Source organism: Nyctereutes procyonoides, unplaced genomic scaffold (genome assembly GCF_905146905.1).
Source record: "Nyctereutes procyonoides isolate TBG_1078 unplaced genomic scaffold, NYPRO_anot_genome, whole genome shotgun sequence".
NCBI lineage: Eukaryota > Metazoa > Chordata > Mammalia > Carnivora > Canidae > Nyctereutes > Nyctereutes procyonoides.
In genome coordinates, this window is record NW_026575033.1 from 19,470,690 (window position 1) to 19,614,868 (window position 144,179).

At 42.0% G+C, this 144,179-nt stretch overlaps 2 protein-coding genes, 1 non-coding gene and 1 pseudogene across 3 annotated transcripts; 3 read left to right on the forward strand and 1 right to left on the reverse strand.

Annotated features, from left to right (window-relative positions):
* Window positions 1-12,567: 12,567 nt before the first annotated feature.
* FOXO1 (forkhead box O1) lies at window positions 12,568-115,069 on the reverse strand. Its single transcript, XM_055317177.1, has 3 exons — window positions 114,279-115,069; window positions 16,457-17,812; window positions 12,568-15,990 (listed from the first exon to the last, which is right to left on the reverse strand). The coding sequence occupies exons 1-2, from the start codon at window positions 114,930-114,932 to the stop codon at window positions 16,475-16,477; spliced, it is 1,992 nt and encodes a 663-aa protein (XP_055173152.1). The 5' UTR covers window positions 114,933-115,069; the 3' UTR covers window positions 12,568-15,990; window positions 16,457-16,474.
* On the forward strand, window positions 48,553-48,655 carry LOC129504666 (U6 spliceosomal RNA). Its single transcript, XR_008663399.1, has one exon. It is a non-coding gene; the product is annotated as a U6 spliceosomal RNA (small nuclear RNA).
* On the forward strand, window positions 84,194-84,657 carry LOC129504467 (dynein light chain roadblock-type 1). Its single transcript, XM_055317178.1, has one exon. The coding sequence runs from the start codon at window positions 84,256-84,258 to the stop codon at window positions 84,544-84,546; it is 291 nt and encodes a 96-aa protein (XP_055173153.1). The 5' UTR covers window positions 84,194-84,255; the 3' UTR covers window positions 84,547-84,657.
* A 5,530-nt stretch (window positions 115,070-120,599) lies between the features above and the next one.
* LOC129504658 (prefoldin subunit 1-like) lies at window positions 120,600-121,051 on the forward strand (annotated as a pseudogene).
* Window positions 121,052-144,179: the final 23,128 nt, after the last annotated feature.

A 144,179-nucleotide genomic window follows, 5' to 3' on the forward strand; every position in this document is an offset into this window, starting at 1 on the left:
AAACATCTCATCACTTAGGTCATTTCCTTTTAAAAGACATGAAGCCATTAAAACAGAAAAATGGGGACTCTTACCAGGGAGGGTGTGTTCTCTGGAATGTTGCTCTCCTGTGTTTATTTGGAAATAGTCACAAACCCCATCATCTACCTGAGTTGTCTCCATGTGATCTGTAGTGGGAAACACCTCTTTGGCAACATGTCATAATCCAGTATTATTTTTCCCATTCTACCAAGGAAGAAATGCAGCCTTTGTAAGGATCGCATGACTTAGTTAAATTTCTGGCTTGAGTCAGTACACATCCAGAGTTGGGATTACACATGCTGGATCCAGTCTTTCACCTTTAATGGGAAGAGTCAACATCCTGTTATAGGAGTATTTATCCTGAGTTCTTATTTTTTCACACAGGGAAAGGCATTTCATGGTATCAATCTTTTCAAACCTAAAAAGCTAAAGGAGGGGAGCCTTCCACATACCCACAGTGGAAATAATAGCCTACAGGAAACCCACAGGGAAGATCAGGGATGATTAGATAAATCAATTATCTTACAGAAGAAGCCATGAGGATCTATGAGTAATCATTCTGACCTTGGAGTATCTAATAAAACCTACATTGATTACTTAGGTTAGAACCAGCCCCAAGAAGTGCTCAGCAGAGAGTGATTATTATTGCTATTGCTGTGAATACTAATAAGCAACAACATCAGCCTAATGCTGTGGGGAGAACTTACAACTGGTGATACAAAGCAGGTTAGTGACCTGCTAAAGTCACTGACATTCCAGGAACTATTCAAGGTAAAGTCCATAGGGCTCCCAAAGAGTTGTTACAGGGAGGTCTCTTCATAGAAGTTCTCAGTTAATGAATTTAAAAAACATGATAGAATTTCACCATTTTATGGCCCTGATGAATGATCACGAAAACAATGATCATCAGTAGCTGCTAACACATATGAAAGAGACACAATCAAACATTTATTTCTCACCCTATGTATTCACATAATACTAAGATGCACTCTTTATGAAAAATGAACCTAAATATGATCACAACTCTAAGATCTAATTACTAATTTTCTGGACATCCAGGGGATAGGAAATATTAAATGATCCCATGAAGATGGAATCTAAAATCCAAACCATGGGACAGTCTACAAGACAAATGTAGTTTCAACAGAGTGCAAAAAAAGAAAAAAAGGCAATATATATATTCTTAGAGACATATCAAAATAGCAAAATATGAACCTTCTTTGGATTTTTTTTTAAGATTTTATTTATTTATTCATGAAAGACACAGAGAGAGAGAGGCAGAGACACAGGCAGAGGGAGAAGCAGGCTCCATGCAGGGAGCCCGATGTGGGACTCGATCCCCGGACTCCAGGATCACGCCCTGGGCTGAAGGCAGGTGCTCAACCGCTGAGCCACCCAGACATCCCCTTTCTTTGGATTCTAATTTGAATAAACAAAATCTAAAGAAAAGTCAGAAAATGATTAAGAAAATTTTATTTTATAAAGATTTATTTATTTACTTATTCATGATAGACACAGAGAGAGAGAGAGAGAGAGGCAGAGACACAGGCAGAGGGAGAAGCAGGCTCCATGCCGGGAGCCCGATGCGGGACTCGATCCCAGGACTCCAGGATCGTGCCCTGGGCCAAAGGCTGGCGCCAAACCACTGAGCCACCAGGGATCCTCTGATTAAGAAAATTTTAACTTTGTGCTTGATCCTTAATAATATTGTCTTATTCTTTATGTGTAATGATGGTATTGCAATTACATTTTTTTCATCGTTGTTTCAGTTCTTGATCCTGTAGGTAAAAAAATGATTAGATGAGAACATAAGAGAATACAGGGGTGGGTAGATTTCTTGGTGAAGATACAGAAAGCACAAACCATAAAGGAAAGAAGTTAATAAACTGGACTTTTTTTTAATAAACTGGACTTAAAAATACTATTTATCAAAAGACACTATCAGGTACACGTGGGCGGCTCAGCGGTCAAACATCTGTCTTCGGCTCAGGGCATGATCCTGGGGTCCTGGGATCGAGTCCCACATCGGGCTCCCTGCAGGGAGCCTGCTTCTCCCTCTGCCTCTGTTTCTGCCTCTCTGTATGTCTCTCATGAATAAATAAATAAAATCTTTAAAAAAAAAAGACACTATCAAAAAATGAGTAAAATACTTAATAACTTCACAAAAGAGGATGTACAAATGGCTAATAAGCCTATGAAATGGGGTTCACCATTATTAATCATCAGAGAAATGCAAATTAAAATCATAATGAAACATCACTAATAAGCAGTAGAATGGCTTAAATTAAAAAGATGAAAAGCACTAAATTTTGGAGAGGACGTGGAACAACCAGAAATCTCAGACATTCCTGGTGGGAGTGTAAAATGAGACAACCACTTTGGAAAACCATCTGGCACTTTCTTAAAAAGGTCAACGTATATATGACCCTGCAATCCCAATTCTAGGTATTTACTCAAGAGAAATAAAAATATATGTACACACACACACACACACACAAACCTTGAATAGGAATGTTTATAGCAGTTTTATTCATACTAGTCTAAACTGAAAATAGCACAGATGTCCATCAACAGAAGAATGGATCGACCAACAAACATATCTAACCGAAATACACTAACTGAAAGAAGCCAGGAGTACAGAATTACCTCATTTATATGAAGTTCTCATAAATTTCATACAAATTTCACTTATGAAATTTATATGAAATAGGCAAAAATAACCAGCAGCAATAAAAATCAGATCAATGGTTGCATCTCAATCCAGGGAGCTGACTAAGAAGAGGCACAAGGGGACGGAATGCTAAAAAACGTTGTTATACCTTGAGACAGAGTTGCCAGAGTTCTGAGGATCTGAATGTATGTAAGCTATATGACAATAAAAATATTTTAAGACTTAAAAGGATTCTTCTCTGAATAATTATACAGAAATACCTTTTAAACAGGTGAAATTGTGTGCTATCTGGAGTTTCTTCAAAATAATCTAGGGTGAAGGCTGGGTACATATAAAGCAAATTTGGTCAAGAGTTGGTAACTGTTCAACCCCGGTGATGAGTACATGGAGGACCACTGCACTTTTATTCTCTTTGCTTTTGTTTCAGTTGGAAATTTTCCATGACAAAGAGTTGGGGGAGTAAGGTCCCAGGGAGAGAGAGTCAAGGGAAGGAGGGTCAAGATCTGTGTCAACAGCCCTGAAGACCTCTCTGAACATCAACGTGGCTCAGTCACAGATATTGCTGTGATGACCCTGACTCATCAGAAAAGGTCAAGTTGAATGGAGTAAGATTCTTGTTGCAACTGAGTTTTATGTCCTACTTTTGGGGACACTTTTCAAACAAAATAGAAAAAGTCCAGGCAGCCATAGGGGTGGCGACTTCCAGTGATCTGGAACATTCCCTTGTGTAGAACAGAGCTCAGCCTGAGGACACCACCCAAATGATGGTCAGTGCATTATCATGATGGAGTGTTTGACCCTGCCCCAGAGCTGTGGGCAGCTCTACTGTGGCTGCTGCTCTTCACCAGAACTTTGGAAAGAGGAGCTCCCTACCCTGGAGCTGCAGTAGGCTTGGCCCGGGAGCTAGGAGGTGCTTGCCCAGCCTGGGCCACAGAGGTCTGAATGGTAAGCTCATCTTAGCCAGAACAACTGGGTCCAGTTTACGTTCCTTCAAAGATTTTGTGAGATGAGCTGCTTCTCTCCTATTGCTTTTTTTTTTTTTAGCCTCATTTCCAATGGAAAACAGATCCTTCATGGACTGGGTTATTTTCCTCAGACCTGGAAGCATTTAGCTTAGCCATGTGGTCACTTTGGATCAAATCAGCTGTGTTTCCAGGTCTGCCTCTTGGCTCAAGCTGCTTAAAAGTCACTCCACAGTGTTATTCAGATATTTGAGCCTCATGCTGGGGAGAAGCCAAATGAAGCCTCCATTCGTAAGCACCTAGAGGATGGGGAGGCAGTCCTAGTCAACCCATTTACTCGGCACTCACCAGCATGGTAGGCTGATAAAAAGCCTTTGATGGGTGATGGAAATTTTAGAGATCCGGGGTCTGTTATCAGCCCAGTTATTTATCTGACCCAAGTAGCCTATTTTTAAAGAGTACTTCATGACATCTTTCTGGTAAAATAAACTCACTCACAGCTAAAGAGAGTAGGAGACGTTGAGCCTAAGGAGGGTGGCTAACAGGTCTGTCCCTGTCCCATTTCACCACACTGGGTCCCCTTACCCCCCTGCAGGGGGCCTGGGACATAGCAGATGTTCAGTAGAGATTTAATTATTGGATAGATGAATGAGTAGCAGTAAATGCTACAGCACCTCGGGGTGGTTCTCAATCACTGTTCATAAAAATCATCTGGAATAGTTAAAATGCAGATTTCTCAGACATCATAACTCCTGTTGCAGATTCCGAACCCATAGGCCTGGGTGGAGCCCTGGAAGTGGCATTTCTAAATAATTCTTCTCAAATAATTATGTTTCCCACAGTTAGGAGCTCCCACTTTGGGAAACACTGTGTCTCACATCAGCAGGTTCCCTCAGGGTCTCCAGTTACAAAACCCTCCCACCCAGGGGACATTTTTCCCTAGTCTATGGTTCATCTGGATTGGGTTTGCTCTGACCCTTTTTTTTTTTTTAAAGTAATCCCTACACCCAACACGGGGTCTTAAACCCGAACCCTGAGATCAAGAGTTGCACATTCTACCAACTGAGCCAGCCAGGGGCCGCTTCACTCTTTTTGACTCAATGGAGAGAGGAGGAACATACATTGGCAGGTGTTTGGTATCCTCTGATGGAAGGTATTACAAATGGTAAGTGCTATGAAATTCACAAGACCTTCTGAACAGAAAGCCTTTCCTAATAACCCATCCACTTTTCTTAATTATAGTTTTTCCTCCACAAGTCTTAGAAGTGTCCTGGAAAAAAAAAAAAACAAAAACAAAAACAAAAAACATTGGCTCACTTCGCAAAGAAACACTCAATTCCAACACTTTCCTTGCTGAATTCCTAGTCAGATGATTAGCCCTGCTGTTTTCAAACATTTCACTTTTGGGACCTTTATTCCCAGGAATCTGAAAGATGACACAAGGCCTCCCCTGTCACTCGCATTGGCAGGCTCACCCTCCAGTGGTACACCTGTATTGTGTCTCAGGCAAAGACAACAGAGACAAAGGCACGCTTAATTTCAAGACAGTGAGGTCGACCAGCATCTTTTGGATTCTGAGCTAATTCAAACTTCTTTGTGCTGTCAAATACATTAAGAAATTCTAAACCCAGAGGGAGTATTATTGTCCATAAGACTGAATTTTCATTCACTCAATTCCTATCAGTTTCACCAACACTCAGATCCAGGAGGGAGAAGATGACTGGGTTTCGAGCCAACTCTTTGAGCAAATGAAGGTAAATTCAAACTCCCAAAATTATTACACAACAGAATGCCCAGTCCTGGAAACATTCCAAAGCCTTTTTTTAGTTACCCAGAAATGACAAAGGAAATTATTTACTCCAGGAAGGTTTGCAGATTGGTGTGGCTGCTAGATCCAAGAATGCATTTTTATGTCTTCCTCCCTATCCCTACTCCTGCCAGTAACCAAGTGACAGAATTATTGCTAGTTATTAATTTTTTTAATCATGTGATTTTCTTACAAAAGACAAGGACAAGTGTTGTTTCCAAAAAAAAAGAAAAAAAGGCACATGATGGTTACATGAGATTCCATACAGCTGTTAAATGCTTCCAGCCTGTCCTATCCAGGGTTTTGAAAATTATTTATGCTTTTAATGGAGGATCAATTATTCAAGACAGAAAAAAAGGAGTCAGAAAGGAACTGGAATCTTAGAGATAACTAAAGTATAGCCCATAGGGCTCAAAGAATTTTGAGATCTATTAGAAGATATGTTTACGGGAATAAATGACATTTTCTATTCAGGGTAGGTTTTACAACAACTTCAACAGTATTTCTAAACAAAACTGCCTGACTTCAGGAAATGTCTTTTTTTTTTTTTTTTAAACCAAACCCTGGTTTTGAATTGAAGTAGAAAAACTTTAGTCTTGTGGAGAAAATTACCTTCCTTTCAAAATATTTTATTTCTTTTTTTTTAAAGATTTTATTTATTTATTCATGAGAGACACAGAGAGAGAGAGAGAGAGAGAGAGAGAGAGAGAGAGAGAGAGAGGCAGAGACACAGGCAGAGGGAGAAGCAGGTTCCAATGCAGGGAGCCCGATGCGGGACTCGATCCCAGGACTCCAGGATCACGCTCTGCGCCAAAGGCAGGCGCTAAACCACTGAGTCACCCAGGGATCCCCTCAAAATATTTTATTTCAAAAAACATTTGAATGCTTCAGATTAATTTCAAAATAATATTCTTAAAAATCAGGATGCAAAATCCACACATTTTATCCAATTTCATTTGGTAGGGAAGTAGAGGCAACCCAATGCCACACAGCACTTAAGACAAAAATTACAAATGACAGCGTTTATGTCTTTTTCCGGAGAGGTTCTGTGAAAACACATCAGCAGCTAAGGGTTAACAGCGGCCCTCCCACCCTCAACCACCACCGTTTTTCGAAACTGAAAGAATTCGACTTTTAGGATTGGCACAAACTGTAGCTACAGACATAAAACCCTTCCTGGAGTGGTAGTAAGTGGATGAACTGGCATTACGTTTTTAATGGCAATTCTGGAGTTGGGTGGTAAACACAAGGAACTGGCTCCGTCCCCTGAGCCCAGAAAAAAAGCTATATGGAAAGGCAGGGTTTTGCAACCTGGAGGGACCATTAGGTGGAAGGAACGCCAATGATCCCTTATAGGTATTTCATCATTGGTCACAACTCCTCTCCCGCCTTTGAGCTCTCCTTGTTGAAGAAAGCGAATAGCAGTTCCAGACTTGTCAAAATACCTTGGGCTTCTTGGTCTGCTTTCAATTTGTTGGAATGTTGGCAGACACAGACTGGCTCACCAAAGAATGCCTTTGGCTGTGTCCAGTGGTCAAGTGTACCAGCCAGTTGCTTTAGGCTCAGTGGGAGCTTGGTGATGACCCAAGTGTCAGGCCTGGCTCTGAACTTCTCAGTAGGTTGGCCACAGGGTGGCCTTGGGAGGACTACTGAGGATTATTATTATTTAACTAGAGCTCAACACAGTCACATGTGTGTATTGGGAAAAGGAGCCCTGAAACTCAGCTAGCCCACCTGTTCATGTAACTCCTCCAATAGGAGATGCTGGGATGGGCTTAAAAGATAGGGAAGGCTTTGAGTTGTGCCTTGGTTAAGGAAAGGAGAGAGATATTCCCGATCAACTCTCCAGCTTATGAGAGAAAGGTAGAAGGAAAGAAGGCTGGGAAGGACCTCAAATGTCTGGGATTATACTACAACCCTCCAGCCCAAGGCAGTTTCTTCCAGGGAGCCCTGAGTGCTCTCACCCACAGGGGGCTCTTGGTACATCCACTGTGAAGTGAGGGATCCAGGAAGTAGATACCAAACAGCAGTTATTCAAGGATACAGTGAACATGTAATTAACCATGCAAACCTAAACCTCCAGACTGATAAGAGCAGCATTAATAATTATGCTGGGCAGAAGTTGCCCAAACCTGTCTTGGGCAAACTGGAATGTTTGGTCATCCCAATTTCTCGAGCCTTTCCTGTGTGCCAGGCATCATGATAGGGTCTTGATTCCGGTCATTTAATTCCCCACTCACTCCAGTGAGTAGATCCTTAAGGGACACACCTTGATGAGTCTCAAAAGCAGAACTGAGGGACGCCTCAGTGGCTCAGTGGTTGAGCATCTGCCTTCAGCTCAGGTCCTGATCCTGGGTCCAGGGATTGAGTCCTGCATTGGGTTCCCTGCAGGGAGCCTGCTTCTCCCTCTGCCTGTGTCTCTGCCTTTATTTCTCACGAATAAATAAATAAAATCTTAAAAAAAAAAAAGAATGGATTTCCTTTTGCATTCCACTTCCTACTCCAGAACCTTTTTCATCCACCATCAAGTTTAGAAAACCTCTGTTGATGCTCAGGGCATCCAGCTACTCTACTGCATACCCTTCCTAGTCACTGATATCCAGCTGCCACGTGCCTCTGCTTCCCGTCAAATTAAAGGCTTTGGCACTTGAATTTAAGACTTTCTCTGCACCCCAGGTCCTGCTGCTGTCCCTTTCACTGGCTCTGGCTTTTAAGTATGCAGTGCATGCCCCATGCGACCGCCAGGCCTCATCTTCCCCTAACTTCTTCCTCTGTAGGGCCTGAACCTCAGGGCGGCCCAGTCACCCACTGCTCCAACCACACCCTAGGCCTCACCACAACTTCCTGTTGTATCTCCCCCATTCCTCATCTACCTGTTCTAAGTCACCCCAACAGTCTTCTAGTGCCTTCATTATGCTGTCAGTGGTGTGTTGGTCGATTATTAACATGCTCTTTGGAGAAGTACCAGATGCCGGGATGTACATAAGCTTATGAATTTGCTGCCATGAAGGATGTGTAGTATACAATTTGCAAATAATAAAATATACCATACTCTGTATTGTAAATTCTGTCAGGCCAAGTGATTTTCACAAAATGCTTTCGTTAATTTTTGCCAAACTCTTCTAACTGGAGCTAACATATTACAGGGACTCAGCCTGGATTAGATGAATGGACTTGCATCCCCACAGACTTCTTTTCTCAATAAATGTATTTTTTTCAGTAAATTTAACTGATAGCACTTACTGTTAAACTATTTCTTACCCTCATTCAAATTACATTCATTCAACTGAAACTGTTCAGCTTCAGCAGCGCAGTAGCACACCATAAACAATATTCCCAACAGACAGACACAAGCCACAGACCTCAAAAGCAGACAATGTACAATGTAGTACATTAGGAGGAAACTCATTAGTGATGCGTGTTGAGCATTAACTACGCTTGTTTTTCTTAATATAACTTAATAGTTTATCTAATTTAATGGTAAAAAATGGTGGTATTTAAAAATCAGCTCTCAATGGGGCACCTGGGTGGCTCAGTCGATTAAGCATCCAAGTCTTGGTTTCGGCTCATGATCTTAGGGTTGTGAGATTGAAATCCCAGTCAGGTTCTGGACATGGAGCCTGCTCAAGATTCTCTCTCTCGTTCGCCCTCTGTCCCTCCTCCCACTCCTCTTGGGGAAAAACAAAAAAACAAAAAACAAAAATCAGCTCTCAAAATCCCTGCAAATCTAAGCACCACTTCTCATGAACTAGAAGGGGAGGCTCCAAAACCTCACTGTGGCCGCCACAACATCAAGCTTTTCCTCCCTTCCCCATCCCTATCACACAGAAGGATGGCCTACAGGGGACACATTGGAGTTGGTGTCCTCCACTGTCTACTGGGAGAACATGAGCAGGGTGAAGTCAAGGTCAAGCAGCCTAAAAGGTCTCTCAATTTTCTTAGTATGGGTCCATGAAGAACTCCTTGCAAACCAATATCACAACTAGTTTGAACCAGGCACATAGTAGGTTTACAACTTAGTAACTATTTCTCAAGTTAACAAGAAAAGAAAGGCCTACCCTTGGGAGTATAGGCCTGGCCAATTGTTTGCACTCCCCCACTTAAGAGATTAAGAGTACAAATAAGAATGCAGAAAAGATGGACATGAACCAGAAGCCTCTCCCACTCATCCGGCAGGACGTGCTGACTGTCCAAAAGCCCCATTAAGGAAACAAATCCCCAAAACCTACTATTACCTACACTGACACCAACTCACACATACAAGGTCTTTCTCCCGGACACAGGAAACCATCAGCAGACATTACCTCATCCTCTAATCCTCAAATCAAACCTGGGAGGCAGGTAGTAGTAGGTGTCCTCCACTTTCCTTATCCGTGGGGCAATCACTTCCCAAGCATCAAAGATCACACTGTGCAAATGTACCTAGTGTCCCTGACACCAGCACAAACCAGGCAATGGGCAACAGTGCTCTAGTTCTGCAACCAAGCACTGAAGTGCAGAATGGACCTCCCCTTTATCCCAAAGCAGCAGAAAGAAAACTCTGGTTTAAACTGGCCCACTGTGAGGCCTATAGTAAGCAGCTGTCTCAATGAAAGTCATCTCAGTGAGGCAATTTTCCTATAGTTACCCCAAAATGCTTACAGAAACTCTAGCAGTACCAGTACCCAACATGGCTCCCATCCACAACTTTGAAGGTCTTTGCAAATTCTTAAAAGTTGCTTGTTTCGGGGACTGGAGCTCATGGAAGGAATGAGATGTAAAGAATGAATAGCTAAGCCCTCACAAAGTTGCCCTCTTTCTTCCTGGAAGATGTAAATCCTTACTTTTCACCAGTGGTTTCCAATGCAAACAAGACTTGCACTTTTGGGAGACAGAAACGCGGTAAAAGTACAAATGCCAAGAAATTTCATTTAGCTTGAGCTTTCGAGCGACTGGGAGGCTGGAGTAGGGGAGATGACAGCATCAAGCTGCCACTAGTCAAGCTAAGAAAAGTTGGCCCCAACCTCCTTTACTAGAACAGATGAATGGCTTCTCAGTGTGGGGCTTCTTCCACTGCCCCTCACAGGCAAAACTGCTAAAGCCAGGTGCCCACAGACAGCCTCCCTTCATCAGCCACCTTCAGTAACTAAGAGATCTCTTGAACTTCTGGATGTCGGTGCCACTCAGTAGCTTCCTCCAAAGGATCTAGATACCTTCGGCTCACATGGTAGCTGTCACCATTTCACATCCCGTTTCCTGACCTATCACCTAGTCCCAATGGGACTCCCTGCGTTCTTCCTTCTCTCACACCAGGATACATACCTCCCCTTCCATTCCACAGAAATGTCGTTTTCCAGTTTAAGTAACTGGAAAACATCTGAGAGTCCATATATGTAAGTTATCATCAGTGTAAATTTTAAAAAAGATTCTATTTTAGAGAGCATGTGCATAGGAGCAGGGAGAGAATAGGGAGAGGAAAAGAATAGGGAGAAGGAAAAGAATCTCCAGCACTTGGTCCTGAGGAGCCTGACCCCACCACCCTGAGATCTTGACCTGAGCCAAAATCAAGCTTTAGACGACGCCTCACTGACGGAGCCACCCAGGAGCCCCACCAGTTTTTTATATTGAAATAATGAAATAGCAAATGGAGTAAGATATCTGGCATGACTGCACCCTCACATTGGGATGTCACAGCCCAAGCTGGGCACAGGCTCATGGGCCTGTGATGAGCAAGAACAGACAAGAAGTTCCATGTGCACGTTGATAGCATCTAATTCAGAGACTGCTACTTGGTGCGATACATCTTGTAGAGCCAGCCCTTCACCTACATAACCACACCAACCAGTGTACCTTTAACTAGCACATCATTGTGAGGAGCCAGCTCAGACCTGAAGAAACAATAGCTAAAGCAAAGTCCTTCAGTGTGGCAGGTTCACTGGTCAAGAAAGTCCTGGGCACACATCCTGATTTTACCGTCAGCAGTCTGGTCGCAGCAGGGGCCTATCTATGTTCAGCCCAAGAAGTTTCTCCTTTTACATGAAGCACCGAGTTCCAGCCCCGGGATCCACCCGGGGTATCTTTCCACTGCATTGCTTCCTCTGATCAAGTGATGTCAAAACTTGGGAGTTGGCCTCAGTCGGTAACATTAGATGCACAATTTTGTGTATATGCACAGAGGGTTGTGAAAAGAGCCTGCTGGCTTGAGTTCTGGCAGTACAATCAGAGCATTTCTCTGCATTTGTGCTAGAGAAGTTTTCAAAGTCATCTGTGCCTGAGCCCCAGGGTCTGGGAGTAAATGGTTTCATCTGTTCTATACTCTAGGCTTTCTATCATGTTTTAAAGAAACGGCTCTATTTGCTAGAAGGAAGGGAAACCAACCAACCAACCCTGAAAGCTGGACAGACCTGGTGTCTAAACAGATAAACATTAGATTAACCTATCTCCTTGTTGCTACTCTCATTCATTCACTTGCCTTGTAAATGAGTCGGGGGCAAGGAAACTGGGCTTTGTCCTGGCTTTAAAAAGCATTTTAACCATATTAATCTAATCCTAGCTCATTCCCCAGGCATTTTCTGAAAAAAAAAAAAAAAAAAAAAAAAAGCAAACATATAAACCTCCAACCAGTGCCCACTTAGAGGACACAATCCTCCCTCTTCAGCAGGGTTGTGAAGAAGGGACAGGAGCTACATGTGGCCCTGGAAAGCCACTGCTCCTTCTGCACCAGCCAACGCCCACTCTGTGCCCTCCAAGCCAGGACTCTCCTAACCTGCCTTTAGCACAGTCTGTTCTCACATGAGAGTCAGTAAGCCCAAGGATTAATTACTATGCAGGATATAGTTTCAAACATTCCAAAGATGAAGTACCCTGGGGTCATTTATTATCAGGGATTTTACTTGTTCTACAACTAGCAGGGGGACGGTCCCCCCCCCCCGTCTGCCCTCTTCTCCGCAAGTGAAATATCAGATCTTAAGACACCATGCCACTGTGGCTGACAAGATTTAACTCAAGCTAAACATTAAACACACACACACACACACACACACACACACACACACACACCCAAAAACCCACTCATTTTATGGAGCTTATCCTCACAATTAGGAAAGAAAGACACCAAACCATTTAAACATAATTTATGTACATTTATGGCTTTATACAATAATAGCAAAGATTGTTCTTGTGTCTGTAATTACATCAGCATCATCAGGCACTTCTCAGAGAGTATCGGAACAGGAACATGGAATCTGCGCTGTTACTGAACTCGAGTAGTGAAATGCAGGAGGCCGTGGCCATGTCCTGACAGGACTCCTAGGGCCAAACCTGACCATACTGCCAGGATCTGTGCACACCACCCGCAGGGAGGAGGCCAAGAGTAATGCAAGGCTGTTTCATTTGCATAAACCACATTGCATTTTTTAATGAATGATTACTCCCAAACCAAAACCACTAGAAAAATTTCTCGTTTAAAAGTCAGTTATAAATTAAGAACTCTTAAGAGCTGAATGTGAGAATTTCAAGTTAAGTCTGGGGAAGGGAGAGAGGTGTTGGTAACATATACCCAGGAGTTGAACTCAAGTCCAAATTATATACCTTTGGAAAACTTTTTTTCCATTTTAAGTGTCCTTCTCTTCTTGGTACATTCCATTGATTTACTGCCAACTGGGATACAACATTTGCTAATTAATTTAGACTCTGTCAGTTTGCTGAAGCGAACTTTGCAAGTACTGCATCTATTACCTAAATATATTCCATACGTCTATATTACGGAAACAATACTTCATATTTAAAATATCAGAATAGCTCTATAATACAATATGCTTTTAATAACAGTACAAACCAGAGGAAATAAATCAAACAAGGCTGCATAGGTGATATCATTTGCACATTTCACAAAGCAATCATGTACAATAACTGATATACTAATTATTCCAGAAAGTCAGTATTCGTACAGAAAAAGAATTACCAGAGGTCACATAATGTTTCTTTTCAAAATAGACAAGGTGCCTTTCACTGGACTTCACTGTACCCCAGAGAGATACCCAAGATTCATGTTAAAATCCCAACAAAACAAAGAATTTGAAGGGGGAAAAAAGATATTTACACAGACTAAGGAGGAAGAAACATCTCTTTAAAAATTACTCTAGGATGTAGTTAAGATTTTAAGAGTGATTTCAGCTGTAGTTGCCTCTTTATTGAACAATGGGGTGTCTAAGGCTCATCGTGTGAGGGCATGGAGGAGGAAAAAAGGTGGACATGGCAACAGGAATAGGAACCCAAGTATTCTGGCACCAAGTTCTATTACATATGCAGAAGGCACTGCTTAGAGGAACGAGGGTTTCCAAAATCAGACATATTTTGGAGTGGCCAACAGTGAAGATAGTTGGAGAGGCGGCTACTGAATGAATCTTCAAAATAGCAGAAGTCACAGTGGAAAGCTTACAATAGAGCTGGCCCTCCTATAGAAAATCTTTCAGAAATACTTGTGTTCTTGTTAAACACATAGGAAAAACCAAGCCAACAGATCAGCAACTCACATGCAAGACAAAGCAAGTGGGATCTGGGCTAAGTACACAGAAAGGAATCAGAGCCTTCTCAAGAAGTCAAGTGGAACTTTTTTGTGCACCTGCTTCTTTTATTGTGCTGACTTAGGGCATTCCACATGACCTGAAGATACCGATGGACGCAAAGCCAAATTAACATTGGTCTGTTGGTTGTAGGTCAGTGCAGAATATTAAAACATCATGATGCAGAATTATAGTTCAGGTTGCTAAGGGCTAAAGAAATTCTCCAATTTTTAACTTACATTGAGAACTTTTAAAATAAATTCAAGAATACAACATACAGCTGGTGTGTTAGGTTTTCAAATGAATTGATCCAATTTTTAAATAAGCTCTATTCCCTTTGGTAGCCATCTGCACACAGGGACACAAAGCATTCTGCCAATCATCAAAGTCCTATTTTAAGTTTTCCTCCATCCACCTGTGTTTCCACAGTGTGCTAAGTAATCTGTGGGACAGAAGGGAGAGAGGGATTAAGTGTGAGTCTTAACATAATCCTTTGAGGCAGAGCTACAAAACCAACCTCCACCTAGACCAAAATAAGAGCAAAGTAGTATGAGGGAAAACACTTGCTAAAGCTCAACTCAAAAAAAAATAAAAATAAAAATAAAAATAAAGCTCAACTCAAAAAGGTTAAGTTGATCAAAACTCCCAATTTGAGAGAAGAGCACGGTTTTAGACACAGGACTCCTTTTCTGATCCACAAACATCACAAGGCCCCTCAGGAGTAACTGAAATGACACAGCACACGGACATTTATCAGAAGACTCAATGCTCTGGCGGTGTACTCAGATCACGGGATAAGAGGAGCAGATGGAATTTCTTTCAAACACATACATAAAAACATATTACGTTCTCCTAAACATGAAACGCAAAATGTCCACAACTATACATCGCTCTCCTGCCAAAACAGAGCCAGAAACGTTGAGTATGCAAGTACTAATTACAATGATTTTTAAGATTAGCCAGAAACAACACCAAGTAGCATCCCAAAGTGTAAAACCAGTTAAACACGTATAAAATCAGTACTAATCCAGTTAGAAATACAAAGTGAAAATTATGGATGCTGCCTCCAATATCTGGGATTCCACAAATTTACAAGCAGACTATGTAACAAAGTAGACTCTAGTTTTAAGAAAACATTACAGTTCAATATCTATTCCAAAAATGATCTCAAGTCCCAACGATAACATCAAAAATCATTTATCAGGAAATTAGAACCATTTAAATGTTTGTACAAATTTGCAAATAACAAAATAAACAAAAAAATAGAAAAGACCTGTACAAGGCTGGCATTTAAACTATTTTTCCCCGAAAGGTGTTTGACGAGTCCATTATTCAGCAGATTGATAACAGGCTATTGGTTCTCATGTGAATTGTGTGGCTGTGTGAACAGGCCCAAAGCTGTTCCACAGAGGCGCAGGATGGAGGAGAGTTGGTTCTCTGTAGTTCATCTGTTCAGCAGAACACAGGTAGCACAAACAAAAGTTTAACTTATCAAAGACATGAGACCATCACAGTATTACAAGAAGAGTATAAACTTTCCTTGGACCAAATGGATATTTAAAAAATAAAAACAAAAACAAAAATACACACAAATACAATTCTGTAGCTACTGCTTATGTACAAAACTTGAAAGCACACCAGGATCCGAATGTCTTTTCTGCAATTATATGGTGTAGTGAGTTTGGCACTTCATTGTAATGAAATTTCCAATGGCACAGTCCTTATCTACAGCAGCACATAACCTGCAAACATCGGGCAAACTTCCTGTACAGGAAAAGTGTCTTCACTGCCAAGTCTGACGAAAGGAAAAAAGAAACACTTTTCTTTCTTTCTTTCTTTCTTTCTTTCTTTCTTTCTTCTTTCTTTCTTTCTTTCTTCTTTCTTTCTTTCTTTCTCAAGAAAATGAAAAGGAGGGGTGAAGGACATCTTTGGACTGCTTCTCTCAGTTCCTGCTGTCAGACAATCTGAAGTACTTTTAAGTGTAGCCTAGAAAAAACACACAATGAAAATACAGCCAAATTAAAATCAGTTCAATTTAAGATTTTAGAGTGACAGACACGGGGGGGCAGGGGCACGGTGCTAGGGCTTTTGCAAACAGCTCTGAAATCATTCAATGGGGAAAACTCTACTTAAGAAAACAAAAACAAAACAACAAAAAACTGCAGTATTTGATTTACATCAAACATATTCATTTATTGACCAGCTACCATCTAACTGTCAAAAGAAAATCTTTAAAGCAGTCAGAGAGGAAGTTTCCTTATGCTTAAACTCAAAAAGAAAAAAATTCTGCTGCAAAAGGGGCAGAGAATGCATGCTAAAAGATGTTTCTCTGTAAGGAACAGCCAGCTGACATCAAAAAAGTCCCAACTATGTAAGGTATGTGGCAAGGTACCGTGTTCCTATCTTTTAAGCTCTGGCTTCAGAAAGTCTTTTGATATTGGGGTGATCTTACCTGTCCACTAACTCACTCTTAGCCTGACACCCAGCTATGTGTCGTTGTCTTGACGCTGTGCGGGAAGCTTTGGTTGGGCAACACATTGTCAAAGTTAAAATCCAAAGTATCTCCATCCATGAGGTCGTTCCGAATGATGGACTCCATGTCACAGTCCAAGCGCTCAATAAACATGCCATCCAAGTCACTGGGGAGCTTCTCCTGGTGGAGCAGGCCCATCCTTCCATAGCCATTGCAGCTGCTCACAGAGGAGTAGGCTCCCAAGGTGTTCATCTGCATGGGGTGGGACAGAGGCACTTGTAAAGCTGTCTTCACTGGGGCCAAGCGGTTCATACCCGAGGTGTGGGGCATGGTGTTGACCGTGTGGGGCAAGGCACGCCCATTAACTGCAGATGTTGGCTGGCTATGTCCAGGGTGGGTGTGGGAGCTGGGGCTCATCATTTTGTTATGAGATGCCTGGCTGCCATAAGTTGGCATGACCGAATTAGGGCCCATCAACACATTCTGACCAAGGACCCGGCTGTTGGGCTGGGTGACCCCAGGATCAACTGCTGTCATAATGTCATTATGGGGAGGAGAATCAGAAGTAAGCAACTCCTTCAAGAGTCCTGGTGCACAGTTATACTGATTCATACCTCCAAAGCTCGATTTGTTGTCCTGAAGTGTTTGCATAGGCATCTGGGGCAAAGGACTCATGCTGGACTGACCATATGTATATTTTTGGTAGTTTGGGCTGGGTGAATTCAGACTGGTGTTTGGCGGTGCAAATGAGTAGCATGGTGTCTGTTGCATTATGGTGCCAGGTGAAGACTGGGTTGAAACAGTTAATGGTGTTGGTGATGAGAGAAGGTTGAGATTATCCAAAAGATTTTCCATATTTTCAGGATTGCTTATCTCAGACAGGCTAGGTAGAGTAGAAGCCATCTTTGCAGCAGACGGTGGGTACACCATAGAATGCACATCGCCATCTCCAAGATCATCCTGTTCAGTCATAATGGGAGAAAGTCTCCCACTAATAGTACTAGCATTTGAGCTAGTTCGAGGGCGAAACGTACTCCAGTTATCAAAGTCATCATTGCTGTGAGAGCCTGGACTCGCAGGCCACTTAGAAAACTGAGATCCTGGGCTGTCCCCAGCACCCTCCTGGCCAGACTGAAGGGATGCTTTTTTCTTAGCAGCTCGGCCCCGGCTCTTAGCAAATTTACTGTTGTTGTCCATGGAAGCAGCTCTTCTCCGGGGGGATTTTCCACTCTTGCCTCCCTCTGGATTGAGCATCCACCAAGAACTTTTTCCAGTTCCTTCATTCTGCACACGAATGAACTTGCTATGTAGGGACAGATTATGACGAATTGAATTCTGTAAAGCAAAACATCATGTTAGAAACACAGTACTTCTCCAGTTGGAATACTTACTATTCAGTGTGTGTGTGTGTGTGTGTGTGTGTGTGTGTGTGTGTGTGTCTGTGTATAAACACAAAAAAAAATTTGAAGTTTGTGGTACAGATTTCAACCCATACAGGTTCTGAACTCCACTATAAAAGAGCTCAAACCAGTACAAGAAAAATAGTATCTTATCTTAAAAACAGGATCTGTATCTTAATGAAATGAAGGGACAAAATTAAATAAACACTATTATAAACATATTCTTTTATATGGCTGTATTTTATAGAGCAATTATAGGAACTGGTTTTAAAACCACTTAAATCTTCGCTTAGTTAATAATGCTATGCAAATAGCACTCTACAACAAAGTGCTATCAAAAATTCTTTCCATTCTATCACCCCTAAAACTACTGCCAATTCTCTTCAGATTGCACATATGCAATTTATTTTTTTTAATTTTTTTTTATTATTTATTTATGATAGTCACAGAGAGAGAGAGAGAGAGGCAGAGACACAGGCAGAGGGAGAAGCAGGCTCCATGCACCGGGAGCCCGACGTGGGATTCGATCCCGGGTCTCCAGGATCGCGCCCTGGGCCAAAGGCAGGCGCCCAACCGCTGCGCCACCCAGGGATCCCCACATATGCAATTTAAAGAAAGAAGTGAAGCAGGATATATTCTTAGTTTAAGAATTAAAAGCCTGAAAACTAGTAAGATTCCTTTCTACCTTTCAAGCCCATTAGGCAAAAAAAAACAAAAACAAAAACAAAAACAAAAAACAAAACAAAAAAACAACAACAACAAAAAAACCACCATTAGGCAAACATAGGTAAATATAAGGCAAACGGGATCATATTTCTTATTTTAGAAAACCGAACTGCCAAAAAAGGGAAAATTTAAATTTCAGTGTTGTTCACTGCCCCCTCCTCCCCAAAATAACCAGTAGTATGCACCACCTAACTCAAGGTCACTGCATCAGAGGTCCTGCTCTGTCTAAAAAGACATGGGGGAGTGAGGGGACACATGGGACAGGATGGGATGGGATGGGATGGGATGGGACAGTTACAAAGAGCTCTAGACTTCAGTCACTAAGTACAGCTGTTCAATAACTAAATTGTGCCATAAGGATCCCTAACACAATTAGTAAAGAAAATCAACTTAACTTTGGGAAACTTGCTTGGCCCCTAGATCTTAAGTTTCCTTATCTGTAAAGGAAATAAATAATAGACCCACTTAAGGCTATGCTATGGATTAAATGAGATACAGATTATAAAATGTTCAGTGGTGTCTTGGGCACATGGTAAATAAGCAGTCACCAAAAAGTAGGTACTAGATTCCAACTTTGAGGGCACAAGAATATTGTCATTATGAGCCCTGCTCACCCTCTTCCTATTCACTGGAGTGTGGGTAGGAGCTTAGGGGTATTACAAACACAAACTCACAACTCCAAACATACACACAACAGGCCAGAGACAGTCTCAAGCTCCAGTAAAGCAGAAAAGTCAGGCTGCAAAGAAGGAAGCCCCAATTTGATTTCTCTAATGGACAAGTGGTGAGACTGTCAGCAGCTGGAGAGTCTCTAGGACATACGGAAAAGGAAAAATGGGCTCCAAAGAAGGGACTCCAATGAACTCCTGTCCCTTGCCTTGTAGCTTTTTGTTCCCCATACAGAACAGGGCACATAGGAGACCCTTAGAAACTGCACATTCAGTAGCCTCTGTCATCAGGCCTCTGAGCTGAAGTTCAGGAGCAGGATTTGGGGGTGTCCTAGACACCTGGGAGCAGAGCCTTGTGCAGGACTCCCAAGCCTTCCTTGGCGCCCTCTGGCAACTGGATACAAAGCTAAGCAGACTGGACCCCCTGGATATCTGTGGCCCCTCGCCCCAACCACGAAAAGGTTCTGGTAGGATCTGTGGTCACCCAGGGATGCAGCCACAATGCCCACATCCTTATGCCATCAATGTGGCATGTAGATGCTTTTGAGTGCTGATTGCTGCGCCAACAAAAAGCCTTTGCACAGCAGGATGAGGCCAGGGCTTCAACAAAAACTATGAATACAAGTTCTTTCTTATTAAAAAGAGATTGAAAACAGAAAAGAAAAATACATCTCCCTTTCTAAAAAGAGACGCAAAAATCAGAGCAGAGTGAAGCCGGACATCCAGGGCTGAGAAATCCATATTTCAAAATGCCCTCTGACCCTCTGTACTACATTCCACCCAAGGATTGCAACAGAGCAGCAACGTGACAGGCCCTTCTGCCGGGACATACAGTGAGTGTGGGTCAGATGCAGCCCTGAACAAACAGGGGCTTCCAGGCTGGGTGCAGGGTAGGTGTACAAGTGAATGGTATGCAGGTTTCTCTTGTTTCCTAGACTCTCTTCTTTCTTCTTGCCTCTTGACCTAACCTCAACTCAAGACAAGCTTTGAGGAAGACTTAACTACATATTAGAACTCTTAAAAGAGGCCCGGTACTACATTTCTACACTGGCCTAATTTCATTCCCAGAAGAGTCTCCAAACCCTACGGAAGGGTCTTAAACACACACACTTAATGAATGCTCCAAGAGCCACAGCCTTGTCTCCTGGGCCCACCAACACCAGCAAACCAAGTTCTAAATTTGTCTTTAAAGAGGCAGGCCTGTCCTTGGGATGGACCTGGAATGGAGCCAAGTGCTCTGACCCTGTGACATGTTATATAGGCTGAAAATCTGGATGTTTGCACAATATTCCATCATGACTATCTTGTTCTTGGAACACAACAGACACACAGATAAGCCACGACGAAATCTCTGGAGGAAAGGAAGCTTGACTCCTGTCCCTGTCACATTTCGTTAATGATAAAGGGGGAAGATCCTCCTAGATAATGGCTTCCTGGCTGTCTGCACTGACTGGTGGAGAGGGTGGTACAGCTCTACAACACACCTAATTAGATCAGGTTGTTTGTAACCGCAATTAAAACACGTTTTTAACAAGACTGCAGAATATGTAATGATGAAATGTTTAAAAAGTTCAGGAAGCATTCACAAACTCAGGTGGGATATACAGTAACTCACTCCTTAGACTTGCCCCCTCCTCCAAAAAGGGGGTCCGCAGCAATTACCTACTTATCAAAACATCACACTCCCTATTTTTCTAAGAGGACATTTCAGGTCGCTCTTTGAGTAAGAGTTGTCTTCTAACTTTGCCAACAATTAAAAAAATTTTTTTTCCAAACAGGAAAAGGTCTGCTGTGCAGGGCTTGTTACAAAAATTCCTGTTTTTCATACAGCCAGCAGGGCTCTGGTGAAGGGGGCGAGGGGTGGGGTGGGTGGGGGAGGTGAGTAGGCAAGTCTTGTAAAAATGTGTGTTGCTATTAATGGTATTATATCTGTAGATCCCTGCGGGACAAAGCCATGACTGGAGGAAACTGCAGTTCTCCCGTGAACCGTGCCGCAGAGCCACATGCGATTCATCAGTGCTTGGAGATATTCAGTTCTCCATCTATGAAACAAAGTAGTACCTGAGGAATGAGGCAGGCTGTAAAGACAGAAAACTCAGGCACTGCAAACCACTTACCTAAATCCTGAGTTTTTACATGATGCCATTAGCGCCACCCCTCGCCCCTCAAGACACATCAGCAAATTTCCTCTCCACCAGCTATATTTCTCTGCAGCCTAGGCTTTTTACTAATGCTAAGCTGGATTTCCTTTGCACATACCCTCTCTGCAACCTGCTCCCCAGACCTTCCCCCAAGCAAGCACATTCTTCTTGGGGAGCCTGACTTGAGGAACCCAGTAGGCCATATTGGGGGCAGTAGCTGCACAAGGTATGTGCTTGTTTGTCCACCTGTTTCTAACTCCCAGGTGTTTGACTTCATGAGATCTTAAAGGGTAAGGGCTAAAGTATGTTTTTATTTCCTAATCTTAAAGCGCCTAGCAGACGCACTGTGCATATGCACATACACACAACTCTGCATACAGGACAGAGTCAATGAATGTTTATTGACTGACATCCCAAACAAACCACAAGAAAGATGTAGTCTCTTACACATCTTTGATCCATCTATTCATGTACCAATTTGTGCCAAATAATATTTACTGGGACCTATTTCGTGCTAGCTAGATGCAGTGAAGGACAAGAGAAGGAATTAGGCAGAGGCTGCCCTCGAGGTGTTTTATGATCTACCTGGGCAAGAACAAGTCCGCCTAAACAGCCACTGGAACAGAAAGTGACGCACAAACAACTGTCTAGGAGCACTGACATTTTCCTGCCAAAGGCCACCCCCCCCACCTCCTCCTCCAACTTCTCTCTCATCCCAAATGTCCCTTCCTTCTGGAATCATCCCATCCTACAGCTCTCTAACACAGGACCTTGTTTACTCACCACAATTACGATTCTGCTATGTGTGGTCCCTTGGGGGTGTGTCTGGCTCCCCACTACACTGTAAGCTGCATGAGCTCAGGACCTGGTCTGTCTTCTTGTACACTGTATCCTCACCGCTCCATCACCAAGAGGCACTCAAGTATCTGTTGAATGGATTAATAGGTTCTACATTTACAGGGTTGTTGTGGAGATGAAATGAGATAACACATGTAAAGTGCTTACCTCAATCAATATTAGCTGTTGTTACTATTAGGATAATGGTATCTATAAAATAACACGTCTGTGTTTTAAAGACTTATCTGTATTATAGCCACTAGTCTTCTTTATGATCATACTTTGCACTGTTGCCACTTAACGTAAGGCTTTTACATGTTAGTACTAGAAAAACAAACCAATCTAGGGGTAAGAATAAGATGTTTTCTCTCTGCACTAGAGAGTGTCTTGGGTGCTGTGGATAGATGTTAATAATGAAGGAATTCAGATACCAAAGTTGGTCTATTACTACCCTTACCAGCGAGTGTCACAAGAATCCTGAAGTTTCCTAAAGGTGTTGTCACGGAGCCTTGCATGTGGGCATCACACAGAGTTGCGGGTTCTCCATGCTCTGGACCCAGCCAGTGTGTGATGGGGGGGAGCGGTAGCAGGGATTACACAGGCCACAGTCAACAGACCAGTCTGGTGGCTCCTCAGAGGGGTGGTTACGACTGAGCCCTGCTAGTCTCCCGCTTCCCTGGCAGAAAGAAGCCAGGCTCTGAGACTGGGCCCTGGAAACCCTGAAGACACAGGACAGAAACTGCCCTTCCCCAGGATGCTCCCAGCTGTACTATCTAAAGCAATAATCAGAGAGCCACTGAAGCACAAGCAAGAAGAAACCCTCATTCCTTTCATTTACATTTTTAAACTCATTTTTAAATCCCTATTTGCAAATGTGTTGTATAATATATGTAATGTATTATACAGTACAAATGAATAAATGTAACACTGGAAAAGTTACGTGATTTTTACAAAAACTTTTAGAGGCCACTAGTCTACTAGATGCCTGAACAAGGAAAATCAAGGGAGCAGAACTAGCCCTAGAGTCAAGTCTAGCAAACGCTTTGGCCCACAGACCTGGGCTGAAGGAATGGTCTTTCTAGGCCTCAGTTTGCACCTCTCCTCCCCTGCCCTGCCCTGGGCTCCTTCTGGATCACTTCTCGGTACTTTGGACCCTCACGACCCTGAATTCTGCCTTCTGACTCAAACTGCCAGTTTGGCTCCATCTAGCCTGTCCATTAGTGTGTGTGCAGACCACTACCTCTCAGCCATGGGTCTTGCCATCACTCCACTTTTTTTCTGCTTGGCAGTTTTAAGATCACTCTGGTCTTTGTGATTAACTAAAAATAAAAACATAACCATCAACTTATATTGGCCTTCATACTTTATGTCTGCATTTTACTTTATACACGAACTACTTCTAATACTTCATCTCATTCCACACTTGGAAGATCCCTATAAAGCAGATATTATTGGCAGCCTTGGATTAGAAATGGGGAAACTGAGGGTCAGAAAACAGATTGTCTAACTAGGACCCAGACCAAGGTTTCATGAGTGTGCGTGCAACACTGGTGCCAGGTAGAAAAACCACCTCCTTGGCTTCATTGTCGTTAAGAAAAATCAAAAGAACATAGTTAAGACTAAGGTTATAGGAATGCATCTTGAGGGAGTGGAAATAACTGTTTATAAATACTAATTTACAAAACTTATCTTCTGCCTCACTAGGTAAAAATTTACAAAATATCTACTTTTAATTCTAATGGGTTACTGCTTGTTAATGCAGGAAACCATAGTAGCTGAAGTGTGAATTTCAGGTATGAGCATCGCCCTGGGGAAAGTGTGTGCAAGGAGGCTGTGGGGATCCACAGGAAAATGGAAAGGCCCCTGAAGCCCCTGCAGCCTAGAACTGCCCATCACCCTGCCACAGGGTGGGTGTGAGCAACAGTTATCAAGGCAAACAAAAAGAACTTCAAACTAAGACACTGGAACACATGACTAAATGAACTTGTTGTTCTAGAAATTCTAGAAATTCTTTCAAAATGCTAGACAAACTAGATTTTTCCAAAAGCATTTTATCTAAATTTCTGTGAACTCTGTCAAAGCATGCAATTGTTTTGTAGGCTCCTAGCATGGGCTTGACTCCCTCCTCCTGCTTCCTCTCTTTTACACCAGCTCTTCCTGCACATCTACGAGTGAAAACCAAGGAGAAAGTAGAAATAATCTCTATTCAACAGAGTTGCCATTAGAGTTGCTAATAAAAACAACTTTGTAAAATAATCCATTTTGCTTGCAAACAGAAGGAAAACATGTGACCGTCTTGCCAATTGTTCTTTTTACAAGTGATGTCAATAGACATGCTATCAATAGCATATAGATTCAACTTTGGAAAGTTTTTTTTTTTGGGGGGGGGGGGAAAGTATTGTAATACAAGATCTGCGGTGAATAGCTCATCTACATGCTTACACATTAGGCTCCAGCAGCATTCAGCTCTTCTTCCAAAGGGTTTCTTTTTTTTTTTTAATATTTATTTATTTATTTATTTATTTATTTATTTATTTATTTATGAGAGAGAGAGAGAGAGAGAGAGAGAGAGAGAGAGAGAGAGAGAGAGAGAGAGGCAGAGACACAGGCAGAGGGAGAAGCAGGCTCCATGCACCGGGAGCCCGACGTGGGATTCGATCCCGGGTCTCCAGGATCGCGCCCTGGGCCAAAGGCAGGCGCCAAACCGCTGCGCCACCCAGGGATCCCTTCCAAAGAGTTTCTATCATTTCCCAGAACCTGTCCTACTTGCCTGGACACCAACTGATGCCATAGTCCACTATCATCCCAGGTCTGCACTAGGACACAGGCTTCCCCAGTGAGCCCAAGGCTGTTAAGAAAGGACTCCCCAGCCTCATAAAATTTGTGCCCTAGAAGACATGAGAAGGTCATCTGGCCTAACACCTTCATTTCATATCAGGGAAAATAGGGAAATTAGAATTAAGAAAGATTAAAATGCAGATGAAAAACTTCTAAGTGTTCATTTACAAAACGCAGAAGCACATGGAGCTTTATTCCTAGAAGAAATGTAAAACAAGACTGAAGAACGGGCAACATCCCTCCCCTAGCCAAACCAATTCTTAGCTATAGATTCTCAAATGGCTATAGATACACATTTAGCTCTAAACAGCTTTCTCTCTGACTCAAATCCTTCCAAAGAAGGAAAATATGACTACATTAAAAAACCTTCAACAAAAAAAAAAAAGCATGTGGGAGATTATGCTCTTATGTAAAACCATACCAAAAAGACAAATATAAGAAGTCATGAGCACCATAAGAAGTTTCATGTTTTCGGGGAAGCACACAGAGAGGCAGAGCCCAGAGTCAGGCTCATCGCAGGACTGCCTTGAGTGAGTGCTTTGATCTTGCTAAGCCTCAGTCTCCCCATTTGTGAAACAGTAATTACACAAGATTCTTACATAGGATGCTTAGGGACTAAACAGCATAATATACATGGAAAGCACTTAAATGTACCCCCTGGACACAAAGCTGAGGAAATAAAGGTTGGCTATTTTGTGATAGGAAGCAAAGGGATATATAAACAGGAATTTTTAAGCTCTCATGAATGGTTATAACTTGATTAAAAACCATTCATCATGGGGCAGCCCCGGTGGCCCAGCAGTTTAGCACCACCTTCAGCCCAGGGTTTTGATCCTGGAGACCCGGATCAAGTCCCACATCGGGCTCCCTGCACAGAGCCTGCTTCTCCCTCTGCCTGCCTGTCTCTATCATGAATAAATAAATAAAATCTTAAAAAAAAAAATCATCACAAATTTCCTGTTTAACAGGCTGCCAGCCTTCCTCAGACTTGTTTCCATGTCCTCACAACTGAGCTGCAATCCTTTATTTAAAAAAAAAGATTTTATTTATTTTGAGAGAGAGACAGAGAGAGAGAAATGGATTTCCCACTAAGCAGGGAGCCTAGCCTAGCTCAAGACTCCATCCCAGAACCACAGGATAATGACCTGGGCCAAAGGCAGGCACTTAACCGACTGAGCCATCCAGGTGCCATGCAATCCTTTTACAGAAAAATTGTTTTCTCCCCTTAAGAGGATTTTAAATGCAAAAATGTGATTGTTTAACTAATGTGTTCTGCTGGCGTTTTGGAGGACCTATGTCAGAACACACATATGCCCATGAGGTTGTTCAAGAAGGAGACAGACCAGTTGACTGATGACAGGTTACATTCAGGAGGGCAATTATTAGAACAGTGCTTTTTCTCATTTCTTTTCCCACACTAGTTTCTCACCACTGTTTACTTTGCAGAAAACAAAGTCTATGAGAGCCTTGAAGAGGTAGGGGATTTCAAGAATATATTGCAGGACAAAATTATTTGGTAAAAAGGTGAGTTACAAGTGAATGGGACCATTGGTGCTAGGAAACAAAGAGGGAAGCCAGAGGCACCCTCAGCCCTGAAGGAAGGACAAGGAGAAAACCTTGCAATGCAGAAAAAAGATGACAATCCCAGGATGCAAGGTGATGCTTGCCTGATCTTTGATAAGCTCTCATATTAGACAAAAGCCTAAAAATTTCAGGACAACATGCCAGTCAATAATGTCATTGGCTTAGGATTTAAGAAAAAAATTTTCAGAGAAAGAACAGAAAATTTACTTAATGATAACAAAACTACCCCAAGCTTTTATTTTTTCAGAAGGTCATTATCAAAAAGAAGCACAATGCTTCCCTTTGCTGTGTCCTACAACAAAACCCCTTAATTTTCAGAACGTGAAAAGGAAAAAAAGTCTTTCCTTTATCATTTAATGGCCCATGCTTTACATACTATGAGAAACTAGAACTACAAAAGACAAAATGCCAAAAAATGCAGTTAAGATCGAAACCTTAGATACAAGCATCTTTCCTCATGTCCCTGATCACAGGACATTTATCTTAATCACTCTTCTTCTACGACTTCCGTAGAAGTTGCCAATGTCTAGAAAGTAAAGTCTAGAAAACAGACACTACCTCATGCTGTCATATACTTAGGCCTGATCACATTGCCACAAAAATCCAACAAGGCCACTCTCAAATGAGTGTCATCAACTCTAGCTAATTAGGTCCCAGTGGTGGATACAGGGACTAAATTTCATTTACCTAGAATTCTCTTAAATGTGTGTGCCTGTTTTTAAGAGATCTATGGGCTAAGGATTTCAACGTGGAGCTCGTTTCTCCTGGGATTAATGGACTTTCTGTGCAGCATGTAGGCATCCCTGGCGACCCTTTAACCCATTCACCTCCTTCCCCAAGGAGGCACAGAGATGAGTCTTGCCAAGTCCACAGCAGAGAGCTTCAACCCTGCCCCCCTGAAACCCTGCCCATTTAGGTGATCTAAAGGAGCCTAACCTTTCTGAAACTTTTACCTATCCATCTATTTTCAAAATGATTTATCTGAGAGAGAAAGAGAGCACAACAGTGGTGGAGGGGGGCTGTTGTGAGGCGCCCCCCCCCCCGCCCCGCGGTGGCGGCACAGGCTCCCCGCTGAGCACAGGGGCTCAATCTCAAGACCCTGAGATCTTGACCTGAGCAATCAAGAGTCAGACGCTTAACCAACTGAGCCACCCAGATGGCCCGTAAAACTTCCATTTAATTAACTCCTCAGAATATGGACTTTTTTCTGCTCCTGCCTAATGATTATCTCAGACACACAGGGCCACACTGTAACATAATGCTACGAGAAAACTCATTTGTTACTGAAGTGATCCTGCTGTTTTCTAATGAAAATTTTTGTCTATTTTATAGGCCATACCATTTTTCTCATCTTCAGTGGCTCATAAATGCTCTACTTTACAATGCAATTAACTACATTTGGCTACTAAAAGGATAACTACTGATGTATTTATCAGATTAAGGTAAAACAAAATAAAAACAAAACACTTCAGAATTTATTTTCTTCTGATAAATAACTCAAATTAGGCATAAAATGAAACACAGCATATAATACTTTGATCATTTTTCAAGTTTTCTAAGGTTATTAAAGGACCAAAGTGAACATTAAAATAATCTGTTGGGGTTAGTGATGAGCCCATTAAACCTGTTCATGTTAGGTGAGTGTATATTCAGGGTATGTGCCCAAACTGTTTATGAGAGCCAACGAAAAATTTTATGAACTGAATGAATATAAATTCAAAGGCAAGAACACTGAAACTTAGGATGGATTACAATCTCTAGGATAACATCCCATCTACAGAATGTATGATCTAGAATTGTTTTGTACCCTAAACATGTTGTTCACTGTCTGGACAATCTAGGGAAAAATGAACCCACTGAATGCATAATCTATTTACCAAGAACTGCTACTCTTAGTAAACAGAATTTATTTTTTTTAAATTGTATTTATTTATTCATGAGAGACACAGAGAAAGGCAGAGACAGGAGAAGCAGACTCCAAGCAAGGAGTCCGATATGGGACTCAATCCTAGGACCCTGAGATCACACCCTGAGCTGAAGGCAAATGCTCAACCACTGGAGCCACCCAGGTGTCCCAGTAAACAGAATCTAAAAGTATAAAGTCAAAGTGGGTTTTTTCCCCTATTTTGGAACTGAAATATAACAAATACAGGTGATAAGATGGAAAGAAAGGGCAAAAATATAATACTCTGAATTACAGATTATTTGCAAAGCGAAGTTTTCTTAGTTATAAAGAATCTTGAAGCTAGCATGCTTGCCCAATACTCTGCGCTAAGGGGCCCAAAGCAACAATGATTTGTGGCTGCAAGACATACATTTTTTTTTTCATTTGGGGGCAACCTTACAAAAATTCTTGTCCCTAATCAAATAGCTATTTAAAAAAAAAAAAAAAAAAACAGAATCACTGGCTGACCTAATATTAGCAAAACCATTTGGACCCATCTGTGTTATGATTTGTGTTATGATAAAGAAAAATCCTCCCTGCCGTGGGAGACTGGGCCCAAGCCAGGGAGGTTTCCAAGCATCCTGCCGACATCCGGATCCAATTCAGCAAGCAGACCATAGAGACCGTATGTCTGCCGCATTAACAGCCCAACTCTACATACCTTCTTTCCAAGTAACTGAGGCTTCTTCAGCACCACCAGGAGCCCAAAAGAACCCCAAGCAATGTTTCAGAAATGCAGCTTTTGTTGTTACCTAAAGGCCTACAAATATCATAATCTTCAAGGCCTCCCACAATGTGTCCACCCTAAAACCACACCTGCCCACCAGCACAGATCCTCTGTCCTAACATGAGGCTACATTTCACTTCTCAAACAGCATTTGTACACAAGGCTCTCAAGGCAATATAGTACTGTGCTCACTTGTAAGCTTTCCTCCCCAGTGTAAACACCCAGGCTGTGAACAGCAGCAGCCCTCTCACTCCTGCATAATCATGGACACTCCACCAGAAGGAAGCACATTTAGGATAGTGGTGGTCACAGATCTGCAACCTGTCAGGCCTCAGGTCAAGGTGATGGGTCAGTCCTGGGAGAAAGGACTTGGCCAAGATCATTCTTGGGTTCAGTGGATGTTGGAAGGCCCTCAGCTCCAAGCTGAATCTGCCCTTGAAAAAAGATTTAGATGACCTGGGGACATTGCACTATGAATCCTTTGTGTTTCACAGTTTTTGAGCTCAGCTAGTTAGGCACATCCTTATTCCTGAGAAGAGAGAAAGCCAGGCAAGACAAAAGGCCCCAAATCACCTGAGGATCCCCACCTGAGCTGATTAACAAACCGTATGTACCACCTAGAAAGTTTTCCCTGCATTAAACTTTTTACGCTAATGCTGCGGTTTCAACTCATGTCCTCTTTGGAAACATGAACACTGCACCCAAGAATTAAAAGTACAAGACCCTGTTTATAAATCTCCAAAGACAGAAACCTCACATCTACTTCTTGTAGAAGTATCATATTTAGGAAGGAGTTATCTTTTAAAGATAAAACTTTAATCATTGAAAAATTCATCCAAAGTGAGTGATGTGCACTCATTACACATTATGCTCATTCACTGTTTGGGGTGGAAAAAGCAAAGGGAGAATTTTGTACAGCTGACTCTACCTTGAATACTTAGAGGGAAACCAACAAAGGAAAAATTAATAAATGAACCATTTCCCACGATGATTCAAAAACCCATGAAAAATTAGAACTTCTTGCCATAGTCCAAAATTGGAGATACACGATACACCTTAAACTCCTCTTTGGAACTCCGTGCTCACTCTTCTCAGTGTTACCACTTTGCATTTCCTCCAAAAGGGAACTGTGAATAGTAACCACTGTGCCTGGAATCTTGCACACAGTACAAATGTTCTACAACTCTCCCTCACAACTGCGTTCAAGGATCCTGAACCACAGCTAGGATTTCCACCAACAATATATATAGTATATTCAGGGATGCCCTCTTCTCTACTTGCTTTAAAAATTATTTGTTTGCCAGTAAGTTTCAGTTAATATTAAGCGTCTTCCCAGAAGCCAAGTCCTATATTTGGGTCCAAGTTAGATGGGTATGACATGACAAAGTAGATAGTGCCTCCGTGCCTCGCCATCATATAACCCAATGGAGCACTGTGAAGACTGAATGGGCGCATGTTTGGAAACCATACTGAATATTCAAAGTATAAAAAGATGCTAATAATTTCCAACTTATGAGAGAATTCTTCTGTAAATTCTTGATATTCTTTTTTTTTAAGATTTTAATTAATTTATTCATAAGCAACACAGGGAGAGGCAGAGACACAGGCAGAGGGAGAAGCAGACTCCCTGAGGGGATCCCAATGTGGGACAGGATCCCAGGACCCAGGGACCACACCCTGAGCCAAAGGCAGCCGCTCAACCACTAAGCCACCCAGGCGTCCCTAATTCTTGATATTCTAAAACAAAAGTAGTAAAGATTTCTAAAGTTATCACCCCTGTTATCACAGATATTTAACTATAAACATTGACATTAGTCTAACAGACTGCTTCATCCAGCACGTCACCTCCTCTCAAAGATCACTTTTCTCTAAACCAATGCCAATCTCTTTCGTATTTATTTTTATTACTGAGAAAAGTAATTTAGTAAATTCTGACAACCTAGTTAAGATTATAATGGATAGCTTAGAATCTTAGGTTGAACAGTTTGAAATAATTGTTCTTTAGTGCCACCCTAGCCCCAGAAGATAAATTTTACATTGTAACCATTTTTAGAGCCCACAATTCATTTCTATTTAACAGTTCATGGAAACAGACACCAATATATTGGATAAATATTTTAGTCCTCAAAGTAGCTAAACAGTAAACTAGAATATCATACAATTTTAGAGCAAAACATTAGTCTTCTAGGTGTCTGTTATGTACGTCTCTCTCCCATACACACACACCCGACTGTTCTAAAAATATCACAGGGTGAATCAGGGCTGGAATAGAACATGCTCAGTCAATCCCAGTCCAGCACCAGGGCAGTGTACCAAGAAGGAAAGGTCTCACAGGATCTGGAGTTGGTTGTCTTTATTGGGAATAAAGATAAAATTTTATTTTTATTTCATTTTGTTGTATCATCCAAAGTTAATCAAGAAACTGAGCAAAGCCTAGTTGAAATCAGTCTAACGTAAACTATTTAAATCTACCTACAACTCAGAAATTAACGTACTTACATTCATGTGTCAGTAACATAAATTAGGGTCTTGAAACATGGCCAAATCAAGAGCAATCAATGTAATTTTCATTCAGCAAGTACCTATTGAGCCCCCACTGCATACTAGGTACCCTGGAAACAACAAAGCAGCATGATGCTGCTCTTCCCTGCTTCCAAGGGTTTTTCATGACTAGGTATACATGGCTGACAACACAGCAAAGCCAAGATTTGGACTGCTGGATAAAAAGGGAAAGGGATTCTTTTTTTTTTTTTTTAAGATTTCATTTATTTACTCATGAGAGAGAGAAAGAAAGAGAGAGAGAGGAGAGAGAGGCAGAGCCACAGGCAGAGGGAGAAGCAGGCTCTATGCAGGGAGCCCAACGTGGGACTTGATACCAGGTCTCCAGGATCAGGCCCTGGGCCGCAGGCGGCGCTAAACCGCTGAGCCACTGGGGCTGGTCAGGGAAAGGGATTCTTAATGTGAGGGCAGAACATGAATCAAAGCTCACAGGTATACCATGTGTTAAACTAAAAACATGTGGGCAGCCACGGTGGCGCAGCGGTTTAGCGCCGCCTGCAGCCCGGGGCGTGATCCTGGAGACCGTGGATCAAGACCCACGTCGGGCTTCCTGCATGGAGCCTGCTTCTCCCTCTGCCTGTGTTGTGTCTCTTCCTCTCTCTCTTGCTCTCTCTGAATAAATAAATAAATAAATCTTAAAAAAAAAAAACTAAAAACATGTGTTCTAAAACCAGAGAGACTGGGATCCCTGGGTGGCGCAGCGGTTTGGTGCCTGCCTTTGGCCTGGGGCGTGGTCCTGGAGACCCGGGATCGAATCCCATGTTGGGCTCCTGGTGCATGGAGCCTGCTTCTCCCTCTGCCTGTGTCTCTGCCTCTCTCTCTCTCTCTCTCTCTCTCTCTCTCTCTCTCTCTCTCATAAATAAATAAATAATTTTAAAAAATTAAAAAAAAATAAAATAAAACCAGAGAGACCTGGATTTGGACTCAAATCCAGTCCATATACTGCGAGGACTCCTATCCAAGTGACATACAATCTAACAGTATTTATCTTGCTGAATCACTGTACTAAATGTTCAGTATGTACAAAGTGCCCAATAAATATCAACTAAGTAATATTTGTGAGAAAAAATGTTAAGCACTAACAAAACATGTTTAGAGAAGTCAGAAGAGGTAAATGTGGCAGTGTCTGAGTTCAGACATAGAAAGGGAGAAATAGGGATCCCTGGGTGGCGCAGCGGTTTGGCGCCTGCCTTTGGCTCAGGGCGCGATCCTGGAGACCCGGGATCGAATCCCACATCGGGCTCCCGGTGCATGGAGCCTGCTTCTCCCTCTGCCTATGTCTCTGCCTCTCTCTCTCTCTGTGACTATCGTAAATAAATAAATAAAAAAAAATTAAAAAAAAAAAGAAAGGGAGAAATATGGTGCAAGACACTTTCAAACACTAGGAGGTGGAAGCTTGTATTGCATCTGATATGCAACACACAGGAGGAGTAAACGAAGATCAGAATAATGAGGGAGGTGCCAACCTATCTCCCTACAAGATGGTGGGAAAGAAGAGTGTGTCCTGCTTCGAAAGCAAGAGGTTTTTTTGGTTGTCCAAAAATGTAAATATGTGTGGGTGTCTGTATTTTAATGTGCATATCAAACTTTTGTTAACAAGCAGAAACATCATTGGGGAAGTGCAGTTTTGATGCAGTTCTTCCCCACCCTGAAGGTGTCCTGGTTCTACCCCTCAGGGAAGTGGGGAGAGGTTGGTGTGCAGAACCAGCCCCACAAGTATCATCTTATCTTTAGGACCTGATCTATCTATCGGGAAATGATGGGGTTTTACACTTGAAGCAGCTGTTCGGCTTCTGTCTCATGACTTGAATGCTACTTGGTTGTTTTGGAATTCATGGCATAATCTCTGACTTTTTCATAGTTACAGGAGGGCAGGATCCTGAGGCAGGGACCATTGTTTTCAAAACAAATTTTAAAATTATCCCTTCGTGAAGTCTACCGTGTTTTCATACTTTCATCCATCGTTCACGACATTTGGCATACAAATTCAGTTCTCACTTTTTGAAAGGTTTATTTTTGTTTTTTGAGGTCATTGTCTGGTCTCAACCATAACATCTTTCAGGTTGGTCTTGAACTGCTGAAGGGAAATTAAAGGAAATAATGCCCTACAATGTAACCATGGACTATTTGACATAAACACAGATAAAGCTACAACAAATTATTCACTGTTAAGTCAGTGCCCTGGTGGGTGCATGTGAAGTCCAAAGCCAAAAATGGCCACTACAGCTGGACTACAGTGATTGAGGGTTACCCTGAGATTGGAATCTGGCTGCCTGACTGTCCCACACACAATTCTCCCTCCCATGCTCATGAAAGGCCACACACACACAAACAAAAGAGATCTAAATGTTGGGAACTTAATTTTTAATGGTTAATTATCCCATCAGAATATGATTGTAAAAGCACACGATAGGGGACATAAACCCTATCATGCTTGGCCAATCCCACAGGCTTCTCTTCTTCCATGGCACAGATGCCCTGCCCTCTACCTGCCTCCTGCCTCCTTTCCCTTCTGTCCCAAAGCAGTTTAGTGCCACCCAACTTACAACCAGGCTTAAAAGTCACAACATTACAAGCAAACAAAGAAACAACAGCAGATAGTGAAAACATTTTGTAAAACCTAAGTCACAGAGTTGTCATGCTTTCTCTGACCACTTTTCTGAAGGGACAGCTAAGGAACATTTGCTGAGAGGAAGATCAAGCCTTAGGTTGTTAACTTTCTCATCTATTTCACGGCACCTTCTCCCAGCCATTCGTCCTACTGAGATCATTTTATTCTTCCCACCAAAACAGAACCAAACAAAACACTTCCAGTTTTTTGGGAACATCTTCTGATTTTAAAATACAACTGTACTGTAAACTTTCGATCTGCACTCAATTCCAGGAAGAGCTTAAGGAAGAAAGCTGGTAGATCCTTTGCCTTTATTAAGGGAGGGGGAGAGGGAGGGAGGGAGAGAGAGAGGGAGGGGGAGAGGAAGGGAGGAGGAGAGGGAGGGAGGGAGGGAGGGAGGGAGGGAGGGAGGGAGGGAGGGAGGGAGGGAGGGAAGAAGGAAGGAAGGAAAGGAAAGAAGAAAGGAAAGAAGAAGAAAGGAAAGGAAAGGAAAGGAAAGGAAAGGAAAGGAAAGGAAAGGAAAGGAAAGGAAAGGAAAGGAAAGGAAAGGAAAGGAAAGGAAAGGAAAGGAAAGGAAAGGAAAGGAAAGGAAAAAAAAGGCATCAATCAAGTGTGATATCCAAGATCAGTTCTAAAGAGTTGGACTTGCTTCCCTGGGTGGAGATTTCAATGCAAAGTAAGCCATTATTTCTCCCTGGTTGGAACACTTTACTTCAAAATAAGAGTTTTGTGAGAAGTTCTGCTTCTGCTGAAAGGAAGGAAGAGAGCTGATTAATGAGATGGCTGCAGAATCTGCCACTTGCACATCACAAGTGGCATTTTAACATCATATCCCCCCCATCATGAGCCAATCTAGCATGAGTAACAAGGGCAAAGTTGAATATTTAAATATTTTTTTAAAGATTTTCTTTATTCATAAGAGACACCAAGAGAGAGGCAGAGACACAGGCAGAAGGAGAAACAATGCAAGGAGCCCGATGTGGGACCTGAACTCAGGAATCCAGGATCAGGCCCTGAGCCAAAGACAGGCACTCAACCGCTGAGCCACTCAGGCATCCCTTGAATATTAAATATTAAAGAAAAGCTGGGGGTAGGTGTGTTGATGCAGATGGCTTCATACGGGGAATGTACTTTGTCAAATGTGTGCCAAGATGCATCAGCATGCTGTTCTGGGTCCAATTTTCTTTTCTTTTCTTTTTTTTTTTTAAGATTTTTTAAAAATTTATTCATGATCTATCATGATCTATCAGAGAGAGAGAGAGACAGAGAGAGAGAGAGAGAGACAGAGAGAGAGAGGCAGAGACACAGGAGGAGGGAGAAGCAGGCTCCATGCCGGGAGCCCGACGTGGGACTCGATCCCGGGACTCCAGGATGGCGCCCAGGGCCAAAGGCAGACACTAAACCACCGAGCCACCCAGGAATCCCCTGGGTCCAAATTTCTTGAGTGCATCCTTGCCCATCAGGGCAACTGTCATTCAGGTTACGGTTCATGGACCTTTACCTGACAACACTGACAACTGGTCCTACAACTGGTCCTAGAATGCTGATCCTGTCAATTAAGAACTTTCCTGTGTTCTGGGTAAGAGCCTATTCCATAAAGCTTCTCCTGAACTGACAAGGACATGATGACAAGGATTCCCCATGGCCAGCCTCCTACTCCACTCCCAGGGGAAACTTTATTCCCAAAAGCATCATCCCCAACTACTGCCATGTAACAGCATCCCCTGGATTTTCCATCTAGGTCCCCAAAGATTAGATTTTCCTTTAAGCACTGAGGTCTCCTGGAACATCTCCAAAGTAAACCCAGGACAAAGCAACACATTAAGAGCATAGTGAAGCATTTTAAGCATGTGCTCCAAACAACCATGATTCCTCTCAAGGTGAAGGGAACTCACTGAGAACACAGAATTGGGACCTGTCACAAAAACATACAGGATCCTTCATGTTAATACACAAAGCAAAGCAAAAACAAAACACCCTTCCTTAGACTTTTTGTTTCATGTTTGTTTATGTTTTTAACATATGCCCCCTACACACATACATACATACTTCTCTGACACTTCTTGATAGATTATGCTGTGAAACCAACGTTTAGAGGCTCCCACTTTGGAAAATGCTGTCCTGGTAGCAAGATGGTGGTCAAAAGGAAGACCTCTGTCTATTTGTATATAGGACTTTGGACAAATTTTACATCCTGTACGTCTGGGGTAGACTGACCCAGCCGTCTACAAGGTAGAGAAAATAATGTCTGTCCTGACTGACTCACAAAAGAGTCATAATGGATACCACTGCTTCAAAAAGCATCAATCAAGTACTATGCATTTGTGAGATTTTAGGGTTGTGCCCCAGGCGAAAGGGGGCACTAACCTGAAGCTGCAGAGCTGCACCAAGCTTCCTACCAAAAACCCAGCTGTTCCAATCTACCTTGGAAAAAAGCCCCCGTATTCTGTGAACGGGGAGCAAGATTCTCTTGCTCTTTAAAGAATGAAGGAGACACAGACTGTCCAACCAGATCAGATTGCTCGGCAGGAAGGAGGTCTTGCATAGGCCCCTCCCCGTAACATCAAATAGCTTAACAGTCAACAACAGTATCTTCAAAATACACAAAGCAGAGCTACCAGGGGAGAAGAATGGGCCCACTCTTACTTCATCTCCACATCTCTTCCACCTCCCTAAATGCTTCTGTGAGGGGAAGAGACAGACAAGGTAGAGGAAGCAGAAGAGAGGGGGAAGAGGAAATAGGGGAGGAGAGCAGTAAGCTGATTTGCTCAGAAGACAGCTGAAACAAAGAATCCTGAGCCTTCTCAGTGGGTCAGGAAAACACTTCCTCTTTGGCTGTGACACAGCTCCTCACACTTTACTGTGATGAGAGCTGAGGGACAGTTTCTGGGGACACAGAAACAGAGCCTGCAACACAGTCTCTCCCATTAGCACAGCAAGTAGCAGAACTAGTGTAGAACTAGACTGGCAAAAATAGCGACTACAATTGAAAAATCTGCATACGACATTTGACAATGAATGTCAATTATAATGTCCCTGAAACCTCCAGTACATGTTTTTTTTTTTTTTCTTTTAGAATTTGGAACTAATATAAATATTATTTCTTTTACAAGATATTTTAGTGAATATAATGATGGTGTCTTTGGATGGTGACTGTAATGGGAATTTTCACTTTCTGGTTTACCTTTGCATGTTGTCTTTTTTGCTGCTGTTGCTAAAAGAAAGAACATATATAACTTCTATAATCAGAATAAAGCTACATCCTTTGGGGGTGGGGAGTGGGGATGCAAGACAAAAAACCATGTCTATTCTTCTTTTAGGCATTCATTCAAAAAATAAGAAAAATAAAAAAAATACCACTGATTTCCTACCAAGTGCCAGAACCTGTATACACACAAACACTTACATAATCAAATAAGATGGAGTTTATAAACCATATCCTAAGATTTTTGTTTTTCAGGAAACAATAGCTCTTTCCTTAAGAAGGAAGCGGAAAAATCAATAGTGTGACACAAAATTGGTAGGGTACAGTGGTTAAGGAACATGGGCTTGTTATCAGACAAACCTGGAGTCTAATCCAGTCCTGGGACTTAGCAAATACTAGACCTTGGCTGTGTCACTTAACCTCTCCGTGCTTCAATCACCTTATCTGCAAAATGGGAATAATAGTTGCCACTACAACAGGTTTTTATGAAGATTAAAATCAGATAACCACACAAAGCACTTACTTACAAAAGTACGAAATTTCAAGCAAATGTCTAGCCTCGGACTACAGGCAGAGTAGTAAGTTCATCTGACCTCATGTTACCTCCCTGCACAAATTCGAAAAGCACTCAGTGCTGATTTGTTCTTTAGGGAAAACACATCCAGGGTACTGGATCTTAATGTTTATCCAACCATTATTAGCAGTAGCAACAAAAGATGCAGTCATTTCAAGGTGAAAGTCGTCCAGGGCACAATCACACTTCAGGTTAAAACAGTCTCCATAGCACCTCTTAGCACTCCTGTACACACAGAGTGTTTCAGTTAGGTAGACATGGACCTTCCTGGGTTATGGGCCTGGGCAGCAACATTTTAAATCCATCAGGAGGGGGTGTTGGGAGAAGTAACAAGAAATGCAATATTATAACAAATGCTAGGGTGCTTTCTTGGAGAATACAAAAAAAGGATTTATTTAGGCTCTCCCATGGTTTGGTTTAACAGGTATCCAGAGTAGAGAGAGCACCACTAAAAATTGTAGCCAGGTTTTATGATCCCTTCCCTTACTTTCCTTACCTTGGACAGACACTGAAGAGAAACTACTTGAAGGCAAAAAGGTGAACAAAAATAGAGAACAGCAGCCTTCCCACTTGTTGCTGAAACACATTCCTTCACCTTTGAAAAGATGCGATAGCTTTCAGAGGGCTGCCCTCAAACAACAGTACAAATTGTGTTTAAATTGGGAAACCAGCTGCTCCTTGATCAGTCATCCTTCTATCAACAACAAAACTTTAATTAGCCCCCATCTGCTTCCTGTTTAATGCTACAAATCTTAACTTTCACCTGTTTAGACCAAACTGCAATAACTATACCCACAGTAAATAAAAGCAATTAACTTCACATACAACATGTAATTAATTCTCATTAAGCTCATAGTGGGCTATTCAAAATAGTGCCTAATTCAAATCAACTATTTTCCCATAAATAACCATGTTCTATACTAAAAATTTAACAGAAACTCTCTCCCACCCACATCATCTTGAATTTTTTCCATTAAGAAGGTTTTCAAACTGTCTGGCTTCAATTTCCTGATTTTACTAAGTATGCGGTCATGTCAGGTCATGTAACAACAATGGATAATCTCAAAAACATAATGTTGACTTAAAAAAAATCAAGTTGCAGAATGATACCTACATTAACTGACAACATTTAAGTAAATGTTAGGTGGGGGATGCAAGTTCCTATATAGGGTAAATGGACCGACATGTATCAGCCTGGCCAGGAGGCAGACTTCGCAAGAAGGCCTAAAATGAGTGACATTTGTTAAAACCGGGTGGGGTCATGCGGGTACTAATTCTGTTAGCCTCCATGCTTTCCAAGACGTTTAGAATATTTCATAAAGTTCTAAGAGAAAGACAAATAGAGGAGGCTAGCAGCCAGCAAGGGAAGGAGGAGAGCTGGCCCCTGTACTTTCTTGGCCCCATTACACAGGCACAAACCAGCTGATTGCTGGGGCTTGAAAAGGCTCCCCAAGTGATTCTCTTGCCACCCTCAAACTCATCCCTTGAGAAAGGCTGAGTAACAATCCACTCTTAAGGGCAGGGACCCTGCTCACTCATCTCGAAACTGCCCACACTCACCTACCTACCTAGTCAGTACCTGAGGTGTAAATATTATTTGAATAAATCATTAGATAAGCAGAAGAGGATTCTTTGTTCTGCTATTATCTAGTCCAACAACCAAGCACATTAAGACAATTTTCCTTTCCTGAAGGAGTCTGAACAGATGAGTTGTCACTCCAAACCAATGATCAGAATCTTCTAGAAAGCTTGAAAGCTTGTTGAAAACAAAAACACGATTTGGCTCAGGGGCTGGGATTCAACAGGTATGAATAGAGTGAGACCAGGGACCTGTATTAAAACACCCACCAGGTTTGGAAACAGCTGGATTAGCTAAATGACCAACATTCCTTTCAGTTTTGATAATCTAAGAAAATAACTCAACTGTTATTTCATATAGGTTCTGATTCAACAGCAAGAGGACGAAATCTCAGAATAGGTATCTCAGATGAGTTTGAGAAATGCTGTGTTAGTGGCACTTCGGTTTACTAACGGCAAATAATAAAAAGCTATTTATTAGTGTAATGTTATTTAATAAATGATTAAGATGTTTAAAAATATAATTACAGTTATGGAAGTTATGGATAAAAGCCAGTTCATGCTGAGATCAATTTTTAAATCATCATTGTTTTTCAGAAAGAAAAACAGAAGCGTCGTTAGTGAACGTGTCAACCTCACCTTTCAACTTCCTGCAATTTTCCTCCCCCGCTTTCCCCTTTACTATTTCCCTTGGACACACACACAGCTAACTTCACAATGGAGTCTTTACAAGATTATTGCTCCAGATACCAATAGGCCAGTCAGGGACTCAGTGGGAGGAACACGACTACAGCCTGACCACCCCTGCTTCAACAGCTCCTGCTTTTGCAGAGAAAGGGTAATGATTTCTTATCAAACGCTGACATCACCTAAAATTCCTTTACATTGACAACATCCCGTCTGGCTCCGGGTGAAGATGAACTTCACATGTACTCTAAGGAAATGAACAGTGGAATGGATTTTGAAGGGATCAAAGATTCTGCAGATAGCAGAGCATGGGGCAGATGAGCCTGAGTCAGGTTCATGCAGAAGAAAGGAGCAAGAAACCCCATCCAGCAGAGTGGATCCAACCAGCTGCCAGTTTTCAAGGGTTGGATGTAAAATCTAAATGACGAGGATATCCAGCCAAGTGTAAAACTATCCTGGCTGGTCTGTCACATCAGGGCTCAAATCACACCAAGCATCTTCTGGAGGTCTTTCATTTAGTACATAATTTTAACTAGTTCCATGTTTGAAACTAACCCAAAGAAGCACTAGTTTCTTAATTCAGCCCAAGCGAATCATGAACTCCTTCTTCCTCGCTTCATGCTTGTGGGCCAGTCTTCCATATATGGATGCATCCACCTTTTCTCCCCCAACTCCACCACTGTTGCGGTGACATGAAGGTCTTAAAAGAGTAAATGTGGGAAAGCCCTCAGGCCAAAAACTCTAGATCGCAATCCATAAAGGAGTGAAATCAATTTTGAGGACTGAGGCTAGTATTTTGTAAAATTAATAAAATAGAGCATATCTCACACAAAAGAGCAAGTCGAGTACTGTTTTGTAAAATTCCTGTATCGTGTGTGCACATGTACACTGAGTCACACTATAAAGTGGATTTCTTATTGTGCATCGAGTTGGGGAAAAGACAGAGAATAAAAATGTAGTACTTCCTAGAGAACATGCTTTCCTGGCTCTAAGAAAAGCTGACTGACAAAGCCCAATCGGAGGGTAGTACAGCTACCCCAAAGTTTCTGGAAATGTCCCAGAACCTTCAGGGAGCTCCTACTCTGCACAAACAACAAATGAGTCTTCCCTCTCAGTGGCCCACAGGACAGACGTGCTTCTTACCACCTGGAACGAGGAAGGATGCACAAAGAGAAAGGGCCATATAGTGTCATGCTGGGCAGTTTTCAATCAAGTAACTTCTGAGCAAGTTAGGTTCTTACCAACAGAAGGAACATGGCATATCAAACCTTCCCAGAGTGTGATTTAAAGCCCTATCACTTAAGACTTTCATCTATCCCTCCATCTTTCCTTTGGGTGGGAGCAGCACAAGGAAATCATGGCTCGGGCAAGTGAGAAAAAAATGAAATTTGGATTATGTTTACAGCCAAGGGAATGAGGAAAGGAGACACGCTGAACAATCCTCTACTGGAAACATTGCTGAAGTGTTTTTAAACTGAAGATTATACCACCACTTAAGATATTTTTTCTCTACTATTTTGCCCAGCATATTACAAAACTGCATCTAGGACTGAAATAGCAGATTGCCTCAAGAGCAAATGACAATATTTGTACCAGAAATGTTGGCAACCAGTGGCACAGATGGGTTTCTGCACAGCAATCCTCAAATGGGGGCTCCAAGAATAACTCCACCTACTGCAACAGTGCTAAACTGCTGAATCCCAAGTCAGAAGGGCTCATTATCCCATATTTTCCCACCATCTCCTTCCCAAAGGTACATGTACCTGCCTAACCTCCTTTGCCTGGGAAAAGCTCAAAGCACAGAAGAAAAGGAGAGAGCAGACCAGCAGGAGAAGTTCACCAGGCATTAACAGTACTGGATGGTCAAATCCAGAGGAGCCAGTTACTGACGGGAATAGTTTTTTATCTTCTCCTTCAAATCCAAAAAATAAATAAAAATAAAGATTTATCAAAAAAAAAAGATTTATCCAAGTTGCATCTTCTCTCCAGGGTTGGGTACCTTGGTCAAATAAAAAGTCATTTTTGTTAAAAGACGAACCCAAGAACTGAGGGAGAAACTGGTACCAACCATAATGATGACTAGGATGCTCCCAAAGGCTGTCACTCAACACCTACCGCACAGCTCACTGAAAACAGCCACCTTTAAACAAAGGAGCTGGCACTTTCACATCTGCTCTTGCCCACTGACATGTGCCGTTGTTACCCTGTTCCTTTGCAATTTCTACCAAATGGTCTAGAAAGGCCAATTAGAAGGAAGTCTTCACTTAAGGAGACATTAATTATGAAACCCATCCAATTTAAAGTGCTGTCTTGGGACGCCCCAGGTGGCTCAGCAGTTGAGAGTCTGCCTTTGGCTCAGGGCGTGATCTGGGGGTCCTGGGATCGAGTCCCACGTCGGGCTCCTTACAGGGAGCCTGTTTTTCCCTCAGCCTGTGTCTCTGCCCCTTCTCTCTGTGTCTCTCATGAATAATAAATAAAATCTTTTAGTAAATAAATAAATAAATCGTTGTCTTAGGTATGCACAGTATCCTTTCCCTGCCTTTGAAGATGGCTAGGGGTTTAGTAATAGAAATTGGTCTCTGCCTCTGTGTAGACCACGGGGTCTTCCATAAAAAAAGAACCAATGCACAAACTGTTTCAGGATATAACAGTGCTTTCCAAACTACCTTCAAATTACATAAAGCAGAATACAGACAGAATACTGCATTTATGGCTCCATATGCCCGTATCTCCTATGGTACACAGAAAGCCTGTAATCTCACAGATTAAATTCAATTAATAGAAAGTTAAGGTTTCAGGCAGAAAGAATTCCACATTTAAATAAAGATTAATTTAACCCTAAAGAAACTGAGAAAGGAAGATTAAGGTAGGCTAACCTCCCACATTTCCTCTCCGACTGATCAGTATATTCCTAGGATAGGCTCTGGCTATAATTTCTTGAACTATATTTCTCACAAGGTCAGGTGAATCTGGAAAATAGAGCTCTACTTTCATTACCACGCCCGATTCACCTGAATCTGAATAAGGCAAGTGATGTCACAAGTGAAACTAAATTCCCTGCCAACCTTTCAGTTTCCACTGAGTTAGCTAATGAAAATGAGGGTGAAGGAAAGGAAAAAGGAAAAAGGAAAGGGGAAAAAGGAAAAAGGAAAGGAAAGGAAGAAAATGAGGGTGTTAAACCCCCCACAATCACCAAATGTTCCCAGAATCCCAAAGTCCCTACCAAAAAAAAACAAAAACAAAAACAAAAAAACATTAGGCTTCAGAATATATCTTCATTCTTTTATTTGAATGAGTGTGTAAGACTGGGGGTAAGGGCAGGATTTACTCTAAGCCAAAAAGTCACTCTAAGAAGATCCCCACTAAAAAAGGCCTAGAAAACAGTAGGATTTCCCCTTTGTCCATCTAATCTCCTCAACCACTACTGGTAGAAGGTACCAGCCTCAGCAGGGCAGTCTTCAACCAAATTGTCTCTAGAGATTTCAGAATGAGCAGCTATGGAAGCTTCCTTGGTAGAAAACAGGGTAGGTCCCTCACACTCAACATAAACAGAGTCAACAAGAAGATGGTGACTTAGAAGTGCCACTGATGCACACTGTCTACAGAACAGTCCAGGTAGATCATCAAGCAATGACTCCAAGAGTGTTCAACATTAAAAGAAACCTTATACACTTCCAACTATTCTCATGAACAATTCAATCCACCAATTCTCAGAGATTGGTATGAAATTCACATTTTCTCCCCAATCAAGGCCTTTCCTCACTAATGACATGGAATTTTCAAAAGGAAAAAAAGAGAAAGAAAAAGAAAAACTCACATAAACACTGTCAGCATTATTTTTAGAAACAACTTTCATTTCCATTTCAATTTACTAAAATTCGAAACTTGCTAATAATAGAACTAGTATTTAATTGTCACTCAAACCGGAAGTTGCTGCAAAATACAATATAGTTATTTCACAGCAAATTCAAGGATCTGTGTTGTAAAATATTTGGTCTTTGTTACTCTTTCAGCATTCAATTTGTAAAAAGGAAACATGTTCTGGTTTGGTTAATTAACCACTAACATAAGTCAAATAATGAATGCTGCTGCCTCCTAAATAAAGCAGAATAGCTTAACAGAATCCTTTGAGTTTATTCGTTTCAGAACACATTTCAAAGCCACCCCAGTAACTGTCTGGAAGTTCAGAAGGGGAAATGTGCTTCTGAATGTCAACAGCAGGAGAGTCTTCGGGGCCCCATTGTTCCCATGTGCTGGGAGCTCAGCTGTTTGGAACTGGCAGGAGGCCATACAGGAAGAGTTGTCAGACTTCCGGGGCTGGTCACTAGAGCATGACTGCACAAGGCCCAAAACAGCAGGTGTTTGAGGGGTGCTTGGAAATGGCAACATGAAGACCTAAGTACTAGGAATCTGAAGAGCTACAAAAGTCTTACTCTCTTGCCATAATTTGCAATCAAGAAGTTTTAGCAGAAGTCCGCAATTTTGTCCTATGGCAACTTCTCTATCTCTCCCAGAGTGTTTGTGGCCCTTATCCAACTCCTCCCAGTAACAGCAGTATCATCTTACAACCCCTAAGGCATGCCTGAAAACACAACAGAGTGATTCAAAACCCATCATTTTGGTCCAAGAATGACTATTCCAGCACACTGACAAAAAGAAACCCACTTAGATAAACAAAAAACGTATTTTCCGCAATACAAGGAATTGGATTAGGCTAGTAACATCTAACAACATCTAAGCCAAATGATGCAAACAGAACACCATGAGAGGAATTTACACCATGACTTAAATGCCACCAACAGGGAAATCCTCTCCTTACTGAGACTCTTGGGTCCCTTCTTACATAATGACTCCTGGCAGTTACTGTTCCTAAAATAGCTTTCTTTCCAAAATGCCCATTATCCAAAGGCTCACTCCTTCTAGAGTTTGACTCAGGTTTTAGAGAAGTGTTCATCTGTTGAGGCTGCAGAATGAAAACTATACCTTGCTTTCAAGGCACACAGTTGGGAAGAAGCACCACAGGTAGGAGAGCCTACTGAGCTGGTAGCTAAGAAATCCTGCTCCACCTCGTGTCACTAACCAGCCTGGCAACCTTGAGCATAGCCTCAGTTTCCCTCGAGGAAATGGATGGCCTCCAAAGACACTTCAACTCTTGTAAAAGTCTGTGAAATCTAAAAAAGCAGGACCCCACTTTAGTAATCCCACCCAATCTGAGGAAACAGAAGAAGGGACCTAAGAATACCCTACAGGATAGATAGGAACTATTCCCAGTGGTAGCCCAGTAAGAGCTGAAATGTGTCCACTCAAATCCAGAACGAGTGACCTCTAAAGATGAACCAAACACAGCACAAACCCAGAAAATGCAACAGATAAAAGTTAGCTTTCCATCTCCACAGCACAGGTCATCCAGCAGTCTCAAAGTCCAGAATGTGCTACGATGGCTCAGACTTGCTGGGAGTAGAAATGCAACGAGGAAGTGGAGGTACACTGAGATGCCATCCCAGTTTAAGCAACATACCCAGGACCTGTACTGACACCTTCTGTGCAGCCTTTTTCAAGAAAATCAAATTGCTCCAGGAAGGGGGTGGACTTAATTTAACTAAACGTTTCACCAGGCACATGACAATTTTTCATTTAACATTTCACTTTATATAGTGGCCAACAAAATCCTCTTCTACCTAATGTCTATGATTCTCTTCCTTTCATTACTTTCTTATTTTTAAGGTGGTAGTAGTAGTCGGTATTGCAAACCACATGATGCATAGGTTCTTGCAACACCTCTGGAGGTATGTAACATGACTGATGGCTGTAGGATGAGTGGAGGCCAAGACGACTAGCAGTCTCAAGCAGAAAGGACAAGAAGTTCACCAGAAGTTCAACATTTCTGCTCTGTAAACAAAGTAAGAAATAAAGAGGCCCTTCTGCCAACCAGTAAGGAGGAAGGGCGAGCCCTGAGAAATCCAAGAAGGAGCACACAATTGGGAAGAGGGGAAGACAGTACCTTGCTACTGAAAGATGGCAGTGATATAAGATGTTTCCTAGTGGCTCCCACCTTCCAGACACATGTAGCACCATAACTAGGTCCAGGCATGGTCTAGATAGCAACTCCTGAAGAAGGCAAGCCCCACAAAAGGAAAAAACCATCACTGGCTAGGAGCTTCAGTCAAACTGGGCAATTCTGAGCAACTGAAGTTCCTGAGACTGCCAGGAGCAGAGGGAATAACTAGTAAATTAGTGTGCAAGGCATCCAAGGCCCAGAACAGGAAGCCCAGTGCCTTTCTTTTCCCAGCAGGCCAACCAGGTGCTGGAAAGGAAAGAAATTAGAGTGGAAGCTGACAGAGGAAACCCCCAATGGGCCTATGAAGAGAGAGAGTGTAAAACCATTAAAGGCCAGTCACTTTGTAAATTTACCACTATTCTTTTTGCCAACCCTTATTTCCTTGCGAAGTATGCAACATTTGATTGGAAAACTGGATGAAAAAGTCAGGAAATAGTTTCATTTCCCTCCTTAGGGAGCAGGAATAAATGTAGCTCTCAAGGCCAACCTGAAGAGATACAGAGTCACTACTAAGAGACACCACTGTCCACATTGGACAGCATCTATGAGGCCCAAAGGATCTCCTCCTGATAGTCAAGCGCTGTGTCATCTCCTCCCCTCCAGGCACTCACCTTAGCTAGACCCTGGATTCCTGACCCCACAAAAACTGAAATAATGACTCTGTGTTATTTTAAACTGCTAAGTTTCAGAATATGTTGTTTTTCAGCAACTGATAGCAAAAATACTCCATTTCACTGAAAACTTTCAATACAAAATTCTAAACAACTGAAATTAGTACAAAGCAGTGACTCTTCTCAACTTTGGGCTCAAAGACTTTATTAGGACACAGAATCCTAACAGAATGACATATGGTAATCGAGAGAGATACAGTATGTTCTTTTATTTGTGATGAGGCACCTGAGTAGTGCAGTCAGTTAAGCAACTGACTCTTGGTTTCGGTTTAGGTCAAGATCTCAGGGTCATGGGATCAAACCCCGCATCAGGCACTGCACTCAATGTGGAGTCGGCTTAAGATTCTCTCCCCCTCCCCGCCCTTCTGCACTGCTCTCTTGCTCTCTAATAAAATGAATTTTTTAATGTGTATTTATTTGTCATGATAAAATGTATGTATATGGTGCAAAATTTGAAAGATTCAAATGAAGACCTCTCCATTTCAGGTGTCTACATAAATGTACCTCAAAAAAGCTACCCCCAAATCCTGGGTTCCCCTCCCCCCAATTCCACTCTCATTGCTTAACTTTTTTTTAGTTGGCCATGCCCACCTGGGGCTTGAACTCACAATTCTGAAATCAAGATCTGAGATGAAATCAAGAGTCAGACACTTAACCAACTGAGCCACCCACATGCCTCACTTTATTAATTTTTTCCAAAGCACTCGTCATCATAACATACTTCACATTATACTTATCTAATCATTATCTAGCTCTCCTGCTAGTACTGTAAACTCCACATGGGTACAAATTTTACTGTTGTTTACTGGTGGGTCTCCAGCCCCCCAGGCCTATGTATTAGATATTTAGTACACAGTGACTCCATGGATAATAAGGAGATGAGGTAAGAAAAGTCTCTGCATATTCTTGACATGGTCACTGATGTGGGAATTCATATCTGATACTAAATTTAAAGCACTTTTCATCCTAGATGTGTTACTTTTTATCTCTTTGAGAGCTCCAAAAGAAACTGGACTTTTCTACAAAAACATTGAACCCTGCGCTGGTGTATCTCAGAGTAAAACATCTCATAATGAAGGCCTTTTCATTCAATGACTTTTTGAAATACTACTTTTGATAAGAGGTTCCAATGCATATTTTACTGTAAGTCAAAGTCATTACAGATATTCTGAAGTGTGGCTACATCATATTTCCAATCATTTTATTATTTAAGTCTTCTTTGGGGGAAAAATTTAAAATTTCAGATAACAGGAGAGGCTCCCATGCTTGCTTCAGCAGCACATGTACCAATATTGGAATGATACAGAGAAGATTAGCATAGCCCTTGTGCAAGGATGACACATAAATTCGTGAAGTGTTTCTTATTTGGGAGAAGGTACAATTTATAGTAAATTAAATGCACAGATCTTAAGAGACAGTTGAATCTGGCAATTGCATACCCTGTGGAACCACTAGCCTAATCAAGAAGAGTACACTTCTATCACCCCTGAGAATTTCCTTGTGTTCTTTCCCAGTTGATCCAGCATTCTGCCAATTCCCCTTCCTCCGAAAGTGGCAGCCTCTATTATGATTTTTATTCATCACAGCTTATTTTCATGGTTCTAAAACTGCACATAGAAGTTCATATAGTTTAAAAACAAAAAACAAGGCTGCACATAAATGGTCAAATTAAAAAAAAAAACCCACCACACACACACAAAGCTCACAACACGAAAACAAAACAAAAAACCCATGAGACTGCATACCACTGTGGTACGGCTGGTATTACTCGATCTCTCATTCTTCATACCATCCTCACGAGCTGCTGGCTGTATATCATCTCCTGGAGAACACACATAACTTAAAAACTATAGCAAGGATGACTCAATTCTTGGTTGCTATAGGTCAATAAAGAAGTTAAACTTTTGCAAGTAGATTAAATGAAATAAATCATTAGGCTTGCTAAATGCTCACAGGCTGACATCTCATCCAACAATAAATACTACATGTGTCTTACTCTTCCAACCTGGGGACACCATAATGTGCACTGCCCATCTCATTTAAACCTCATGCTACTCTCAACCTCCTCCTCCAACAGCTTTCAGATGATTCAACACTACACAAATTAATTTGAGAACCTGAGTACCTGGTCCTCCATGGGGAAAAAAAAACTTATCAAAACTTGGGAGACAGAGAAAGTTGCTTCCTGCCTGCAATATGCTTAGTGAATCAGGCCTACAGTAGCTTTCGGGGAGTTACCTCAAATTTTGAAAAGCAACAGATCAAGCCATATTTCAAAGATCCAGAACAAAGAACATTCGCTTTTTGAACAGCAATGCTAGCAAGGAAGAAGAAAGGCTGATGGACGGATGCCTGGATTTCTACATCAGGAACATTTTCTGCATAGCTCCAATTCAAGGACTAGAACATCAGGTGAGCTGTGCCTTGGATGTGAGCTCGTAAAGGACTACCACTCTGTCTTACCCTTACGTGTCCTTGTGCAGGGCTCAGTGGAATCAGGAAACCAGAGTTTTCATCACCAGAAAGAATCTACCAGTTACTCTCTCTCGTTTTCCAGTTCCAATAACCCCAATTCCCATTTTCCAGTCCCTTTTTTTCCCCAGTCCTTTTTATGACTTTACAGTGATGGTGCACCCCTACTGTCCTGCTATGAAATATTAAAGAAGTATATAAGGGGCATTTCTGGGTCTCACGTTATTAAACATAATTAAAAGGTACATAGCTTACAATATTACCAATCTAATAAGCAATAATTTCACAGCCTACACAATAATTATGTATATAAAACTGAACACTGCTAAAGTATCAACTATGCTTCAAAAATAGAAGCAAGTATTTTGATTAAGACTATTTAAAATCTAAGATTCAAGGAGGAGGAGTATAGAATCTCGAATCACACATATAATACAGTAATTAGAAACAGTTCACTTCCAGGGCCTTAAGTGGCAGTTTACAATCATTCCAAGATGTTACTGTTTTCTCCTCATGTAATGTTTAAAAAGCTTAGCAGGATAATTACACATGTTGTAAAGAAAAGCTTTACCACTGTATAGTGAGCTTTTAAAATATTTTAAGTTTGGGGCACCTGGGTGGCTCAATCGGTTAAGCGTCCAACTTTTGATTTTGGCTCAGGTCATGATCCCAGGGTCTTTGGATCTAGTCCCACATCAGGCTCTGTGCTGGGCATGGAGCTTGCTTAAGATTCTCTTTCTTCCTCTTTCTTGTGCCCCTTCATCTCTCTTAAATATTCCAAGTTCAAATTTGAACTCTGATAATAAGTAATACAAATTACTGAATATTCCAACCTATGAGCTCGTTCTATTTATACCACAAGTAAAGAAAAGAAGAAAAGGGAAATATTAGGGGTTTGTTTTATTTGTTATTTGCTATTTTTTCTCCATATTTGTTATACACAGAATCCTCTGGCTTCCAGTAAAATCTACCGCAATATAACAAAAATTCAGGCTTTTAGATCTTTCTGACATCCTTCTTTGCTCCTCAAGTGAAACTCAACTACTGGCTCTGAGATCATTTACATTTACTTAGACATTTTAAGCTGCCCTGTCACCATTATGGAGCACTACCTAATGAGGTCCCCTTAGAGACAAGAGCTGGCTTGACAACAATCCACAGTTAATACTAAAATGATCCAAGAATTCCTACTTTCTCTGAATTTGAAAAACATAGCCCTCCTCCCTAAAAATAGAAGGGGGAAAGGTCAATTATTTCACGCAGAAGCACTTCCAAGAGAACTATGCAATCATCAAGTGGTGACTTAATATAAATTCAAATAAAATCCCAAGTTCAACTCTTGAGTTCTTGAACATGCAATCTCCCTCCTCCTTGATAGTGCATAAAACCACACACTGATCACTTCTATACTATTCTGGAATTTAAGGATGTCTGTGAGGGAATGTGAAGCCTATAGCAGAAGGGAGGGCAGCAGGGGTAGAGAAGGAAGAAAAGAGAAGAAAGAAGTGATGTCAGAAGCATAGGCAGAAGTAGCAACAGGTCATGAAGAGCTTGGCTGGAGAAGGTAGAAATGGATTGGTGAGGCTCTCCAGGGTGTAGGGATCTAACACTCTCATTTTGGAGGTGAGAAAACTGAGGCCATGGTCACAAAGCCAGTAAATGACAGGAGTCAGGCCCAGGTCACCTGCTGAGGTCAGGATGCAGAGATAATAAATGAAGAGTTAGAGCACCTTTTTATGTACCTCACATTCCCCTCTAAGGAAGAGCACAAGATGGAGGAAGGAAAATAGGTGTGCAACTGCAGAAGGAGCCATCTGGATCATAACAACTGGTTAATGGGTTTCTATCTTCAGTGGGATCCACATGAAGTACTATGTTTGTAATGTGGTTGAGATTTGTATACTTGAGGCCAAAATTAACTCCTCTCCCCAAACACCCTACTAGCTTTGCATTACAGAGTACAAAGACAGTATAGAAAAACTGAGATGGATTAAAAGGCTTAATAAATAAGTCAGACTTTGCTAGAAATGGCAAGATGCCCCTTGATGCTAAACAACCAAATGACATTTCTATTCTTTAGGGCCTGGTTTACTTTTCTTTTCTTTTCTTTTTTTTTTTTTTTTTTTAAGGGCCTGGTTCTAAACTATGAGATTTTATCATTAAAATGAGCTTTATAGAGAATAAAAAAGCTTCTGTTCAATAACCTTAACCATTAACTTGGAGGGGATTAAGTACCATAAAAACCAGTGCTTCTCATACTTGAACATGCATAGGAATTACCTAAAATCTTGTCAAAATGCAGATTATGATTCAGTATGCCTGGGATCAAGCCTGAGATTCTAACAAGCTCCCCAGTGATGCTGATGCCATCAACCCAACCCATGGACCATACTTTCAGTAGCAAGGCCAAAAAAACATGAGATATGAAAGTCACATTTAAAGGTATGTTTATTTCACAACTTGGTCTGCTACCCACAAAATGGTGACATTTGAGTCTTTCTCCTGGTGACTGACAGGCACTGTAGAAACATCAACATAATTTGGGGTGGGGGAACAAGTTTAAGTCCAATTAAGTATAAAAGCATTGTGATTATTTAATACAACAGAATTTGTTCTGGGATCAGGGAGAATAACACAGTCTCTGTGTTTTGTCAAACAACAAAGGGACAGTAAAGATTGATAGTTATGGAATCTGATTTAAGTCCTCTTGAGTGGCCAAATGGACCCCACTGTTCATTTGCATGAAAGCTCATCTTTCCTTACATGAAAAGGAAATTAACGCCCATTTGCTCTCAAATGGGCACTGTGTTGTTTTCCAGGAATCCTGAAGCTTTTATTCTGACAGCCTACGGGAAAGCCTGGGACCAAGACAATGGAGCTAGATTGTTCTAATCCAGGCACAAAACTAGTAGTAGTATTACCATTTCTGTCCATGGTCTCACGTGCCTCAGTGAAAATGTAAGCCTTCTGAAGACTAAAAATCTTGGTGGGCACTCCATGTTTGAGGAATAAAATTTTTAAGCCCTAGCCTTAGGAAGCAATGTGGCTTTCTTTTCTTTTCTTTTTTTTTTTTCTTTAAAGATTTTATTTATTCAGGAGAGACACAGAAAGATAGGCAGAAACACAGGCGGAGGGAGAAGCAGGCTCCCCACATGGAGCCCAATGCAGGACTCCATCCCAGGATCCCAGGATCACGACCCAAGTCAAAGACAGTCATTACACTGAGCCATTCAGGCACCCCCGCAATGTGGCTTTCTTTAGAGATCTTTACTCAAATGGCTGCCAGTTACTAGTTATATGATCTTTTTTTTTTAGTTATACGATCTTAAGCAAATTACTTAACTTTTGTTTCCTCCACTGTAAAACGAGGACAACAGTCACCTAAGGTTCCAGTAAGATCACGTACTTTGAGTTCCTAGCAGCTTAGCTGCTGGCCCTGTGAGGTTCAAGGGCAGGATTATCACTGTTAGTATCAGGACCCCCTTCTCCAATGGAGCCAACCAATCCTAATTTGCCTGGTGCTAAATACACACATCACTGGTAGACTCTGTTCTCAGCCAGTTTACATTCCAAGCCAGCAACACATGTAAGTCATACCCACTTTTTAAACATCACATAATTCTTGATTTCTAGGTAATCATCTAAGCACTATGGTATTCAGAAAAAGTCTGCAGTATGTATAACCATTCTCTTCACTGTCCCCAATGTCATCTCATCACTAATCCTTCCCTGTCTTCCCTCATTGTCACCTTCATTCTGTCTAAAGACACCATAGCATCCCAAAGTACTCCATACTTCCCCCAGCACAGTGTAAGCAGGAATGGACTGCCTTATTTCTGCCAATTTAGTACTAATCACGTGGAAAGTACTATTTATGCAAAGCAAAACCCTGGAAGGCCATTATTTATGAATGTGTATGTGATTAATACTTACTTGAAGGTCCATAGTCTTCCATATATATTATCTCAATCAATCCCAACAATAATCCTGCGAAGTATTTAGGACCACTATACTTTTTAAATTACAGATAAAATCTCAGAGTTTGATGAGACAAGTTCATGACCACCCAGTCTTTCTGTATGTTCTCTTAGTCTCTAAGACAGAGATCTCCTCAGTAAGAAGGTAGTAGGGAGGTGAATCATCATTATTATTGGAACCATCGGCATAATTCAATTATGCATGATTCTGACAGAGACCACTGGAGCCCATTTCTATCAGTGTGAGCTGCACCCCTCTAAGTTATCAGGGTCTGTAAACCACAGCCTACCCTCTGGAGGCCTTTAACCATAGCTTAAACAAGGTCTCCTGTGTCAGAATGTAAATGGCAACACTGCATCAACGCTGAAGCCAAAAACTCTGCATTTTCCCCTAGGTAATGCGTCCTGCCCTAGAAAGAACCTTGAGTTTGCATTAGTCCCTTCTGCCAATTCTGGAAAGAAACAGCCAGCCTTGGAGCACTCACATGTATCCTGAGGATCATGGAGGACCCTGTTCAACAGTGTGAAAGCTCCTCTCTCTCCTCCTCCTCCTCCTCCTCCTCCCATCCCCTCTGCCCACACACCCTCCTTGTGCTGAAAGGGCCTTTTCAAAGGTATTAGAGGTGTGCTACAAAATCTTCATTAAATAATTTAATAATGTGTGCGGCTGGTGCTTCAGTCCCAAACAGAAAGGAATGTGCCCAGGAGCCAGCAGGCAGAGCTGTGGCTGTTCTTCCTGTTAGCCTTTAACAGCAAGCAGGCTAATAGTGGGCTGGCGGGCACTGCTCTGGGGACAAGTCTTCTGACAGCACTGCTTTCTCAACATCAAAGGGTTGGATCTCATTTCCAATTTGTAACTTGGATTTTCCTCAGTTTCAAATCATAGTCTGACAGATGTTAAAGTCTGACAGGGTATAAAATCGTCTTCTCTTGAGTCAAGAATATGACAAGCAAGAGGAACAACAGAGGTCCCATCCCAGTTCAGAGAAGGGGAATGGAAATCTACCCGCAGTAAGTAGGAGAACATGAAGTAGTCAATTTGGCTCTTTAAATGGCACACCGCACAGTGGTGGTTATTTTGTCAAGTATTGTTCACAGAATATGGTGACAAATGGGGAAGGACTGTGTCTTGCCAGTGGTATTTAGTTTAGTTTTTCTGGTTTTATATTTTACTTTATTTTTTAAGGAGGGGCAGTCACAAATGATTCCAAGTTATTTTTTAAGTTCTTTCCTTAAAAATTCTGACTGAATTCATGACCATTCTGACTGATACAATATTACTTTCAAGAGGGAACAAAAACAAATTAATGAAATAAACTAGTCTGACCCACTAGCATGAAAAAATAAATCACATAACACTAAACATTTAAAAGAAAAGACCAAGTGCTTTCTTGAATGGATTCTTTCAGGAACATTCATACAAATATGGCTCACAGTTGATACCCACCAAAATTGGTGGAGTGGTTTTTACGAGTGGAGTTGTTCTTGCTTTGCCCTCCATAATGTCATTAATTCTGTGCTACTCAAAGTGTGGTTCAGGGACACACAGTGGCACTTGAAAGCCCATTACAAATGCAGGAGCTCAGGCTTCACCCCAGACCTAGGGACTCAAAACTTACATTTGTAAAAGATCCCCAGGTTATTCATACACACATTAAAGTTTGCTAACCACAATCTTGCCAGGCATTTATTATTTAAAAATCATTTAAGTCCATTTTAACAGCCCGCTAAGGAAGCCTTCCCTAGACTGAAAGGTAATATGCCTTCCTCTAAATCTCATTTATGGATGCTTCCCTAGTAACGAGAATACTCAGGGAAATAAGTCCAAAGTTAATTAAGCGTGTGTAAAATACTTTTAAAATAAACTCAAAATTCTTCTTTTGATATGTACAATGCGGGGGGGGCATTAAAAATTATTACAAGCTTTCCACAACACACATTTGCCACTATTTTTACTATCAAGTGTACACTAAAAAATAAAAGCAGGTATCCACATTAAATCAATGATACCAACTAGCAATAAACATGGCAATAAAAGATTCAAGTGAAAAACACACACACAAAAAAAAGTCTCCAAGGTCAAAGTATTTGCAAAATTAGTCTTGTTGGGGAAAATCTGCTCCACAATTCAGGAGAAGACAATTGTCCAACTTGTAGCATGAGGATTTTTCCCCATGTGCTTGGCATTTTAAACACATTATCGAATTTAAGCCTATCTAGCCTTAGAAAGTGGGCACTGTTTTAGTCTATGTTTTACTGAAGTTTAATTTATATCAAGCCAAGGATGGTTGTCTGCTGTGTAAGGCTATATGAATTTTTGTATGTTTTCCCCCATACAACCACCACCCGTAGAATCATTTCCGGAACCCCAGTAGGTTTTTTTATTCCCACCCAGTCAGCAGCTCCTTCCCCACGGGTAACCACTATACCAACTTCTACCACATATGCTAGTTTTTAAGATTTTTTCTAAAGATTTTATTTATTTATTCATGAGAGACACACTGAGGCAGAGACACAGGTAGAGGGAGAAGCAGGATCCCTGCAGGCAGCCCAATGTGGGACTTGATCTCAGGACTCTGGGATCACAACCTGAGCTAAAGGCAGAAGCTCAACCACTGAGCCACCCAAAGTGTCCCCACGTACACTAGTTTTGCTTGTTTACTGAAATTCATACAAATGGGATTATGCAGAATGTACCTTTTCGAGCGTGACTTCTTCCACTGAATAGCTCCCGATGGATCAGTGTGGACAGGAAGAGGGCAGGCTCTGCTGGGGGAGGTGGAGAATGAGTAAAACAACTAGAGGAGGGAGGAGAGGGTCTCACAGCATGGAAGGTGGGCTAGCAGAGGAGTCTATAGGAAATGAAGCTGGAAAGATGGGCCTTTCAGATGGTGAAGGGCCTGGAATGTCAGTATAGTGTCTGCAAGTGTTTGGGATAAATGATGTAATTATAGTGTATGTCAAGGAACCTGTTGTGGAAGCCTGTCCAGGGTAGAGTGAGGAAGAATGAGACTGGAGGCAGCAAGCCCAGTGGAAAGGTTCAGGTAGGAGGTGGTGTGGACCACAGGGAAGGACAGAGGCAAAGCAAAACCCCAAGGGTGTCTGGTCCTGACACTTGACAGAAGAGGCTGGAGTTGATGGAAGGAGTTGTTTTCCACAGCTCCAGAATGAGACTCTTGAAAAAATAATGAAGAGTGCTATTCAAAATAGAATGCAACATTGTATTTTGGAAACCTGTTTTAGGGAAGAAGGTGAGTTGAGCACCATTTGATCACCGGCTGGTTGAAAATAGACTAAAGCTCAGGAGAAAGATGTGGAGAGGTAGATATGGGGGGTATGGGAGGTGAACAAGACAGCAAGAACTAAATGGGTCTCCAGAAATCACGTTTGTTCTCACCTGGCTGAACCCAGTGAGAAGAAAAACCAACACAAAACAGCCTGAGGTACAGGACTGAACTGTGGGAAACCCCTACTCAGAGTAAGAAAAAGGAGTCTTTAAAAAAGGGCTGGGGATAGGGTACAAGTGGGATAAAAACCAAAAGATCAGAGCACAAATTTTGCAAAAATCCCTGTAATAGGCATTCAATTTAAAGGCCCTTTTCTCAAGTACAACCACTATAAATGCTGAAACAGGTTCTCCAAGAAAACACAAGGTACTTCAGAAGCTTCATTAACTCTTTCTAGCATCTTCAAGGTATCACTTTGCAAATTACTGTCTGGGTATGCTAAACTTAGTAAATTACTGTTTGGGTAGACTAAATAGCAACCTAGTACTCCAAAAGAGTTAATAGAGCTTCCAAACGGTCTAATTTACTCCTAAGGTACTTTTCATATTCAAGACTCTAGCTCAATTTGCGTATCACCAAACGATGATTAAAAGGCAATCCACAAAACTGCACATTCAAATTTCTGACCAAATCAGATCTAACAGATCCAATATTTTAGATTTCCTAATCATAACAAATACCAGATGATTAACAACCAATCAACAGTGATTCTTCCTCAAGAACTCCACTACAGATAAAAGCTGAAAAGACAGAAAATCCAAGATCAATGCCTGCACAGAAATGATGTCTAAAAACATGAGCGAAGGAAGGAAGAAGGAAGGAAGGAAGGAGGAAGGAAGGAAGGAAGGAAGGAGGAAGGAAGGAAGGAAGGAGGCCTAAGCGAGCCATGCCCAGTCAGCGTATAAATTATCCCAGAGGCACGGATTTTAACTCAATCCCCCTCTGTTTGCCAGCTCTGCATTCATCTCTTCCCCACCGCCCCCCATCACCAGACTATGACTTTTACCAAATGGCGAATGATAAATTGGTTTGTTAAAGCCCAGCCTTGAGTGGGCAGCCTGGGTGGCTCAGCGATTTGGGACCGCCTTTGGCCCAGCACGTGATCCTGGAGACCCGGGATCGAGTCCCTGAGTGGAGCCTGCTTCTCACTCTGCCTCATTCTGTGTCTCCCATAAATAAAATCTTTTAAAAATAAATAAATAGATAGATAGATAGATATAGATAGCCCAGCCCTTCCGAGATATTAAGAATTCCTATGGATGAGGCATGCTTCTTTTCTCTAAGTGATGACGATAGATAATTTGAAAAGAGGAATTTATAGCTTTTGACTTGAAGCTAATTTTTATCTGCTGGAGCCACTTTCAGTTATGCTGCCAATGATATTTTACATTATTCCCTGAATAAGCTTACTCTATTAATCAAAAACAAGTTGGCAAGTTTTATACATAGCATTAAGTAGTGATTTTTAAAAAGTAATGCACAGAAAACGGAAGCATCGCTAAAACATTCAGATGTTTCATTAAAGAAACTACAGCAGGGATCCCTGGGTGGCGCAGCGGTTTAGCGCCTGCCTTTGGCCCGGGGCGCAATCCTGGAGACCTGGGATCGAATCCCACGTCGGGCTCCCGGTGCATGGAACCTGCTTCTCCCTCTGCCTATGTCTCTGCCTCTCTCTCTCTCTCTCTCTCTCTCTCTCTCTCTGTGGCTACCATAAATAAATAAAAAAATTAAAAAAAAAAAAAAGAAAAAGAAACTACAGCAGACTCTCCCACTTTTCAAATTTTCTTTAATAATCACATTTTTAAAATTATAAATAAAAATTTAAAGTCAAATTTGTTCTCATTAAGTCTCCAAGCAAATCTGAACAAATGAATCTTCTGAACTGCCCAACACATTAAACACGGATACTTCAGTGTAATCCCATTTCAGAATTCTTATTAAAAATCTAAATGGTTACAATGGGTTTTTTTGGATCAGATTGGCACTTTTTGGCACATGTTTTACAATATATTACAAAATGCTACTCTTGCTATGCTGTTCTTTTGAAAAGATAAGGATATCTTTGTACAAGCAGTTTTATCATTAAACATCTTGACTTGAGGGGTACCTGAGTGGCTCAGATGGTTAAGCGTCTGCCTTCAACCCAGGTCATGATCCAGGGATGGATCCCTGCTCCACTTCTACCTCTGCCCCTGCCCACACTCCTCTTATGCTCTCAAATAAATAATAAAATCTTTAAAAAATCTTGACTTCATAAATACTTTGAAATGGATATATCACCAAAGATCCTAAGTTCAGACCTGTTGTGTAATACAAACAAACAAAACAAAACAAAACAAAACAAAGCAAACCTTGGACAGCCCCGGTGGCGCAACGGCTTAGCGCCGCCTGCAGCCCAGGGTGTGATCCTGGGGACCCGGGATCGGGTCCCACATCGGGCTCCTTGCATGGAGCCTGTTTCTCCCTCTGCCTGTGTCTCTGCCTCTCTCTGTGTGTGTGTCTCTCATGAATAAATAAAATCTTTAAAAAAAAAAAAAAAAAGAAAACCCAAACCTTTAAGATTTGTAAGTTCAGTCAGTGGGTAGAGCATGTAAACATGTAACTCCTGATCTCAGAGTTATTAATTCAAGCCTTACATGGGGTGCAGAGATTACTTAAAAATGAAATCTTTAAAAACAAAACAAAAAGGTAATTTGAAATCTAGGGAGTATATATGTTGTTAATGAAATTATTTATATATAAAACTTTATTATATTACATATTAATTATTATATAGTTATATTGTGTTAATATTATAAATATAGGTTATAGTAAATACATTGTATTATATATAAATTATAATATACGTATGTTATATATATAAAACTTTCAGACTCAAGAAGCATTGGTTATATTAATATTGTAAATATAAAATATATTAAATATTGAATTATATATAATTAATTACTATATATAGTTTTAGACCCAAGAAGTATTGGCTGAAATCATAAACAGAAAAATTCATGTAGGGGATCCCTGGGTGGCGCAGCGGTTTAGCGCCTGCCTTTGGCCCAGGGCGTGATCCTGGAGACCCGGGATCTTATCCCACGTCGGGCTCCCGGTGCATGGATCCTGCTTCTCCCTCTGCCTATGTCTCTGCCTCTGCCTCTCTCTCTCTCTCTCTCTCTCTCTCTCTCTCTCTCTCTCTCTCTGTGACTATCATAAATAAATAAAAATTAAAAAAATACTTAAAAAAAAGAAAAATTCATGTAAACTTTCGCAAAAGACAAGCACTTTGGTTTTCTTTTTCATTTATTTTCAGTTCCATCATCATAGGAACAAATTAAATTTAACTTTTTATTTTTAACTAGCTACAGATTTAATAACCAACCAGATACAGGTTTAATAACAAACCTATACCTTCCTCTCCTTAACTCTCTGAAGGTGAATCTGAGTGAAGGACGTGGAAAGCAAACAACCAAAGGACAGAGGATCTATTCTCTAGCATTTAAACTAGTCATCTGCAAAAATTTAGGCCTGTTGTACAATTGAGAAATTTTTAAAAGAAATAGGTATATAAGATTTTTAAGAAGCTCTCAAAGAAAATATGAAAAAAAAAACTTCTTTGGGATGCCTGGTGGCTCAGCGGTTGAGCATCTCCCTTTGGCTCAGGGCAGTTCTTGGGAGTCCTGGGATCGAGGCTCCCTGCATGGAGCCTAGATTTCTCCCTCTGCCTATGTCTCTGCCTCTCTTTCTATGTGTCTTTCATGAATGAATAAATAAAATCTTTAATAATTTTTTAAAAAACTTCTTTTTCTCCCCAGTCTCATTTTTAAGGGCAAGAAAAAAATTTTAAGTTCAAAAGAAATAAATTTTTTAAGTTCAAAACTTAAAATTCAGTAATACAGATCCCTTGGGGTTCAATAAGAACATGGGAAGATACAAAATCAATGTACATGTTTAATGTAAAAGAGCATGAAATTCACAGAAGCAATATAAAAGACTATTTTATCTTCAATTGGCACTACAGGTTTTTTTAATGCCCATGTTTTTCTAGACAAAATCATTTAGAGGGGTATCTGGCTGCCTCAGTTAATAGAACTTAAGACTTGACCTTGGGGTTGTGAGTTCAAGCTCTACACTGGGCCTGGAGCTTACTTTAAAATAAATAAATAAATCATTTGAGAACTTTTTAAAAAGGATTTATTTTAATTTCATCCCGATGCAATGCATTCTATCTAGCAGGCATGATTTACAAAGCCCCTAACAGACCATATTTGGCCCCAAACTGTCAATTTTAAGGCTTTTCCAGGACTTGTGCCAGAGATTAACAACACATCCTTTTTAGCTGACACATGTAAAGATGGTCACAAACGCAGTACAGAAAACAAACAAAACCACACGACTAAGCTTATTGGCTTGATAAGCACAGTTTTTCTGCAAGTTACTCACACTACCATAAAATTGGCACTTAGTTCAAAGTCCCAATCTAGAGGTAATTTTGTATGGGATGAGTAAGGGATGAATGTGCACAAAACACACTCAACTCCTCCATTCACTGTTTTAGTCATTCAACAGTAACACCACCTTTAGGGTCATGTCTTTGGTCATTTTTATTGAAGCACTGGCAATACTCTTTTAAGTCTCTTTCAGCTTACTATGCCTATGCCTTCTATTTGCATTTTATTTCCCTCAGCACACACTTAAAAGATAAATCCACCATTTCAATACAAGGTGATAAGGGAGGGGGCACCTGCGTGGCTCAGTGGTTGAGTATCTGCCTTCAGCTCAGGGTGTGATCCTGGGATCTGAGATAGAGTCCCGCATTGGGCTTCTACCTCTGCCTATGTCTCTGCTGTTATGTGTCTCTCATGAATAAATAAATAAGATCTTAAAACACACACACACACACACACACACACGGTGATAAAGAGAAACAAGCCCTGATATCACAAATAAAGTAGGTTAGATGTGGCTTTTTGGCACTTTGATGTTCTTTTAAGATTTATTTATTTATTTGAGATAGAGAGAGATGAGAGGGCAGAGTAAGGGGAGAACCTAGAGTAGACTCCCCACTGAGTGGCCTCCAGGGGGCTCAATCTCATGACCCTAAAATCATGACCTGAGCCAAAAACCAAAATCAAGAGTCAGATGTTCAATCAACTGAGCCACCCAGGCATGCCAGTAGTTGATGTTCTTACATGTTTGCCAATCCAAACCAGATCAAAACCCTAGTTGGTCAATTAATTTAAAAACAAAACAAAAACAAAAACAAACAAACAAACAAAAAAAAAACAGAGAAAGAGGCTAGTACAAAAAAAAAACTTTTAAACGATACACAGGAAAAATATGCATGTAAATGTGCTTGACATAAAGTTAAAAAAAACCTTTCCTTTGAGGTTCCTTTGAGGTAAGGTCCTCTGGCTGGATTTCTAGTCTCTCTTACCGATCTACAATGCACTGTCGCCAATATTTACATTTTTATTTGTTTAAAGTGGAGAGGGAATCTGCCCACGGCATAGTAATCCAACTACAGAATTCTTGATGCTTTCCCCCTCATCTTTTATAGGGTCTGATCACACCTAATTTATCAGTAACTTAAGTCTTCCCAAAATCTTTGACTAAATATTTCTAAAAACATGATATCATTCATATTTAATGGATTAACAATTAACTTTAATTGGGAAAACAAGCACAACTGCACAAACACGTCTGAAAAAGCACAACGAAGTTCCAAGAGAAAGACAACTAACATAGTGCACTAGAGGGTAGTTCAAGCAGTCACTTACCACATTCAGCCAGTAAGTGGTTTTACAGAGGGAATGAGAGCACAGGTTAATGTGTGTGTTGGGAAAGTGAAGGCCTACTTAGGAGAGCTGTTGCTTGTGTTACCACCAACACATACCCCAAACACTTTTGTGCCATGCAGGGCTAAAGATTTTTTTTTTTTAAATGTTTGATTTAGGTTGAATGTGACAGAATTAACCTGAATTGTTTCCACTTTGATTAAAAAAAAAAAAAAAAAAAAGAATTGCCACCCAAGAAGCACTTATATTAACACTTTAAGTATCTAAGAGTTGCATGTTACTTGTTCCCACAAGCCCATCTTGTGGAAAATCTGAATAGTGGTATTATGTATATATGTGCATGTATGTACATGCTAGTTAATGTGCACATATGACCACATGTAATCCCCAATGATCTCATAATTACCTTGATGTCAGGTAATTTTCTTTAATTCTCATAAGTTTTGGAATACGTATTTTCTCTATGTGGTTCTCTTCATATGTTCATCTTCCTACGTGTTCTACATACTTACATTACAATGGATTCAGATGCTTTCAGCCCGGTGTCAGTCTGGTATTAGACAACACCACCAAGCCACCAGCATCAAGGAAAGGGGAGACACATAACTAATGCTGCAGATGGCTGAAAGGTGATGTTACTTAATAATCACAAGCCCTTTCCTGTAGGAAGCTTTCTTCCAAAATGTCGTAAGAGGCAATATGGCTCTAAACCAGACAGTTCTGGGGATCCCTGGGTGGCGCAGCAGTTTGGCACCTGCCTTTGGCCTAGGGCGCGATCCTAGAGACCTGGGATCGAATCCCACATCGGGTTCCCGGTGCGTGGAGCCTGCATCTCCCTCTGCCTGTGTCTTTGCCTCTCTCTCTCTATCATAAATAAATAAAAATTAAAAAAAAAATAAAAATAAAAATAAACCAGACAGTTCTGTATTTGTTCACATATTTGTAAATATTACTGTCATCCCTAAATACAGTTCTATGTGGAAGAATATGCCATAAACCCCTGAGTTAAAATGTTATTTTCTTCCCCAGACAGAAACCAAAAGTGTATTTAACATTACAGAGTTAACTAGCTATACGTTTAAGTCCTCCTAAAATCCAACTGGATCCTCTTTGACAGAAATTCTTTCCTCTTAAATTGCTTCAGGAATGCAAATTTTGCTATGAATAATCACATTTGTTAAATGCCATAGAAACCTGAATTGTTTGTTTCCAGAATTTAAAAACTGGTACATATTTCATGATTTACTAAAAACCAAACAAATAATACTGGATAGTGCTGTTCTTCATTGTTTATTCAAAAGAAATATGATTTAACTTTTTAAAACTTTGAAGTTTGTTACAGCAAAAGAATGGGCATTCCTAGGAATACTAATTACGCTCAGTTATGTTGAAATTCTTTTAAGCATGCTTTCATATTGACAAAATTGTTAACTTAAATTTTCCAAAATGATTTAATATACAAGCATGCGCGCACACACGCGCGCACTTTTGATTAACTGTAATCAGTCCTTTAGTCTGCAAAACCACATGCTGTAGAAAAAAGTCAATACTAAGAATCAATACAGGTCTACACAAGTAAATAACTAAACAGAAAAATAAAATTTAAAATCCATTGCTTAATCATATCATTTTATTCTTATAAAGTAATAAGTGGGTGATTTCCAGGATATCTTGAGGATAATTCCAATCTGTTTGCAGATGCTCCATTACAATTCTAAGAAGTCTAGAGTGTCACAGTTGGTGCTTAAAACTTTAACAGTATTATTGTCAGCAATACACCTATGAAAAACTCCCTGCCCAATAATGCTCTACTCTCAAAATACAAACGATGGGTAGATGGCCCTCACTTTTCCATCCTCATTTCTCGTAAGCCAATTCCAACTACAATGCACTTCTCAATTCCCGTACCACGCTCACCCTCTACCACCAGCTTCCCTCTGGTCAGAGCTGCCCCATCACCCTGATTTTCCTCCTTCCCAGACCAAATGCCTGTTGAAATTCACCTTCACTTCAGCACCCATTTAAGAGAGAGAGCAGTATTTTTCCCAGTGCTTCCATACAACGTTACCTTTCCAGTCCCTAAAGCCTAATGGCATTCCCTTTTACAGTTCTCTCCAGTCACATGGAGACTACTTGCAAATCAGTAGCTTCAGCCATATCCTCTCACAGAAGAGGCTCTGTCATCATCAACTGCACAAGGGAAGGAACACCACCAGTGGTGATCAGTGAAGATGCAGGGCTAGCAAATACAACCAACTAGCATGTGGAAGGATACCACAAATAAGATCACTAATACTACCAACACTAACCACTAAAAGATGCCTCTTCATATCAGCTGGCCAGTGTTTAGAGCTCATTAAGTATGAACCTAATAATCTAGATGTGCATGAGTGTAATAAAAATATCAATAATAAAAAATATCAACAAGTCTGGAACAACAGAAAAGATATTCGGACATAATACAGTGGAATGGGGAGCCTGGGTGGCTCAGTAGTTGAGTGTCTGCCATGGTGGGCTCCAGGTGTGATCCTGGGGTCCTGGGATCAAATCCCGAATCAGGCTCCCTGTATGGAGCCTGCTTCTCCCTCTTGCCTATGTCTCTGTCTTTTTCTCTGTATTTCTCATGAACAAATAAATAAAATCTTTTTAAAAATAATAATAATACAGTGGAATTTACTGAAAGGCACTGTCCACTTAACCAAAATACTACAAAAACAAGTTTTCCAAATGTCTGATAGCAATATAAAGCAATTGTAAAAACTGAAGATCAAAAATAACAACCATTACTCTAGTGACCAAGGTGGTTTCAAACACACAAAGTTGACAATTTACCAAAGTGAGGTTTTAACATCCTTCAACAATTAGCTAATACCACACCCATCCTGTTACCTGAAGCTGTCTAACCTAAAACAGACTATTTCAAGGGCTAGCAGTATTTCAGAAGTAATACACTAGTTTCTGTCACCTTATGAAAAAGGGCTGCACATCATGTATTCTAGGGCAGGACTATGGAAGTGGATGGTCATGCTGGACTGCATCCCAGGTATCCCCCTGTTGCTCCATTCTCCCAAGCCATACTGTCATCTGAGGATCCTGCAGCTCCACCACACAACTTCTTTGCTGCCATTCCTGTTCCCCACTTTCTAAAATCTGATCCTGCTTAAAACCCCTTGGTGGCTTTCTTTTTCCAGGCTGGAAAGATAAAGATCAAGGTACAGGTACCATCGGGTAAAGATCAACTTCATGCAAGGTTCTCAGATCTGACCCTACCTGCCTCTTCTCCAGCCTTGTCTCACTCTGCCTCTTAACAGTCTGACTTTGTACATAGGCTATCAAAACATACTGTGCCATTTCACATTTCCTACAGGCTCTCCATAAACCCCTCAAGGTTCTTCTGAGTGAGGTCTCCTGTCTCTCCTGACCAGAGATCACTGTTGCCATGAGAGTGATCTCATGGCATCCCTTTCGTAGCTTGAAATGGGCCATGGTGGCAGTATTTATACCCCATACTGATACACATTCTGCCTCTCTCCATGCCAATGGCACTGCCTCTCCGACTTGGTTCTCTCTCTCTGACCTGAGTGTGGACTCCATCCTCAGAATGACTCAGGCCCCCAGGAGAAGCAGAAACTCTTTACCCAAAAGCCTCTTTCTCTGGGCTCATGCGTTTCTAGGGACTGAAGCAAAAGAAATTGTTATTTTTTTCTCCTGCCAGAGATCACTGCTCGCTATATCTTTCCCTTGTGCCTCATCCGGGCCTCTGTTACAGAAAGAGACACATGGTACTGCAACTCTGCAACATCTGGAAAAATGGGGGACGGCGACAAGTTTCCCTCTCCTGCATCCTGAGTATTTAACAAAATGCTGCAGAGGCTGCAAGGAATCAAAGAACATGCGATGTCTCCATCAATGTTGGAATCCTTGGACTACTGTAACATTCCAAATCCCCAGAGGCAAACAACTATCCATCTAGTCACCAAATAGGAGCACCAGAAAACCCACAGTCTTCTGGGAAACACTTTTAAGATATACTTCCATGAGGTTTTCCACTTGGGGCTTCACACAACCTTCATTTGCTCCAAATGTGCTCTACTATATGTCAGGCACTGTACTAGGCACTATGAATGAATGATAAAGTATGGTCTCCACTCTCAAGAAGCTTAGCTTCTGCTGCCCCCAATACAGCATTCAGCGGGCACAATTCCATACAACTTAGTACAATACACACAAATTATCAGTCCCCATATATTCAATGCTTTTATTCCTGTCTGCTACTTAACCTCCTTTAGTTATAAAATCCTATCTGTTGCTCTTGAACGTTTCCTAAAACTTTACACCTTTCCAAGATACGGCAACATAAAGGTGGACTGGAGGTGCCAATAAATGCAACCTGCAAGTACAGTCAGGGAATGAAATCTAAATCCTCATGGCAGAAGCAACTACAGAGAAAGAATAGCCCAACATCTTCATTTTACAGAACAAGTGGCCCAACGCAGAGACAAATTAGGTGAACTGCCTAGGGTCCTCCAAAAGGTAAACAGCTGAAACAGATTTAGAATCCAAATCTCCTAAATCTCAGCTCACCCCTTACCTGATAGTAACATGGCCTCTGTAGTGTGTTAAGTTAGTCCATGAAAACCTGAACTGGTGTTTCTTGGAGCACAGGAAATGACAAAAGCCAAAGAAAAGGTAGCACTATATAATCTCATAACCAAATGCTGCCTTTAGCTACTAACATTTTTAGCATTTGTGGTAAATAGAATTGTTGGTCCCAATTGTTCCTATGTGGCTATTTCTATGGCCTCTTGCTGGACGAAATGCACTTCCCTACTCCTTCATTTCAGGCTTGGCCATGGGATTTATTTTGGTCAATGGGATGCTAGTGAACCTGAGCATCTGACATCATTATGCGAAGAAAGTATCCCAGAGTTACTGACCTTCCAGGTTGGGCCTCAAAGTGAGAAACAGAATGAGCTGCCCGGGGCAACTTCATACACATGAATGAGAAATAATACTTGGTAGGTGCAAGCCACTGAGATTTTTGGGTTGTCTGTTATGCAGCAAAAGATAACTGATATACTGTCTTACCCTTCAAGTAAAAAATGCATACTTGTCATTACCTGTCACTGCTATATCCCCTAAGAATATCAGCTTGCTGTTAAAGTAGCAATTACTTTCCTCCTTTTTTAAAAAAAGATTTTATTTACTTTATGAGGGGGGGGGGACAGGAGAGGCAGAGACACAGGCAGAAGGAGAAGCAGGCTCCATGTAGGGAGCCCAAAGTGGGACGTGATCCCGGACCTCCAGGATCACACCCTGAGCCAAAGGCAGACGCTCAACCGCTGAGCCACCCAGGCGTCCCACTTTCCTCTTTTTTATTCCATTTTACTAATTCCTCAGGGCCGTCTTTTATTTGAATTACCTTCAAAAAAGAACAAATCTCCAAATTACAGTGTCACCTCCAAGTGTTTCACTGATTCTTAAGGTAGGTATTGTTAGAGTTGGAGAAAAATGTATCCTGTCAGTATCACCTCACAAAATGCCTTCTTTCCCCTTCAAAGCAGTAAGATTTGTCACAATCACAGCTAATTTATTAAAAATAATTCTCAGCTCATATGACGGGGAGGGAGTACACACATCTTTCAACACAGGTACTAAAGATTTTTAAAAGGCTGCTTTAAAAGCTTCAACTACGATTAATGTTAAAATACACTGGTTTCTGATATTTTTAAAGGGCCTCCAAATCAAGATAACATAAAAAAAAAAGGCCCATGTAAACGTCCTTCAATTTAACCATCTCTTATTCCAGCATGTAGTTTGATGTTAAAACTACTACAGCTTAATTATCATTTGTAACTTTTGAGGCTGAGTAGACTTGAAATAAAATTACGTTCAGACCTACAGAACACCTAATGCAATAGTCATTCGCAGGATGGAATACCAAACTAGAAACCCACAGCTGATTTCCCCTTCTGGTTGTCATGACAAGGTTAGCATGTCTCCTTTCTTTATTCTTCTGTCTACAAAATGAGAAGGACATGTTTTCTTTTGAAACTATGTAATTTCCAAGTTCATATATCAGTACAAGAGTATTATATGCCTGGAGTGCGTATAGAATTACACGAGTCCCTGTAAACTTGAGTGTCCATATATCTAACAGCACCAAAAACACAAAACAAACAAAAATACGTATTTGAAGGCATTTTTCTTTTGTTTTAATGTCAAACGAGTTGGTGGATCTCTTTTGAAGGCTATTCATTTGTCCATTTTGGACTATAGATAGATACTTCCTTAGAATTTGGCCAAAAAAACAAAGTCAAACATTCCTCCTCAGTTTTGAATCAAAACCAGGAAAATGGCACTGTCTTCTAGGAAGACTGTATTTACTTGTATATTCAAACTGATACCTAAAGATATTCTTCAGGGAGGAAAAGAAATCCCTCAAAGTCAAATTTCCTTTTTTTTAAAATTAATTAATTAATTAATTAATTTGTTTATTTTTCAAAGCCAAATTTCTTAACATGGAGCAGAACTCAAGAGATTTCCAAAACTGGGAGGCAACAAGTGACATGCACTTTTTTTTTAAAACTAACCTCTCACTGAAATTTAGCATAACTTGCAATACAACATATTATTAGCAGGACTTGTGACTTTGGCACCAATGGAAATTTAGTTACCTTCACATTAGGAGTTGCTATCAAAAATTCAAAATATTTACTTGTGATGAGGAGTTACCTCGGAATTACGATGACTCACCAGAAGATCCTGTTATTTTAATATATTGATAAAGAAGTACACCTATTCCCATACCGTAACTGGCTTTCTTTGCCATCACTTGTATTGTGCCACATCTCTCATTCTCCACTCCTTATTAACTAAGGACATCCTGAATAGAGAGGGAGATGAGCACACTGGGGGAAGGAAGAGAAGGTAACAATGTGTGTATGTGTGTGCATGCAAAACAGTGAAATTTAAAAAGGTAATTATGATGAGGCATCTGTCTATTTGGCACCATCTAAAACCAGCAAGCAATAATTGTACAACAAGGGGGTGTTTAGTGTATGAGGTTTAGGACACTGTGCCAGAAAACCTAAAGCATCCAAGTTGTAAAACATCGTAATAAGCAGGTAATCCTAGGCACAGCGTCCAAGTTTCTGCCCTAACTTGTTCCTTATGATTATGATTTTAAAACATCCCAGTGTCAGCAGGTTCACTCTGAGTCAGACCTGAAATAATAAATGGCTTATTTTCCATCCTGATGGAGGAAATACATCATGGCTCATTGTGGCTCACTTAACTGAGGCTGTTTTTACAGGAAAATATAAAAATAACTAAGTCATTCTGCTTTACCATTTTTATTTTAATTTTTTTATTAACAAAGCTCTGTACTACAATCCACTTTAAAAAGAAAAAGCATGTTTTCCAACTAAGCTATAAAGACAATACCTTGCAAACATCTAGAAGGAAAAGTAATATAAACATCCAGAAAGAAAATTAAAATTTTTACCAACAAACCCCCTGCTGGGCCAAGATAACCAATTAAATGCATTCACTTCAAGATAAAGTCCTGCTTATTTAAGCTGTCATATAATACTGTTAAGACAGCCAAAATATTTCACCACCATTTGTTAAGGTTGCCAGGTTTGATAAAACTACATTTATGTATACACAAATACATACGTATATTCCAGAACCCAACTAAAAGTCGGGGAGAAAGGGACACTTTCACCAAAAAATGCTTACCCAATGACAACTACGCTGCATACAAACTAGAAGCCCATCATGTTTGCAGGTAAAATAACTACCAGGACTGAGCAGTACATTCTAGGAACAATGAGTTTGCGCTGTCCTGCTACTTAAATTCATTCTATGGGAAGCTTATGGGTTCTAGAGGCCACTGATGACACCACTTCAGAATGCAATCTTGTTTGTTACCCAAAACAGTAGCCAATATTAGGTACATATGTACTTCAGGATATGACAAATAAATTTACAATCACATAAGGCTCTCAGTGTACAATACATTTGGATACAAAGAATCCACAGCTCCACTGACTGTTTACATTCAGAGTTAAGCCATCATTCCATCTCCTTTTGAAAAGAAAAGGGTACTAAGAGGTAGAAAAACCAGCTGAATGTTCCCGACTTATCTGCCCATTCCTTTCTCACCAGACTCTCTGTAAGTCCCTAACTATGAATGGGGGAACGTGGAAAGGCAAACAGCAGAAAGCATATTTTGCTGTGTTTTCTCACTTTTTCAAAAGTTTTAAAAGGCACAAACTCTGTGCTCTTTCATGAGCCTTGTTATCTCATTCCTATCACAGCTATAGTATTATCAATCCTAAAAAGAAAAAAAAAAAAAACCAAACCCTAAGAACTAGGGGGATAATTTTTTTTGCCCTGCCTTCCTGTAGGAATTACCAAGGACTCTTGGTAAAGTCAGTAGACTCTTAGAGGCCTGGCAGAGAAGTGCCCCTGGGAGTTCTCACTTTCTATCTTGCATTTTTTAGCAGTCACACCATGGAGACCTCAAATCCCATCCACAAAATCTGGGCTTCTATAAAGCTCAAAGGGAATAGAGCAGGGCAGGTGCACAGCACATCAAAGACACTTAAATATTAGGAGAACGTGTCATTAATGAGGGTGAAAAATGTTATAGAATATCCATAAATTAAGTACTAGGATAACACCTCAGGTTTTCAACCTAAAGAAAAAAACAGAATGGATTCTTGATATAGATGTAACAAGTGTATGTTACATGTACATACACAAATACATACACAAGTGCAAGCATACCTAAGGATATTTCTTTTAAAAACAAAGTTGACCATACAATTTCTGTGGCCAAAAGATATTTTAAAGTCTTAGGCACAGGGGCACCTGGGTGGCTCAGTTGGTTAAGTATCTGCCTTCAGCTCAGGTCATAATCTCAGGGTCTTGGGATCAAGTCCCAAGTCCAGTTCTCTGCTCAATAGGAAGTCTGCTTCTCCCTCTCCCTCATGTTCTCGCTCTCAAATAAACAAATAAAATCTTGAGGGGGGGAAAGCCCTATGCACAAAAATCTGCTTTTTAAAGTCAGTTCCATTACTGGTATCAAGTGATCTAGAATTTTAATGGCAACGTTTTAAAAGAGGAAATGACCCACAAACTCTACTTTCCCATACTCCTTTTCTCAGCAACATGAAGTCAAAAAAAGTAAACTTTAAAAAAAAAAAAAAAAGTAAACTTTTACCAGCCACAATTTTAAGAAACCTGTCAGATGATCCCAAGTATCTGAACTTAGGGATCTTTGTTAGGAAAGTCAAAGTGTTCTCTTTTAGGAGGGTGGCATGTGTACTGGGGACAAGGTATGAGGAACAAATGGCTGGAAGTAGAGAGAAACAGTAAATGGTCAGTGGCCTGTCATCTCTCTTCTCCTTAGGCACATAAAAATGTGTCACAGTTACACGTGGGTTACAAGAGACCTACTCCCTTTACAAGTTGCTTCTCCAACCTATCCTCAATCTAAATCAATTTTATTTTCAGTTTGTTTGTTTAAAAGAAAAAAAAGTTACCACACACAGAGGGACTTCAAGTCTGAGACTTTAATCACATCAAAGTCTGGAACTTCAAAGTTGCAGTTCCCACAGCAACAGCAACTCTGCTCCCATCTGCAATTTGAGTGTTACTGTATATGGTAGTCTCTCTGATTTAAGACCTTGATATGTGTGTGGGGGCAATGCGGCCAAGTCACAGGCACTGTGAATTTGAATTTCCTGGCTCTCACTTGGTTGAATTTAGTGGGTGATTATGGGGCGTTAGCATTTGCATTTAAAGCAGGTCCCCAAAGAGGAAGCACATTCAGGTCACTTGAACAAACATCAGTGTGGGACACACTAGAACCATCTGACTGACTGCCTGGCAGCCCCGCCTTTTCAGTTCTCTAGTCTTCATCAGAGTCCAGCCACCAGGACCGACAGGATGGTGCTCAGAGGATTTCAAGTTGCACCCCTAATAGCTGGCACCATTAAATGGCTCATTTTTCTAAAAGTCTGTGAAGAGCTTAAACAGACGAGAAAGTAAATCAAAGCCCATCTTTAAGGGAGCGGGGGAACCCCTACCATCTAACTCAGTTTTTGGACAACTAACTGGTAGTTACCTTCCCTCTACCATTCAACACAGTGGTTTCCAAAGGTATTTTCCAGCCGTCTAGTTCCTGATTTCAGTGGCCACTCTGTTTCAGGAATAAGAACAAAATTCAATACGGAGACAAATGTTGGAAAAGTCCCTGGGAACTAACTTACAGCCAGTGGTTATGTGCATGTTCACCCCGCCATGCCAGGGTACTTCTAAGTATCAAACTGTCTGCTGCCCTACTGCAACAGTAAACTGTTTGCTGCCCTATGTTCCCATCTCCTCCAGCAGCCGAAAATTTTGAAGGTAGATACATTTAAACCATCAAAATATGTGCTGACCATGAGCTAAATCTACTTCAGAAAGACAAGAGTACTGCTGGAAATGGGACCCTCCATTTCAAAGCACAAGCCTGCAGTAGGATAGCATCACATTTAATTCATCTGAAAAAGCTATCCAGAGAGTAGCTTATGTGACGCAAGATTACTGGAATTGTAAAAGACTTAAAAGTGGGTGCTCCCAAAGACCTCCCCAATCGCCCCAGTAAAACAGAAGGCAACACAGTGAACTCACAAGTATAGAAAAAGGTATATTCACACAACAAATAGCTGCTGGGCACCTACTATGTCCTGGGTTCAAAGGAATGAGTGTAACAAAAAATGCTTGTCTTCATGGCGCCCATGCTATAGCAGGGAGACAGACAAGCAGAATGCATACAGTAGGTCAGGTGACAATATTACACGCCACCATGAAAAATAAAGCAGAGAGGAGCATGCTGGGGAATGTACTGGGCATGAAGGACGCTACAATTATCAACAAAGTGGTCAGGGAAAGTCACACAGAAAGGATGACATCTGAGTAACAGAGGTGCATGAAGTAAAGAAAATCGATAGGCCATTTAGGTACCTAGAGAAGAGTGTTACAAACAGAGGCCAAAGATAGTGCAAAGTCCTGGGGCAGGAGGATGACCCTACAAGGAAGTCAATGTGATCAGAAGGATACCGAGGAGATGGAAATGAGGTCAGAGAAATGACTGGGGGATCAGGCCATGGGAGCCTCCATGCCAACAGAGGAATCTCAGCTTTTACACCAAGGAAGTCAGGCTGATGGGAAGCAAAGGCAGAAGTGAGAAACCAGTTAGGAGACACAAGCAAGCAACTGGTGAGAAATCACACGGCTTGAACCAGGGCCAGGAGGAGAGGAGGTGAGAAGTGAGAAGAAAATCTGAACATACTTTGAAGGTAGAGGGCAGAATGTGCCAATAAGATTGCAGGTGGAGTGAAGAGGGAATGGAAAAAGGTCTTCTTTCCAAATTCAAAAGAGTTACTTGGAATATTTACTTGAATGGAACACAAATATCTTCAGTAGACCATGCTGAGCTCTCTCAGATCTCTACAAAGATGCTAATGTTTGCAGAAGCATGAACGAAATGGAAATATTAATTGATAAAAACAAGAATCAAAACCAAATACCTTGGGCAGCCCCGGTGGTGCAGCGGTTTAGCGCCGCCTGCAGCCCAGGGCATGATCCTGGAGACCCTGGATCGAGAAGCCTGTGGCTTCTTAGCTAGGAGTAGCCGAAAGGGCATTTTGTAATAGAGACACTTGATGGTACAAAAGGCTAGAATAAGGAATGTTACTTATTCTAAGAGGAAGTGTTAGAAACTATCAGGGAAACAGTACCTGTGGTACAGCCTGAAACACAGAGGGGCAAGATGAAGCTTTGCTTCTGTGAAGGACAAATCAGTGAGTTAGCGTGAATGCAAAGGTAAAGAAGCACAATAAAATTAAGACCTAAAAGAGACCCAAGGAATGAAAAGAATAAATTGGCATTACCTGGTAGTCTGGTTGGGAGCCTGGGGGCAGAGGGGATATGTGGAAAAAGCAGCAACTATCTCCAGTTCCAACTGCAATTAACTGGTAATGGTTAGTTGATTGATACACAAGACAAATTCTGAGTTTTTCAGGGGTTCTTTTTTCAAGGTATATACCCCTTCCACTCTAGAACCCTAACATACAAAGACATACACAGACATCCCCGCCTACTCTGCTGATTCCAAATCACTTTCAATTAAAAAAAAAAAAAACAGACCTTTTAACATATTATACAAAAGTATTCACCTTTGCTTGGATCCTTCAATTAGAATCTCTGCATGGAATCCGGAAGAGAACTTGTACTTTAGAGAACAAATCTATCCCTAATGAATAAGGAAATAGAAAAGGTGAAAGGTTATTAAAAGTTTACCACTAAAAAGAAAGAAAGGTGACATCACCACAGACCGCAGATTCTTCTGACAGAAAAGGAGAAGACCAAATAACATGTCTCTGGTATGCAAGAGCCAGATGGGAAATACAGTCCAAGCTCATAGAGACACAGAGCCACAGTACACGAACCTCAATAAGCCAGCATCTATGCAGTCCTAATTTATATTGGAGAAAGGAACAAGAAAAAAAAATAAATTGAATTATTAGAAAGAAAGGAAATTATGATCTAAAAACAGGAAAGTAATAATGCTAAATAACTAAGAAGAACACAAAACTATAAACAGTACCTTATTTTTAATTTCCTAAGTAAGGAAAGCATGGGTATTCTATATGATACGTGGCATGACAAAGAAGGTATATGTACTATATGTGATATTATCTGGAGAGACTGGAAGCTCTGGAGTGGAAGCCTAAGATTATCATAAACAAAAAATGAAGAGTTCCAGTCCTCTCACACACTTTGGGCCACTGAACAAGTAATAAGCACTTCAACTTCAACCTTATCCTTTTATTGACAAAATAGAAACCAACATGCAACACACCTGTCAAAATGGCCTTACCCACATTTCCCAATATTCCCTCCAAACTAGTTCAAGATTTAATTTAACTTTAAATGTACAAGTATAAATACCAATTCGTAATAAAATAAACACTCTTCATTTTTCTAAGCTCCCAAGAGCTGTGTTCCATGTTTCAGGATTACATTATGGTGGGTGATTTTGCTCAAATGGATGATGAAGGCAGAGAAAAGTACTTTCATTTTATTCAAGATCAGAGTTACAAAAATGAAGGTAGTACAAAACCTGAAACTAAGAGTTTTGGGCACAGACAGATGTGGATTTGATTCCAGCCTGTCCTTTTTATTAACTGTATTATTATCTAAAGTATCTAACCTTGATTTCCACTATAAAGAAGGGAAATAGCAACATTATCTACTTTATATGGCTGGGATAAGAATCAGAATTAGATATGCCCTTACCATTTAGTACAAAGTAAGTACTAAATAAAAAGCAGCTATCTTATTAGCTCATCTACGACTTAAGCTCAATTTTTATTTCTATCAGCATTCCAGCAGTAGAAAGCAGTACAAAACTAGGCATCTTCCAAATCCTTAAAACCCTAAAGTACTCTGAGACTGGTAGCTCCTCAAGAGATCCGAAGTGTTAATATTATTCTGCAGCATTATGTAATTATTTATATACAGTATGATAAAAGATCTGTATCTTAACTAATGACCTTGGGGATCCCTGGGTGGCTCGGCGGTTTGGTGCCTGCCTTCGGCCCACAGCGTGCTCCTGGAGTCCTGGCATCGGGTCCCACATCGGGCTCCCTGCATGGAGCCTGCTTCTCCCTCTGCCTATGTCTCTGCCTCTCTGTGTGTCTCTCATGAATAAATAAATAAAATCTTTAAAAAAGGAAAATAATGACCTTGACATCTCTCTTATGTACAGCCTATATTCTATTAAAGACTTCTCATTCATTCTAAAATTAAAATCTCAATTTCACAATTGTGGAAAATGCTACAATTAATAAGGGGCTGTTTATCTTAAAAACAAAAAACAGGGGATCCCTGGGTGGCTCAGGGGTTTAGCGCCTGCCTTCAGCCCAGGGCATGATCCTGGAGACCCAGGCTTGAGTCCCATGTTGGGCTCCCTGTATGGGGCCTGCTTCTCCCTCTGCCTGTCTCTCTCTCTCTCTCTCTCTCTCTCTCTCTCTCTCTCTCTCTCTCTATGGAGCCTGCTTCTCCCTCTGCCTCTCTCTCTCTCTCTCTGTCTATCATGAATAAATAAATAAAAATAAAAATCATTAAAAACAAAAAACAACACAAAAAAACCCTCTGCCTGAAATGTCTAAGTCTCAGCATGACACCCTGAGATGTCACTCCTGAATACCAGTTCACCCACGGAGTTTCCTTCTTTTCTGGCAAAAAATAATCTCTTTCCCAAATCAAAGATATCTCAACAAAAGTAACAAAACCTTCTGCCAGTTCCACATAATTCCACTATCCCCTAAACTCACTTCCTCAAAAATAAAAAGGGTTAATAGAAAGTACTTATTCCTGAGGATTAAAGAAAATAATACAAAGTACATAGTTCTATGCCTGACATACAACACGATAAAAATTAGCTCTTTAATTATTTACTGAATAATTCCAATCCTTTAAAAAATTATTTCCCAGTTTACTCCTGTCGTGCCCATTCCCCCAAGAATGACTATAGAGCTTAAGTAAGGTTGGAGGAGGCAGGATGCTCTACTTACTAATAACCTCCACACAGGAGAAGACACCCTAGGGCATTACCTGCCTCCAGGGTTAGATTCAGAGGTTTAAGCCTATGCCAATCATTTTATTTGGCTTTAAGTATGCTAATGGTACATTTACACAAATTCTCAACTGAAAGAATACCTTTTATCAAGAGTACTACTAAGTGAAAACAAACAACCTCATTTGCATTTAATCACCTTTCCTTTAATCCTCCAAAGGGAAAGTTTAAAAAAAAAAAATGAAATGTAGGTAAAGGGGAAGAGAACAATGAAAACGGGAAACAGACTTCTGAAAAATAATACAATCATACTGAAATATATTTCTCTGACTACTAAAAACATAACCATAAAACATTAATCCATCGGTAGGCCACTTTATGAACACATAAAGTGTTTTTTAAGCAACCCTAGGTATTACGTGGAGCATTAGTTTACCCTTGCTGACTCTTATTAATAAACCTTTTCTTACTCTGTGTGTATAATACCCTTGTGTATCACATGATAACCCAGAAGGCAGACCAAAAAACTTGACAAAAAGCAAAATGAGACAGGCAAGAAAATCAACAATACAATTACACTGACAAGTAACAGTGCTGGGTTAAAAATCCAGAGGAAATTGAAAGTTCAACAGAATTATAAAACAAAGATGGGGAAAGAGAAACGTTTGCTGATGCAAGCTTCAAATGATCCATCAGGGTGATACTCAACAAGCTGTTAAGGTCTCAGACTGCCATTAACCAAAGAAAGATCACACGAAACTCAAGTCTCACTGTGCTCAGAACTGACCACATCATAGTCAGCAGATGGATGAGCTCCTGATTAGCACACTCTAAGGAGGACACTGATAAGTGAGAGTGCATCCCGTAAAAGGAATGGAAGCCAATATGGCAAGCTCTGGTCAAAGACGTCCCACATCTCTGCAGATAAACAGGGACTAGATGACCCTCTGCAGGAGATGCTGAAAAGGTATAGAACCTACTCTCAATTCCAAGATGTCATACACCTGGGAAGTGTTAATAACCCCATCATAGGCTGATACTGCCATCAACAGAAAGCAGGTTAGCAGTGTGACCAGTATGAAGGTTCCTCAAAAAATTAAAAACAGAACTACCTTATGATCCAGTAATCATACTACTGTTATTTACCCCCAAAATACAAAAACACTATAATTCAAAGGTATACATACACCCCTACGTTTACTGGGGTTTACAACAGCCAAATTATGGAAGCAGCCCAAATATCCATAGATAGATGAATGGCTGAAGAAAATGTGGTGTGTATATATCATGGCATATTATTCAGCCATCAAAAAGCATGACATCTTCCCTTTAGCAAGGACATGGATGGAGCCAGAGTATAATAATGTTAAGTGAAATAAGTCGGAGAAAGACAAATGACCCCCCTCATGTGGAATTTAAGAAACCAATAAATGAGCAAGCTACTGGCAACAAATAGTGTTGCAAAAATATTATCACTCATGAAAAAACTAAAACCATACAAGAACAGTACTACAGGAGCTTCATAGAAACTTGCCAGAACCTGCACTACTGTTTTTGCTTTATCACATCTGAGAAATGTACCAAAAAAGAACAATACCTAAATATCATTTACCAGGCAAAGCCTACTGTATCCCATCCCTTAAGAACTTAAGAGCTCTGGGCAGCCTGGGTGGTTCAGCGGTTTAGCGCCGCCTTCAGCCCAGGGTGTGATGCTGGAGACCCGGTATCGAGTCCCAGGTCGGGCTCCCTGCATGGAGCCTGCTTCTCCCTCTGTCTGTGTCTGTGCATCTCTCTCTCTCTCAGTTTCTCTCATGAATAAATAAATAAAATCTTAAAAAAAAAAAAGAACTTACAGTTCTGATTCACGCTATATTATGAGAATGGCACTCTGCTGGGGGGGGCAGTTGACGGGGGTGGTGGGAGTCACAGGGTCAGAGTAGCTAACCATCTCATCATAAAGTAAATGGTGGTCAGACAGGCAAATGTCAAGAGCACGCTATATATGAATTTAGTTACTCTACTCTGAATTATTTTCTGGAAATTTTGAAACTGAACAGAATTACCCACGCTCCCAATCTAGTACTTTTTTGTAAACATGTAGAAGAATATGTGGTTACAACTTTCAATGAGATTGTTACAGTAATGGAAATAATGGTCTCATTGAGAGTTATGCATAGTTTTTTACGTATATAACAATATTTCTGGCAATCCCTTAGGTAGAAAATTTAACAATATAATTTTTTTAATTTTATTTATTTCTTCATAAGAGACACAGAGAGAGAGGCAGAGACAAAGGCAGAGGGAGAAGCAGGCCCCCCGCGGGGAGCCTGATGCAGGACTCGATCCCAGGACCCCAGCATCATGACCTGAGCTGAAAGCAGACACTCAACCACTGAGTCACCCAGGTACCCAAATAATACCAGTTTCAACATTAAACATTTGTGTGTATATTCTAAAGCTCTTTGCCAACCAATTATAAAACCTGGTTTCAAATGCTACATGGCAAGTAACAAAAAGTCTAGTAATATATAAAGTTTTGAGTGCATAAACTTGTCAGCAGAAATCATGAAAACACTATTGTGATTAAGTGGATTGTTAGTAAAGATAGAACTGCTTAAAGCTCTAATGCAACAGAATTACCACACTGAATTGAAAGAAACATAAAATAGAACGTTAATCTGGATTCAAACAAAAAAAGGAAATAAAAACATTACCACAAATAGCATACATATATTGATGAACTATTTATTATGACCTAGAGCTAATCTGACATGGCACAAATTATATTACTTGAAGGGTTAAGTATGCAACGTGTAATCCAAAAACTAACTCAAGGGATGATCTCCTTCCCACTCAAGTAAAATACAGTATCAACAATTTATATTATTTGTGGTCTCCACTGCTAACAGATTACTTTTCCAATAAACCCTGCAAATTATGACTATTGCTCAATAGGTGTCCAGTTTCCCACCATTAACACTAAAGAAGAGCAGACAACACATAGGTACCCCAAAAGAAAATTCTATAAAACATTTTAATACTTAAATCTCTATTAGCTTAGACCTAACTAAAAAGTCTAAATTCCAGAGTGCCTGGCTGGCTCAGGAGGTGGGAACACGCCAACTCTTGATCTCGAGGTCATGAGTTCAAGGCCACACTGGATGTGAAGCCTACTTAAAAAGGAAAGTCTAATTTTCCACAAAAGTGGAGACAGTGGTTATATTCTACATAAGGCGACTGCCTGTTTAAAATATTTTAGGTGCAAATTAAAGGAGAATGTGGTATGTACATCATATGGATAGCAACCTTCCCCTCTTGCCACTTGAAGACATACATGCCTTAGCATGTACACTTTTAAAAGCTCTCCAGGATAGCACGGATTATCAGCTCTATTTATATATGCTAAAACTGAAACAAGAGAGTGTAAATGAGGGCACCTCGGATCAGGGTGGAAATACTTTTTCATCTTTACTACACTCTATTTTAGAAAATACCTGTTCTATGATACACAGGTCTTCCCCAACTTATGATAGGGTTACATCCTGATTAAACCCATTAGGATAGGGCAGCCCAAGTGGCTCAGCAGTTTAGCACCGCCTTTGGCCCAGGGTGTGATCCTGGAGACCCAGGATCGAGTACCCACATCAAGTCCCACATCAGGCTCTCTGCATGGAGCCTGCTTCTCCCTCTGCCCGTGTCTCTGCCTCTCTTTCTCTCACTCTGTGTGTGTGTGTGTGTGTGTGTATCTCATGAATAAAGAAATAAAATCTTTTTTTAATAAATAAAATCTTGGGCAGCCCGGGTGGCTCAGCGGTTTGGTGCCACCTTTCAGCCCAGGGCCTGATCCTGGAGACCCCCGGATTGAGTCCCATGTCAGCTCCCCGCATGAAGCGTGCTTCTCCCTCTGCCTGTGTCTCTGCTTCTCTGTGTGTGTGTGTGTGTGTGTGTGTCTCTAATGAATAAATAAAATCTTTTAAAAAATAAAGTCTTTAAAAAAATAAACCCATTGTATGTAAAAAAATATCTAAGTCAAAAATACATTTATATACCCAACCTACTGAGCACCACAGCTTAGCTTAGCCTGCCTTAAATGTGCTCAGAACACAGACATTATTAGCCTACATTTAGGTGAAATCACCTAACACAAAGATATTTTAAAATGAAGTGTTGAATATCACATGTAGTTTATTGAACCCTGTACTGAAAGTGATAAACAGAGTGGTCATATGGGTACCGATGATTATAAGTGTATCTATTGTTTCCCCCATCATCACGTGGCTGACTGGAAGGCACTGCTGCCCAGCTGGGAAAGGATCCAAATTCAAAATTCAAAGTAAGGGTTTCTACTGAATGTGTTATTGCTTTTACACCGTATCACTTTTGCACCATTGTAAAGTTAGGAGACTGTTTAAGTTGAACCATCATATATCAAGGGCCATCTGTATTCCACCAAGATTGAATAAAAGAGAAATCCTCTCCAAAGGCATTCTAGTAATAATAGGATATATTTTAACTAATGTCACTACTTAAAATACTGTAAAAACTTTAAAATATTGGGATATTCCCAAACTCCCAACAAAGGAACCAAGTAATAAGTTCACTGATCTTAGGTGATCATGATGGCTTAATACAAAGCAATAAACATTTTATAAAATTAAAAATGTAATGCTGTTTCTAAAGTTGTCCTATCAGTGAGAGATCTTCTGCGCCAAACCTTGCAATGTTCTTGGTGTCTCAAGGTTCTAAAAATAAGTCCAGGTCTGTTTAATACATGTATTCTGTGTTTTTAAGTAATCTCTACACCCAACATGGGGCTTTAACTCATAACCCCAATATCAAGTCACATGCTCTACCAACTGAGTCAGGCAAGTGCCTTCCACGTCAGTTGAGATTCCCAAATTTTCTTAACTATATAGAAGACCCAGAGGTAACTCCTTCCACTTAGTAGACTCTTAAATACAGTAAGAAATGAAAAATGGGCTATATAACAAAGTTGTAAACTTCATCTACACTTCTCTCCCTTCCAAGTGTGTGCTCTCTGAGTTGTGGAAAGATGTCTAGTTTCACTGCAATGGGCCCAGGAACTTCCCTAAAACTAGGTAGCCAAACTCCGCCGCCCAAGATGACATTAGCCTGGATTCCTTACAGCGAGAGAACCAACTTCCTTCCATCTGAAACTGAAGGACTACCAGCTATCAATGCGTATCTAAGAGAGACTTCATTGGCAATTGCCCTTCATGCAACAAACTTCTCTTATCTGGCCAGAAGATCCAAAACACCTAACATTTCACCTTTCTTTTTTTTAAGGTTTTATTTATTTATTCATGAGAGACACACAGAGAGAGGCGAAATATAGGCAGAGGAGAAGCAGGCTCTCTGCAGGGAACCTGATGCGGGACTCATCCCAGGACCCTGGAATCTGGACCTGAGCCAAAGGCAGACTATGCTCAACCACTGAGCCACCCAGGCGTCCCTCACCTCTTTCTAAACAAAGCTGGCACCCACCAAGGTGTCATGATGTCAAGAATTAAGAAGTGTGTGTGTGTGTGTGTGTGTGTGTATGTGTGTGTGTGAGAGAGAGAGAGAGAGAGAGAGAGAGAGAGAGAGAGAGAGAGAGAGACACACAGACTTGGGGCCATAAACCTATCCTTGCCCAATTTTTCTTTACTCCTACCTCCTCTTTACTTCTTCAATTTGCTAAATCGTGAAAATTACTAGAACTCTAAAATCTCCTCTGCTCTTCCCCAGTTCCACCCCAGCCAAGCAATTTTATCAGCACTTCCTCCACCCTAAACTAGGCCCCTCAGAATCTCAGTAACAAGGCTGTTACCCCAGACCCTCTCTCTACCACCCCCACCTATCCAGACCCTTGTCATCTTCCCTGGACCCAGAGGGATCATTTCAACCACCTGCTCAAAAATCTCACTCTTTAAACTAACTGCTCTGTGTTCTTTCAGCTGTCAACTGCATAAGAGATGAAACTAAGGAACAGTTCAAATCAAAGAGGACTGAAGAAAGGTAATGCTTAAATGCATTGTGCAACCCTGCATTGGATCCTGTACCAGGAGAAAAAGAAAGCAACTAGAGTAAGGACTCTACTGGGAAGCTGACACAACTGGAACACGGAATAAAAACCTGAATGAAAAGCACTGTAGTAACAATAAATTTGGGGGGCACCTGACTGGCGTAGTTAGCAGAGCATGTGCCTCATGATCCTCAGGGTTATGAGTTTATACTTCACATTAAGGGTAGAGATTACTTTAAAAAAAGAAATAGAGGGGTGCCTGGATGGCTTGGTAGCCATCCTGTTAGTCTGACTCTTGGTTCCACCTAGGGTCCTGAGATCTGCCCTGCCAGGGACTCCACTCAGTGGGGAGTCTGCTGGGGATTCTTTCCCTCTTCTTCTCCCTCCCCGTCTGGCCCTCCGCCAGCTCACACCCTCTCAAATAAATAAAGAGCATTTTTAAACATTAAAATCTTAAAAAAAATCAATCTAAAGAGAACAAAATTTAAAAATGGATAAAAACTTAAAACTTAAATAAAACAGGTGGTAAATAAAAAAGGTGGTAAATTTCCTGAATGTGATAGCTGTACCATGGACACATAAGAGTCTACTCTTATTCTTTGGTAATACATACTGAAACATTAAGGGATGAAGCTACACCATTTATATAAACTACTCCTAAATGAGTCAGGGAAAAATTTGTGTGTACAAATGTATATCTGGAGACAGGTGCTGTGCGCAGGCGCGGAAAGGTCCCAGGCCTGGACTGAGCGCCGGCGTTGCGGAGCTACGGGATCGGTTGGAAATGGCAGAGGTGGAGGAGACACTGAAGCGACTTCAGAGCCAGAAGGGAGTACAGGGCATCATCGTGGTGAACACAGAAGGCATTCCCATCAAGAGCACCATGGACAATCCCACTACCACACAGTATGCCAACCTCATGCACAACTTCATCTTGAAGGCCCGGAGCACCGTGCGTGAAATTGACCCCCAGAATGACCTCACCTTCCTTCGAATTCGCTCCAAGAAAAATGAAATTATGGTTGCACCAGATAAAGACTATTTCCTGATTGTGATTCAGAATCCAACTGAATAAGCCACTCTCTTGGCTTCCTGCGTCATTCCTTAATGTAATAGCCCCTAAGAGTGATAGTATTAATCATGTCAACCAACTAGCAGGTGGAAATCACCTGAGAGCCTACTTAGACTGATCCAGTCCCCAAAGTCATCAAAGTCATCCCTCTGCTGGCCAGTCACCCTTGAATTCTTGGGAGGACCTTCTTTCCTCGCCTCCAGATTTTGGAGCAAGAGCTTTGAACAGCCCACACACCCTGCTTCCTTCCATCTGACCTTCAGTTCACTTTGTCACCCTTGGAAAAGTCTGTTTTTCTTTAACTAAAAATAACTAAAATGCTTTAAAAAAATGTATATCTGTATAAATTTATACACCCACATGCATATATACCTGAGAATGCAAACTGGGTGGCTCAGTTGGTTAAGCATCTGCCTTCAGCTTGGGTCATGATCTTGAGGTCCTGGGATGGAGATGGAGCCCTGCGCTGAGCTCCCTGCTCAGTTGGGAATCTGCTTCTCCCTCTCCCTCTGTGTTCTCCTTCTCTCTCAAATAAATAAATAAAATCTTTAAAAAATGCAAACAAATGTGACAAGTGTTAAAAATTGGTGAATCTGGACAAAGGGTATATAAAAATTCTTTATATTTTTCTTTAAGCTTATCTTCTGAAAATATTCCCAAATAAAAATTTTGTTTTTTAGCCATTTGAGGCGACATGAGGAAGCTTTTCAGTGATAGATATGTTCATTATCTTGACTGTGGTTTCACAAGTGCATATACATGTCAAAACTTATCAAATTGTGTACTTAAGATATGTGCAGTTTATTAATGTGAGTTATAACTCAAAAAGCGGTTTCTTAAACATATATACACACTCAAAGCCTTCTGAGGGTTTCAGTCTGTGGGCTCTCTGACAACTTGTCTCAACACACCTTATAACCATGAGGCCCTCTGATCCCTTTAACTCTTCACCCTTCTTTCCACAATCCTGAAGAACTCACCATACTATCTGAGCTTGTCTTTCTTCTGCTTTTTTGTTCATTCTACTGTTATTTCCTGGAAAAGTAACAGTGAAATTTGGGCTCACCCAGCTAGACTCAAATCTAAACTGTGTCAAGTGGTCAATGACAAGGCCAGTTCCTCATCTGTGAAATGGGGATTATGGCCACCTATGGACAAGATGCAGAGGGGAACTTAAGGTCCAAGTAACTGAGGTAGAAAGTATGACAGCACTGTGTAAACTGAAATAATACAAAATAATGCCGAGTGGTCATTATCTCCATGCGTCTAAAGCCCTGCGGGCTCGACCTTCTTCCTAAAGTTTTCTCCCAGGCACTTGCACATGCCCCCCCTCCCCTGAATTCAAACAGTACTGTCCCAGGCACTTTGCAAGGCCACCTACAGTCTACCACGTTAATCACAAGTATACCTCATGAACAAGATACACCTATGCAAACAAGCATAACAGCCTCACATTACCCTGGCTGTTTACTTCTTAAGAGCTCCATGTCTGAATTCAGTAACATACTGAACTGCAGTGATGGGACTGTGGTCACTGAAGAGGCCCAGCCAGTAAGTGGCAATGGTAAGCTCTAAACTGCCTCCAACTTCATTCACAGTCTGTGGGTATATAAAGTGGCTGGATGTGGGACCTACCTACCAAAGGCCCTCCCTTCACAAACTGGGTTGTGGACCTGGGAAGAAAGCTCAGATCCAGTTTCCCTATGGAGCACTGGCCTCCACATGGCTCTCCTGGGGCACTGTGTTCTCTAAGAGGAAACTACAGAGGACAGGCTGCATGAGTGCTGGCGCAGTGAAGTACACATCATCCTGAAACCAGAGGACCTAGAAGGCAGATAGGAACTGGTGGTCACCAAGGCTCCAGAAACAACAAGTAGCTGGGTTTAGGATTTTCTCATGCTCAGCACTCAAGCCCATCATTTGGTGCAATAATTATCTTTAGTTAAATCACATTTAGTATTTTTAACTCACTAAAAAATGCTCACCACTTAAAAACTGGCTAATACCTTCTACCTTTCCACCTCCAAAAAACATGGGAACGAAGTTTTAAAACATAATTAGCAAAACCAGGAACCCCAGATGTCCCAAAATGCTAGGCATTTTGTTCTAGGAATTCAGGTACTATTAATTTCACAGCAAGGGGAACTGAAACCCTGAGAATCTCTGATTATGCGTAGTTTATATACACGCAAGCCAGAGGGAATCCTTCAAAACAGTCCTGGGCTACTTTTGTTTTTGTTCCTAGTGAAGAGCAAAACTTACTTGTCCACACTGGAAAAACCAGGAAAGGCTTGTCATCTAATGATTGGTCTGGTAAATAAGAAAAGGCCCTAAAACAATCTATTTTTCTCCTTGAAGTACTGTGAAGGCTACATGCTTTGGGAACACCACTCTGTCATTTTGTTTTAAATCTTATAAATTTCTTGGACAGCCCGGGTGGCTTAGCAGTTTAGCACCGCCTTCAGCCCAAGACATGATCCTGGAGTCCTAGGATCAAGTCCTGCATCGGGCTCCCTTGCATGGAGCCTGCTTCTCCCTCTGCCTGTGTCTCTGCCTCTCTTTCTCTATCTCTCATGAATAATAAAATCTTAAAAAAATAATAATAAAATAAAACACAAACCTTGTAAATTTCTTAAATGGGAGGGAAAGTGCCTTGGGGTACAACACTAAGATCCCCCTCCTGGCACACCATTCTGCTGGAGTGTGGCTCAGAAGAGAAAGGGGACAAGGTACCCACAGAGGTGTGACTTCTGATTCCCAAAGAGGCTTATACTGAGGAGGATTTTCTGTTGAACAGAAATTATGCTGTGGGGGATCCCTGGGTGGCTCAGTGGTTTAGTGCCTACCTTTGGCCCAGGGCATGATCCTGGAGTCCCAGGATCAAATCCCACATCGGGCTCCCTGTATGGAGCCTGCTTCTCCCTCTGCCTGTGTCTCTGCCTCTCTCTCTCTGTGTCTCTTATGAATAATTAAATTAAAAAAAAATTATGCTGTGGGGATAGAGAAGTGAGAAAGAATGAAGCCATCACATTGAATAAAGAAACATGAGCAGGATGCAAAAATAAAATTAACTGCCCAAGTCTTTGTTCCAGAGTTCTCAATCCTCTGGGGTTGGGGGGAGGGTGGGCTTTGGGGGTCCTGTAGGAGGTAGGAGTGACAGCATGGTGGTGAAGAAGGGCTCCCCCACCACAAGTGTTTATGTTCCAACCTAGCGGCATAACCAAAACAGACTGAACAACTGGAGGACAAATTTAGAGCCACCAGTCCATAAAATATAGTGAGTCCGTAACCTCACACTATATACTGAAATTAAATAAGTAGGATCTTCGCATTTCAAAGACCACCACCATCACTTCTACATTCATATTCATGGCATTATTCACGTAGAAAAACTGGAAGCAATCCAGGTGTCTATTGGCAGATGAATGGAAATGTGGTATATACATGCAACGGATTATTCAGCATTTGAAAAAGACATTCTGTTACATGCTGTAGTATGCCTAAAGACCTTATGCTATGTGAAAAGCCAGTCACAAATGGATTCCACTAGTGAGGTACCGAGAATATTCAAATTCAGAAATAGCAGAATGGTGGTTGCCAGGGGCTGAGGGTAGGAAGGTATGGAGACTTACTGTTTAATGGGTGGAGTTTCAGTTTTGCAAGATAAAAAGAACACTGGAGATAGATGGTGGTAATGGTTGAACAACAACGTGACACTACTGAATGCCATGGAACTATACAGTTAAAAATGGTTAAGGTGGGCAGCCTGAGTGGCTCAGCAGTTTGGCGTCGCCTTCAACCTGGGGCGTGATCCTGGAAACCCGGAATGGAGTCCCATGTCGGGCTCCCGGCATGGAGCCTGCTTCTCCCTCTGCCTGTGTCTCTGCCTCTCTCTCGTTCTGTGTCTCTCATGAATAAATAAAATCTTAAAAAAAAATGGTTAAAAAAAATAAATATTTTTTTTAAAAATGGTTAAGGTGGTAAATTATGTGTAGTTTACCACAATTCAAAAAAACAAAAAGAAAAATACCAAGGAAGTGAAAAGACCATCCACAGAATGAGAGAAATTATTTGCAAACTGTAGGATATAAGATTTATTGTCTAGAATAAAGGAGCCTTAAATCTCAATAATAAAAACATAAGTAACACTGTATTTTTTAAGTAATCTCTACACCCAACAAGAGGCTTAAACCCACAATCCTGAAACCAACTCCACTGACTAAGCCAACAAGATGCCCCAAATAACACAATTTAAAAATGGGTATAGGGGACACCTAGGTGGCTCATCGGTTGGCCATCTGCCTTTAGCTCAGGGCCTGATCCCGGATTCCCAGGACAGAGTCCCATATTGGGCTCCCCACAGGGAGCTTGCTTCTCCCTCTGCCTGCATCTCTGCCTGTGTCTCTCATTAATAAATAAATAAAATCAATCGATCTATCAATCAATCAAAACAGGTGTAGGAGGAGTGTCTGGATGGATCAGCAGGTAGAGCATGCAATTCTTGATCTAAGGTTACCAGTTGGAAACCACAATGGACAGAAAGTCTACTTGAAAACAATGGGTAAAGGATCTGAATAGACCCTTCTCCAAAGAAGATATACAAACAGGCAAAAAGCACGGGAAAAGATGCTCAACATCATTCACCATCAGAAAGAAAACAAAACCACAGTGAGATACTACTTCCTATCCACCAAGATGGCTAAAATAAAGCACAGTAACAAGTATTATCAAGGATATGGAAGAATTAGAATCCTCATACCCCGGGGGCCTGGGTGGCTCAGCAGTTGAGCACCTGCCTTTGGCTCAGGGCGTGATCCCAGGACATCCAGGGATCAAGTCCCACATCGGGCTCCCAATGAGGAGCCTGCTACTCCCTCTGCCTGTGTCTCTGCCTCTCTCTCTCATGAATAAATAAATCTTAAAAAAAAAAAAATCCTCATACCCTCCTGGTAGGAATATAAAATGGTACAGCCACTTTAGAAAACAGTTCGGCAGTGCCTCAAAAGATTAAACAAGAAGTTACCATATGACTAGACAATTTAACTCCTAGGTATATATAACCAAGCCAAGAGAAATGAAAATATAGATCCGTAAACACACACATACACAAATGATCACAGAACATTATTCATAATCATCAAAAGTGGAAACAACCCAAACATCCATTAACTGATAAATGGAGAAATAAATAGCAGTATATCCAAATAACAGAATACTACCTGGCACTAAAAAGGAATGAAGTACTGACATATGCTACAACATGGATAAACCTTGAAAACATGCCAAGTGGAAGCCAGTCACAAAAGATTACATATTGTACGATTCTATTTATATGAAATGCCCAGAATAAGTAAGTCCAGTAAGACAGAACGTAAATAAATAGTGGCCTAGGGCTGGAAGGTAGGGGGCAAGTAACTGGCAATGGTTACAGGTTTCTTTGGGGAGTGATGAAAATATTCTAAAATTCATTGTAGTGACAATTGTACAATTCTAAAAACCACTGAATTGTACTCTTTAAATGGGTTCACTGTATGCTATATGAACTCAATAAAGCTAATGTGAAAAAAAAATACGAAGTAGATGTCCATCCATTCCATATCCAAAAGAAACCAGTCACAGTAACTCTCTGAGTGGAAAAGGAAAGAATTCACAAGTCTCCTTAAAATAAATTATAGGAACTCACCTTTCTTCAGCAGCCCCCTTGGTAACAACAGCCCAGGTACGTATCAGTGGAAATGTCTATTATACATAGTAGGCCAAGCACGCAGAGTTATAAAAATAAAGTTCCAAGGAAAACACTCTCTGTATTAAGTAAGGTTGGAGACAATTATGAAAAGTTTCCTTAACAATCTAGGATTTGACAATAGTTCTTCAACATTAAACTGCCCACATGACAGGTATACGATCAGTAATAAGGCTTGATATTCCATAGCTATATGATTTTACAGCAAAATGTAGAGAAGTTTCACTCTTCTAATAAAACTACCCATGACAAAGTCCCCTAAGAGCTTTCCCAATGACACCACAAAGCTTTGCTCTATGTTGGGGTAATCTGCAGAAGACTCAGCAATTTAACTAGTTCATGTCTATATAACTACATACAAGCACATATAATTGTATTGCCACATAGGTAAATAACCAATCTCACTTAGACATTAATAAATGAGCAAATGGACATTCAATGAATTGAATATAAGCCTAAGAAGCTGCAGAAGAAAATGTACAATTTATGTCATTGCAGTATATTACTATGAAAAGTGGCTTTGGTCTTTATTTCTAAAAAATAAAGGAAGGAAGGAAAGAACCTCTACAAAATCACTGTCAATGTAGCATCATTCACCAAAATCTAAGCCTCTAAACCTAACTGACAATATTTATGAGTCATGACCAAATAAGTATATAAATCACCTACCTTATGGGTCACCTGGCAATGTTCTGCCTGAAATGAAGTATTAGGCACCAAAAATATTTACAGAAGAGCCTTTGAATCAAGGAACCATAGAGCCTAATGCCATATTAACACCCCCCCCAAAAAAAAAGGAGTTTAGAAAACTAGTGGTTCCCATTCATTTTGTTTCTACAATTCCTCCTAGGAGGAAAGAAGCAATAAAGCTGATAAAATTTCTCTGCAGACTACCCAGTATCTGCAGCTTTGGAGAACCGTTACATTACATGCTTCTTCTAATACTTAGAAAAAATTTAATCATTTCTAATAAAAAGCCCTTTAATACAAAAGAGTAACATTTAAAGACTTAATTTATAGTTTAATATTGCAATCCATGAGAATGAGGAAGAAGTATTTTATACACCATCAAGGCCATTTAATAAGAAAAAAATCACTACAATCCATTTTGTTTTTACTCAACTTCATAATCTACTCATCAAACACTAATAAAATTTCTATAATCGGGTTTATAATTCTTGAACAAATCCCTGTTAAAACTATCATGAAAGTATTTTTCCAATGAATCTGGTCCAGTATTTGTACACAGACAAAAATTTAGAAGATGTTCTATCTGGGCAATCACTTTAACTCTCTCTCTCAGTGCCTGCTACAATTAGGCAGGGCTGTGCCATTTCCCAGGAAGGGCCTAGGGCCATCAAGTACACCCTCTGACAAGGACAAAGGCTGCCACAAAGGCTGCCTTTGTGTCCTCACCCTCCACAGGGGTTTACTCTACCCATCTTGGGGGCCTGAGTGGTCCTGGCCACTAGGATGCACTGCACTCCAACTACTGCCTCCTCCCACAGACCCAATATATACATCTCAGGACCACGGTAGCACAGTAGTGGAGTCTGTGCAAAACATCAGTTATACATCAGAAGGGTCAGGGCACCTGGCCGGCTCAGCTGGAGAAGCATGTAACTTAATCTCCGCATCTTGAGTTCAAGTCGCATGTTGAATGTAGAGATCACTTAAATAAATTAAAAATCAGACCTCTGTCACTTACAACTGCCACAAGCTATACAATCTTGGGAAAGTCCTTCCAACTCTCTGGGTCTCCTGATGATAATAGTCACTTGGATAGGCTGCCATGAGACGAATAAAAAAAAAAAAATCTACAACAATCCTAAGTACAATTGGAATAAATAACAGTAATCATAAACAACCGCATTTCTTGAGCACAGACTGTGTGCCAGGCACCGTTCTTTGAGCACTTCACATGTACTAACTCAATCAGTTCTCACAATTTACAGTTGAGGAAACTGAGGCATAGTGATTAAGAAAGTCACAAGTAGGGATCCCTGGGTGGTGCAGCGGTTTGGCGCCTGCCTTTGGCCCAGGGCGCGATCCTGGAGACCCAGGATCGAATCCCACGTCGGGCTCCCGGTGCATGGAGCCTGTTTCTCCCTCTGCCTGTGTCTCTGCCTCTCTCTCTCTCTCTGTGACTATCATAAATAAATAAAAATAAAAATAAAAAAAAGAAAGTCACAAGTAGAGGAAGACTGGATTCAAAAATCAGATTAAAAAAAAAATCAGATAAATAGGGGCACCTGGGTGGCTCAGTGGTTGAGTGCCTGCTGTCGGCTCAGGGCATGATTCCATGATCCCGGGGTCCTGGGATAGAGTCCCACTTCAGGCTCCCTGCAAGAAGCCTGCTTCTCCCTCTGCCTGTGTCTCTGCCCCTGTGTATCTCGCATGAATAAATGAATAAAATCTTTTTTAGGAAAAAAAAAAATCAGACAGCGGCTCACCAAGCTCTTGGCCACTCTAGTTTACTGCAGCAACTATTAACTTTATGAGAATAACTTAAATCTATGGTTTAGACAACCAATACTACAGAATTTCAAAAACATTTTGTTTCTCTATAAATCAATTACAGGCAAGACTAAAATTCTGAAGCACTTTAGAGTCATTTCCAAGTTAAATACACATTTTTACCTAGAGCCCACCTACTTTATTAATAATGATATCTGCCTACTTAAAATTTATTTTTTATTTAATTCTTAAAATTTCTTTTTCTACCAGTACAGTTCAGTGGCAAAAAAGACTAGAATACTCTCTTCCTTTATAAATTTAAGAATCACATGGATTGGGTTACGTTAGGTTAGTACAATAATAACAGTAAACCTGGTGATTTAAGGATCTGATCTTTTTTTTTTTTAAAGATTTTATTTATTTATTCATGAGAGACACAGAGAGAAAGAGAGGCAGAGGCACAGGCAGAGGGAGAAGCAGGCTCCACGCAAGGAGCCCAATGCGGAACTCAAACCCGGGACTCCAGCATCATGCCCTGGGCCAAAGGCAGGCACTAAACCCCTGAGCCACCCAGAGATCCCTCAGAGATCCGGACCTGATCATTTAAATGGTGACTCTTTCCTGCCTGTTATGTGTGAGGAACTACATTCAGGTGTTTCTAGGACCAGTAAAGAAAACGAAAGCATTCTGCCATACAGAGCTTGCAGCTCAATGAGACACAGGAAGCAAGAGACAGATCCAGGAGAATTTCCATGAGAAAGCACACCTGTTATGAGGAATCCAAGCAAAGACAGAGATCCCATTCAACTGGGAGTTAATCAAAAAAAGCTTCATAAAGGAGGTGGCAAAAGAGATTGTGTTGGAGGAGGAAGGAAGCACATGTGAGTGAAGCCAATCCCGTGAAGGCCTGAGGACCACACCAGGGATGAGCATTTTGCTAACAAATCCCTGGGGGACTGAAGATCTCAGAAGGCAGCACTGTCCTGAGTATTGCCTGCCCTCTTAAGACAGTGATGAGAAGAACTGAAGCAAACTCTATATACATGCCACTCCAAGTTTTGCAGACACTTAATACTCAACAAATAAAGAGATGTTATTAGTGCAGGAAAAACATACAGGATAATTTTGCGCAGAGCGGAGTTTCTCAATCTCACAGTACTGGCTTTTGGGGCCAGATCATTCTTTTTTGGGGGGCTGTCCTGAGCATTGCTGGACGTTTTGATGCTTAGCAACAACTCTGGCCTTTCACCTCCAAATATGCCAATATTGGCCCCCCCTCCCACCCCATTTCCACAACCAAAAGTGTTTCCCCAATTGCCAAATGTGCCCTGGGGAGCAAAATCTTCCCTAGTTGAGAACCATCAGCCTCACCTTTTATACAAAAATGTAAAAATACTTAGAATTTTTTCCTTTCTCCATTCTATCTGAAAAATCTCTGCAGATAAAATGGATGGAGGACAGGGGAGAGAGCAACCTCTGCCTTCTTATGCGACAACCCCAATCTCTTAGTCCTCACAACAATCAACGTGCCCAAAGCTCTGCTCAGTTCAACAAGCTTGAATAAATTTGGTGACAATACTCAAGGTTCTAAATAGTACTTACTGCCCCCCAAGAGTCCTTTTACATAGGTAAACAGAAATTCAATCACTTTAATAAAACAAATATTAACAACCTTCTATATAATCTCATGCTAAATTGGCACAAATCCTGTCCATCTATTATGAACTACTTGTTCAGGACATCTAAAATGCCACCACTTCATACAAGCAACATATAAAAGCAGTTAAAAGAAAGAACCACTGTGAGCTGACATCATTTCTTAAAATTTATAACATTTGGAAGAATATCCAAAGGCAGATAGTACCTACCTATCACTGCCTCTGAACCACACTACTCTCTCCATGCATCTTTCAAAGCAAAACCAAAGACTCTCTCACTCAACAAGGGAAATCCCAGGAATTACACAGACCAACTGATGATCTAAGTAAGAAGGGCAGCTTGGCATTCCACAACTCCTCCAATTCCAGGAGGGTGGTCTGGAACAAGCCACAATGCCTCCCTTGGCCTTAGTTTCCTATCCATGCAATGCAGATAGTGCCAAATGGTAAGGAAGACTAACCAGCACTTAGCAAAGTTTGGATAACAGCTTAACTGAGAATTTTACTTTATCCTTGCCCCTTATTGAGGACTCAGTAATCTTTTTGAAGCTTAAGCTCACCCCAAGAACAAAGTCTTTTCTGTCCAAAAGGGTCAGTATTTGTTCTATTTGTCAACCATAGAGCATGAACTAGCCAAGCCCATCTCCCTGTGAAAGGAAGTACACTTTTCTTCCTTTTAAGCAGTATGTGGAGGGAGTGACAGTGCATAGTACAAATGAATGAAATCCATCCACCCACCCACCTACTGAGGAAAATGTGGGCAACTCCTTTAGGCCACACTTCGAACTAAGAACTATGAACTACGGCTGCATCACATGGTCTCCTTCCAACCATTCATTAATCATCACCACAAATGCACTCCCCTTCCTCTCCTCAGAAGAGAAGAAAATCCACTAACCCAAAGGTTCTCTATGTCCAAGTATTTTGTCGTCCTCAAGAGTTAACCAGCTGATGAGCCAACAAAACTTGTCTTGGGACCTTCCGTATATGCATTAACTGTTTAGATTTTGTTAATTGTTAATTAACTGATTATCTATCCATTAATTTTATTTTACCTTTGTATTTCCAACTTTAAATCTAAGTTCTAGTTTTTTTCTCCAAGATTCCAAAGATAAGCATTCTCATGGTTAAGAGCCTGAGATTTTACAATAAAAACCCACTGACATCTCGCTTCTATCACTTACTATGTGACATTGGGCAAATTAACTTTGTGCCAAAGCTTCCTCATCTAAAAAATGGGGATAGAGAATGCCTGGATGGCTCAGCAGTTTAGTGCCTGCCTTTGGCTCAGAGTGTGATCCTGGAGTCCCAGGATCGAGTCCTGCATCAATCTCCCTGCATGGAGCCTGCTTCTCCCTCTGTCTGGGTCTCTGCCTCCCTCCCTCCCTCCCTCTCTCTCTCTCTCTCTCTCTCTCTCTCTCAAGGATTGTATTCATTTATTCATGAGAGACAGAGAAAGGGAGGCAGTCCCACATCGGGCTCCCTGCATGGAGCCCGCTTCTCCCTCTGCCTGTCTCTCTGCCTCCCCACCCCCACTCTCTGTGTCTCTCATGAATGAATGAATGAATGAATGAATGAATGAATGAATGAATAAGTAGTGCATATAATCCACAAGCCCATAAACAAAAAACTGAAAGTCCCGGACTCTCAGCTACACTGAAATTTAAGTTCAACAACTCTGGCTAATGCTAAAATGTATAATATGGCATAATCATACAGTTCCTGCTCTGAACACTTCCATTTGCCCTACAAGTACTTCCCCGTGGTATCAACAACCCCATTTTATAGATCAAGAAGCTAGTATGGCAGTGATGGGATTTATCTAAATATGAATTATCTAATTACCAACCTAAAAAACAGAATCTAGGACTCCTAATATTTATGGCAAAATTACAGATTGGGCGAGGCTCATGGGGGCCTGTTGTAAATGCAAACGTTAAAGGGAATTATGACAGCTCCGCAATGGCCCCCAGCCTCAGTTCCAGGACACTTGGGTGATCTAAGGACATCTTTCCAGGGGTGTTAGAAAACATATCTAACCAAAGACATAGAGGCATGTTTTGTAGACACTGACACTGGCTGGCCAATTACCACTGTCCAAAATTACAGTGGGAAAATTGGGACAGAAGGAAATTAAAACATGTATCTCCCAACAATCTGTAATTAAGACAGGACTAAATCTTCCTCTTCCACTTCAGCTCACCCCCCAAATGAAGCCAAGTAGGCAACGTTTCCTAGACTGATAAAGGAGAGTGGCAACTTCACTGCCTAGAACAGAACGGAAAATGTTAGGAGGGGTGGGGAGATGATGCAGGGAGGGAGGACCAAGGAGAAGACAGAGACAGGATGAACATCTCAATTTAATGCAACCCAAGAAATACTCATGGCAAAGGATCTGCACATGGGTCATCCTAAGGCATGTTAATAGGTCACGTGTGCAGCGTTGTCTCAGGCACTTCCCAAGTGGTTTACAGCACCTTGGGATGCTTCTCTCTTCCCAAAAGTCAAATATAGATTAACTATTCATCATATAATGGGATAGATTTGATAGTACAGATTCAGTGGAAATGTACATCTATACATCCAGACTATCTGATGCCAGAAAAGCAGTTTCCTTCCCTACTGCCTATCACCAGTACAAACTGAAGTTAGTAAAAATCTTTCAAGACAGCCAAATGCATTCTTAGAGATTTTTTAGCTTAAAGACTACAATACAGAGTTGTTTCCATTTAGCTTACTCCCCTCAATGACACTCCTCTTTATGGGCCTTGCTTAATGTGCAACTTGCTCCATGAAGCACAGTACTACTACCATCCTCCAAACACTGGTTAGAACCAGCACAGGCCCCTCCAGCCCTACAGTCTTTTACCACTCTTCTATGCCTATGCCAAAGAGTGACAGGATCCAAAAGCTAGCACAGGCTTTCTCAAGCCACCCTCCCAGAAGCACAGTGTCCCTAGACAAGGGCACTACCAACCGCACTGTGTACTTCATTGGTCATTCCCCAACCACAACAGAAGACTAGGTTTGGAATTCTGTGTTTTGTCAACATAGAGAAATCTAAGTCTTCTGAAAGACTTATTAAAGGGTTAGGACCGGTTAGCTGGGAAAAGAATAATTACAGGAATTGACTTCATATACCTGAAGGGAAAATAAATTAAGCTAATTCAAAGTAGCTACCAAATCCAGAACCAGAAGCAAGCCAGGGGCAGGGGAAGGGGGAATTATGGGCAAACACATAGGCTCAATATAGAAATAAACTTTATAGCAGTATAAGAAGTAACAGATTCTCAAGATTCCCAAATGGCCAACCAGAGCCTTCTGTATCAGGTAGTAGTTATAAAATTTGCTCAAAATAAAACTTCAGGGGAGTCTGGCTGGCTCCATCAGTGAAACATGCGACTCTTGATCTTGGGGTTTAAAGTTCAAGCCCCACACTGGGTGTAGAGATTATTTAAAGATAAAATAAAATAAATCTCCATGATTCTTCATACCTTCATTACACAAAGCTTAATAAACTTGAAAACCCAAGTCAAAACTCAAGACCTAGGAAATAAATGAGAACACAAACACTTTATGGTAACTCCTATAAAATGTGTCAAACACTGAATCTTCTACTTTTAACTGAGAATGGGATTAGATCTATCAATACTTTAGTTACCATTTCCTAAATTAGGGGGCTGGAAATGAGAAAGAAAGCAAGAAGGAAATGAAAAAGTACAGAAGGGGGGACACCTGGGCTCAGTGGTTGAGCCTCTGCCTTCAGCTCAGGTCGTGATCCTGGGGTCCTGGGATGGAGTCCCACACATCGTACTCCTTGAGGGAAGCCTGCTTCTCCCTCTGCCTGTGTGTCTCTGCCTCTCTCTGTGTCTCTCTCATGAATAAATAAATAAAATCTTAAAAAAAAAAAAGTAAGGAGGGGGAGTAGGAAATGATCAAAAAGACCCTTTTATATAAGCTATTTAGGATTGTACCCTCAAAACTTCAGAAGACTATGTAGCATCTTCATTTAGTGAATAACTTAGAACAGATCAGACCGACTCCCTACAACCCACATTTTTTACTAATCTACCCCACGTATCAGTCTAAGATGGGAAATGAGAAAATAAATGATCTTTAAAAAGCAATGGGGGTGGGGGTGGTTCTGTTTAAAGCACTTAGGCAAAAGTGGACTTGTGTGACTCTTAAAAAGGGAAATGCTGCAAAAGCCTGGCTTCAACATTTCCCTCGACCTCATCAAATTTTAGATATTGAATTTGATGACAATTTAGAGGGGATAATTTTTGATGGTGGTTCTGACTAATGGTGGTTCAAGAAACAATCACATGTAACAGCAAAACTCTCCTACTCAAGAGAGAAGCGATATGTTCCCTTTTGCAACTTTCTGCTGTTGATAGCATACTTAGGACATAAAAGCATCACAAAAAGACAGATTTTCTTCCTACTATAAACGCAACAAAGAACCTAAAATGTCCAACTAGTCAAAAATTAAACCCAGATCAAAAAAAAAAACAATATCATAGTATTTTCTTAATATTCTGCACTAAATAATTTCATAGGCTCAGACTCCTATAATGAGCATGCCAAGTTTTGAACCACACCCAGCCGAAATAATTAATACACTTTGTGCGGTCCAATTTTATTTTTTTTCCTGTCTTCCTCCACCTCTGGTTGAAAGAGCCAAAACGTGTATTCCCCACTCTATCACAGGAAACAAAGCAAGGGAATTCCATCTAAACTGAAGGATGTCAAATTCCCAGGCACAGCCAGGCAGGATGTCAAAGGTCATACCTTATATTTGGCCAAAGAAAAATACTATTAATATTTTATAGCCAGAATGAATAACTATAAATCCGAAAGCTGTAACTTGATGAAAGATGGAAGAGGCATTAAATTCAAAAGTTTCCAAGCCTACACAGGTGTGCTGTCCTAGTGACATTCACGTTCATCTGCAAAACACATGTGGTCTAACAAGTCATAATGCTCTTATCAGTGGGCCCCTAATGGGAGGGCCCTGTGAAGAAAGGTCTGCAGGAAAGTGGCTAACGTATGTCAAGCTAAAGTCACAAAGTGACTGAGGGAGCAGGTGGACCCTGCCAGGAGATGAGCTTCTGTGCAAAAGGCAAGTCACAAACTCAAAAGTCTTGCTTAATAAAATTCTATGTCACTTTTTTATTTTTTATTTTATTTTTTTAAAAGATTTTATTTATTTATTCATGAGAGAGAGAGAGAGAGAGAGAGAGAGAGAGAGAGAGAGAAGCAGGCAGAGGGAGAAGCAGGTTCCATGCAGGAAGCCTGATGTGGGACTTGATCCCGGGTCTCCAGGATCACGCCCTGGGCCGGAGGCAGGTGCCAAACCGCTGAGCCACCGAGGGATCCCCTATGTCACTTTTTTAAATGAGTCCCTGAAATAGTCTCAGCAAGCCTCCCAGAAACATGCTTAACAGAGCGTGTGACTGAAGGGAGGGCTCTCCATTTCAAATCCCAGGGGTATATTCACAGTTAAGGATCACAAAGAATTTAGTCAGGAAAGGAATCCCTCTGATTCATTACCTTAGAATCTGAGAGGTTTAAAATTTTAATTTTATGCCTCTGACACCTTTACTTCTTCCTCCCAGTCCTCTTTAAAAGTTATTTGAAACACAAATGGAGGTGGGAAGTGTGAATGAGGCTTAATTGGAAGCCCTGAGCTGTCAATCGAAGTAGAATGATCTCAGCTCTTGACTTCCAGGACTGAATGTGTTTTCCCTTTTTTCTTCTTGCCTTTTATACAAACACAGGCGGAAGTCAAGTCATGGTTAGTCTAAGAACCATAGACATCAACAGCTTGTCTTTGATTAACCTCATCACAAAAAATATTTAACAGGGTCTAAGAATCTATGAATACATTCAGCATCTGACATAACCCAAGATCATTTACAGTGTTCAACAGAATTACATGGCACAGCAGTCATTTTAATTTTTTTCTTTGAAATACAATTTATAAGCCATGCAACTGAATGGTAATGAATTCTGAAACGGACTTTCAAACATGCACCCTTCCCAGTTTGTGGAGCAGAATGAACAGCATACATGTGAGCTACATATGTGTCAACATAACTCTCTCCATTTTATTCTCTCTCCCCTATTTTCTACCTTTAGATCAAAATAAAGCAAACACACTAAGAAATGCAATGGCACAAACTATAATATTCAAACTACTTATTAAATGGCTTGAAAAACCCAACTAAACTGAAAAAAATTACTCCAGAATATTTACTTCTGAGTTAGACACCACAGTGAGAAACTCCAGTTAGAAAGATCGTGAAGAAAGGCAGTCTCTGAAAAAGTGTAAAAAGATGGTGTGGGGACTAGCCCTCAAACACAGGGGGTCCATCTAAACATCCAAGTGTGAGCTGGGTAATTCCAACGCTGTGACAGCCATGCTTCTATATTTCTATTTTTGTAATCCTAAATCTGCTTTTTTGGTTGTTGTTGTTGTTGTTGAAGTTTGTTCTCTGTACAACCATTCAAAGATATCAAAATGCCATTTCAAGAAAACATCCCTGGAATACTGGGATATAATATTACAGCGCTCCTAAAAAGCACAGTGATCACAGCTGGGGAAATATCCATTATAGAACCAAAAAAGATGATGTACGTCACATCAAAACACACACCTAATTACAGGAATTTTTAACCTTAATACATTTCCTTAGCATTTATTTTTTAATTTTCCCCAATACTCCAGAAGAGAAAATAGCAATAAAAATCATCTGGTGATCTCTTCTAAAATGTAAAACCATCAAATACTGTGTTTGAAATCAGTATTATATACTACTACCACCACCACCACCACCCCCAAGAAAAAAACAGTGTTATAATCTGAAAGCCTGCATGTTAATGCAAATACGTATAACAAATATAAACCTAGGCCCTATATAATCAATTCTATTTCATGAATTCTAAGAGGTTCAAGAAAGCATTTGAGACACACAGGTAACAGAAGTATAGGAATCTTTTACATTCAACGTATGCAAACGTTCTAAAGGGACACTAAAAAGAAAATTAAGAGAGACCAATTAAGCCCCAGATTACATAAAAGTCAGTATGATGGTCCACAGGAAGCTTTCACATTCATTGCATGTAAATTTCATGATGGCACGCATATCTACCCATCCAGAGAGAAAAGGTTTATTACATTGAAATTCAGAGAGATGCAATCAGCTTGGTAGCCAGTACACAAACAACCTTAGTTGATATTTACAAGTTCTGCAAGTTCCCCTCTGCCTCCACCCCTCCCCCCTTCAGGGCTGGCCCCACAGACTGAGACAGAGAAAAGTCCCCAGATGCAGACAGGTGACATATCACTTGCCTTAAGATAGGTGGGTTTCTCCTACTTTCAAATCAAGTATAGTGGGCTGAACCTGACACTAAAACTTCATTGGTGTGACAAACTGATGATTCTGCAAATTACATGTCATGAATTCAAGAAACTACATCATCTCTGAAACAAAATTAGGGGACTGAAGACCGTTATCTTGATGCATTTGTCCTGATGTAACCCTACGCTTAAGGTTATATGAGAACAAGAGGGAAAAAATTACTTTCATGTCAAAATAGTACAATAAAATCCACATTTTGACTGTCACTACCTCAAGAATCTGCCAAAATAAGAGCCTCCAGCTAAACCATATGCAAACCATTTCCTTTGACCTTGCTTCCAAGCAACAAACTGTCTAAGGTATTTGATATTTACTTGTATAGACCATTCCCAAATATTTATGTGGTTATTTTGTTTTCAAGCTTTGAAGGACACATAATATTTAAACCCTAGGAATTATGTAATTCACTGTAATTGCTCTCTTCATATTCTATTTGAAATCCAAACCCATTTTTTTGTTTAAAGATTTTACCCATTTATTCATGAGAGACACACACAGAGAGAGAGGCAGAGACACAGGCTGAGGGGAGAAGCAGGCTCCACACAGGGAGCCAGACGTGGGACTCGATCCTGAGTCTCCAGGATCAGGCCCTGCGCAGAAGGCGGCGCTTAACTGCTGAGCCACCCGGGCTGCCCAAACCCATTTTTTTTTTCCAAACAAAGAATGTAGGGTAAGCCCTTTTTACCCTTACCCTCCCCCACCACTGAAAAGATAAAGACCTTCCCATTCTGTATGCAGGGATTTCTCACCTAGACAAGATGGATCTTCCATCAAGACACCTGTGGCAGGCTTCTGGGCGTGAAAATGGTAGAAGAAAAGCACTAATTTTCTAGATTAAAAAAGGAAAACTAAGGACACCTGGCTGGCTCAGTCAGCAGAGCATGCAACTGTTGAACTAGGGATTTTGAGTCCAAGCCCCATGGTGGGCAGAGCGCCTACTTTTAAAAAAGAGGAGGGGGACTGGTAGTGGGAGAGAGCAGAGAGGAGTTGAGGAGGCAAAGCTAAGTGCCTCCGGGGCCCTCATAACTATTTGAGAGGTACTGAAAAGATCTTTATCTGCCCACATAATTCAAGCTGGTTCTCCTCTTCCTCCTTCCTTCATTAGGCCTCTCTCTTGGCTAGAGTCCAAATAAGACTTAGAGGGTTAATCATGCTCTTTGAGACTTTCCTACTGCAGTTATAAAATGCAACCACCAAGATCCCCTCCCCTTCCTGATGTCAGGTTCATTTAACTACTTTCAAACTGTTAACTCAGCAAACCAATAATTGGAGGCCTCTCAGAGCAGTGCAAAGGCAGCTCTGTAACAACTTCAGGATCATGGCTGTAAAGAGAAAAACATTTTTTCTCAACTCTAATGTTTATCAGATCCCTAGTATAATAAAAGAAAGATTCATAAAACCATGACCCATTTTTCAGATTTGGGAGAAGTGGCAATTGAAAAAAATCTGTTTATCCAAAAAAGGTGTTGAATCAAAGAAAACAGGCCACCACCCCTTCTACTCACCGTCTAACAGCTCTGCTTTAATCAGAGGAGTTAAGCAGCATCTCCAAGCCACTAAGGTCACAAGATCAAGATCAGCTCAGTAAGTTAAGCCACAAGAAGTGACACACCGCAACTGAGACCACTATCATGTAGGGGGAGAAGTTAATCAAGGCAGGAAAAGATCTTCTTTTCAGATCTCAACGATCCACAAAGAGATGCTGGAACCAGTCACAGTGACAAAGGCAGCACCTTGGGACATCCACATCTGTGGCCAGCAGGAGTGTGAGGAGCAAGGGTTGTTGGAGGTAAGGGCACATCCCAGATGCATACCAATGAACCACCATCCCTAAGAATTAAAGAAGTCCTGTGACTCAGTATCAGTAAGGAAAGGCTACCTTGAAAAAAATGACTGTCCTCCCACAGATCTACAAAATGGCTCTGCCTCTCCTCCCAGGAGATGAGACCCCATACTCCTACCCTTCAAAATCATAACTAAGGGACACCTAGGTGGTTCAGGGGTTGAGTGTCTGCCTTCAGTCCAGGACCCAGTCCCACATCGGGCTCCCTGCATGAAGCCTGTTTCTCCCTCTGCCTGTGTCTCTGCCTCTCTGTGTGTCTCTCATGAAAAAATAAATAAAATCTTTAAAAAACAAACAAAAACACAAAATCAGAACTAAGATAAGACACAAGTTAAAGAATGAAGATGTTTTACATCTCTCTCAACTTACAGAATGAAAAGACCAAAGATGAGCTGCAATTTTGAACCTCGCTTATCTACAAACATTAACAGTGGGGGATAAAACAGATTGGCCAATTACAGATTTCCTAGCTGCTTTTGACTAGTTTACCCTGACATCACTAGCAATCACACAGGTGCAAAATCCTGGTGTGATGTGAAAGCTGTTTTGTCCCCCTGGAAGATAACTTACACATTTAATAAAACCTCATAGTATGAGGTTCGGTTTGTTTCCCTGTCCCTCACTCCCCTATCCCCAAACATTTTACAAGACATGCTGTCTGTATGTATTACATACAGGTATGTATATACAACTAAAATAGCTTTCTACATTTCTCCAACACTTGTTATTTCTAACATGGCTAATAGTTTTTATAGATGTGTATTTGTGCCTTTTGCTGTACCCCAATACATTTCCTATTGCATATATCTTTAAGTTCTCCATAAGCTAGCGTGGCTCACTCACAAATATTCAGAATGCATTAAGTTCCGTATCTGCCTGGTTATCACTTTTAGGTTTAGCATATCCAAATTTAACTTCCTGTGGATCCAATGAAGTATCTCATTATAGACTCCATTCCTAGACTAAAGTCAGTGTTGGTAAAGACATATAATATAAGGAGAAAGCTATCAAGAAGTTCTAGTATTTAGCTAAGGCAATACTAGAACTGATATTTAAATTTTATTTTTTTAAAGATTTTATTTATTTATTCATAGACACACACACACACACACAGAGAGAGAGAAAGAGAGGGGGGGGCAGAGACACAGGTAGAGGGAGCAGAGAAGCAGGCTCCACGCAGGGAGCCTGATGTGGGACTCAATCCCAGGTCTCCAGGATCACGCCAGCCGAAGGCGGCACTAAACCGCTGGGCCACCGGGGCTGCCCTGATATTTAAATTTTAAAGCATCTTTGGAAGCCAGTAACTTTCCCTCACAGTGGCCCTAAGTATATTTTAAGATTGCTAACTCTTAACTTTAGAATTTCTCATTTTTTCAAAAAAACAAGAATTATGTTTAACAATGAGCTTTCTTTGTTTAAATCACTCTGCTCCCAGGACACAAGAGTATGAAGGTTAGGTTTTGTTTTTAAATAAACTCTACCCCCAAGGTGGGGCTCAAATTCACCACCCCTGAGATCAAGAATCACATGCTCCACTCACTGAGCCAGCCAGACATCCCCCTAAAGGTTAGTTTCAAAGAACAGACCTGGCAGCCCAGGTGGCTCAGTGGTTTAGCGTCGCCTTCGGCCCGCAGGTGTGGTCCTGGAGACCTGGAATCAAGTCCCACATCAGACTCCCTGCATGGAATGGAGCCTCCTTCTTCCTCCGCCTGTGTCTGTGCCCCCCACCCCCGTGTCTCTCATGAATAAATAAAAATCTTTAAAAAAATAAAAATAAATAAAGAACAGACCAAGCAAAAAGCTAAGTATTTTGTAAATACCTATTATTCATATACTTTTCTTGTGAGGGAGGGTGCTGGGAAAGGGTGCAGATGGAGAAGAGACTCAAAAGCAGACTCTGCTGAGCAAAGAGCCAAACAGAATCCTGCAAACCTGAAATCACAACCCGACCTCAAGCCAAGAGTCTGACACTTAACCAACTGCACCAGCCAGGTGCCCCATGTCTACTATTCATATTAAGTCAATTATGTAATATGTTCCATTACCAAATTCTGTATATGAATTTTAAACCAGATGCAGTACATTCGCTTTATTTGCATTCCATAGGTTTCTATGTTTATGAGCATCTCTAAGAAACTGAATTTTAAAAACTAAAAACTTGACTATTTTCATAATTCCTTTTATTATAAAAACAAAGATATAATTTCATAGGAAAAAAAATAATTCCATAGAAAAATTTGGTCTAAAAAAGAAAAAAAGAAAAATTTGGTCTATCACACTATTATTTTCATAATATATATAAAGTCTGATTTTTTTAAAGATTTTATTTATTTATTAATAGGAGACAGAGAGACAGAGAGAGGCAGAGACATAGGCAGAGGGAGAAGCAGGCTCCATCAAGGGAGCCTGATGCAGGACTTGATCCCAGGACTCCAGGATCACACCCTGGGCCAAAGGCAGGCGATAAACCGCTGAGCCACCCAGGGATCCCCCATAAAGTCCAATTTTAATCTGACAATAGTCTACCTATACTTTTCAAACTTCCTGTGTTTCATATTATCACTCAGAGAAACTGATGCTTCCCCATTTTCATGCCTTTATGAATGTCAAACAATCACTCTGAAAACCAATTTAAAGAATAATCTGATGGATTAGAAAAACAGTGTGCCAATGGATAGATACATGACAAAGCAAGTATAGAAATTAGCAGTTATACAGGTGTTCAATGTAGAATTCTTTCAATTTTGCTGAACATATGAAAAATGTTTTTTAGAACAGGGATGTCTGGGTGGCTCAGTGATTGAGCGTCTGCCTTTGGCTCAGGCTGTGATCCCGGGGTCCTGGGATAGAGTCCCACATCAGGCTCCCCAGAGGGAGCCTCCTTCTCCCTTTGACAGTGTCTCTTATAAGTAAATAATCTTTTTTAAAAAGTTTTTTAAATGGTCTTTTGGTTTTTTTTCTCTTTTTTTAGATTTTATTTAACTTATTTGACAGAACACGCACATACAAGCAAGGGAAGCAGCAGATGGAGAGGGAGCCTGAAGCAGGGCTCGATTCTAGGACTCTGGGGATCCTGACCTGAGCCAAAGGCTTTATGGACTGAGTCACTCAGGTGCCCCTGAAAATTTTATAATGAAATCTTGGGAGATTAACATCCCATTTTCAAGGTCCATCTCAATGGCCAATACAGAATACTATTTTTCTTGATGGCATTTAACCCTTTCTATCATGTACTATAGTTACTTATAGGTTATACCATCTCCCTACAGGATCTACGTTTGAATCATTTTTCTATCATTCTGATGCATCTAGTACAAACAATATCCTGTACACAAAAATCATTTAATAAGTGAGGGAAATAATAAAAGTACTTTGACCATCTACAGAAAATAATCATGGATCTTTATAGTTATACTAGTATGAACACTAACACATCATGAGCGTACAGAAAGCTAAAATATAAAAGACCCATGGTTCAAGAAAAATTTTTTCACAACTATATATTTACAATATAACAGACAATATAACATGCAGACATCAAATTATAATACACAACAGCGTGAATTAAGAGATCACCAGGCATTCACTGAGAGAAGGCAAAAATGCCTTCAGGCAGGAACTAAGAACAGACCTGAGCTTTGCAGACTAAGGAAAATTTTTAGAACTTCCAGTAGAGGCATGAGATGACCCAAGTCCTGGGGACAGGACGGTCTAGAATTTAAAGAAGAAACCTAACCTACGTGAATGACTAAAAAGAGGGAAGTTAACATCTCCAGAGACAGAAGAGCTAACAGACTTGAGGGCACTAAGCAGCAAGAAAAGAGTAAAGAGAACATCCAAGTCGACAATTAAGGAAAGGGTTAACCACCTAGACCATAAACACAATCAGGGAACTCAGGATGGGAATCTCATCTCAGAGTAAGAGGAAATATAGCATGCTTCGGTTTAAACATGTTCCATGAGAGGTGAAAGTGGAACATGTATGGCCCTTAAGTAACTGGAAACCAGGACAACAGAGGGAATAAGTTATCTAGAAAAGAACACAAGAAAAAGTCCACAACTTGTCCGGAGGTATCTTTAGGTTTGAATATAGAAGAAAAAAATAATGAGTTACTCAACCAGAGGAGAAGCCAGAATGAAATGAGGATAGTCCAATGTAACTGAGTTCCCAGTAAGAAAGGAAGCAGTGGTCAACGGGAAACTGAGAAAGAAGACTTAGACACTCCCCTGAGCATCCTTAGTGACTTCTTTTTTATATGTATATAAATTTTATTATTTATTCATGAGAGACACAGAGACATAGGCAGAGAGAGAAGCAGGCTTCATGCAAGGAGCCTGATGTGGAACTTGATCCCCAGACTCCAGGATCACGCCCTGGGCTGAAGGCAGGCACCAAACTGCTGAGCCACCCAGGGATCCCCTCATTAATGACTTCTGACCATAAAGACGGCAAGCTTCAGTAATCCTGAGAAACCAAAAATCGGGGGTCACAGAAGCTCATCACACAGCTCCAGCTCACTTTCTTCTGTAAAAAAATATAGCCTGAAATAAAGAACACATGTTGCATCTCTGTCCTCATTTAAAGTAATGCATTAGGGACACCTGGGTGGCTCGGTGGTTGAATGTCTGCCTTGGGCTTGGCTGGGGGAGTGATCCCAGGATCTGGGATCAAGTTCTACATCGGTCTCCTTGCGGGGAGCCTGCTTCTCCCTCTGCCTGTGTCTCTGCCCCTCTCTCTTGTGCGTCTCAAATAAATAAATAAATAAATAAATAAATAAATAAATAAATAAATAAATAGATAGATAAATAAATAAATAAATAAATAAATAAACAAACAAACTTAAAGAATTTAAAGTAATGCATTAAGGTGAAAATTCACTAAATAATAAACTGCAAAGGGACTGCAAATTTAGCTTTCTAATTTTATTTGGCATAATATCAAAACTAGTTCACTTTTTTTTTAAAGCTTATGTCAGAGCTATATAAGGATGGATGAAAAAGAAAAAAAAAAGAAAAAAAGGAAAGCATCCCAAAAGCCTTCCAAGTGGCAAGAATAATTCGAACCAAGCCTCAGTATTTGCAGTGCTTAACCCACAAATTTATACCATAGGCTGACTGAATGAAGTAAAGTGGGATGCCAATGAGGGGAGGAGGAGGCTTTAAAAAACCATACGAAATCACTAATGTACAAAAGTTCATGTTCACATTTCATATGTTGCTTAGGAAACCACAAATAAGCAGTAATTCTCTACAAAGAATTTCTGTGTCACTGACATGAGTTGTTAGTCCTTATCAGGAATTAGTAAAAAGGGAGAATTCTTCCAGACTTTGGTATATTTACATACAGCATATCCACTGGAACACAAGCCCTCACCCCTTCAGACACCAAAATATACACTTCTCAAGTTCATCTGATCCCTTCTGTTTGATAACTGAGGAGAAGCCCATACCAACTTCAGAATTTTGTACACATCAAAAAAAGGTGGTTATCTGACCCAAGGCAGGTCCCAGGGGGTTGCGCCAAAGGCAAGTCTCTACAAGTTGTCACTGTGAAGGCCAAGGCAAACGTTGAAAGAAACAGGGCTAGATCCATTCTGCTCACTTAATATTCCCATGCTCTGTACAACTAAACGCTCCTTTGCTCTCTCCAATCACCATAGGGTTTATCCTGCCTCTCCAAGAGGATTCCAGGAAGCCCCAAAGTTAGGGCACACAAGCAGAAAAGAAAAAAAAAAAAAATCAGCCAATTAAATTCCCATGATGCCAGGTACTGGGTACTTTCCAAGGGCAGAGTGTTCTAGAAAAATGCAAATAATTCAGGCTCTCCAAAGAAATTCCAGGCAAATACAGACAGCTGCTATCTTAAAAAATCATACAGAATTGTAGTCTAGGAGCTTGGATGGAGAGGCACAGAAACAGGCAAAACATTTTCAGCCTATCAGGGATTCTAACTCACCACTGAGTATTCTTTCCACTCCCTCCCTGTTTTATACGTACCCTTAGAAAGAGTCCCTGTGCAGCTCATGGTATCTAGCCACATTTGTGTTCAATGCCAATGTGATAGCCTCTCAGTAAGAGGGGGTGGAGAGGTTGTCTCAATGAACTTTAACCTTTTTTTTAAAGTTTACATGAAGGTGCCTGGGTGGCTCAGTCGACTGCATCTGCCTTCAGCTCAGGTCATGATGCCTGGGGTCCTGGGGGTCCTGAGATCCAATCCCTTGTTGGGCTCCCTGCTCTGTGGGGAGTCAGCTTCTTCCTCTGGCCGTCTCCCCTGCTCACGGGCACCCACGCACACTCTCTCAAATAAATAAAACCTTTTTAAAAAATAAAGTTTACATGTTAATTCAGAATGTCTTCTTTCCTGTATTTAAGTGTTTGCCACTCTAAGCTGAAAAAAAAATCAAAAATAGAAATCACCACTCTGACCACATCTCTCCTAAAGATCTGCCACAAAACCATAGGTAAAATAAAAATAAAATTCTTATAATCGTCAATTAAGGGATTCATACTTGACACCAACACCAATTTTGGAATTACTGGGAGGAAAAAAAGTGCCAGCCATAAGACCTTGGTCCCACCTACCTTTTTCAGTCTTCAGCAAATATGATCTCAATTTGGCTGCATAATTCCCTTACACATTTTTAATGTTCTTACCTCATGCTCCCTTCCCCAATACATATATTAAAATCTTCACTACGCTGTAAAACAAGGTTTTCATCAAGGTAATTTCAGTAACAAAACTGTAAGTTGGCCTCACTGGGAGGCCATTCTGTAAGTTAGAGTGTGCAGCAAGAAAACAGCTGTCATCCCTGCACTAAGGACTGTGGCTATTTAAATCACTCCACCTGCAAATTACAAATCTGAATTACAGATGATGAATTTTAAAATTTTAAAAAAAAAACATTTTTCAAACAATCAGTTGACAGGCCAAATTTAAAGAAACATCATTCCAAAATAAAGAATATCTGAGATATCTGTTAAAATTTTAAGTTGCTTTAAGTCTCATTGTTAATTGTTGAAGCATTCTTTTAACACAGATGCTCCAAATGCCAAAACAAAAAACAAGAGTCAACTTAAAACTGCCACTGTGGGGGAGGGGTTGGGGAAACAGAATCAGAGCTCAGGATACTACTTCCCAAGCTCTAGAAAGCTTTCTATGTTGGGGGGGGAGGGGGAGAGACACACGACTGATCTTGGAAATGAAGTTTCACTATTTATAAATAGTGTACATGGTTTAAAAGACCCCGGGGTTTTCCAAAAGTCTTAGCTCCCACTTTGAGTGTAACCTTACGACAGTTATAGCCAATATTAAAACAAGTGTAAAGCAGATGTAATGTTTCAGGTGTAATGTACTATCCCTACAAATACAAAATGCATAACATGCAAATATAACCAGTGTCCATGGAACTAGTTTATAAACTCTTTAACAGCTTTTCAACTATTCTGTCCTATGCAAATAATTCAAATTCTCTGGCAGCCCCAGGAAGTTAAAGCACAAGAAACTATATTTAATTAAAGATTCAGTCTAATTCCCAGTAGTAAATCACAGGAAATATTTAGTTCCAAAGCAGCCTCTCCTCAGTTCTAAAACAGTTAGGTTTTGGTTGATTTGCATTTTAAATTTGATCTTTTTAAGCTAAAAGTCAGAATAAAATTTGTCCCTTTTATGAATCTTTAAAACAGGTTTGTTTTTCGAATCTGAGAAACTTGGTTTTAACAAATAACTCATTTTTATGAAAACTGTAACCAGAAGACTAGGTATGAGTTAGAATACTTAAGGTTGTTTCTTTTCTGCTTAAAATATCCTTTTACTCAAAGTGAAAATGCACTTGCTGTAATCTGACTTGCACCAACGGACTCTCATTACACCTGAAACATTTACTCACTCGAGAATGGCAGCCTGCTCCCTCCCAAAGCCGCACTAAGAGCTGCCACTGGGCCTCCAGCCTCCAATTCTGAACAGATTAAACATTCTATGATCACTTAATGGATCTTCTAGCTACGATAAGCATATTCTTAAAGATAAAATTATAATTGCATTTGGGCAAAAAAAATTTAGAACAATTAAGAAACCAATAAAAAAAATAGTTGGGGGCTTGATTTGGCCTTAGAATCTTTTTAAATTTTGGGACCCCCGGGTGGCTCAGCAGTTGAGCGCCTGCCTTCAGCCCAGGGCTGAAGTCCCTGGAGTCCCAGGATCGAGTCCCACATTGGGCTCCCTGCCTGGAGAGGCCTGTTTTTTCCCTCTGCCTATGTCGCTGCCTCTCCCTCTCTCTCTGTGACTCTCGTGAATAAATAATCTTTAAGAAAAAAAAAATAAAGCACTAAAATTTAAAAGTCTAGGTTATATTCCTGGTTTAAGAACACCCTAGTTTGGAATCCCTGGGTGGCTCTGCAGTTTGGTGCCTGCCTTCCGCCCAGGGTGTGCTCCTGGAGTCCTAGGATCCAGTCCCACGTCGGGCTCCCAGCACGGAGCCTGCTTCTCCCTCTGCCTGTCTCTGCCTCTCTCTCTCTCTCTCTCTCTCTCTCTCTCTCATGAACAAATAAAAATCTATTAAAAAAAAAACAAAAACACACACACACACACACACAAAAACCCTCTGGTTTAAGGCCATGAGAGGCAAAACTAAACATAATCCCCAAACACTGCCTTCCTCCATCTTGAAAAGCCCCTCCAGCTAACTGAAGTACATTGTATCCATTTCCAAGGACTTAAAAGAACGGTGTAGGCACACACAGTACTTTGAATATCCAAAAAAAAATTTTTTTTTCTTAAATGGCAAACTCTGTATAATAAACAACTCAAGCAGGGTTGATAGATGAGCAAGTCAAGTACTTCAAATGTTAAACTGGATTCCGCAGACAATCCTGATTTTGTGGCTTAAAAGACCACATACCAACCAACCTTAAGAGGAGGACGCACTTTACTTTTTTGAAACACTCGGTAAAACTGCGTATAATGTCTAATAATGAGATTGTAACTGGTACCTTTACTCTAAAACACATTTTGGAAAAAAAAAAATCCTGGCTCCTTCTCCACGAACTTCACTACGTTATGAGTAACTTGACCTTTCTGACACACATTAGCCACAGACATGACAGTGTGTGTAAAACCACCGTGGTGTAGCCAACTGAGCAGCAAAGATCAATCTCAATTATGCCGCACAGTCAGGATAAGGGGTGAGAAAGAAGTTCTCCACCAAACTTTCCTCTCTCTCCCTCCACCTGTGCCAGTGAGAAACTGTCAGCTTCGGAAGGCCGCACGGGGAACGGACCTCCGCGGGAGCCCCCCCAGGCCGGTCCTAAGCCCCCGGGGGTTTTCCGCCTCCCAGGACGGAAGTACCTGTCCCCACCCCGAATCCCTCCGGGCCTCCCTCTCTGCCAGGCAAAAAGGACCAGGCGCCTCATCCACAGTCCTCGATCGAAGCAGGACGTCCCCTACTTCGATCACGTTCCCGGGCTGCGCACCTCCGCTGGGAACGCCCCCAAAGTACTTATCACAAAGCCCCCTGCCTTGCCCCTCGCTCCCGTACTTCCGAAGCTCGGGAACACTTAGGTGGCAACGCGACAGAAAAGGTACACACACTCCCAGCTCCCGTCGCCCTAGGCAGCCTCTCCACGCTAATTAAAGGCCTCGGCCGTGGGCGAGGCCAAGTTTGGGGGCACTTCCTGGCGGAGGGAAGCGCTCGCAGCGCAGCCCCGCGGCCCGGCGGGGAGCGGCGCCCCGCGCCGGCGCGCTGGCCCTTTAAAGGCGCTGTCGGCCTACGCCTGCGGCCCCTCCCTCGCCGCCGCAGCCCCCGCCCCCGCCCCCGCCCCCGCCCCCGCCGAGGGTCACACTTGAACTTTAGCTCGCCCCGCGCCGCCCGGCGCCCGCGCTCCGCAGGCGGTGGCCGCCTCTAAGCACGTGTTGGACGCACCGTTCGGGCTCGGCGCGCCCGGGACCCCGGCCCCCTGTACTCGAGGCCACTCCGCAGGAAACCAAAACAAAGCAAAACGTACGCCGGCCTCCAAAACTGCGCTGCCAGCCCCCGGGGCCGGCTCGCGCGCGACCCGTCCCCTCCACCTACAGCTCGGTCCCCGGGCGGCGGGGCCCCGAGGAGCCTCGCCGCGCCCTCCTCCGCCCCGCGCGGCGGAAACAGCTCTGCGGCGCAGCCCAAGGCTGGGGGGACGCGCGCCGCGGCGGCGGCGAAGAGGAGCCGCCCTCAGCCCTCACGGTCCCGGAGGGAAGGGAGCAGCGGCAGGAGTCCTCCCGGTCGTGGGGCAGCAGCTCCCAGGAAACCGCTTCCTCCTTTCACTGGCGAACTTTTCCGCCCGCTCTGACGTCCACTTGTAGTACTTCCTTCACTCCCCAATTCTCCAGCGAGCCGCCTTCCCCGTCCCGCTCGAACTCTCCCTCGGCGCGCTCACACACACGGGTTCCTGCGCCCCGACAGGTCTCGGGCCGACCCACCGCTCACATCTGCCGCTTCTGGCGCGCCCCCTGCGCGCGCTGCCCGCGTGAGGCCGAGCGAGCGTCCCGCTGCGCCTCACCTACGCCAGCACGACCTCAGGTGGAGGCGGGGGTCCCCGCGCCCCCGCCCCGTCCGGCCGCGCGCCCCAAAGCCACTCACCTTCCAGCCCGCCGAGCTGTTGCTGTCACCCTTATCCTTGAAGTAGGGCACGCTCTTGACCATCCACTCGTAGATCTGCGACAGCGTGAGCCGCTTCTCGGCCGAGCTCTCGATGGCCTTGGTGATGAGGTCGGCGTAGGACAGGTTGCCCCACGCGTTGCGCCGGGACGAGCTGCTCTTGCGCGGCTGCCCCGCGAGCGGCCCGGTGGCGGCCGGGGGCACCGGCGGGTGCTGAGACAGCGGCCCGGGTGGCGGCGGCTGCGGCGGCGCCGGGTGCAGGCAGCCCGCCTCCGGGCCCTGGAAGTCCCCGCACAGTCCCCCGGTGGCGGCAGCTGCGGCCGCCGCCGCCGCCGCCACCGCCGCCGCCGCCGCCGCGGCCGCCGCTACGGAGCCCGGCGCCTGCTGGAAGTCCCCGGTCTCCTCCAGCAGGCTCAGGTTGCTCATGAAGTCGGCGTTGACAGCGGCCGCCGAGGCCGAGGGCAGGCCGGCGGCGGCGTCGGGGTTGGCGGCCGCGCCGCCCGACGGCGCCGGGCTGGAGGTGGCCGAGTTGGACTGGCTGAACTCCGGCCTGGGCAGCGGCCAGGTGCACGAGCGCGGCCGGGGCAGCGGCTCGAAGTCCGGGTCGATCTCCACCACCTGGGGCGCTTCGGCCATGGTGACCCCCACCCCTCCCCCAGCCGAGGAGAGCCGAGGGGTCGAGCGCAGTGCGGGGGGCCGGTCCGGGATTCGCGGGGGCGAGGTCGGCGCCTCGAGACGAAGAAAACCGGGACGGAGGTGCGGCGGAGTGGAAGCGCGAGCCCAGAACTTAACTTCGCGGGTCCATCACCATCGAAGCTCTTCCAGGTCCGCTGCACGGGCGGGACCGCAGGCCGGAGTCGCCGGGCGGGGCGGCGGCGGGCGCCGCACTCCTGCCGACAGGGCCGCGGAGCGAAGGACGGACGGACGGACGGACGGACGCCGCGGGCCGCTCGCTCCACCGGTCGCGCGGCCGCAGCGCTGCTGCCTGTTGAATGCGGCGGCGGCGGCGGCAGCTGCAGCGACTACGCTGCCGCCCGACTTACGGGATCTGCCACCGCCCCCCGCCCGCGGCGGCGCGCGCGCCGGCCCGCCCCTGACTGACAGCGCGCGCGGCCAATGAGCGTGCGGCGCCGCCGCTCGAGCCGCCAGTGGTCGCCCGCCGGGGCGGGGCCGCTTGTCCACCGGGAGGCGGCCGTGGCCGGGGGGGGGGGGGGGGGGGGGGGGAGCGGAGTGTTTTTCTCTTTCACACACTCGCTTTTTTTTGGATCTCTGTCATTATTTTCTGGTAAATCTCAAATGTTTCTGTGCGTCTCTCGCCCTCTCGGCGTTCTGATTGCTACGAGGCGAACCGGCGCGGAGGCGGCGACACTTTGTTTACTCCTGAGGCGCAAAGCCGCGCGCTCGGGGAGCTCGAGGGGAGCGAGTCTCGCTTCGCCTCGACCCCGCGGGGGCCCGGAGCGGCGGGGCGGGGGCCGGGGCACGCTCCTCGCTCGGCCGGCGCCGGGTGGGCGCGGGAGGCGGCCTCGCGGAGTTCCACTCAATCGCCCCCTTCTCGGCTCCACCCACGATTTTTTTTTTCTTGGCAACGAAACGTGGGGAAGTCGGTGGGTCTGTTTTCGTGTTCTGTTTCCTTTACCCGCGGTCGGCCAGGCCCTCCGGCCTCCGCGCGCGCTGCACAGCGCCCCGGCACCTGGGCCCCCGCGCGCTCCCCGCCGCCCCCGCCCCCCGCCCCCCGCCCGGAGCCCACCTGTCCGCACCCGCGAGCTGCGCCTCTGCGCTTCGGCCTCACGGGGGACCGGGCGTGCGGCCCGGCGGCCGCCAGGGGGTTCGTTCCATTCCCCACCTGACCCGGCGCGGGCCGAAGACGGCCCCATTCCACACGCACACGGGACCCGAACGCCGCCAGCCAGTCCGCGTGCCCCCGGCGGGGACGTGTCCCGGGCGGGAACCGCAGACTCAACAGTCCAGGGCGGCGGGGAAGGGATCAGAGAAGAGCGTGTACGCAGAGCCTTGTCACTTTATTACTTACCCCTAACTAAGTCCAGCTTCTTGTGATGCCTTTGCTGTCTAGGATGCAAGAAGTAAGGTGTCGGGAAATAAAAGCGCAACGGGGGTAAGACCACACCTGGGGTTCAGCCCTGCCCCACCCCCAGGTTCCTTTAAACTGTTTGCCGCGAGCGTCAACCCCAGCACCAAAACCACCAGCCCAGCCCACTTTTCCCCATCTGAGCTCCAGGTCCTGGACATCCTGTCGAGATCAATGGGGCCAACGTAGACAATGGTCCTTATGTTTCTGGGAGCAAAAGAAACGGTTTTCACGAAACAGTTCTTTGTTTTGTTTTGCTTTTGTAGGAGGCATCTCCTTTCAGAGGGACGGGATCCCTTAGGATGGAAGATTGACAGTAGGGTTTTCAATATCTTGTCCAAAATGACAGCTCCCAATGATTTCAGAAATCCCCTTTTTCTTACAGGTAAGTCTTCAATTGAAAAGTGGGACACCTGGGTGCCTCCGCACTTGAGAGTCTGCCTTCGGCCCAGGGCATGATCCTGGAGTCCCAGGATCCAGTGCAGCATCGGGCTCCCTGCATGGAGCCTGCTTCTCTCCCTCTGCCTGTCTCTCTCTCTCTCTCTCTCTCTCTCTCTCTCGAATAAATAAAATCTTTCTTAAAAAAAATGGCATCTGAAGAAAATTAGGCCTCATTTACAAGAGTTTGAAAGGACTTAAGAGATTTCTTTCTTTCTTTACAAATTCTATCATCTCCCTAGTTCAGACCGGTATTTCCTCATAAGGCACATACTGAAGTACGTTCCCACCAATACGGAAGCCTGGTGGAGGAGGTCATGAGCCTGATGGATTAAGGATAGGGTTAATGCTCACCCTCCTCTTTGTGGTCTCTGCATCTACTATCGAATTTGGACAGTTCGGGCCTCCTCTGCCAGCCACTAGGGGACCTCAGTAACCCAGATGATGGGCTCAAAGGAAGGCGATAAAGTTAATTCCCTCAACCTCTCCAATTAAGCTCTGCAGAGGCAGCTCCCACTCAGATGACCACACCCTACAAATAGGCGGTGCCCTGTTGGATCATCCTTGGCAAAGGAAACCAGCTGCAAATTTGGCCTTGCCTTCCTTTCAATTCCAGTTTTTCATGGCTTCAATCAGAGGAGAGTATTTCTTACAGACTTTCCCTCAGGTCTTTGAAATCTGGACAATCCTGCCTAATTATTTAAATGTTGTAGTTTGCTTTCTTTGGTCTTAAGAAGTTTGACTGGGGGCAGCCCCCGTGGCTCAGCAGTTTAGCGCCACCTTCGGTCCAGGGTGTGATCCTGGAGACCTGGGATCTAGTCCCACGTCAGGCTCCCTGCATGGAGCCTGCTTCTCCCTCTGCCTGTGTCTCTGCCTCTCTCTCTGTGTGTGTGTCTTTCATGAATAAATAAATAAATAAAACATTTAAAAAAAAAAGTTTTACTGGAAGCAGGCACAGAGTACCTACAGTGAGTGCCAGTGTCCTTGACACATAGTTCCAAAAAACCGAACGTATGTTTAAAGGTGTTTCTACCACTGTACTTGTCAATTTACTGAACCTTAGGATGCTGGTGAACATTTGGCTTGTTTCCAATCTTTAGCTCGCACAAGGTATTCTGTAATAAATAGCCATACATAACTCATTTTGCATCTGTGCAAGTATATACGCAGGAGGAATTTCCAGAAAAGAGATCACTGGGTCAGCAGTTAAAAGTATTCGCAATTTTGAGACACACCGTCAAATTGCCCTCCATAAGAGTTGTATCAAGCTAAATTTCCTTTTCAGCTAGAGCCACAGAATATTAAAATTGAAAGTAGACAGAAATCACCTTGGTGGCCTCCTTTAATTTCTCCATAAGGAAATTGAGGCACAGAGAGGCTGATTTGCCCAAGGTTACACAGAGGTGAGTGGTGCTGCCACAGCTGAAACTCCAATTTCCTGCTTTCCCATCAATAATCTTCTCGATACATAGACAGAAAATTAGAAATATCCACAATTCCTATATGGCACTAAGCACTGTAAAACTTAACAGTCTATTTCCTTCCAGTCAACCCCACATATTTTAGTAATTTTAGTTAGGTGAACTCCACTGAACTAGACAAAGTTTTGATTTAGAAGATTGAAGAAGCAGACGCAAAAAGGTAATAGTGACAGTAAGATAATGAAAGAAAAACGATTACAAAAGAAGTAGTTTTAAAAAAAGTAGTTTGGGTTGTTTTTTTTTTAAGTCAGAAACATAAACATTTTCTCTCGCTTTGAAGGACGCTAAAGTATTTAGGTTGGCACTTGTTCTGCTTAGGAGAAAAAAAAGTTCATTTCTTTTCTTCAGTATTTTTTGTAGTTGCTGTTTGCTTTGAAGGCTGTTTCTAATGATTATCATTTATTAATTGGTGCATATGGCCCGTCTGGGAAGAAAAAATGTTTCATGTCAGATAAGAACAAAGTGAAAAAGGAATTTATCCTCACAAAGCACATCTCACAAACCAGTGTTGTATTCTTTCCTCTGCCTGGTTTTCAGAGTAGCTACTCTACCACCCTTGACAGGAAGACTGAGGGTCTTCCGGCATTTACCTCTTGTATGTAAATACAGAAACTTCTGCATTTACCCCTCACCACCAACACACGGATCTCTGGTTTGAATTCTTACTTGTGGGGCGCCTGGATGGCTCACTACTGAAGTATCTGCAGACCTTCAGCTCTGGTCCTGATCTCTGGGTCCTGGGATCCAGCCCGACATGGGGGGGGGGGGTCTCTGCTCAGCAGGGGGGTCTGCTTCTCTCTGTGATCTGTCTAACTCTCTCTCAAATGAATGACAAAAAATATATATATATTTATTTATTTACCTACTTATTTAAATAAATAAGTAAATTCTAAAATTGTCAAAATGTGTAACTTAAGTCCAACTTAATGAGTAAGTGAAAAGCCTGGATGTTTATTTTTCAGTCATGACACTTCGCTTCATACTTCGTATTCCCCTTCCTGGTAACTGCCCATTTCTGCTATCTTGTCTAAATTATTAAGAGGACTGCTATCAACCTAAAACGGCCTTTCTTCACTGTGTCCATAGAAAATAACCCAAAAAAACACAGCTTCAGTTTCTTAAACCAATGTTCTGAAACTTGGCATAGTAAGTGGTAGCTATAGCAATAGTAGAAGGAGTCACTCATTTTTCTTGAGGGATAATTTCTTTTGGATTTTGTTATCCTTTCAACAAAGACATAGAGCACCTACTATGTGTATGCCAGGTATTGTGCATCTTAGAGTACAATGTTTTGATGGAAAATTCCTTGAGTTCACAAATGTTTTTGGTTGTTTTTTTTTTACTTTCCTTTATATGATTTTGATGTCAGAGTTAGGACAGTGATACTCTTAAATAATCAATGCATAGGGACGCCTGGGTGGCTCAGCGGTTGACCATCTGCCTTCAGCCCAAGGCATGATCCTGGAGTAGGATCCAGTCCCACATCAGGCTCCCTGCATGGAGCCTGCTTCTCTCTCTGCTAATGTCTCTGCCTCCCCCTCTCTATGTCTTTCATGAATAAATAAATAAAATCTTTAACAACAACAACAAAAAATAACCAATGCATATTAACAATATTTATTTGGAGGAATCACACACACGCACACAAAGCATTTGGTAGACACAAAGAATGCTAAGTTGGGAAAAAATTGAAATATTATCATCAATTTTGAAGAAAAATGATAAGATGGGGTAGAAAAGTTAAATAAATGTGCCATCTACAGGCATTGGGAGTATGAGCTCTGGCCCCCAGTTCTTGGAGTTTTTTGTTTTTTTTGTTTTTATTCATGAGAGACACACAGAGAGAAAGAGCCAGAGACACAGGCAGAGGGAGAAGCAGGCTCCCTGCAGGGAGCCGGACATGGGACTTGATCCTGGGACTCCAGGATCATGCCCTGGGCCAAAGGCAGGCGCCAAACCACTGAGCCACCCAGGCATCCCAGTCCTTGGAGTTTCGATGATCTTACTTCAAGTGGACAAAAGACACAAGCTACATCAGCTTATTTGCCTATCACAAATAAAGACGGTGCTTCCGAACCTGTAACTGAAGAGAAGCATTGGGCAAGTCATGAACCAGAACATCAATATTTTCAGTAGCCAACGTTTGTCACCATCAATAAACATCAAAAAATTTTACCAGTAGTTCTATCTGGGTGATAGATTTATAGGTGATTGTTATTGGTTAACGCAAACTCCTCCTTTTACGCGTAAGAAAACAGAGACACTGAGAATTTAAATGATTGGCCCGAGTGAACCAAGATGGTGGCTCCCGTGGATCTGGAGTTGAAGAAGGCCTTCACAGAACTTCAAGCCAAAGTTATTGACATTCAACCTATTTATTTAATTTATTTTTTTTATTTATTTATTTAAAGTTCAACTTTTTTTTCTTAAGTAGGCTCTATCCCTACTCAACAGAAGGTGAAGCTTGCAGACATACAGATTGAACAGATAAACAGAACGAAAAAGCACGCACATCTTACAGATACAGAGATTATGACTTTGGTAGATGAGACTAACGTGTATGAAGGTGTAGGAAGAATGTTTATTCTTCAGTCCAAGGAGGTAATTAACAGTCAACTGTTAGAGAAACAGAAAATAGCAGAAGAAAAAAATTAAAGAACTACAACAGAAAAAAATCCTACCTTGAGTGGAGTGTGAAGGAAGCTGAGGGCAACATCCGGGAGATGCTGATGGCAAGAAGGACGCAGTAGGAAACCTCCAGCCAAGCTTCCTGCCCCCTCTCATTCCTGGCAAGGGTAGGTGGGGGGCCCATGTGGAGAAACTTCTCTTCTGCCCTGATGGACTTTTTATTTGGATGTTCTCATAACTCTGTGTTTTCTACTTCACCATGATACCCTTTCAGACCCCAGTTCTGTATTTTTATCCTGGCTCTGTCTGCCACCCCTGTCCAGAACACTCTTCTCCCCTGGGGGTGAGTCACAAACTCCCAGGAGAGGGAAGATGGGAGCCAGGACAGATAGGGGAGCTCTGCCCAAGCCTATTACCCAGTTATGCTCCTTAGACCAATAAAAGGCATGTGTTCCCCCACCCCTCTCCTGCAAAAAAAAAAAGATTGGCCCCAAACTGTACAGTTAGTAAAGCACCAGGATGAGAATGCAGACTTCTTAACATTCAGGCCAAAACTGAGTTCTATAGAATTGCTTTTCACAACAGCACCTTTTCTTTTCTTTTCTTTTCTTTTCTTTTCTTTTCTTTCTTTTCTTTTCTTTTCTTTCTTTTCACAGCACCTTTTTTAACTAGAGATTTGCAGACTATTTGATGACATTCAACCTATTTATTTAATTTATTTAATTTATTTATTTAAAGTTCAACTTTTAGAGGAGGGGCAAGATGGCGGAAGAGTAGGATCCCCAAATCACCTGTCCCCACCAAATTACCTAGATAACCTTCAAATCATCCTGAAAATCTACGAATTCGGCCTGAGATTTAAAGAGAGACCAGCTGGAATGCTACAGTGAGAAGAGTTCGCGCTTCTATCAAGTACAACTTGTTTTTGGCCACTCTGCACTGAGCAAAATGACTAGAAGGAAAACCTCACCTCAAAAGAAAGAACCAGAAACAGTCCTCTTTCCCACAGAATTACAAAATCTGGATTACAATTCAATGTCAGAAAGCCAATTCAGAAGCACAATTATAAAGCTACTGGTGGCTCTGGAAAAAAGCATAAAGGATTCAAGAGACTTCATGACTGCAGAATTTAGATCCAATCAGACAGAAATTAAAAATCAATTGAATGAGATGCAATCCAAACTAGAAGTCCTAACGACGAGGGTTAACGAGGTGGAAGAACCAGTGAGTGACATAGAAGACAAGTTAATGGCAAAGAGGGAAACTGAGGAAAAAAGAGACAGACAATTAAAAGACCATGAAGACAGATTAAGGGAAATAAATGACAGCCTAAGGAAGAAAAACCTACGTTTAATTGGGGTTCCCGAGGGCGCCGAAAGGGACAGAGGGCCAGAATATGTATTTGAACAAATCCTAGCTGAAAACTTTCCCAATCTGGGAAGGGAAACAGGCATTCAGATCCAGGAAATAGAGAGATTCCCCCCCTAAAATCAATAAAAACCATTCAACACTTCGACATTTAATAGTGAAGCTTGCAAATTCCAAAGATAAAGAGAAGATCCTTAAAGCAGCAAGAGACAAGAAGTCCCTGACTTTCATGGGGAGGAATATTAGGGTAACAGCAGACCTCTCCACAGAGACCTGGCAGGCCAGAAAGGGCTGGCAGGATATATTCAGGGTCCTAAATGAGAAGAACATGCAACCAAGAATACTTTATCCAGCAAGGCTCTCATTCAAAATGGAAGGAGAGATAAAGAGCTTCCAAGACAGGCAGGAACTGAAAGAATATGTGACCTCCAAACCGGCTCTGCAAGAAATTTTAAGGGGGACTCTTAAAATTCCCCTTTAAGAAGAAGTTCAGTGGAACAATCCACAAAAACAAGGACTGAATAGATATCATGATGACACTAAACTCATATCTGTCTGTAATTGCTAATCGGGGCTCTTTTCCTCCTCGGAGGCAGAGAGCCCGTTTGCGCAAACGTTCAATAAACCCTCTTGCTAATTGCATCTGCCTGCTGGGTCTGAGTCTCTGGGGCGTCCACCAGGCCACATTGGCACCCATGGGCCAGGGTCCAACACTGTCAATAGTAACTCTGAACGTGAACGGGCTCAATGACCCCATCAAAAGGCGCAGGGTTTCAGACTCAATCCGAAAAGGACAAACAGTGTATGTTCTCATTCATTTGGGGAATATGAATAATAGTGAAAGGGAATATAAGAGAAGGGAGAAGAAATGTGTGGGAAATATCAGAAAGGGAGACAGAACATAAAGACTCCTAACTCTGGGAAATGAACTAGGGGTGGTGGAAGGGGAGGAGGGCGGGGGGTGGGGGGGGGTGAATGGGTGACGGGCACTGTGGGGGACACTTGACGGGATGAGCACTGGGTGTTATTCTGTATGTTGGTAAATTGAACACCAATAAAAATTAATTTATTAAAAAAAATAAAGTTCAACTTTTTTTCTTAAGTAGGCTCTATCCCTACTCACCACCCAGAGACGAAGAGTTGCATGCTTTATGAGACACCTGGGTAGCTCAGGGTTGAGCATCTGCCTTCAGCTCTAGGTGTGATCCTGGAGCCCCAGAATCAAGTCCCACATCCGGCTCCCTGCATGGGACTTGCTTCTCCCTCTGTCTGTGTCTCTGCCGCTCTATGTCTCTCATGAATAGAAGATTTTATTTATCTATTCATGAGAGACGAGACAGAGCGGCAGAGACACAGGCAGAGGGAGAAGCAGGCTCCCTGCCGGGAGCCTGACCTGGGACTGGATCCCGGGTCTCCAGGATCAGGCCCCGGACTGAAGGTGGTGCTAAACCGCTGGGCCACCGGGGCTACCTGAATAAAATCTTAAAAAAAAAAAAAAAAAAGAGTTGCATGCTTTACCCACTGAATTTACCCCTTAGATTCAATTTGTTTTAAACACTAGGTCTTTATCTTTGAGACATAAAATAACTCTCCCAAATTCCAAACTGCATAGATGTTACAATTAAATTTTTTTCTGACATTAAGGACTCATAGAATTGCCATAAAAACCAATGGATGGCACATGAAATCCCAAATTCTTTGAATGTCACCAATCTGAATTTTGCATCCATGCTTAAACACAATGTGTTTTCACTATTTTATTTCTGTTTCATGTCATATTAAAGCTCTTAATATGCTTCCAAAAAAGGGGGACATATGTATTAAATAAGAAAACGCTGCCATGTAGAACACAGATGGTAGTACGTTTTTGGCAGAAAGGAAGTTTAATGAGGCATTTTACTTATTTACTTGAAAAACTAATATGTATGAATGTTCAAGTTAAGCTGTAAGAATTAATTGCTGTTTTACAATAATCAGATTTTTTTCAAATCAAATCTCCCTATTTCCATAACATTAGTAAGGAAAGAGAGTCAAATGTGATTGTAAAGCAACCCTGAGAGAGTCCTGACAATAATAAAAGAATGAAGAAGAAACTAATTTAGCGTTTTATAACTAACCACATTGCTTGTCATTTGTTGATAAAAATCAATAACCAGAGGTAATGACTGTGTAGAGCACATGTGCTTTAAATGATACATATAGTCACTGTGTCAGTTACGGTGTGAAAACATGAGGTAAGAGTTTTATCAAATTTCAGATTTGGCTGACTCACAGGGCCCACCCATATGCAAAGTCTGCTGTGCCAGAGAGTAAACATAGATGGAGGGTGAGTATTTCTCCAGGATATCAGGTTTCTATTTGGTGGTAAATACAGCCTTTAAAACACATTGAAATATTCTATATTCTAAGGTTTAACATTTAAAAATGGAATTTCTAATTAACCAATCACTGATATCATGCTGGAAGAAAAATTGATTTGTCTCATATGATGCCATGTGTGCTTTAAATAATTTTGTGTTTGGACAACAAATTACAAACAGAGCATTTGACAGCTATATTGCATGCCTGCACCCTGGAAGAACCCAGCCAGGAAAAACTCTTTCCACAATCCAAGACTAGGCTTGGTGAGAACCCTTCTCACTGCTTTCCAGATTTATATATGATCTGGAACAAGATGATACATAAATTGACAAATATAAGTATATACTTTCTGCTTCAAAATTTTTTCATTTTTTAAAAAAAAGATTTTATTTATTCATTCATGACAAACACGCAGAGAGAGGCAGAGACACAGGCAGAGGGAGAAGCAGACTCCATGCAGGGAGCCCGATGCGGGACTCGATCCTGGGACTCCGGGATTATGCCCTGGGCCGAAAGCAGACGCTCAGCCGCTGAGCCACCCAGGCATCCCAGAATCAGAATATATCCATAAAGCTATTTTCCTTGTGCCTCTTAATAAAAACGACTATTTTTTCTACCCTTAAGGACTCAACACTTTATAGCTATCATCTGAATCAGTCCTCAAAACCACCCAATAAGGTAGGAGGTATTATGATTCATATTTTACAGAAACTGAAACTGAGGTACAAAAACCTGAGAAATTGACCTAAAGTCTTTCCTTACAAGTTTATCTAATTATAGCAGACATGAACCTACCGTTATCAAAAAATCCAGAACTTGTTTCCTGTTTAACACTAACTTTCTACCTCCATGAAATGTTGAGATTTTTAAAAATAGAATGAGAAATTAACTAGAGCTAGAGATTAATTCGATGATTCAACATTTTTTCCAGAAAACTGACTTTTAGACTTTTTTTGGTTTGTTTGGGGGGGGGGGTGGTTATCTGCAATCAGCTCTGCCTGAAACCAGTTCAGGTTATGTTAAACTTTCTTTTCTTTTTTTTTTTTTTTTTTTTAATTTATTTATGATAGTCACAGAGAGAGAGAGAGAGAGGCAGAGACACAGGCAGAGGGAGAAGCAGGCTCCATGCACCGGGAGCCCGACGTGGGATTCGATCCCGGGTCTCCAGGATCGCGCCCTGGGCCAAAGGCAGGCGCCAAACCGCTGCGCCACCCAGGGATTCCCAGTTCAGGTTACGTTAATGAAAGAAGCCTAGAGATAGAACAAAAACAATAATAATGCTGGTGTTTGCATTTGTATAATGCAAATGATGTGAGGGATGTCAGCCATTAGCACTTGCTTATTTGAACCAACTGCCCTTCCGGAATGGTTGGCTTCTCGGGAACTCTTTTTTTTTTTTTTCCTCGGGAACTCTTTCCAAAGCTCTTTTTATCCTGAATAAAAGCACACGAAACAAAATTGAACAGCCTAGATTGAGCTCTCCCCACCGAAGGGGGTTATTTGCAATGGATTTTTACCTAGAAGCTTTTCTTCATAAGAGTTTCAGAAGCTTGGATTTAGATTAGAACACAGGAACATATATTTTACAGTTCAAGTGGAGGCCTTCCTCCTATATTCTTTGAAATCCAGCTCCATTGCTGAAATTGCTGGGGATGGGCAAAGCCTTTAGGTCTCCTTTCCTGAGACAATAAACAAAAGTACAAGCAGAACAAATAAAACTCTTGTGTTCCTTTCTATTTTGAAGTCAATGTCAAAATGAATCGGAAAGTGCCTCCTCAACCATCAGGTGAACATAAAATTCAGAAATATTTTTAAAGTACCATTAGAGAACTACTGTGGGAATGGTATGGGGCCATATCTCAATGCCCTCAGTTCTCATAAAAAGCATGAATAAAACATCCTTTGGCTAGAGGTTTGTGTGGGGTGTGTTCTCTTGCCTTTAACCTCACAACACAGGGTAGTATAGGCAGCTTCTACAAACCACAGGTCAGTATTAGTCAGAAGAACTTTTTTTTTTAAGATTTTATTTATTTATTCATGAAAGACACATAGAGAAAGGCAGAGACACAGGCAGAAGGAGAAGCAGGCTCCATGCAGGGAGCCTGATGAGGGACTTGATCCTGGGAGGATCAGGCCCTGGGCCAAAGGCAGGCGCTAATCCGCTGAGCCACCCAGGGATCCCCAGTCAGAAGAACTTCTCTGCGGCTGCCTTCCTTTTAGCCAGGAACAGTTTCAATTGACAATGAATCACAAAAGGAAAATCACTCCTCCGTGCTTTCGAATCTCCGGGAGATATCCTCCTTTGAATGACCCGTTGAACTTTGCCAATTCATCCAATTGCTGTGAGAGTCAGCAAATGTTGAAGATCAGTGCCAAGCTTTGTATGATAACCAAGTCAAGTCAATCATCCAAATATATTATCCCTCTTCTTTAAGAGCCATATATCTGATATTTGATTTGATTTTTCACTTTTCATGATAGACGCGGCTGTATCAAAAGCCTGACTAAAATCTGAAAACGGGGGATCCCTGGGTGGCACAGTGGTTTAGTGCCTGCCTTTGGCCCAGGGCGCGATCCTGGAGACCCGGGATCGAATCCCACGTCGGGCTCCCGGTGCATGGAGCCTGCTTATCCCTCTGCCTGTGTCTCTGCCTCTCTCTCTGTGTGTGTGACTATCATAAATAAATAAAAATTTTAAAAAAAATCTGAAAACGGGGGCGCCTGGGTGGATCAGTGGCTGAGTGTCTCCCATTGGCTCAGGGCGTGATCCCGGAGTCCCCGGATCAGGATCGAGTCCCAAATGGGGCTCTCTGCAGGAAGCCTGCTTCTCCCTCTGCCTGTGTCTCTGCCTCTCTCTCCCTCTCTCTCATATATAAATAAATAAATAAATAAATAAATAAATAAATAAATAAATAAAATCTTTAAAAAAATAAAATAAAATCTGAAAGCACGTCCCACTGGGCCCCTGGGGTTGTCTCCATCCAGGGCTAGAGGGAGTAGGAAACTGCGGAGACATGGTGGCTGTCTTACAGATTGGGTAGCCTTTATATCAAGTATGCTACCGTGATGTTTGTTCGCCCGACATGCAAAATATGATAAAGTGAAATCACCAATGGGTCATCCAAGTGATCCATTTTTCATCCAAAGCAGAAAACCAAGACATGATCAACTAGAAGCTCTTTTATTCCCTGTGCAATGTTCTATTTATCCTGCATTTTGAATTTTTATCTTGGTATGACTAGCCACAAACATACCTCAATGAGGTATTGTAAGGATTAAAATAGTGTCCAACAATGCTCTGAAACAGGGATGACATGTTTGTTCTTTGACATTGGTACAACCTTGTGGGTAGGTTTTTGTTACATTATGAATTACTTTAATCTAAGTAAACATATGATTTCTAAATCACTGGTGTTTGTTCTAAATCCTACCATGGCTCCTTCATATTCAAGTGTTATGACATTGCTTGCACAAATCCAACTGATTATTTGTGAATTCGTAAGTAATGTGTGTATATCACAGCAAGCATTTAGAAGTCTCAAATTAGAGATCTTTACTACCTATCAGCGCCCTACAATTGAGTTTGAAAAGAAAGCAATACATAAAAAAGACTTGAGGATTCTGAACCTCTGCTCCACCTTTTTAGATGGTCTGATAATACCAAAATTTTGCCCAAAAGGCGTTAAAAATCCTATTATTCTTTTTAAAATTTATTTATTTATTTATTTATTTATTTATTTATTTATTTATTTATTTATTTATGAGAGACAGAGACACAGGCAGAGGGAGAAACAGGCTCCATCCCGGAAGCCTGATGTGGGACTTGATCCCAAGACTCCAGGATCATGCCCTGGGCTGAAGGTAGGCGCTAAACCACTGAGCCACCCGGGCTGCCCAAAAATCCTATTATTCTTGACAGTCTCAGCAGAAAATTGAAAAGCAGTTAAAAATAAAGTTAGCTGACTCATTTGGTGAGTTAGGTGATGATGTTACTGGCAGCGTCAACTTCCACAGATAATGTTATCACAGAAGGCAGCCCAACTTAACAATAGAGAAAATTTCTCTCAAATTGAAGAGAAAATTGATACAATGTATTCTTTAGCTTTCTGTGGTTCTTTTTTTTTTTTTAAGATTTTATTTATTTATTCATGAGAGACAGACAGAGAGGCAGAGACACAGGCAGAGGGCGAAGCAGGCTCCATGCAGAGAGCCTGATGTGGGACTGGATCCTGGGTCTCCAGGATCTCGCCCTAGGCCAAAGGTGGTGCTAAACTGCTGACCCACCTGGGCTGCCCTAGGGTCAAATTCTTAGAAAACAAAACAAAACAAAACACTCAGACACCCCAACTTATTTCACAAGAGGTAGACGTTGCACCTAACATAGAAACTGAAGACAAGTAAGTGACTTTCTCATTAAGAGAAAATAAAAAATCCTACAAAATTAGCTCTCTCAAAACAAAACAAAATAAAATGAACAACAGTAACAATAAGTGTTCTACTAAATAGAATTTGAATATAATGGCTTCTAAGTCCTGGATTTTTTTTTTTAAGATTATATTTATTCATGAGCCACACAGAGAGAGGGAGAGAGACACAGGCAGAGGGAGAAGCAGGCTCCATGCATCCTGGTACTCCAGGATCACACCCTGAGCCAAAGGCAGGCTGTCAACCGCTAAACCACCCAGGCATCCCCCTGGATTTTTTTTTTTTTAAGACTATTTAAATAGTTATCTAGGAAGGAGTTGGTAGCTTAATTTTAATATTGACTTTTACTTTATTTGTTAAAGATTTTATTTATTTATCCATGAAGGACACACACACACAGAGAGGCAGAGACACAGGCAGAGGAAGAAGCAGGCTCCATGCAGGGAGCCCGACGTGGGACTCGATCCCGGGTCTCCAGGATCACACCCCGGGCTGAAGGTGGCGCTAAACCGCTGAGCCACAGGGTCTGCCTTAATATTCACTTTTAATTTTTTTTTAATTTTTATTTATTTATGATAGTCACACAGAAGAAGAGAGAGGGAGAGACACAGGCAGAGGGAGAAGCAGGCTCCATGCACCGGGAACCCGACGTGGGATTCAATCCCGGGTCTCCAGGATCGTGCCCTGGGCCAAAGGCAGGAGCTAAACCGCTGCGCCACCCAGGGATCCGAATATTCACTTTTAAAATGAAAAGGGGTTCATGTCTTTTCATGTAGACAAATTCTTTCTAACAAGAAACACCACCCAGATTACCAGATTTTGCAGTTATTCCTAGATTAGTTAATCTTGGCAGTTGTGCTGCAAAACCATGTGTAGATGTGTGTGTGTTTGGGTGTGTGCATGCACGCATGCACGTTCCTATGTGTACACACCAGAATTCTATTAAAAGATCACAAATCGCCACCTTACTTTTACAGCCCAATTAAAACATACAACAGGGCAGCCGTGGTGGCGCAGCAGTTTGGCGCCGCCTGCAGCCTGGGGTGTGATCCCGGAGACCCGGGATCCAGTCCCATGTCGGGCTCCCTGCGTGTAGCCTGTTTCTCCCTCTGCTTGTGTCTCTGCCCCCTCTCTCTCTGTCTATGAGTAAATAAATAAAATCTTTAAAAAAATAAAACATACAACAAATTTATTTATTTTTTAAAAGATTTAATTTATTTATTCCTGAGAACACACAGAGAGGAGAGAGAGGAGAGAGGCAGAGGGAGAAGCAGGCTCCATGCAGGAGCCTGACATGGGATTCGATCCAGGGTCTCCAGGATCAGGCCCTGGGTTATAGGCGGCCCTAAACCGCTGAGCCACCAGGGCTGCCCATACAACAGATTTAGTTACTGATAAATAAAAGTTGATGAGAATCATGAAAACCTCTTAAATTAGAAATCAGATGAACCTAGGGCTCCTGGGTGGCTCAGCGATTAAGCGTCTGCCTTGGGCTCAGGTCCTGATTAGGACCTGGGATGGAGTTGCGCATCGGGCTCCCAGGAGGGAGCCTGCATCTCCCTCTGCCTATGTCTCTGCCTTTCTCTGTGTCTCTCATGAAGAAATAAATAAAATCTATTCAAAAAAAAAAAAAGAAAAAGAAATCAGGGATCCCTGGGTGGCGCAGCGGTTTGGCGCCTGCCTGTGGCCCAGGGCGCGATCCTGGAGACCCAGGATCGAATCCCACATCGGGCTCCTGGTGCATGGAGCCTGCTTCTCCCTCTGCCTGTGTCTCTGCCTCTCTCTCTCTGTGTGTGACTATCATAAAAAATAATAAATAAATAAATAAATAAGTAAATAAATAGGTCATAATGGAGAAATTACTAAAATAGTAATAATGGGTAGGGGGTGCCTGGCTTGCTAGGTCCATAGAGCATGCCACTCTTGATCTTAGGGTTGTGAGTTTGAGCCCCATGTTGGGTATAGAGAGTAATTTAAGATAAAATCCTTTAAAAATATAGTAATAAGGGGTAAAGCACTCTTCCTTATCAGGACTGATAAGGAGGCTGTAACTCAAGAAAGGCTGTAACTCACAGGCCTTCCTTGAGATGGACAGGTATGTGGGGTCGGGACGGGTGACAAGGACAGGCCATCCTTGTTCCTGAAATAGCTCTCCTCAGTCCTCACTAATTTCCCTCTGCTCCCCCCGACCAATTTTAAATCCTGATCTCCTACTTGGTTGAAAATCTGGAGTGTACTTTCATGCTTGAACATCCTCCTGGTCATGCGATGGTAGTCTCACTAGCATCCACTAACCATCAGCTCCCAAGCTCTCAACTTCTCTCTTTATTTTATTATTTTTTAAAAATTTTTTAAAAAGATTTTATTTATTTATTCATGAGAGACACACACACACAGAGAGAGAGAGAGATGCAGAGACACTGGCAGAGGGAGAAGCAGGCTGCATGCTGGGAGTCCAATGTGGGACTCAATCCTGGCCTCCAGGATCACACCCCAGGCTGAAGGCGGTGCTAAACCGCTGGGCCACCGGGGCTCCCCTCAACTTCTCCCTTTAAATAACATCTGTCACATTCTTTGATGAATATTAAGGCATCTGGATTTTTTTTTAAGATTTTATTTTATATAAATAAGAGAGGCAGAGACATAGCCAGAGGGAGAAGCAGGCTCCTCACAAGAAGCCTGATATGGGACTTGATCCTAGGACTCCGAGATGATGACCTGAGCCAAGGGCAGATGCTCAACCACTGAGGCACCCAGGTGCCCCTGGTTTTGTTTTTTTTTTTTAAGATTTTATTTATTTATGCACGAGAGACATATATAGAGAGAGGCAGAGACACAGGCAGATGGAGGAGCAGGCTCCACGCAGGGAGCCCGACATGGGATTCGATCCCGGGTCTCAAGGATCACGTCCTGGGCTGCAGGCGGCGTTAAACCGCTGCGCCACCAGGGCTGCCCTTGTTGTTGTTGTTGTTGTTTGTTTTTTTGTTTTTGTTTTTGCATGAGGAATCTGTTATGGCCTGAATTGTATCCACCTCCCCCAAATTCATATATTGAAGCCCCCAGAACCTCCATGTGACTGCATTTGGTGTCTTTAAAGAGGTAACTAAGTTAAATGAGGTCATTAGGGTGGGCTCAGATCCAATCTAACTGGTTTCCTTATAAGAATAAATAGAACTTTGGGTACAAGGTAAGACATCAGAGGCATATGACTTGAGGACACTGAGACAAGGAGGCCTTCTGCTTGCCAAGGAGAGAGGATTTCAAAACACAAACAATCCTGCTGGCACCTTGATCTTGGACTTCTAGCTTCCAGAACCACGAGAAAATTAATTTCTGCTGTGTAAGCCCTGCAGTGTGTAGTATTTTGTTATGGCAGCCTAAGCAAACTAATACACTGACTGAATGATCAGGTTTGTTTTATTCAAAGATTAGGTTAGATTTTTAACCTTCCATTAAGGAACTAAAGACCCTAACCCAGAAAGACAGTTAAGAAAACAACAACAGTAACTAATAAAACACTAATTTGAGAGCCAAAGCCTCAGCCAAATCCATATGCTAATGCTGGGTTTATTCACAAGCGCCATGGTCAGCATCGGAGGTTTTGTTCTAAGCACTGTACCATATAAACTCATTTCGTCTTCAGAAACCTTTGGAGGGGGGACGCCTGGGTGCCTGCCTTTGGCTCAGGGTATGATCTCAGGGTCCTGGGATCGAGTCCCACGTCGGGCTCCCTGCCAGGATCCTGCTTCTCCCTCAGCGTCTCTGCCTCTCTCTCTGTATTTCTCATGATTAAATTAAAATCTTGGGGAAAAAAAAAAAAAAAACTTTGGGAGGAGGTAGTCTTCTCTTACAGGTGAGGATGGGGAGGTTGAGTCACTAGCCCAAGGTCATGTAGTTAGCTAGTGTGAGAGCTGGGATACTGAGAAAGTCTAGAGTCATTGCTTTTTTTTTTTTTTTTTAAGAGTTATTTATTTATGATAGACATAGAGAGAGAGAGAGAGGCAGAGACACAGGAGGAGGGAGAAGCAGGCTCCATGCAGGGAGCCCAACGTGGGACTCGATCCCAGGTCTCCAGGATCACACCCCAGGCTGCAGGAGGTGCCAAACCGCTGCGCCATCAGGGCTGCCCTAATGGCTTCCTTAATTAGTAAATTTACTACTATTACCCTTCCTCACCAACCCAACACAGGTCAATAAGAACTGGTGAGAACACTAGGAGGGAAATTAAAAGACCTGAATTCAAATTTATGCTCTGCCCCGTACCCCTCCAGGTTGGTTCTTTATCTGAATAATAATGATGTCCCCTTATGGAATGATGACTACCTGCTGTGGGGGGGTCAACTGAGACAATCCTATAAAGGTGCTTTGTAGGTGGGATTAGGCCCAGACATTGTAGACACATTTACGGGTCACGATTCCTTCTGAACATATTTAGAGGAGTACTCTGCTGAGTGCGAATCCACCATGGCCTTAGTTCCATCAGGGGCTTATATCCCCTCCCAGCTGGTCTTTTTTTTTTCTTTTTTAAGTTTATTTGTTAGTAATCTCTATACCCAATGTGGGGCTCGAACTCACCACTGGGAGATCAAGAATCGCATCCACTGATGCAGCCCGGGTCGCTCAGTGGTTTAACGCCACCTTCAGTCCAGGGTGTGATCCTGGAGGCCCACGGTCGAGTCCCGCGTCGGGCTCCCTGCGTGGAGCCTGCTTCTCCCTCTGCCTGTGTCTCTCATGAATAAATAAATAAAATCTTAAAAAGAAAAAAAGAAGAATCACATCCTCCAACAGAGCCAGCCAGGCGCCTTTGATTGGTCTTGTATCTATAGTCCATGAGCGCTTAACCATGCCATACACACAGGTCCATCCTGGCCTTTTGTAAACAATTCTTGGACAAGTAAGGATGGGAGGAAAAAGAGGTCCCCACCCAGCTTTCCCTAGCCCCTGGAGCCTTCTCTCCCTCCTTCCCTAAGGCTCCACAGAGCCCTTAGAAACACCACCCTTAGGACAAGCAGAGTCTTTTGGATGAAAAGCATGCGCAGGAAGCCTGGGGCACCTGGCTCTTGACCTCGAGGTGGTGAGTTCAGGCCCCACATACGGTGTAGAATTTATTTAAAGATAGGAATTCTTTTAAAAAAAAGAAAGGGAAGGCGGGCCTATTGGATAAAGCAAGCACAAGACCAGATCTTATGGCAGAGCAGAACCCCCCTCCTCCCCCAGAGCGAGCAGGAGCATGCAAAACCTACCTGAACCTCCTCCCTCCCACTCCCAGCCACCCAGAGTGCTTCGGAGCTCAGTGCCCGCTATGGTCTGTGTGGCTGTGAGGCATTCTAAGGCCACCAGCCTTCCCTGGAACAGGCCTCAGATGTGTCTGCATTAGACCCAGTCCACCCAGATTATGAACACTGGCCCTCCAGGTAACTTCTGAGGCTTCCTCCCAGGCCTCTGGCAGCTGGGCCTTACAGAATCACACTTAGTAATGTGAGCTGTTAGTGACTCCCACCTCTGAGACTTGGCCTCAGCAGCATTGTCCATGCCCTGCCATACACCTGTTTAGGCTGATGACAATGTTTATTTGTTTGTTTGTTTGTTTGTTTGTTTATTTAAAGATGTTTTTTGTTCATGAGAGTTTCAGAGAGAGAGAGACAGAGACAGAGAGAGAGAGGCAGAGACACAGGCAGAGGGAGAAGCAGGCTCCACGCAGGGAACCTGATGTGGACTAGATCCCAGGACTACAGGATCACGCCCCCAGCCAAAGGCAGGCACTAAAACGCTGAGCCATCCAGGTGTCCCGAGAACCCACTTTTGAAATGGACATCCCCCAAAGAAGCTTGCATTCGGCTAGTTCTATTCCTTCATCTCCTCCCATGTCAGGATCTAAACCCTGCTCATCTCCTGTCCCGAGAAGCTAAATTATCTTGCAGAGAGACTTCTTTACAACTTGGCAGGGACAGAGCACCAAGCTTACCCCACAAGAGTTGAGCTGGGCTGGGCCTGGTATTTAAAATAAATCTTAGGGGATCCCTGGGTGGCTCAGCGGTTTATTGCCTGCCTTTGGCCTAGGGCGTGATCCTGGAGACCCGGGATCGAGACCCGGGATCGAGGCCCGGGATCGAGGCCCGGGATCGAGGCCCGGGATCGAGTCCCACATCAGGCTCCCCGCATGGAGCCTGTTTCTCCCTCTGCCTGTGTCTCTGCCTCTCTCTCTCTCTGTCTCCATGTGTATCATGAATAAATAAATAAAATCCTTAAAAAAATGTGGAATAAAATAAATCTTAACATATTCAGAGCCATTGGGATTTTTTTTTTCTGTGCTGTTGGCCTCTGTCTGTACTACTAAAATTTGCAAAACAAAGGACAAAAGTGCCACAAGCTGGGCTAAATGCAATGCACATTCTCTAGCTGTATGGCATGGCCAAAGGGAAATGCATGGGCTGGCTTTTCCCTCTGTTCTCGGAGAAATAAACACTCCAAGAAATTGAGCACTCACTGTTTTAAAACGATGTTCATTTATCTCACAATGTTGATTGTCCCAGCCAGGAGTCAAGGCCCCAAGTAGTCCAGACTTCCCAGGTGAATATGGCACCCTCACCCAAGAATACCATGTGGCCGTTCTTCACTGTATATCCTTGCCACACCTCAAGTGGACAGCTAAATGTTCCAGGCCTAAACTATTATCTCTGAAAGCTATTACAATCTAATATTTTCTTTTTTTAATATTTTATTTATTTATTCATGAGAGACAGAGGCAGAGACACAGGCAGAGACAGAAGCAGGCTCCATGCGGGGAGTCCGATGTGGGACTCGATCCCTGGACCCCAGGATCACACCCTGAGCCGAAGACAGACGTTCAACCACTGAGCCACCCAGGCACCTCACAATCTAGTATTTTCTAAAGTTGCATTTTCTAAACCATCAAAATGTACAATAGACCATGTACAATTGAGTTTGGCCATTTGTTTCAGTTTGGGGGATCCTCATACATAATTGTCTACAGTCACTGTGGGGTGTCAGAGAACTAGCATGAAGTTTTATATTCATGAGCCATTCACTCTAAACATATTAAACATAGTTGCCACGCTGCTTTTTGCACAGAAAATGATTCTCTGCAAACTTAGTCACGGTTTTGTTAGCTTTGATCGTCTACTTGAACTGTATTTCTCTGCCTTGCCAATGTCCTCTATCATCTTCTGATGAATAAGAAGGGGCAAAGAAAAGTCGCCAAAAAGCCCTATTTCTTTTTGATGAAAGTACTTTAAATAATGTTTAAAAGCAATGTTTCAGTGCCCCCTACTGGTATGTAACATTAGTAGTGTGTCTGCAAGAAAGGTTCCCTTACCCTTTAAAGACAATAAATTCATAGAAACATTAAAAAAGTCTTTTATCAGCCTTTAGAAATTGCTTGATTTTAAAAATTTCTTAAGAGTAACTTAAATCCTCCACCATTTTCATTATTGTTCATTATATAGGCACACTTTAACATCCAATGTCTTGAATTCTCTATTAGATCTTTTTTTCAATCTAATATTTAGGGAGACCTGGGTGGCTCAGTGGCTGAGCGTCTGCCTTTGGCTCAGGGCGTGATCCTGGATTCCTGGGATTGAGTCCTGCATTGGGCTCTGGGCATGGAGCCTGCTCCTCCCTCTGCCTGTGTCTCTGTGTCTTTCATAAGTAAAATCTTTAAACAAAACAATCTAATATTTAGTTTTTGCAGGGGGGGGAAACTTGATCACTTACATGTTTGGAAATTGGGTCATTTTTACTTAATGAGAAAATACACTTACTGAGAGAGAATTTTCCTTAGATCTTCACACCCTCTCTGAAGCATCGTTTTTTGTTAGTCCAAAAATAGCATTGTTCCACTTGAGAAAAAGGGAGGAAGTAGGCTTTGGGAATGAATTTATTTAAAAAAAAGTGTTTTTTGTATTTATTTGAGAGAGAGGGAGAGCATGAACGGGTGTGGTGGGAAGGGCAGTGGGAGAGGGAGAAGCAGAGTCCCTGCTGAGCAGGGCTCCATCCCAGGACCCTGGGTTCATGACCTGAGCTAAAGGCAGATGCTTAATCGACTGAGCCACCCAGGTGCCCCTGAATTGATTTTTAACGGAAATTTATGCCTTAGATTTTCATAAGCAATGATAATTATGGAAGGAGATTGATGAATAGCCATCATGACAAAACCTCAAATGCCTAGGAGGATAATAGAATACTCCATGCCCCATGAGAGACTACAGAGGAAACGACCACTCATGTAGAGAAAAACTGAGGTAAACAGGTAGGGTAGGGGATGAGATGAAACTAGAATGACTTTTTCTTTTTTCTTAAGATTTTATTTATTTATTCATGAGAGACATACAGAGAGAGGCAGAGACACAGGCAGAGGGAGAAGCAGGCTCCATGCAGGGAGTCCGATGTGGGACTTGATTCCGGGTCTCCAGGATCACACCCTGGGCTGAAGGCGGCACTAAACTGCTGAGCCACCTGGGGCTGCCCTAGAATGACTATTAACTGTGGATGGGATGCCTGTGTGGTTCAGTGGTTAAGCACCTATCTTCAGCCCAGGGCATGATTCCGGGGTCCTGGGATCGAATCCTGCATCCGGCTCCCTCTGGGGAGCCTGCTTCTCCCTCTGCCTGTGTCTCTGCCTCCCTCTCTGTCTCTCATGAATAAATAAATAAAATCTTTTTTAAAAATGTGGAGAAAGATTTTTGTCTTTATTTTATTTTTTTAATTTTTATTTATTTATGATAGTCACAGAGAGAGAAAGAGAGAGAGGCAGAGACATAGGCAGATGGAGAAGCAGGCTCCATGCACCGGTAGCCCGATGTGGGATTCGATCCCGGGTCTCCAGGATCGCGCCCTGGGCCAAAGGCAGGCGCCAAACCGCTGCGCCACCCAGGGATCCCCAGATTTTTGTCTTTAATGAAGCAAGCCCTGCTTTAGATAGTACAATAATTTCACAACATTGATTTGCAAACAGAAACCACTTTTTCTCATTGCATTTGTCTAGAACATGCAGCCAAGTAGGGCAAGAAGGACCCCATATGGCCTAGCACTCTCTGTGCACTCTTAGCCAGAAGGAAGAGGAGAAAATCTAAAGGAATGTCCAAGCAGCAGTCCACAGCCAAGTGGAGACTGATTTGTAGTGATGGGTCCCAGGGGCCCATGATGGGGATAAGACACGCCAATTCAGGGATTTCCACTCCAGTCGTTGACGGGCAGGCCTATTTTGGCAAAACCAGAAGGAAACTAGAGATAGATTTATGTCAAAAATAGGCCAAAGGAAACCATTTCACTTATTACTTTGTGCTAGATTTGAAAGATCAGCCCTGACATGAAAAACATTTTCAAAGTATTATATCCTCACAATGAGCAAAGCTTCCCAGGAAATTTAAAGTGTCTGAAATGCTCTTCTGTTAGTTTCTTAAGTATTTTCTAAGCTGTTTGCAAATCCCTTAGACCTGATCTTCTTAGGCTTTTTATCTTTATCCTAATTTTAATTTTAAAATTCACTGGAGGAGAGCATTTGAGGTACATTTGTCATTACTTTTATTTCTATCACTTATTTCCACCTCTGGCTTTTAAAATCTGTTAAGTGAGAAGCGAACATTTCATCAAGGCATATACTTAAATGTCTAAAACTGTGGAATGTCTCAGTGTGTTCTGCCAAAATCTTAATTCTAGGTATTTTGGCTTCTATGTTAATAACTACCATTATTACTCATACTGTAGGGGGAAAAAACTGCCTTAACTGACAGTTCATCTAAAACCAAACCTACCCATTATAATTTCACAGGAACTAGACAACTTGGAAATCCATGCTTGTCTCTAAGGGCTTATTTCTCATAAGGTCAGAAGCACATTATAAATTTGACTCAACTGTACATCTCAGCTCATGCTCCAGGGGGAAGGGAAGAGACAGGATAAATATTTTTTTATAAGCAAGCCTATTAACATTCAGATCATTCTCATGAAGGAATTCATATTTATCTGCATTCCATAGTTTGACTAAAATAGCCCAAAGAAAGAGTAAAAATAGACCATCACCCACAAACACACTATGGCTTATGCAGTCTCGAATATGCTTTAAAAGCACAACTCAACTCCTACAGGTAGGGAAAGTTGGCAACTCTGATGTACAAAGCAGTTATCCTGATTCTTTTTTTTTTTCTTTTCTTTCTTCTTTTTTAATTTGAGTATAGTTGACACACACATTACATTAGTTTTAGTGATTTGACAAATTTATACATTATGCTCTGCTCACCACAAGGATAGCTACAGTCTGCCCTGATTTTCTTTCTTTCTTTTTTTTAAAGATTTTATTTATTTATTTATGAGAGACACACACACAGAGAGAGGCAGAGACACAGGCAGAGGGAGAAGCAGGCTCCACGCAGGGAGCCTGATGTGGGACTCCATCCTGGGTCCCTAGGATCACGCCCTGGACCGAAGGCAGCGCTAAACCGCTGAGCCACCAGGATTACCCTTCCCTGATTTTCTTTATGCTGAGTTCCACCATTAGCTCAGAGAAAACCTACGATTACATTGTTGTTCAACAAGAAATTCAGTGAAGCCTACTTATGCAATGTTGAAAGCTACAGTAGAGATGTTTGAATAAGGGCTAACATTTAGTTCATGCTTAGTATGTGGCTTCATTCATATTATATAGGATAACACAGCAATCCTACAGGGTAGGAACAAGTTTTACAATCACTGTCAAATGAATAAAAGAAGGCACAGAGGTGATGAATAATTCATGCACAATGACACAGCTCATCATGGAGCCAGGCTTCCCATGTTGGTGACCTAAGAGTGGTGTGCTGCATTGATGCTGTGCCACACTGTCCCTTAGAAGCAAGGGGACCAGGGCCAGCTCTGTAGGCAGATCCTGGAAGGGAAGCCCCAGGCAGCCACTGCTAAGCTCTTTTTTGGAAATGGCAAAGTATTTCTCAATGAAAGAAGGGTGTGGTGCCTCCAACATGGAACAGCACATGGAAAGATAAAAAATGCCTGCCATTTAATCAATGCAAGTCTATGGAAGGCTTTGGAGGGGGTAGGAGGTTTTTTGAAGAGAAGCTGACCAACACTGTGTCTTTAAAAAACAATCATTCTGGGATCCCTGGGTGGTGCAGCGGTTTGGCGCCTGCCTTTGGCCCAGGGCACGATCCTGGAGACCTAGGATCAAATCCCACATCGGGCTCCCGGTGCATGGAGCCTGCTTGTGTCTCTGCCTCTCTCTCTTTCTCTCTCTGTGACTATCATAAATAAATAAAAATTTAAAAAAAATAAAAAACAATCATTCTGGAGAAATTTTATCTATTTTGGGCTCTTTTAGTTACGCATATAGAAGCAAATTTATCCTCATTTTTCTTGGGGTCCACAGTACTGTGATGCTTCAGGAAGACATGCGAAGTGTTCTCTTAGTATCTTCTTGCAGGGCTATGCTGCAGTAAATTATGTTTCCATTAGGGGAGCCCCTCCTACCCAAATCTGGCTTTAGCCCCCTCTGTGTTTGTAGATTACAGGATGATCTCACAACCCTGAGTAGGCTGAGCTGGTATTTGCAAAGGTGATGAGGATTGAGAGAGAGATCAGGGATTTGAAACTTCCTCCTCTTGTGCTGGATGCAAGACTGGGAAAAGAGGCTGGGCAAGCCCAGCATACCTGGGGCTGAGCATTCAGTGTCTCCCAAGTGGGGAAATCAAGGACCTGAGGGGCACCTAGCTGGCTCAGTCTGTAGAGTATGCAACTCTTGATCTTGGAGTTCAAGCCCCATGTTGTAAGAAAAATAAATACAAAATTTTAAAAAGAAGAAATATGCTACCACTATATCGCAGCAGGGGCAATATTGGGATTTAGGGCAGTTCTTCAACACACTGGACTGTCCCGCGTATCACCAGGACAGTCATTAGTAGTCCTGGCCCCCAGTAACACAACCGTCTTCTGAGAATCATGGGGGCAGCCAAAACTCAAAAGCTATCCTCCTGTCACACATATTCCCAAATATCCTCTGAGTGGGGTGGTTAACATTTCATAATGAGTTTAGATAGAATTTTAAGGAAGTGTCCTGATATTTCCATATATCACCTGTAGTAAAATAATTCATCAAGTGATTTCCCAAAAATAGAGGACACAACATCAGAATCAGAAATTATGATTCAGATTGCTTTGTAATTATTATTTTTTTAAAAGATTTTATTTATTTATTCACGATAGAGAGAGAGAGAGGCAGAGACACAAGCAGAGGGAGAAGCAGGCTCCATGCCAGGAGCCCAACGTGGGCCTCGATCCCAGGACTCCAGGACCGCGCCCTGGGCCAAAGGCAGGCGCCAACCCGCTGAGCCACCCAGGGATCCCCCTTGCTTTGTAATTAAACTACCACCACCACCAAAAATAAAGCTCATGTCCCCTAAATTCATATATGGATTTGGAGGAGTGTCAAGTGTTCAAACCACACAGTACCTAACACAAAAATAGGCACTCAACAAATGCACGTGGTACAATTGGGAGCATACATAATCTGATTGGGTTAAAATATACTGACCTCTGATGAGCATTGTCTTCTAGCTAACTGTTTTATGCCTGTCTTTCACTCTAGACTGAAGCTGTTGTGGCTAGGGATCATGACTTAGTCACCTTTATCTCTCACAGTAGATCTGCAAATAACAGGAAGTACCTTGAACATCATAAAGGTCAAAATCAATGGAAAGTGAAGAAATGATATAAGAAGTTGAATTAACTGGTAGCACTATGTGCTAATGCGTTGGTCCCCTGGCTCCTGGCTGCATTTCAGAATCCCCAGAAGGAGAGAGGGATTATTAAAACTTCAGATTCCCAAGACTCGCATCAGACCCTCTGAAATCAGAATCTCTGGGGCTGAATCAGTAGTATTTGCATTTTTTTCCTTTTTAGCAGCATTTGTATTTTTGTCAAACTCCCCAGGTGGCTCTAATATGCCTCCCGGGGAAACATTTGAAGACTTGGGTTTATAGAACCAAACATCCACGGAGTGTTTCTCATTCTTTCCAGATGGCAGAATTTATTAAACTTCCAGGTTCTTACCTGAGAGGCTCTAACCAGAAAGTCCGTGGTGGGTCCCAGGAATCTGCAGGCTTTTAACAAGCATCCTAGGTGATTCTCTCTCTTTTTAAAGATTTTATTTATTTATTCATGAGAGACACAGAGAGAGGCAGAGACACAGGCAGAGGGAGAAGCAGGCTCCATGCAGGGAGCGCGATGCGGGACTCGATCCCAGAACTCCGGGATCACGCCCGGAGCCAAAGGCAGACGCTCAACCCTCGAGCCACCCAGGAGCCACTGATTCTCATAACCAATCAGGATTACTAGTTTAAAGGAAGCCCAACTGAATCTAGTACCCTGCTGAAGGCTGGTGCCCACGTAAGGTATTGTGGTTGGTATAGAGCACGTTATAGCAAGAACTGAGCAATACTGTCTTTCTCAAATAGCTATTGTAGGATGTGCTTCAGCAAAAGATGAAGTAAATTAAGAAAGAGGAAGAATCTAAGCAATCTAGGGAGAATGATAGGCAACACAAGAGAGAGGTGCCCTTAGAAAGAGGTAAAGAGAGATCCTAGGATGACTGCTATTCACCCCGGGCAGGGGGCAGCCAGTCCATTGCAGGTGAAGAGCTCCCAGGCAAGACTTCTCCAGGAAGGTGAAACTGATAACACAGAAGCATCTTGCGTTATCTTGTGTAACACAAGAGATCTAGACCTTTACAGAGTGTCCACTTAATCTCTCTGTTATTAGTACAGTACCCTCTTATCAGAGCCTGGTATCTACCAGCCCAAACCTGTTTCACCCTCTCTGGAGCACATCTCCAGTGTTTTGTGAGTGTGGTAGGTGAGACAGACACCTAGATTCTTGTGTACTTATGTGTGTTGTATGTATGTATTCGATTTTAATTTATTTATTCAGGAGAGACACACAGAAGCAGAGACACAGGCAGAGGGAGAAGCAGCTTTACGCAGGGAGCCCGATGTGGGACTCGATGGGGGAGCCCGATTTTGGAACTCCAGGATCACACCCTGGGCCGAGGCAGGAGCTAAACTGCTGAGCCACCCAGGCATCTCCAGGGAGTAGATTCTGTAGCATAAAACAGGTTGGTCCCATTTCCTTGGTCAGCTAATCCTTTATCAGTCAACCATTGTTCAACCAACCTCCAAAATGTTTCCTTCCATTCTGTCCAACTTTACGCACTTGGGCCTCCTTTTTTAAAGGAAAACTCCCTCTACAGTCATTTTAGTGAGGATTCAGGAAGGAAGGTAGATGGCATGTGTTCAGTTTGTTATCTTTTTAAAAAAATTTTTTATTTATTTATTTGAGAGAGAGCAAGAGAGACGTAGAGGGAGAGGGAGAAGTGGACTCGCCGCAATTCAGGGCTCCATCCCAGGACCTTGGGATCATAACCTGAGCTAAAGGCAGACGCTTAACCAACTGAGCCACCCAGGTACCCCAGTTTGTTATTTTTAGACAGACCTCTAGTATAGATTGCATAGCGTAATGCAAAAGTTTTTATTATGGAAAGTTTCAAATATATACAGGATACATATAATGTTAATGAACCATCCACACCGTTACCCACCACCAGTTTCAACAACTACCAGTTCAAAGTCTATCTTGTTTCAATCCACATTCCTACCTATTTGGCCCGCCTTCTGGATTATTTTGAAGCAAATCCCAGGCATCATATCATTTCTTTTTTTTTATAAATTTATTTTTTATTGGTGTTCAATTTGCCAACATATAGAATAACACCCAGTGCTCATCCTGTCAAGTGCCCACCTCAGTGCCCGTCATCCAGTCCCCTCCACCCCCCGCCCACCTCCCCTTCCACCACCCCTAGTTCGTTTCCCAGACTTAGGAGTCGTTCATGTTCTGTCTCCCTTTCTGATATTTCCACTCATTTTTTTTCTCCTTTCCCCTTTTTTCCCTTTCACTATTTTTTATATTCCCCAAATGAATGAGACCATATATCATTTCATTTGTAAATCAATAATGGATTTGAAGCGCTTGTGTAACATCTCAAGGAATGAATTTCTGATTAGGATACTTTAAATGCTAACTAATCCTTCCCTAGAG

Excerpts from the sequence above, each read along its gene's own strand:
- LOC129504467 (XM_055317178.1), top strand. The coding sequence starts at position 84,256 with ATGGCAGAGGTGGAGGAGACACTGAAGCGACTTCAGAGCCAGAAGGGA.
- FOXO1 (XM_055317177.1), bottom strand. The coding sequence starts at position 114,932 with ATGGCCGAAGCGCCCCAGGTGGTGGAGATCGACCCGGACTTCGAGCCG. Across the intron at positions 17,813-114,278 it reads ACAGCTCGGCGGGCTGGAAG|AATTCAATTCGTCATAATCT; the intron begins GTGAGTGGCTTT and ends TTTGCTTTACAG.